Here is a 144,179-nt window from a genome sequence, read left to right as displayed (position 1 = left end):
AAACCCTGGTTATTCTTTAAATAAATGCGGCAGGCAGTTCTAATGATCACGTCTCTCTCTGGGTGTGCCTGATCATTGGGGCACATGTGTCTGTTAATTGTTTTTACCTCAAAATAAATCAAACATTATATCATGCAACGGAAAGCATATTTGCAGCTTGGAACAAAGTGCCTTTAAAAGTTCATGTATTATGCTGCCAGAGCAACTAGCCAATGACACGAAAAGGGATGCTTCTAAAGGCTTTAAGGGAAGAGACTGTGAGTCATAAATATTAGCCCAATAATATTTGTACTTAAACACATATATTTACCAATACTTACATTTGGTTTTCTTTTTTATATAAATTTATTATACTTGATTCAGATTGTATCCTGATTGTTATCCCCTCACTTGTATCCTCCCATTCCCTCCTTCCCTCCCTTTCACCATATTCCTCTGCCCTAGACCTCTGACAGAAGGGGACATCCTCCCTCACTATATGACCACAGCCTATCGGGTCTCAGAAACTACTCTCAAAAAGGAGATGTAGAGAAAGGTATCATCATATTTTTAAACACAGGGAAGTTATCTCTTTTAAAGTTTAACATATGTTTCCATATTGAAAGAAGGATCTGTTCCAGAATTCGCTTACTTTTTGACCATGATTACTTATTCTCTGTTTTTTGAAATACCTGTCAATATTCAAATTCTAAATAAGCTTTTCTGTGTGTTCTTATTGAAATCTTAACCTTAGCCTATAAAGAATTAAACAAGTATAGTATAATTTTGCGTATTTAACAACTCAAAAGCAAATGCATGACATTATACCAGCTTTCTGTAAAGTTCTGGTGTGAGAGCTGAGGAGTGCAGTAACATTTCCTGTAGTTCCAGGAAACATCTTCCGGTATTCAAAGGAGTATGACAATAGAATTTTAAAGGAAATCAGGAAGGCAGCCAAGAAGACTGCACTGTGTATATTTATAGTCACATCTCACTTTACTAAATTTGCTGATCTCCTTCTCTTTCAAATTCCTTAATTCACCCAATCATGGTTAAATCTGCTATATTGACATGGATGTTACAAGCAAGCTGGAATCCCTATGGTTCTAAAATAAGAATCAAAGGAGGCTGTGAAGTCCAGGAAGAATGAAAGTCTCCTGTATTGTCCTTGGCTGGTGCCTTAGTTTGAGCGGGACCCCTGGGCCCAAATCTGCCTATCATATTGTTCTACTTGTAGATTTCTAGGGCCCTCTGTATCCTTTTATATGACTTTCTCACGTACTATGGTGCCTCACATTTGACCATGTCTCCTGGAGGGGGAGACTTGGTGGCACTCAGAGGAAGGACAGCTGGTAGCCAAGAAGAGACTTGATACCCTATGAGAATATACAGGGGGAGGTAATCCCCCTCAGGAACAGTCATAGGGGAGGGGAATAATGGGAAAATTGGGGGGGGGGGAGGAATGGGAGGATACAAGGGATGGGATAAACATTGAGATGTAACAAGAATAAATTAATAAAAAAAAAATTAAAAAAAAAAAAGAATGAAAGTCTCTACAAGGAAATTAATACTCTGGTGTTGCTGAGCAGAGAGCACAAGAAATGGAAGTTCTTCAGCTTGTAACTCAATGTAAATTGTTTCATTATCTTGCCACAAAGTTTGCCAATTCATTATTAATTGGCATTGTCCACTCCATGTAACCCAGGCTACTCTCCAGGTCATTGTTAACTTTTTTTTTGCCACAGCCACATGAGTGGGGGGTGTTACAACTGTGAGCTACAGTTTCTGGGACTATGATTTTTATCAAGTACTAAAAATAATTAGATTGCAGACAGAGATTTCAATTATAGTTTATAGGTCTGAAAGCATTGTAGTTCTCTCTGTGGTTGGTCTTACCATGACAGGTATACTCTTCAATTTTGAAATGTAAATTAAACTGCAAAGCAAATCCTTATCCTCAGGACATGTTGAACATGCTCTGTGCCAAAATAAGTAAGCAGTGGTTTGGATCTAGCAGACTTGTGAAACTGTGAGAAAATACATTCTTACTTATTATTGGATAGAAATTTCCTCACAGTTTCACAAAACAGATAAAAGAAAATTCATTTATTAATATTGAACACAAACCAAGAATCATGGTTATTTTTTTTAAGCTTATGGCTATTTTATACTGAAACCATTAAAATTAGCTACTGTAGCCCACTATCTGGTGACAGAAGTAGTCTAAGATCCAATGAGTATAGTTTTTGAACTAAATTTTGTGAGAAATTGTCATTGGAGAAGCATTTGAATATAGTATGTGTTACACAATCCAAGGGAACGATGAAGAGCCAAGTTCTTTCTTGCTGCCAAGTAGGTGATTACATCACCAGAAAACATTTGTTAGATGAAAATTTTCCCACTGCTACTACTGAAAAATCTGCAGTTTCAACTGCCAGAGTCTTTAGAGTATTCCTTAGGCATGGATATTCACTCCCAAGACCTTAGGGTAATGTGAAAATCAGAGATCACACTGACTATGAAGATAGCAAAGCCAAAGTGAGAAAATCTAGAGCAATTTAAACAAACTAATGCTCTTAACATGAGTGGTAAAAGAAAGTGACACAAGCACCACATGTAGGTACTTACACGTAATACACAAGGAAATGTGAGAAGAGGTTCAAGGACTGGAGATGTGGTGAAGCTCAGTGGGTGAACAAACAAACTAATAACAAACCGTAATACGTCAGTGAGTGATTTTTTAAATTTAAAGAAATGTAATAATAAAATAAATTACCTTAATCTAATTAATGTTAAATGCTTTAAAATTATACACTAACGTCGTTCATTGGTACATTGCATCCCAGTATATACAAGGCCTGGAGTTTATTCTGCATCATCACAAAAAGAAAGTCAATGGAGGAAAAGAAAAACAAAGTAACTATGATATCTCAGTTTTCTGAATATAATTTACAACAATAATGTAGTATATGATAAAATTTTACATGTTTTTAATGGCCGAGTATTGTTAAGACAAATTATATTCTTCACAGTAAATTCTATTTACTATGATGTAGCAAAGCTATAAGTAGTTCAATAGTGGTGAAAATTATAAAGACAGAGCAGAAGAAATATACCCAATATTCAATGTCATTTTTAAAATTTTCATTTATATGGTTGTTTTGCTATGTACCATATGCATGCCAGATACTCAGGAATCAAATCCAAGTCCTATTCAAGGCCAATCAGTGTATGTACTGTTTGAGCCATCTCTTCTGGGCCTCCAACTGGATGTTTGAAGAAGATATATAGAAATATATTAAATATTCTCAGATCTAAAAACGTTTCAGAAACATAATTTAGAAACAAACAAAAACAACCTATTTTTATAAGAAATGTTGCCCGTTTAAGAAGTAAGAATTTTATTGAACTAATTGAATAGAATACATATTGACCAATCACCTCATAAATATTCAGATGTCAGTAGAGAATTTATTCAGTTGATAAAACTTTAACTATCAAATATACACACCATTGTAATAAACATTTATATCATATAATTTATTTAACTTGTGACATAAATGTCAAGTTTTAAAAATGGTGGTATACTGAAATATAAAATGTAGTCTTTTCAAATAGACAAGGTGTGGATTTTTTTTAGCTTCTACTTACATACAAAAATATTTTAATGGTCTCTAGGGAAAAATAATAGTTCCATATCCCTGAGTGAGGCTTGCATCTTGAGAGAGCACAGATTAATCTTTTTAAGTGATAATGAGTAAGAATTAAACGCAGGTACACTAATGAGTTCACTCTAGGTCAAGCTCAGCCCTTGTTTCAGTCTTTGTTTTGAAAAGAAGTACAAAACTGTTAACAGCTGATGTCATCAAAGCAAATAAAGCTAATGCAGACATCATCTTCTCTGGGAGACTTTGGCAGAATAGGTACCATGGAAACAATCTCTCAGCAACAAATTTGTGCAAATTGGGAAATAACTCTCCTGTCTACTTAGCCTTTTTACTAAGACATTTGTGTTTTGTTTTGAGATCATTTAATTTCTCCCTTGACAACACCCCAGGAGTAAAAATATAAAGTACTCTACTATATTTGAATTTCAAAGGAAGAATATAGAATCCTGGATTTTGGTTGATTACGTAATCAATTATAACACATTCATTTTTTTTATAGGAGAAAAACAGGTCCTTATGTCTAATGGCCAGGGCAGAGTATGTTATTGGTAAAATCTTCTGAGAAATAAAAGACACCTATTCTTTGCAGAGACTATATTCAACAAGAAGTGTAAGCCAAAGAAATTATGCGTGAAATGAGGTATATTCAGTTACTTAACTTTTATTTTTATTATTAACTTTCTAAAACCCTTATCTTATGAATCTGCTTTCTTTATATAAAGTTTACTGTTAAGCCTGCTGAGCGTATACAAGGGGTGGAGGCCTCAGTCACAGCCATAGAGGAGGAGAGTAGGGGTAAAGTGGGAGGGAGGGAGGAATGGGAGGAAACAAGGGATGGGATAACAATTGAGATGTAATATGAATAAATTAATAGTATATATACATATATATAAAAGAAGTAGCTATACCAAAGAAATTCTAATGAGAACATTTGAAATGTATAGATGTATCAGAGTTGATAATTACAATACTATACTAAGTCTTCAGAAAAAAACAAATCTTTCAAATTAAATGTAAAGTGAAGCAATGAAAATTATATCACAAAACAGAATTTTGAGTTGCAGTTTCTGAATCATTACTGCATGAATAAATGTTTCCTCCAACTTTATATCAGCCAACTAAATGTACTTTATTGACTTTAATTGATTTTTTTTTTTTTACATAACATACATTTTTCATGTGAGGAAATGCCATCTGTTCAAAGAAAAAAAATTCTGGAATGCTCTTTTAGTTTGTGTGATTCTGATAAGCAGTTCCAGAATTGCCACTGGCATATTAGCACTGAAAAAAAATGAAAGGAACATTGTAGAAAGTTAAAATCAAAATTATTTTATAATTTAATATACTTCATCCTTGTGAAACTATAATGAATTTAGACCAGTAGCTCAGAGTACATTTATTTTGAAATATTTTATATTAAATATTTAAAGAAAAAAATTGTAAGTCTTAATGATTTCTTGGACTACGCAAGGTTTTGTGAGAAAAGCATGACAAGTTCTTATTCCAGCTACTTGATGTTTTGATCATCTGAAATAAAGAGGACTCAATCCTGGGAATATTTGAATCTGTGTAACATATCGAAGCTGTGATGAGACAATGCAAGCTGATTCTGTGGAAGTGTACAAACCCATCCTTTGAGATAGATCAGGGAACTATCTGAATATTTGTCCTTTAAGTGGAAGTAAGCAAAAATGAAGGCTTTGAGGAAGTAAAGCAAGCTGAGTCCAGCACATAGAAGATGACACCTGAGAGGAATTTGAAGCCAACAGCAACCACATTTACAGAAATATCACAGGTTAGTAAGACAAAGCCAGCAGCCCATATGATCATAACTTCTTGTAGAGAGCTCAGAGCTACATTACAGATTTCTATTTTTTGAAGTATAAGTAGCCACAAAAGATGTGGTTTGTATTTTTTAAATTCCTGAACATGGTGTAAATCAAAAGTTTTGAAGTAAATCAAACCTCTGTGCAGCTAATCAAAAGGCTTTGGTGCATGAATCACTTGACTATAGAGAGTTATAGATCAGGGAGGGCATCTAGAAGAGAACCCTCCAACATTGTATTGATGTCCTAGAGAATCAAGGCTCCAGAGAGTGGTGACAATGTTATTTCTGGCTTTTGTTACTGAGTAAAAATTGTTTTCTTTATTGGAGTGGGTCTGCGCTAAGAGATCATGACTTCACTAAGGTTCTCTTGAGTCTGGTCTTCCTTTGACTCAGTCTGTGATTCAAAACAACTCGTGGTCTATAGATTCACACGCATACTAAGAGCAGATTATTTAGGGCTGCCCATGAGCATTTTCTAATGAAAAGAAAGTGAATGAATAAGTATTTTTAGCTGATGATACAGAAATGCTATCAGTGGCATGTTCATCTTGAGGTAGTTTAATAAAATTGCATTTGCAATTCTATCCTTAGACATGTATTTAATAAATATGATTAAAATCTGTGTGTTCTGAAATTATAGTAGATCTTATTTTATGTTTAGGAGAATGATGAAATTGATGTTAAAAGTACAATATATCCCTGATATTTGATAAAAATACAACTACATTAAATTATGAAAAAAATCAGAATAAAATGTTTCAGTAAAGAAAGGGAGATTTTATTGTTTTAGTGGATACTGAAAATTAATTCAGATTTCAGAATGATTTTGATATTTATATTGCTATACATATATATGTTATGATTTGTAAGATTGTAGCAGTAATGAAAGTTAAGAATATTCCTTGGGTATTCTGTAAGAACTGGTTTATATGGGCAATTTTTACATAGTATTATTAATCTCTGATAATTTTAAATTTAGTGTCCCCATTAGAGTTACAGGATGCAGGCACAAACAGTTTCCACAAGCAAGTAGGATCAATTCTATGTAGACTTAAGGATTAAAAAGGGTTATTGGAAGAAATTACTCCTCTACTAGATTTATGTTAACATCTTCTAATTTCCCCTAAATGAATGAAAATTTGCATTTACTGCATTGATACATTATAATTTAGGTCCACTTGAATGTTGACCTAATTACTTGTTTTGCTGTCTCCAACTATCAATTTAGCTTCATTTCCCATCTAAGGCAGCAATTATTCAGTGTTGTGTTCCTTCCATAATCATCATCTTACAGAAGTGCTCCATATTGCATCCTCCTTCTTCTACCCTATTCCATTCCCCTAGTCCTCTGACAGGGGATCTTCTCCCACACCATCTGAACACAACCTATCAGATCTCATCAGGATGTCCTGCATCTTCTTCCTTGTGTGCTCACCTGTATACAAATGACAAACATTCTGGGAAAGAAATTAGGGAAACTACACCAGTCACAATAGCCATAAATAATACAAAGTATCTTGGTGTGCCTCTACCCAAACAAGTGTAACTCTTGTATGAAAAAAATTTCAAGTTTCTGAAAAAAGAAATTGAAGAAGATATCAGAAGATGTAAAGATCTCCCATGCTCATGGATTGGGAGGATGAACATAGTAAAAATGTCTGTTACATCCAAAGCAATCTACCGATTCAATGCAATCCACATCAAAATATTTACAACAATTCTTTAGAAACCTTGAAAGGTCAGTTCTCAACCTCATATGAAAAAAACACAGAATATATAAAGGAATCATGTACAATAAAAGATCTTTTGGAGGAACAACAATCATAAAAACGGAATCGTGATGGCACAGAAATAGGCTGGTTATCAATGCAATTGAATTGAAGAACCAGAAGTAAACTGCACTCCTATGGACACTTGAGTTTTGACAAAGAAGCCAAAACCATACAATGGAAAAAAAATAGCATCTTCAACAAATGGTACTGGACTAACTGGATGTCTACATGTAGAAAGATGCAAATAGAGCCATATGTATCACCCTTCACAACACTAAAGTCCAAGTGGATTAAAGATCTCAACATAAAACGAAAGACACTAAATCTGTTAGATGAAAAAGTGGGGAAGAGCCTTTAACTCATTGGCACAGAAGACAGCTTCCTAAACAGAACACCAACAGCTCAGGCTTTTAATAAATGGGGCCGCAAGAATCTGAAAGCTTTTTTAAGGCAAAGGACACTGTCAACAGAACAAAGCAGCAGTCTATGGACTGCGCAAAGATCTTTACCAATTCTACATATGACAGAGGGCTAATATCCAAAATATGTAAAGAGCTCAAGAAACTAAACATCAACAAGCCAAATAATCTACTTTTTAAAATGTGGTACAGAGATAAACAGATAATTCTCAAGAAAGGAATATCAAATGGCTGAAAATAACTTAAAGGAAAACTCCTCCACTGCTTGTGGGAGTACAAACTTGTACAACCACTTTGGAAATCAATCTGAAAGTTTCTCAGAAAATTGTGAATAGTGCTACCACAAGACCCATCTATACCACTCCTGGGTATGTACCAGAAAGATGTTCCTACATAAAACAAGGACATTTGCTCAAATATGTTCACAGCAGATGTATTCATAATAGCAAGGATCTGGGAACAACCTAGATGTCCCTCAACCAGAAATGGATATAGAAACTGTGGTACCCCAGAAGATGCTCCAGCACACAACAAGAAAATTTGCTCAACCATGTTCATAGCAGCCTTATTCATAATAGCCAGAACATGGAAACAGCCTAAGTGTCCCTCAGTAGAAGAGTGGATAAAGAAACTGTGGTACATATACACTATGGAATACTACTCAGCTTTTAAAAACAAGGAATTCCCGAAATTTGTGGATAAATGGATTGAGCTAGAAATGATCATAATGAGTGAGTTAACCCAGAAGCAGAAAGAATCAAATGGTATATACTCACTTATATCTGCATACTAGCCCAAGGGGCATGTCCCACGAAAGCCTTCACTTACCAGGAAACTGGGACAGAGGGGAAGGCATCCTATTGGGACTCTAAATGAGAGACGCATGGGAGAATAGCAAAATAAAAGGATACAGAGGGTCCTAGAAATCTACAAGTAGAACAATATGATAGGCAGATTTGGGCCCAGGGATCCCACTCAAACTAAGGCACCAGCCAAGGACAATACAGGAGGTAAACTTTAAACCCCTTCCCAGATCTAGCCAATGGTCAGAATATTCTCCACAGTTGAGTGGAGAGTGTGATACGACTTTCTCACGTACTCTGGTGCCTCACATTTGACCATGTCCCCTGGAGGGGGAGACCTGGTGGCACTCAGAGGAAGGACAGCAAGTAGCCAAGAAGAGACTTGATACCCTATGAGAATATACAGGGGGACGTAATCCCCCTCAGGAACAGTCATAGGGGAGGGGAATAATAGGAAAATGGGGGCGGGAGGAATGGGAGGATACAAGGGATGGGATAAACATTGAGATGTAACAAGAATAAATTAATAAAAAATAAATAAATAAATAAATTTAAAAAAAAAAAAAGAAACTGTGGTACATTTGCACAGTGGACTATTACTCAGCTATGAAATACAAGGAAATCTTCAAAATTTCAGGCGTATGGGTGAAAATAGAAATGATCATCTTAGGGAGATAATCCAGACCTATTAAGAAACTCATGGTATGTACTCACTTATAAGTGGATATTAGCCCAACAAAAATGTCCTCTGAGAGACTCCACAAAGAGGGGAATCTGAATAGATGCTGGAACTAGCTGCTGGATTCTAGGTGGAGATTGAGTGTGGTGTTTTAATGGGTGGATGGAAGGATGCATAGGATTCAGAAGCCTCACAAGGAGACCATCGAGGCCAGTGGATCTGGACCCAGAGGGACCTGTACAAACTGTTGCACAAATCAAAGACACTGCATGCTGTGATCCTAGACCCCTGTTCAGAAATAGACAATGGACAACTCATTCTGCATGCTGGTTGTGGGAGCACAGACTGCCTCTGACTTGAACTCTGGTAACCCCAGTTTGATCACTTCCCTTTGATGGGGAGGCCTGGCATTCACACAGAGGAAGGGGAAACAAGCTATGTTTTCCAGAAATGATAGGCTGTGGCCATACAGAGTGGGAAGAGTTCCCTTCCTGTCAGAGGTCTAGGGAAAGGGAATAGGGCAGAAGAGTGAGGGAGGGTGAGAGTGGGAAGATACAAGAGAGGGCATAACCATAGGGATAGGATAGGAATAAATTATAATGAATTAAAAATTAAAATATTCAGCATCCGTAGTCATCAGGGAAATGCAAAATATTAGTACTTGTTAGTGCTAATGGTACAGTATTCTCTCCAGATTTTCCATGCCAAAGAGCTGGAGACTACTTCTCACTTTCTGTTCTGTTTGATTCAGTGTATCTGGCCTTATGTTGCGGTTCTTCATCAATGTGGAATTGAGTTTTATTCAATCTGATAGCAGGGATCTATGCAGACTCCTCTGTGTGAAATCATCCAGGTTGATCAGCCCCATATTTTGAAGATTGTGACTTTATGTTTATTCCACTGTGCACTTTTAGTTGCTTTATTAAAAATTGGGTGTCCTTATGTGTGGACTTACATGCATAGATTTATTTAACTTTGACTGCATTGGTGAAAGTGTCTGTTTTATTTGTTTGTTTGTTTTGTTTGCTTGTTTGTTATGTTCTGTGCCAGTATCAGGCTGTTGTTGTTGTTTTTTTTTTTTTTTTTTTAATAACTGCAGCTCTATAGTTAGGGAATGGTTATATATCCAGGAATTGTGCTGTTATTCGGAATTGGTTTTGCTGAAAACATTATTTGAACAAAGTGTCAGGTTACAAAATGGGGAAAGACTTTTAGTAGCCAAACATCTGATAGAGGGCTAATATCTAAAATATAACACACACACACACACACACACACACACTACCCAAATATCAAAAATTGAAATAATCTAAATGGGCAAATTCTAAGTTGCGAGTTCTCAGTAGAGAAATGCAAAATAGCTTAAATAAGTGCTCAACATCCTTGGTCATCAGGGAAAGGAAAATCAAAACTACTTTGAGATTTCATGTTACTAGTCACAATGGCCAAATCAATGAAAGAATAGACAGCTCACCTGGAGAAGATGCTTATTAAAGAGAACACTTTTCAACTGCCAGTTGACTGCAAACTTGAGCAGCCACCACAGAAATAAGTGTGGCATTTTCTCAGGAAGTTGGGAATTGATCTACCTCAAGATATAGCTATACCACTGTTGGGTATTCACATAAAAGTTTCTACAGAGATGTTGCTCAACCATCTTCTCTGATGTCCTGTTCATGGTAACTAGAAACTAGATTCAGTATTAATTTCTGTCAACTGATGAATACATAAAGATATATGGAATAGTTACACAATAGAGCATTATTCAGCCCTGAAAAATTAAATACACATTGCAGGTAAACAGATGGATCTAGAAAACAATCATCCTGAGTAAGGTAATCTAGACCTTAAAACATAAAGATGGTCCATATTCACTTATATTTGGATGTTAGATGATAAGTTTTCAATAAACATGGTACAATCAGTATAACCACAGAGGTTATGTATAAAATAAGGGGCTCCATTGTGTATGGCTTCCCCAAGCACTAAAATAATAATAGATAGTTAGGAATTGACCAATGGGGTACTGGGACAGCCTGACAATCTGAAATTATAGACAGCGAGAGACTAGAAAATACTAAGTTCAAAATGAGCTGTCTCCATCAAATCTCTCCTCTCAGAGCTCAGAGCTAAAAGTCTACTCTGTAGAAATGAAGAAGTATAACACCCAGAGGGGTGGGGTGCACCTCCCAATCATGGCCTACTAAATACAGCAAAAAATATTCACATATATAAACGCACAGGTCCTGGAGTGGGTATTCATCAGAGAAGTGTAGACACATCCCCCTTCGTAATCATCAGGAGCCATATCTATTTGAAAACCATTTAGAAATGAAAAATTAACGTTGTTCAAGAAAGTCACGTGGGAAGCAAACTACTCATAAGGGTAGGTCACCAAAACACAAACTTTGGTTCTTTGGAGCTTCATTGTCTCATAATTTTGTGTCATGGCGTTACTCCTTTGTGTATGGTATCCTTTTTTTTTTTCAGTAAAAGAAATAAAAATATATTAATGTCTGGAAAGAAGAGAAGATACCAAGCAATCAAGACCTTCTAGACACAACAGGGGTGGTGCACACATGAGCTCAGGCAGATCGTGTAAAAATTTCATTCGAACCACCTGCTCTAAGCTGCAGAGAACTTTGTGAAATAGGAAGACAGAATATATTTCAACCACAAAATATGGTTAATGGCTATAAAACTCAGTAAACCATTGTAGTCATTATCCCACATAAAAAGTAGTTGTTCCCACACAGAACTAGCATTACTAATAATCAGTTGTGAATGGAAAATAATAGTAGAGTGCCCACAACTCATTTATAAAATATTGGCTTTGCATAGAATCTAGGAATATGGGAGGCACTGTCTTTAGTTGTCTACTATCTAGTGACTCAGCCAGTACAACAAAAAAGGACAGGCTTTACATTCAATTTGAGAGCCTGTCTCAATGATTAGTATGGAGAGTTAGAGAAGAAGACACCCACATCAACTCTTCCTTCCATATACAGGTGCATTGGTGTCTGCACACACACACACACACACACACACACACACACACACACACACACACACACACACAGGCATACCATGTATGATAGAAAGAGTGACAGTGACAGAGAAATGAAATATATGTAATTTAAAAAATAAAGATATCCAATTTTGAGAGCTCAGTCTTCGTGTACTAATTATACATCAAATACCCACCCTCCAAATTGCATCTTAGAGGACAATAGGCTTTGTGTCAGGAATTTAAGAAAGACATAATATCAAGTTTGTAGAAGGAAAAGTAAACATTGATAACTGTTTTTATTCATCTAGGCTATGAGCCTTTAATATTTCTGTACACATATTTTCCAGAAAATTCTGGGACTTAATTCTACGCAGGTAAATTGCTATACAAAATGAACCAAAGGGATAGGCTACCATTGAGATACAATTATGCAGTTGCTACATAGAAGAGTAATTCAGCAATTGGGGATCTCACACAGGCATAGTTAGCAACTGTATTTGATAGGACCCTTAACTTAGATGTTCAGACTTACCCTGCAGATAAATTAACGCTTAAAAGAATGGACAACAGTTAAAAGAACAATTTCCTTAATTCTTTTAGTCTTGAAAAGACCTCAAAGGAATAAAGGAAGCACCTCTATTGGCATGCTTCTCCTTGTGGCAACACCTAATTCTAAATTTATATGTTTCATGGTGTTATGATACTGGTACTGCATAAAGGCAGAGCTGGACCTTTCCTTGCCTAATGCTTATGACTGCATTTAACTGAATAATTGAGAGCTATTGACTACTGAAGGGTACAGCTCCCATGAATGCTTCTGAGATTGTCGTTTTCCTCTTAAGTTTACACAGCATGAGCAATAAACATGTAAAGCCGAATTTTTCCTGTCCTAATTTTTGACCCTTATACTACAAAGGTGATTTCAATCCTTAGCATCAGTTCTGCTGATGCTTTGCAGTTGGATAAGCAGTGGTTTCATAAATAAGGGAGAGTTCTATTTCAAATCTGTGGCCGTTCTTCAGTTACATTTTAAAATATCATCTCTAAGTCTTGAATATTAGTTTCTAAAAAAAAAAAATAAAATATCTAATGCACATGCTGTGTAAAAGGCAATAAAATAACCATGCCTCCAATAAGATGGAACAGCAATAACAATGTTCATGGTACTAGATCTAGGCTACAAGTAAAAGAAAAGAGAGAAAAATGTAACAGAAATGGAATCATCTAAGCCAAAAAAAGTGATAGTACACAAGGACTACAATTTATTAACACCACAAAGCTATATAGAAATTAATAATTCTCATACATCGAATCATTCAAGGGGAAGCATTATCGATGAAACCCTTCCAAATATGTAGTGCCCGATGTCAATAAAGAAAACAAAAAATAATTTAAATTAAGATCATCCAGAAGGCAATTTATAAAAGGCCACCATAAAATAGATAGTTTTATGATCTCCATAATCATTATGTTGTCAAAAAATTCAATGACACATTTTTTTTGTTTTTTACACCATACGTGTAATATGTCTTCATTTAATGATACATTTAATAAAAAATGGGTCACTAAGTTTAAATATGAGTGGTATTATCATATAAATCCTCATAAGCATATTCTATACAAGGCAAATCCCAGATGTTTTAATTATATCAAAATTGAAATACATATCAAAATAATGCAGATAAAGTCTGCATATCAGATGTCTACATGTTAGCACTCTCCTGGTCCAAAGGTTAGGGAATAAATTCTTTATGATAAATATAAAAAACTCCACAATGGAAGGTTTGTTTCTTTAACATTACAAGTATTCATTAACTATTCCTGTTTGTTTTATAATATATGAGTTTTTGTTTGTAGAAAGTTATCACTATTTCAGAATGCAAATACAATCTAAATGATTATAACTCAAGTATTAATGTAACAGGTTTTTATGAATTTCAGATATTAAGAGTAATATTAGATATTTCAACAGTCACATTTTTGAAGTAATATCTTTGAATGCCATTTAGCCAAATAGATTTCCTAGGTTTGCACACATTTAAGATATTGAATTGCAATGAAATTTGAAGTGAGAAATGATAATGACCTGTGCAGAACTTACACATGTGTTAAAGGAATTTCTCTTAGCTGGATTTCATGAAGTCCTTTGACATCTTAAATCATTACTTTAGGAAATTTTACTTGGATAAATATTCACAAAGTTCTGCGTTCCTCAAGGTCTCCTTCATTCTGTCTTCATTAATTTCCATACTGAAACACATGGGGCAGTCATTTCAATAATACTCAAATAAACTCTATATGAGAAGGTAATGATTTTATTTCAACCACATCTAGCAGAATATGACTGGCTTTTAGTGATCAAAAGTAAAGATATGCATCTCCTAGCTAGTGTAAAATAAGCTTGCCCTTGTTGTAACCTCTATTTTCCTTTCAATCAGTGTAGTCTCACAGCAGAGCTGAATGAGAACCCGTGCTGAGCATCCTGAAATTTACCATTCGCCTGGGTTGTTTTACCACCTTACATAATTTCACTTGATAAGTAAAGTGTAGGGAGAAAACAGAATTGAATGGACATACTTAGCCATATTTTTTGTTTTGTTTTGAGAATGTCATATAGCATGGCATAGATACAATGCAGAGCAGTATGTCCTTTACAATGCTGTGTGAAATACTAAAACTGATGGTATTTAAACTGATGTTATATAAAAAGTTACATTTTTCAAGATAATTGATTAAGTGATGAGGGGTTTCAACCCTAACTTTCATCTGTAAAAGTTATAAGAATCCAAAGTGAATGTCTCTAAATGTACCCTGTTAATCTTTTATCATAGTAAATGCTACATGATGGCAATTCCCAGAAATTTACTTTTTGTTCTGGTCAGTCTTTATTATTTTTACATACCACACTTCTAATCTTACTCAATTTATTATAAACTATTATTATTGTTGCTGTTGTTGTATTTTTCAGACAGGGGTTTTCTGTGTAGACTTAGCTGTCCTAGATCTCGCTCAGTAGACGAGGCTGGCCTTGAACTCATAGATCTGTCTGACTCCGCCTCCCAAGTATTGGGATTTAAGGCATTTGTATTTTTGGAAAATGAAGAAGGGTTGGGATACAGGAGGTAATGAAAGTATATATGATAAGAATAGCTATTTTGTGTTATCACATTTGAAAGTTACATAAAACGTCATATCATTTAAATATAATAGTTTCCATTAATACATTAAAATTGAGTTTCTACCTTCAGAAGTATAGTATAGTTGTTACCACACATGAAACCGCATGGTCAACCTCAAATTAAAATTTGAAATGATTGCTCTATTAGGATTTATTCTCTTAGTTAAAGACACTAAAATGACTGAAGTGATTATAATGCAAAAAGTAATCTAATTGTATAGATTGTTTTATAGAACAATTTGAAGTGTTCTTTCTGAGCTCTCATCAAATCTCCTTACAGATAATGACTTCCATGATTTTTGGAGATGTGTCTGGCATATTTCACTGAGATTTAAGGAGACAAATGTCTGAGGTTCACTCAGGAACAACTATTAACCTAGCAATAAGTTCATCAGTTTATTCTATCTTTCATCCTGAGCGTCTGCCTGAATGGGAGTCCTAACTTCCCTCACTGAAGGCTGTTTCATTTTTATTAACTACAATTTAAAAGGAGTTAATTGTGACAGTTGTAAAGCATGCTGCCCATCCTTCCTTCCCATGTTCTTCTTGCTCACCTGCTGGTGCTTTCTCCTCCACCGCATCCCTGCCTCCATCTAACCCCTTTCTCCTCCTATCTTTTTTCTCTCTATAAGCCATATACAAAGATTTGTATAATTTCAGAATGAAAATTTTTTTCAAAACCAAATTCTCAACTATGAACTGAACACAAAGTAATTTTATTTTTTAATTAAATTTGAGGGTGTTTTTTATTTATTCACTAATAGGAGAAGGGCATTAAAATTATGCCAGTAAATTTATTTCCAAGTAACATGATATTAGATCTCTCGAAACCATTGGAACAAATCTTTAGTCAAAGATTCACAGTTGTGTAATAGATGTAGACAAAGCAAAAGGGGAAAAAATCAGTTATAACATAGTAATTTTAATGTTCTGCAGCCTTTCTTATTCTTGTTCAATCTTGTCAGCTTGATTGAACTGAAACATCTGTAGATTGCTACAGTACCCATATAATGGGACTTGATTTCTAGAAGTCATTAGGCTATGAGGGCACTGACCTAATCAAATGACAAGTCTGTAAAGTGTGTAGAATATTTAAATATGTGGAAATTGTTATGAAGGGCATAGTTGGATGACGTGGCTAGCTGCTTCATGCCTTTGAATTGTCAATCTTGGAAAATTTTCAATGTTGTCATTTCTTTGAGCTTCCTGGTTGCCATTAAATGGGCTTCTTCACCCTTTGACTCCCTCTCTCCATAGTGTTTTGTTTCACCATGACCCATATACAAGGAAATCAAGTGACCAAGGACTAAATCTCTGAAACCATGAGTTGAGCTAAAGTTTTCTACATTTATATTGTTTCTCTACAATATTTGTTACATGTATACAAAGTCAAAGAGCAGATTTCTTCTCCACACTAAAACTAGGAACTATTTGGGCCAGTCATCAGTATTAACTTCCAGGCAATGAAAAAAATAATATATATGAAGTAACAGCTATAGTACATGAATAAACCATGATAACCGACAGAAGGATGATGACACTGGTAAAAAATCAGAGATATTATAATTATGATAAATTAAATATTTTAAAATATGGATATTCACTGACATGGTTTTCCATTTTCTATCAATATGAGACAGTGTTAGTAATTATGGACCTTTCTGTTTATGAGAGAGTTCACCTCTCCATAGGACACCTGAGTTAGGATGTTAGATCTATACTGTTTCTGGGTCATCATGTTCACACTTTGATCCAATTGTACAATGAAATTCTAATAAGTGTTGTCAAGGATATATAAATAACTAGATGTCAGTGGGTCTTCACCATGGCCTTTACTGTGTGTGGACATGCCTTGGGCTGAATGTGTGACCTGCAATTTTGACTTCTACTCATTTTTCAGTTTTCAACCTCATGGAGTAGCAGTGATAAGCTTAGAGCTATAAGGGTCACCTTTCCGCCCAATGAATTGCTTTCTGTGTAATGTTTCAAATTTGTAAAACATAGCTCATGAAGTAGTTATATACCATGCCTCTGATACATGGAAAAAATGTAAATTACTGATTAGACCAGAAACCATCCACAACAGTGTTTGTGAGCCCTGGTACCATGGAAAGCAATGGAACAAAGATTTCATAAACATTGGGGAGTTTTCATCCTACTGTATATATTAAAAGGGAAAAAAGTGTTTTATTTACAGTTCAGTAATGAGATGTTCAATATTTATATTTAAATAAATATTACAAGGAGGGAAGTAATAGAATTGGAATGAGAAGATAGTTCATCTGTGTTTCCAGATAGAAATTGCTAAATTTGAATAATCGACCAAAATGTCATAGCTCTCCAGTTCCCATTAGGACCAAATTGGTTTCCTAATGTAAAATTATACTCTTATTTTGCATGTGTGGGATAATTAATAGGTAAGCAGAATTCATTTTCCCCTAAATACATTATTTCTTTTGTACTGTTAATTACACAATTTTAAATTAAAAGTCTTGATTGTTAATATAATAATTTGGGGAGTGTGGTAAAGTTAAGCTGCAAGAGAAAGAACCAGCAATAATGATCTAAGTTTATTTCTCTTTCATGTTCTAAATTTAGATCATTACTTCTATAATTCTATGGGATGACTAATAAAAAAGAAAACCAAAAAACACATGGCCTTACATTTATAATCTTTTTTAATATTTATAATAAAAATTTCTCCCAGTTATAAAATAATATATACAATTTACTCTGGTACCATTTCCTTCTTTATACTTTATAAGGCAATACAGTTGGTTTTGGAGTTAAGTTAAAATAAGAAATTAAAATCTAGAATAGACCTATGTTGAAATATATTTACTTATTACAATTTGTTGCATCTGCACAGTTTCGGCACAGACTACAGGGGAGAATAACTAACCTCCTTGTGTATTAATTATTATAGTATAGCAAGTTTGCTCATGTATCTCTTCCTGCTCTCTCATCTTTACAACATAAATAATAACACTGTACCTGAAATTTTTCAGAATAGTAACAAAACCTTGGGAAATACTCAATACCCAGTACTCAGTACTTTACAATAAAATTATAAGCACTTGGAGATGAACTAAGCAATGAAGGTAGATATGATTTTCGTTTTTTCCCTATCCAAAGTGTTCATCATTATCTGGTATGAATATCTTTTCAGGGATTTTATATTTTAAATTTTTGCACAATTTTTAATACTTACTTATTTGTTAATACAGAGAAACTAATACTCAAAGTGTTGCCAAAGGTAGCTGATATGGCATGATGCTTGTAAAAATACCAACTCACAGGCAAACTTGAATGCTGACAGTGTCATCAGCCAATCTCTGGCTGGACAGGGTAAGCAAGTCCTCAATAGATCCTGACTCACAATATGTCTGTCAGATATACTGGGCCAGAAGGCTAAAGATGATGCTCCAACGTTATAGAGAGCTATGGGTGACTTATCAGGCAGCTAACTTTCTCTGTCATCGTTTTTTCACTTTGAAAGCTACTAGCCTGCAGCTCTATTAAACTTAGGTAATTAAATTTTATTCCTTCTCAAGTTTCTTATGGGGGTGAAGACCAGATAGGTTAGCTTTATAATTAAGCTTAGTCGTTTAAGGGTAAGTTATTTTTAGGCCTAGATAGATGTTTTAAATTGATAGAGATGAGATATGATAAATATTGATTTTCATTCAGAATTTTAGAGTCATCAATATAGTAAAGATGTTTTCTTCAAGGTTGCCAAATACAAATAACCAATATATTATGAATGTATCATTTATATAATTCCTGATTGTTTTGCTGTTCTTCTTGTTGTATGTAGTGCATTGTATTTATAAGTAAAACTGTAAAATTAAAAAAAAAATAGAATACAAACTGGATCTTACTGAACTTGATCTTTTCCATGGTAAAATTTAATTAACCTCCCTGGGTCTCATTAACAGACCAAGCAAGTATAAATGATAACATACATTCTTTCCTTATTCTTTGTTGAATAAAGCAAAACAATGTGACAAAATGCTTAGCATGATACATAGAAACTGACAAATATATCATCATCTACATCATCATCTTTTGACAAATCATTTTGATAGAGAGATATTCTATACTGTATAGACCCACTAGGTCTATTTTATCTGCTTGTTATTTGAACTTCCATTAACTTTTAAAACCCTTGTTTTCTATGTAGATATGTTTCATACCCTTTTATAATCCATCTGTTCTCACATGTATATAACTGCAATGAATGCCAAGTGGTGATTCATTCAAGTGATTTAGAAACTTCTTTAAATGTAAAATGAAGTAAGGCAATTTCTCCTTGACAATTTCTCATGTTGTTCTTATACACGGGGGATGATATTTAAGAAGGATGACACACATCAACCTTCACATTCAGAATCTCCTTCAGAAGTCTTCCTCATTTGAGTGGTTTTATTTGTTTACTTTTGCTTTTTAGTGCAGAGGAACACTTGTTTCAAGCATTGGTTCTGAGAAGCTCTATACCAGTGTTTCACTGCCCTCTTAATGTCTTCTTATATAGTGACCCCTAACCATAAAATTATTTTCTTTGATATGGCATATCTATAATTTTGCTACTGTTATGAATGGTAACACAAATATCTGATATGCAGGATATCTGATATGCAATCCCTGTGAAACAGTCATTGGCCCCCAAAGCAGTCACAATCACAGGTTGAGAACCACTACTCTCAGCACAATTGTTTAGAGTCCTTGCAGTTTCTTTACAATCATTGTACTTTTCTTCATCTTCTCACTAATATTAGGAAACCAAAGCCAATGGAAATGCTCAGAAATATATGGGCAAAGACTCCCAGAAATGGGGCATATGGAGCCTGAACCAGCCATCTCCTTTAACCAGATAAGACTTCCAGGGAAGACATTGAGTCACCAACCCATCAAGAAAACCTTACAGCTCCAACCCTCAATTTATCCTACCTATAAGATGTGAAGGAGTAAAAGATGGGGCAGAATTGGAGGGAAGAGACACACCTGACTGGACCAGGTTCAGACCTATATCTGTCCCTGACACTATTAATAATATTCTACTATACTTGCAGGCAGACAGCTACCCTAAACTGTCACTAGAGAAGCTTCACCCAGCAACTGATAGAAACTGATGCAAAGACAGACTGTCAAACATTAAGTGTAGCTTGGGGAATCTTTTAGAAGAGGAAGAAGAAGGAGGAAAGAGCCAGAGGGGTCAAGGTTCACCAGAAGAAAACCTACAGAAGTAACTAACCTGGTCCCATGAGACTTAACTTCCAGCCAGACAGGATGAATGAGATGGACCTTGGCTCTTTGTATATATGTAACTGAAGTGCAGCTCTGTCTTCATATGGTACCTTTAAAAGAGGAGCAGTGGCTGTCTCTCTATATTGTCTGCCTCTGGATCCCTTTCCTCTAACTGGGTTGCCTTGTCTAGCCTGAATAGAAGAAGATGCACTCAAGCGTATTGCAGCCTGACATGTCAAGGCTGGTTGATATCCACCTTGGGAGATCTCCAATTTTCAGAGGAGAAGAGAGGTAGATGTGGGAGGGAGGGGGGTTGAGATTAGAGGGAGGGACTAAGGAGAAGAGGGAGGGTAAGCTGTGATCTGGATGTAAAATAAATGACTTCATTTAAAAAAAAAAAACAAGTATGTGGTCTTTGACCTCATTACTACTGCTCAACAAGTCTTTTTTAATTGACATAATTTCTTTGGAAAAAATCAGATCTGTCTTCCAAATGATTTTGCTCTCTTCCGCATCATTTTGAGCATTCTCAAATGTTCATGTGTTACAATATGTTATTGTTTAAAGCAAAATTGCCTTCAAATGTTTATCATTCAAGTATTTGTCATATATCTGATTTCTATGTAGACATGTGCATTGAAGTAAAAAAGGGACTTATGTAAAATATGGTCCCTGGAGTTTGCATAGCAATAGATCTGAATCTATGAGTCTATAGGAGGTGTGTGTAGATAAGGGGTTTATCATACCTATAAAGTCTATATTTGATGTCTCTAATGTACTCATTTCTGAGAAGTGGCATGAAACTTGGATTTATCCCAAAGAACATCAATTTCCTTGACATTCACAATTTTTGAACATACCTCATACTTTATTGTTGTTACTACATTTAAAAAGAGATATATACCACGAAATAAACGTCATTTTATGAAGAGAATGTTTTCACGTATTTCTTAAATCAAATTGTGTCAAGAAAAATAGAAACAAGTGCATAGGTGCTTAAAAATAATATTTCATGAGCCTTTATTCTTAACTATGATGTTAAGAATCCATTAATAATATATTTCTTCAGTTTTATTATGTTACTGCCTAGGCACTTATGCAATAATACTTTCATAATGACCAGCTTTTCCTAGGCATTGTGGTGCACACCTTCAATCTCAGCACTTGGAAGGCAGAGGCAGGCAGATCGCTGTGAGTTCAAGGCCAGCCTGGTCTACAAGGCAAGTCCAGGACAGCCAAGGCTAACAAAGAGAACCCCTGTCTCTAATCTATTAAAAAAAAAGAGAGAGAGAGAGAGAGAGAGAGAGAGAGAGAGAGAGAGAGAGAGAGAGAGAGAGAGAGAGAGAGACCAGATTTCCCTCATTGAACTATTTATTTGAGGCAATTAATTTTTACATCAACATTTTGTCTTAAAAATGGCTTGTACTAACTGGCTTTCCTTCATGTGTATTTATTGATTAACCAAAATATTAGAATCCTTTATTAGAATCCAGTTACAATTCACTCCAAGAATTTTTCCAATGATAACAAATTCAGTTTCTAAATTTCTTATAAAAATTGACATCGTGAGAATTGATGCAAGTTGATTCTTTAGTTCTACCCTTGTGGACTCACAGAGAGAAGTAAATAGTTCATCTCCTGTGCTTCCTTTGATAAAATTTATTCTCATTTCTGCATAATCTCCTGCATCAAACAAATATGCTGAAAATATTGATTATAACATCTTTCTTTTACTGTATTATGTGTACATGAAAGGTACTATATAATGCTAAACAATTCTTTGCGGATTCTTCCTAGTACTATGATAGCCATCTTTAGGTTATTTGTGTCTTGTGAAATTTATAGAGAATAATAAGAGTTCCAAAATGTCAAATTTATCTGTTTTCCTAATCATTTATTATGGAAACCTGGCATTTTTGACATCTTAATGTACATTGGGGAAAATGGTTCTCATATAACCCTTTATTGTCTATAAAATCAAACCAAAACTTAGCTGTATTTCATTTACCTTGCCATCGCTTTGTTTATTAGTTGTCCATGTTTTGTGGTGAGTGATCTTTTCTACAGCGCAGAGGAACTTCCAGATGAATACAGTCTGTTATCCTCAATGGGCTCATCAGGCTTGTCAGGTAGGGGAGGGGTCATTAGAGAAAGAGCAATTACTGTAGGTACTTATGATTCGTAGTTTCAGGTTTATTCAAGTCACTTCTTCCATAGCTGGCTGGGTTAATGCAAGTCAGCCATAAGAACATAACTTTAATTTCTAGATCAGATTGAGGGAATGTCTAAAGTTTTTGTTCTAACCTATCTTAAGCACTCAAAGTAGGCATCAGAGGTGTTGAAAAAATTGAATATTATCCTTCAAGTACATCAATTACATCTAGAGCAATGATATCTCACAGGGCTGTTACTCTATTTAGAGAAGAGGACAGATAATAATTGAAGCTACTTTTGGAAAACTTCAGTATGGTTGTGAGGATCATAATTTTAGAAACTATTTCTACTCCCTTAAAAAAATTTTTAAATTTAGTACTATTGAAATAGCACATAAGATTGTTACAAAAAAAGTAAAGAAATATTGAAAAATGACAAAATGTTTGGACATTATAGTCTTAATTCTCTAATTCAACTGCTAGGCACTTAGTATTTGAGATTATGATGTTAATACCAAAACTTGGTCAGCATTACAGTAACTACATTGTCACCTATGTTACTTGTTCTCCTGTACAGTGTTCAACTCACTAGATTCTCAAATTCATCAAGAATGAAATCACATTGAAATATTGTATCCATGTGGGAGGGTACAGTGTCATATGGAACAAAATTTTTATTATTGTTTGATTGCAGTCAGACATTGTGTAATCATGGCATACATGAATATAATGCTTATATATAGCACCAGGAGAGGAAAATTAACCACTGAACCAAACCTTTGGAAAAGCTGATACACATTTAACACTTTTATGTATTCATAATTGTCAGAATATCTCAATCTACTTGTATATTATAAAACTATCAAATTGACATTCTCATGACATAGTGTACTTTGGGGGAGTTCCCTCTCTTATATTTCAGTACAAATATTTACATAAAATATCTAAGAACTCTAACCATTACTATGTGTGATACCATATCAAAATGTGTTTCCTCTAACTAGGCTTAGGAGCTTACTGTGGAAGCTGTCTCCATTTTTGTTCCTTAATTGACACAGGCCACAGACCTTGCTTTTCCTGCTTTACATCAGACTGCCTTACTTTAGCATCAGATACTTAAGTATAAAGATGTGGCATTTATTTATTGTCTTATATATGAAATATCACACACCCATACTTTTCCCATGAATAAACATGTAAATAAAATTTCATTTAGAAACTCATGAACTAATGGATAAACCCCATGTCTTAGCTATTATGAGTATCACAGTAACAACAAAAGGAATGAATAATGCAATAGAAATGGGAAAAAAAAATCCCACATGAGTAGATAATGCTGAAAAGAGGAACTTCAATTGTTCTACAAAATGCAGAAACACAGACCATAATTATTAGTCATCAAAGAAGAGCATACTTACATCAATACCAAAAACTAGGTAGGTAACCTCATCTCAAAAAGTGTTTATTAGAAAGATGGAAGAATAGTTATCGGGTGGAAACCTGAACATAAAGAACACCTGCAGACTGTTGATGGAGATATAATTTAGTGAATTTAGTGTAGACATGGAGAACTGTGTGAATGTGCTACTAAAAGCAAAGCGCTGGAGGCATTTGATCCAGCTCTTTAAAGATATACCTATACAGCTACGATTAAAGATGATTTTGGACCCAACTTGAGACACACTCCATGAGAGAGAGCCAACCCCTGTCACTATTAATGATACTCCGCTATGTTTGTAGACAGGAGCCTTGAATAACTTCCTTCTGTGAGTTTTCATGCAGTAGCTGATAGAAACAGATGCAAACAATAGGCTGAACTCAGGAAGTTTTGTGGAAGAGTGTGAGGATGGATAAAGCGAGCCAAAGGGGTCAAAGAAACCACAATAAGACCTACAGAGTAAACTAGCCTGGACCCATCAGGGCACACAGAAACCAAACTACTTACCAAAGAGCAAACATGGGCTGGACCTACTGGGAAATCCCCTACATATGTAGCAAGTGCAGCTTGGTCAACATATGTGTCCCCAAAAATGGGAGTAGGAACTGTCTCTGCCTCTGTTGCCTGACTCTGGATCCCTTTCTCCCCTGGGCTGCTTTGTCAGGCTTCAGTGGGACAGGATGCACTTAGTCCTGCTGGTGACTCTTAGGGGCCTATCCTCGGAGAAGAAGCAGACACTGAAATGAAAGGAGGAGTGCATGAGGGTGGGAACGGAAGGAAAGTAGGGATGGGGCTGGGATCAGGCTGTAAAGTGATTAAATAAATGAGAAACATTTTTGAAATGATGATTTCATCATTTCTCTGTTAAATTTCCTGTGAGAAGCTGGTCACATGATCAAAATGTGAGCATCTCTCTGTCTCCCTATCAATCACCTATGTACTTACCTACCTATCAACTACCTAATGAACTTAATTTAGATAAGATTTTCACAGAAATATAGTACTTGTTGTAAGGAAGCATCTAGAAAGACTTCATTAGAATTTTAGTAGCACTGTTTCTCCTACTGAGTCTCACAAACTCATTGCATGCAGATTTATGTCTATTAGCAACATAAACAGTTGCAGAACTGAACATTTCTTCTTTATCTGAGCATTTTTTCATAAAAATAAAGTTGGGCACTAGAAATACTTAAAAATGGAGACATTCAAAATTGCAACCTAAGTGAGATAGGCAAGATGAAGTGATGGAGCGCATCCAGGTTTCTTACTGTTTAATGTTCCCTTCCTACTCATTATAAACTCCATCAGAATATATTATCAGAATGACAGTGTGTTTTTAGAAGGCCCACGGACACTTTAGCATGAGCTGATCGTCCTACACTATTGCTACCTTAGATTTTAGTGGATTAAATTTTAATTTGTTCTTGAGGATTATTTTCCTCTATATGGACTTTATTTTAAGAAAATATATTTTAAAAACTGCAGATTTTTGTTTATGACCTGGGGTGGAGGGAGCAGGATAAACATTTTTTTATTTTTCTTCAGAACAGACTTTCATATCTATTTGAAAATACAGTGCCCTTATGGGATATTACTATCTCTTTTAGCTCCAGGTTTTTTTTTTTTTTGATGACTTACTTTTACTCAAAATTTCTCTTGGTACTTTCATAGAAATTTGTAAAAGTAGCATTTCTATCAAATGTAAGCAGAAGGTATAGATTATGTAATATTCACCATGATGCTCCAAGTGCAATGCACATCTGGTTTTCTTCACAACATATGCAGGAATTCATCAAAAAGTATTCTCCAAATTAAATACACATTTATTTTACTTATACTGATTTATTGTTAGTCATCTGTTGTCTGTTGTTGCACATATTTATTCTAAAGTTGAAAATGAATAAAGCATGGAAAATAAATACATTTTTAAGATGCTGAAAATAGAAGAAATCATAATAATTAATTTGCAATATATAAAGTAACAGCAAGTACTTTATATCTATTAGTTCCAGCTGAACTAACAGATTTTTAAGCATACCTTTTTAGATATTCTAAGCACTCATACATTTAACAAAGATTTGCATTTAAATAACTCTTAACATTGTTTCTAAATTATTTGTTATTCAGTGAACAAAACTAATGGTTATTGCATTGAAGTTTTAATGAGTAAAGGTTGAGAATATTTAATATAATTCCATGATAATAAGTATGAGAGTAGATTAATAATGAAAAATGCAGAATTTGCTCTTTCATTATCGCTGGAAGGTTAAGGAATTAATTTTACAGACCATGAAATGGAAATAGCTTCCCCACTATTTTATTAACCAACACTTAGAGCTGTCTAATCAGCTCTTGTATTCAGATCACATCTATTTCTTAGTGGCATTAGATCAGCATTCCCATCAGTTCACTAGGTTAATATAATTCAATAAATACCAGCCAAGGAAAAACTAGATCATATTACATGATTATTTCTTGATAAGACACCATAGTTCATTAAGGAAGTAACATCAACACTTCAGAAACTGAAACAAGGGTATATTAGTAGCCTACATTTTGCTTTTTCTAATTAGGCAGCATGCTACCATATTGCCATTAGTAGAAGAAATAATTACTGCCAGTGTAGCTCAATTGTAGAATATTTAGTAGTACTGTAATGCATAAGGTCCTGGGTTCAACCTCTAGCAAAGCACCACAAAAAAATATATAAGTAAAACAAAAAACATGTTTAACAGGATATACAGAGCCTTTTATGATTGGTTGCTTGAAGACTGATTGATTAGTTGATTGATTGAATGAATGATGAGAGATACAATGTGTTAAGGCCAGTGTACAGAGCTGCTTGGTGATGATTTAAAAATTCCTATATAAATTTCTCCATCATAGATTAACTCTTATGTTTAAGAGAGATAATCTATCATCCTATATATGCACTTTATTTTTAAGCATTTTTCAATACTCTTAGTATCATGTCATATTTAATATAATTAATAAAATATTAATCAAATAATTTAACGCTATTCATATAATTCATTTTGTTAGCTCACCAAAACACTATATTTATTTGCTCATTGTATTTCCTCATTAATTAACTTATATATTTGCCTTATATCCCAATTAGAACTTCTCCTCTATACTCTCTCTTAGTCCCTCCATCTTTCCTTCTCTTCCCTCCCCTTATACACCCTCCTTTTTTTTTTTCAGAGAAAGGGAGACCCCCATGGATATCAAGAACCTTGACTGTCAAGTTGTAGTAGGTAGGACTGAGTACATCTTATTCTATTGGCCATCCAGTTAGGGGAAAGGGATTCAAAAGCAGTCAACCGAGTCAGAGACAGCCCTTGCTCCTGATGGTAGAGGTCCTACATGAGGACCGAGCTTTACACTGCTACATATGTGTAGGGGGCCTAGGTCCATTCCATGCACACTCTTTGGTTGGTGGTTCAGTCTCTGTGAGCACCTAGAGGCTCAGCTTCTTTGATTCTGTAGGATTTCTTGACCTCTCTCATTCTTTCAATCATTCTTCCCTCTCTTCCATAAAGGTTTTCCCCAGAGCTCTGCCTAATGTTTGGCTGTGGAACTTTGCATCAGTTTCCATCAGTTGCTGGGTGAAGCCACTCAGATGACAGTTATGCTAGCCTCCTGTCTACAAGCGTAGCACAATATTATTAATAGTGTCAGGGGTGGGCTCTATCCCATGGCATGGGATTGAAGTTGAGTCATTCAGTGGTTGGTCATTCCCTCTTTATCACTGAACCTCATATAGGCAAGACAATTTGTAAGTTGAAGCTTTTGTGTCTGGGTTGGTCACCCCATCCCACCTTTGGCACTCTTGTTTGGCTATAGGAGGTGGTTGTTTCATGTTCCATATCCCCTATTTCTAGACGTTCCAATGATGCCTCCTTGACACTGATTCCAGATCTCTCTCCCTTCATCCTCCACACACTTTATTGCTACTGTTTCCCTTCACACCCAGTTCTCTCTCTCTCCATTCACCCTAGGTATCTATTTTATTTCCCCTACTTAGTGAGATTTAAGCATCCTCCCTTGGGCTCTACCTGTTACTTAATTTTTTATGGTCTTTGGATTGTAGCATGGTTATCCTGTATTTTATGGTTAAAATTCACTTATAAGTTAGCACCATGCATGTATTTCTGAGTCTGGGTTACCTCACTTAGGATGATATTGTCTAGATCAATCCATTTGCTTGCAAATTTTATGGTGTCTTTGTAAGTAGCACTCCATTGCATAAAGGTGCCACATTTTCTTTATCCATTCTTCAGTTGAGGGACATCAAGCTTTTTTTTCCAGTTTCTGACTATTATGAAAAAAGCTTCTGTAGTCATAATTGAGTAAGTTTCCTTGTGGTATGCTGGAGTATCTTTTGGGTACATGCCCAGGATTGGTATTGCTAGGTCTTGAGGTAGAACAATTACCAATTTTTCTGAAAGAACACCAGATTGATTTCCAAGATGGTAGGACGAGTTTACAATTCCACTAGCATTGGAAAAGGCCCCCCTTTCTCCACATCCTCACCCATATATACTGTCACGTAAGTTTTTTATCTTAGTCATTCTGACACTTATAGGATGGAATCTTATAGTCATTTTGATTTCATTTCCTTCATATTGGGAGCATTTGTAAGAGAGAATATTTGCCAAGGTGATAGAGATACAAACAGGTAGAAATGGCCTATATTGGACATTAACTTCTACTTTCTTATGCTAAATGAGAAGGGTACAATGTTGGAGACCTAAGTCTTATTCTGAGCAAGTATTCCTAATGAACTAATTGACTACCACTTCTTAGAGATTAGCATTTTATGCTTGGAAGTAAGATTATATATATTGTATCATACAAACAAGACCTTCAGTGGAATATACACTTCCCATTTTTCCTTCAGCATCATGTAATTCCAGAAGCTGGTCCTGTTTCATCTAAATGCTAAGCAAATGTTTTGTTTTTAAGGCTCCAGTTGACTTCTCCCTTTTAACTCTTATTGTTTGCAAAGGCTCTTCTTGGGGAGATGCTATACATGTTGACTCACCCCAGATACTAAGCCTAAGAAAGTCTCAAATATGCATAACACTAATGTCCAACTTGGTGAACCAATGGATTTTATTAGGATTACTTGCAGTAATATGAGTGTAGGGGGGGGGCAGTTACTAACAAGAACATAAATGTTGCACAGACAACTACATGACCAAAACCCATCCCAGCTCACAGAACTGGAAACATGGAACACACTGAAACTCTGAAGATCACAATAGGTTGGGTGTGTTCTTTGCAAGTACTTGGTCTATATCTCTTCCAAACAGCTTGGCCGATTGCTGCTTCTTCCAGGTACCTAGTATGGTCACAACATCTTCTTTACAGCTTGCTTGTCTGAGAATCACTCATAGCAGATTTATTGATTACTGTGGGATAGATGGTCCTAGTAAATCTCATTTGTTTTCTGGATTTTCTGAAAGTAGTTTGAGTTGACAATCTTCTTGCTTAAAGAGCTTTCCAAAGGACAGAATGTTTAAATCTTCAAAGAAATTTTTACACAACCCTTTACTTGTGGGCAAAAAGTTTAAATTTAGATACATTGGTATTGAAATCAAAGTTAAGATTACTCTTCACACACATTATATATATTTCTACTTTAATATGAGGTATTGTGCACATACAACTCATTTATAATACAGGGTTTACTTCCAATACTTTGAAAGTGAAATTATAGGCTGTTTAGGATACGTAAGTTATACGGGTTAATTGTTAGTTGATCAAATCATGGTCATATCAATTACAAGTCTATTTTTATCACAAGAATATATATCTGAGGTGCAACAGATAGATATGTTTCTATAGAATGATAAGGTAAGATAGATAAGGTCTTCGAAAATCTCAGAGACATACAGAATGTGGCATTTAAAGATGTATTTATTTATTTATTTATTTTAAAGATTCGTTGACAATGAGACAGATTAACTCCTGGCAACACTCAGCCTACATGAAAGAAGATAATGAGCATCAAACAACTTCTTTATGGAGATGGCTTCAGATATGGCAAACAAGCCACTGGATAAAATGTACTCGTTTCCACCACAGACATAATTCTGCCTAAAAATGGGCAATCTGGGATTCAGGCAGAGTCCATGGCCAAACTCTGCCAAGACAACATAAGCAAATCCTCCACAGCTCCTGCCTCACAAATACGTCTGTCATATATATTGGGCCAAAAACACTGAAGATGATGCTCTAATATTAGAGAGCTTGGATGACTGTTCAGACAGCAAACTGTTATTTTCTCATTGTGGAAGCTTCTAATCTGAACTCCCTGTCAACTCAGGTAATTAACTTTATTCCTTCTCAAGTCTCTGATAGGGTTGAAGACCAGATAGTTTAGTTTTGCAGTTAAGCTTATTTGAATAGTGGTTAAGATGTTTTTATGTCTTGATAGATGTTTTAACTTGATAATGATGAAATTGATAGATATTGATTTACATTCAGAATTTTAGACTCAAGACAGGAAAGATTTTTTTCTTCAATTCTGCCAAATACAAGTAGCCAAAATGCATGAATGTAACATTTATATAATTCTTGATTGTTTCTTGGTTCTTCTTTCTGTAGGTAGTTTATTGTATCTATGTGTAATAATATCAATGTATATGTGAAAATAAATAAATAAAATTTTAAAGGTCAGAAATTCTCAACACTACTTTTTTTTTTTTTAATTCAGGCAAATTAAGTCACCCAGTCCATAGTGGCAAAGTCTTACTGGATGTGTCTTCAACCAGGATAAAATATATGGTCTTTCCATTTGACTTGAACAAAGATCCCAGAATATGAGAAGAAAACAAATTGAGAAAATAGAAGAAAGGCCAGAGCATTGATAGAAACCCAGATATATTGTTTCTTAGAGTCCTTTCTAACATCCACTACTGTCAATCATAAATTTGTAATATTTTAATAAACTATTTCTACTCTTAAACTTATCCAAAAAAGAAATAAAGATACTTAGTTAATACAATCATATTTTGATGACCATAAGGGATAGGAGCAGAGTTTTAAAAACATTAGCATGTTGAAGGTTATTAAATAATGTAGATATAAGTTTTAGACTGTGGTTGCAATAGGTGATGTAGTCACAGTATATTACATTGGTGATTCAAAATATTTGCTAAAATATTACTTATGGGCTAAAGTGGAGTGAATAAAGTTCAGGATGACTCAGTCTTATTGTGTACAAAATTAGTATAGAAATGTTACTAATTATCTGGTACTTCTAGTAAGAGTGTAATCTATTACTTAGTAGCTTAAAATGAAAATTATCTGTTCGAATGGAAATATGTTACTTCCAAAAACTCAGAGTAAAAATGCCAAATGAGTAGTTGGATATAAGTTGAGATAATTAAATGTAAATAATCATGCATATATATGAGAAATTACATTGTATATATTCCACATATCATCTGAAATAGAAATGAAGATATAGGTAAGGATAGTAACTAAAAGAGTCCATATGAAAAATCAAAGGACACAATTAAAAAAAAAAGATGAAATTCTGTACATTTCATGTTCAAGGAAAATATCTGAATAAATCTTCCTTACTTTTAAACCAAATGTTATTTATAGTCACACTACTTAATATCAATTTAAACAATGTAATGTATCAGAGATGGTGATATAACATGAAGTACATACAGCATTTGTATATTATACATTAGGCCTTGACTTTGATTCCCCAGCACAGCATTAGTTACAAACCAGCCAAAATTAAATTTATCACATATGAATTATGGTGTTTGTTAGCTTAAATTGTGACTTATATAAGAAGATGGGCAATTTTTGACAAAGAAAAGAAGTATGATCTCCACGTGGAGTGTTCTTTTGGTTTGCCCATTCACAGAAGCTGGACCAGCATCAGTCTGGCAGTCTTTCCTAGCTGGAGAAATGTCTCTGTTCATCTACCAATTTATAGACTGTTCTAATCATTAGTAAAACATCATACTGCCCCTGCCTTTAGTGCTTTTAAATTTTTTCCTAAATTCTTCGACCTTTAGACTTTTAGATAAAAATATTACTAAATACCAACGTTGATGCTTGCCAATTTACAATGTAATTGGATTGATTAAACTTACTTTGATCATATTTTTCCCTTCCTCCTAATGTTCTCAGTTCCTTCTATCTCTTTTTTCACCCAACTTCATGTTCTTTTTCATTATCTTAAAAAATCAAACAAAACTTCAAAGTAAGTGAGAAAAAGAGCATCAAAACAAAACAGAAAAACATACAAAATTCATGGAATCTTTTGAGCTGGCCTACTTTCTTGGACATGAGGTCTTCTATGGAGTGTGGTTGATATGCCCACTGACACACCATTGGAGTAAATGGATTTTTCTATTCCGAGCAAGGATCCTTGCAAAATGCTCCTTAGAAAAGGTTTTTAGCTTTGCGTTCACTTCACTTTCTCAGCCCTGGGATTTTTGTCCAGTATGAAACTATAGAGATCAGTATGCATCCTTAACATATTGCTAGGAACCGTGAATACATTCAATAAATTTCTCACCAAACACACACATTCATGTGCTCTCTCTCTCTTTCTCTTTCCATCTCTCTTATAATTACCAGTTTTCATTCAAAGAAACTATTTATAAAATAACCAGTTGGTGAATTTGTTTATCTTGGAAGCATCTATTACTTACCCCATTTATTCAAATACAATGCATTGTTTGATAAATCTTACAAAAACTTAGTTTATTGTCAACAACCATATATATATTATTTATATTCCAGTTATCACATATTCTATTCAAGAGTAGACATTACTAGTTCAATAAACATTTGTCCACACTTAAATATTGAAACAGAAAGAAGGACAATTCATACCACAGCTCACTCCTAGAGCTATCTCTCTTTAAATCGGTGATCTAGGCAGTGGATTCTCAGCTGCTTTTCCCTGAGTAAACTGTGTTTTACACTAAGAGAGATAAAACACTTCTGTCATGAGATCAAATGCTCCAAGGAAGTAAGTAAAATGAATTTTTTTAATAAATATTAGTTTATTTCATAAAAATACAAAAATATAAATATACATTTATAAAAATATGAGTGAATTAACACAAAGACATCATTCAACTAAATAAATTTGGCAGTAATAGTCACTCCTATTTCATAGGTATATTTTCTTTCATATTAATTTACAAAGCAGTTGCACAATGTTTAATTTCATAGTATGTGTGACTGACAATCAGTTAAGAAAACATTTATAAATGTTCTATTCTAAGACAAGGCACAAAAAGCCTTTCAATAATTTTTATTGATTATTAATGTGATATATCTTTCCAAGCTTATTAGGCAAAGAGGGTGAACAGCTTAATATTACTGTTTAAAAATCTATGTCATTAATACTCATTCACAGTAACTTACTGATTAAGCAAACCCTTACTAAGACAACACTTATGTATTGTTTGGAGTTGATTTTTAATACAGGCCACTCAATCTTGTACCAAAAACTAAACGTTGATCAAGTCATATAGGACTCAGTCCCGGTCACTGTCGTCCCCCCCATACATATCCGCGAGTTTTTTGAACCGAGGTCCCCAGTCGCTAAGGTAATCATAATCCTGGTTACAATCAGCCGTAAGAGACTCCAAGGAGCTAAGAGAATTGGCTACAGAATCATTCCCTTCATAGGCATATGTGGCCAGGGAGTCATAAGGAGGTGCACTCGGGTCTGCATCATTTTCTTTTAATCTCCGGTGGATAAAATCTTGTACGTCAATATTTTCCCACAGAGGTACAGTCCTCCTTATCTGAAATATAGTTTCTGGCATGACATCTCTTCTAAGTTTACTGTCCTCTCTTGCTTCTGGGTTCCTTAATGTGCCAATGTCAAAAGCCTGTGTGTCTTCCTCTCCACCACCTTCATCATTATAGGTCACAATATTGTCCCGGACATCATCCTTTGAAATGATCAGAGGCTCCTTTTTCCTTTGCCTTTTCAATGCAGCAAACAGCACAACTAGAGCTATTAAATAGAGATGAGGGGACAGTGAGATTCCATGATTATAGTGAATATGCACAATAGTGTATGTGATGCTTAGAAATTCGTCTGGAGACATGGTGTAACTATCCAGATGGAACAATAAAGAGATACGTTGCATCACTTGTGATAAAATTAAAAGAAACTAAAAAGGACAATTGGAGATATTTAAAGTGTTAGTAATTTACATTTCAAAGTCCATGAACAGCTGCCATTCAAAAATACTATTTATAATTACTGTACTTGATCAACTAAAATTAACTAGAATCTTATTCTCACCAAATACACATTTATCCCTAATTTAAGAAAATACTTAATGATTCATTTATTATCAGAAAAAGTGAATAGTAAAAATTTAGGATTTTGTATACAAATAATCTCTCATGTAGATGTGTATAAATAAATATTTATTTTACACATATAAAATATACATGACTACTTATTTTATCTTATTAAATATTGAGCAAATATTTATCTAAATTTTTTAAATGTATGCTAAAGAATGATTTTGGGAAAACCTGAAATGCAATTCTAAGACCTGAATATGATATTCAACTTCAAGTTTAGCTTTCACTCTCTCACAGGACAGCTAAACTACCTCTTATTGTGGACATTCAGAATTTGCAGAGTCACATTCAAAAATTAAGTATCAAATAATAATTTAATTTTATTTACATATTATTCTATTTTATTTCTTGCATACTTCTCTATGGATGTAATTAAGCACTCTCCTATAAGTCAAATTTCCAGTGTTCTCATTAAAGAAGCAAAGTCAAATTTAAAGCATAAATTTGAAAACCATCTCTTTGTAATATTCAGACAATCCGATACACTATGTGCATGTGTACATTTATTTCTGTGTGTGTGTGTGCGTTTGTGTGTGTGTGTGTGTACTCTGCAGCTTAACATTGGTGGGTCTTACTGGTAATTGTTCACATTGTTTTGTGAGTCAAAGTCTCTCATAGAACTAGGAACTCGCTAGTTGGTTAATCAGCTGTTCTTTAAACCTCCATCTGTCACTTTCCTCACTCTTGCCTAAGAGCAACCGAGGCTAAAGGTATGCTCAGACAGCATTTTTCCTGGGTGCTGGTTTTCTAAACTGATGTCCTAGTTTAGTATGAAAAATATTTTACCAACTGAGTCATCTCCTCAATGCTATAAGATGCATTAAATATTAAAAAATTAAGATGAGCTCTAAATTAAGAATTTATGTTAGATATCAACCAATCATCTTACTTATACAAAAAGAAACAAAATTAAATAAGAATATAAAAAATATTTTTAAGAAAAATTTTAAGTAAAGATAAAATTTCACACAACTTTATTTAAATAGGAGAGAAATACAAAAACTGCCTTTCGTTTATTTTAGAAATCTAATGTGTTGCCAAAACTATTTTTCAACCAGTCTTGACTGTGCATGTTTGTGATTCCAGCATTTTATAGCCTCAAGCTGGAAGACTGAATCCAGCCTAGGCTCCATACTGAGATCTTGTCTCAAAGGAGAGAAGAAAAGGAAGATGAAAGGCATATTTGTTAAAAGTAACAACAAGTTTACTTCTAGGTTTTCCATCTCTTTTTTTGAACTATGCTTTAATTTTATTATATTGTACTATTTTCTTTGTGGCATTGAGCTTTGAGTGTGGTAAGAAGACAGGCTCACACTGCCCTACATCTTCAGGTTCATAGGTAATCTCAGATAAATTACAGAAAAAGGAGTTTGGGGATTTTACCTTTATTCAAGTTCATCTAGCAGGTATTAAAAATAAACAGTACACTAGTACTTTATATTAAATAAAACCATAAATTTCTATTAAAATAGAAATAAAAAATTAAATAAGGAAATAGTTCGAACATGCACTCAACATGAATTGTGTGCTAAAATGGAGTTAATTTGCAATTTAGAAATAAATGAGTGGATTTTCCTCTCTATATGTAAATAAATGAAAGATAAGTAAAGCTATCTTAATGTTTCCTCAGATATGAATGTATCATGCTTCCCATAAATGGAGCTCTGAGGCATTCAGATTTTGCTCTCTGTTCTGTTAGGTAAATAATATCCTGCCTTATTTATTGGGTAGGAAATAATCATTTGGTGTATGGTAATGCAATTCCAGCTACTAGATGGGGAAAGACACCAATTTTTTTTACAAATGCCTAATTAGAATTTAGTATATACTTTATATTGTTCACAAAACATTTTAATGGTAAAAAAATAGAATTTAGTATTTATTTCCACTATTAATATTATATTCCTCACTACAGGAGCAATACTTGGGAGTAGTAAAACAATAGAAATCACAAACGATTTCTATAGACTTATCATTTGACAGATACTTTCAAACTTTATAAAATTTAATTTGGCTAGATACTTTATTGCTATTAGCTACTTTATTTCTACTGATTTTTAATACTTAATTTTGGTTTCAGCTCTCATGGAATCTGGTATTAAATCTAGAGCATCTTAATGCTAAAATGCTTTGACCCTAGCTTTATTAACAATATTCTTCTGAATTAAGATGTTATGATAACTGAATTCATAAAATTCATCATAGTTCCAGAGGGGTCTCTATGAGCAGAATCTACACAATCTGTGCCCTAGAATTTAGTTCCACAGTCAAGTTTAAAGAAGCCCTCAACTAGACAGTAATGGTGCCTTAAGCAAGAACCACCCCGCCTCCATCTCAATAGCTGGATGCTAATCAAATCAAATGCTTTCCACTAACTTTTCTCAAATGCCTACTGGAGTTCTACAGTAGTATCTGGCCAAAGGGATTTTATCTAGAGTGCTTGAAAGGGTTTAGAGTGAGAGGAAGCCGACATACATGAGCATAAACTTGGCCAGCTCTCCTGTCCTAAGTGTGAGTATTTTGGATGAATATTTTATAGACATATTTTTTGGAGTGGTTTGCTCTAAAACAACTGTTTAATTGAATTAAATCATTGCTGCATTTGTGTGTGCTTTGATAAAATGTGCGCTAACAAAAACATGGTTTAATTTGGAAACTACTGAGTGGTGCATCTGTGATCAAAACCTCAGAAAGACATTTAAAATGCTGAGGCATTTTTTGTTTGTTTGTTTTGTATGTGTTTAATAATAGTTCTCTGAGGAGAGTATCTTAGGGCGGTTACACTAATGCCTGATATAGTCCTATAAACTTTATATTGTTAACAAAACATTTTTAATGGTGAAATACTCTTGGCTTTGAGAACAGAATAGAGACAGTAAGTAGAGTAATTCTGGGTTAAAACGCCAACAAATGCGTCTTAGAAACACCATTCAGGAGTTGGGGACACAGCTCAATGGATAACTAACATGCTTTACAAGAATGAGGCCACTAGTTCAGATCCCCAGCAGACATGGTGATAGAATTCTGTAGTTTCAATAGTAGAAATGTGAGAGTGGAATATCCCAGATCTCTAACAGCAAGTCTTGTAAGTCTGTCAACTGAAGATCACGAGAGATTCAGTGTTAAACAAAAACCTGGAAAGCAATGGGCAGAGGCACCACATATGACTTCATATTTAGGTATGACCTCTGGATAAGTACTAGAAGGCATGCAAACACAGAAGTAAAGGGTTTCACCTGGCCTATTATTTATCTATTGCTTAGCTGAGCAGATTTGATAGTATTAAATTAATCATTAAGTCAAAAGTCTTTAGAATTATGGCCATGTATACTCCATGATACCTCCATGCTATGAGTGGAACATGTGGTATTATACCTTTGTTTTAAAGCTTTAGGCAGCTACTCCTTTCTCCCACAAAGATAGGGGTGTTATGAATTTACTTTGGTAATAATTTTATCAAAATGTTAACTATCTACAATGTCATATGCAATATCTGGACGATGGAAATGAAGACTTCGGGAGAGAAGGATTGAGAGATGCATAGCTTACTCAGCAGGATGGCGACACAAAGGAGAATTGCCATGAGCGCTCCGGTGCTCAGGCCAGCAGCAAGTGTCAGGGCCTCTGCATTGCAGGACTGCATGTTCCCTTGGTTATCACAGGCACACACACGGATCGTGAGCGTGCCAGTACTGCTCTGAATAGGATAATCGTTGTCAAAGATTAAAACTGGCAGTAGGTAGGTGTTCATTTTAGTGCGGCTGTAGCCATCTTTTCGAGTTATGATCCCCGCTGTGTTATCTGGAGGAAAAATAAATTAGGAAAAAAAAATCTTCACATTCATTTTCTTCCCTTCATCCTTCTCTCTCTTCTGCTCTTTGTTGTCCCTTCCAAACAACCTGACTTTCTGTGTCTGTTTTATTTTCTTTTTATTTCTTTTATTGAGATACTGTCTCATGTACTCAGGCTAGGCCAGATCTCATTGTGAGAACAATGATCTTGAACTTGACGTTCCTGAGAAAGTGAAGGGATGTCAAAAGAAGTTGCCACACCTCATTTCATAGTCAATACAATTCCTTATTTTAATAGTCTATACTTTATAGCTTTATAAATGTCCTTTACCTTTATTGTCTACAATTGTGAAGTTTGGGTTTAGAGGAAATTCTGGCACTGGCTCAAAGAAGAACTTGTGTCCTCGGGGAGGGTCATCTTTGTCCATTACACTTATTGTTTGAATCAACTGAAACCAAAACATATCCATTAGCTTAATTTAATCTTGCAAAATACAAACAATGATTTGTTAATACAAGAGTTTTTAAGTTTGTGTGTTTTAGAGGAGTTATGCCAATCTATCTTTATATTTTTATTTAATTAAAAATATGCACATAAATATAAATTTTGAAAAAGTGCTTTTATTCATCTATTGTTTTCATATGATAATAGTTACTCAATAATGAAAATTCTCTGAAGTTAAACATATGGGGCTCTTCAGTGAATCTTTTTTTAAAACTTTCTGATGACTCAATTATCCACTTTTAAGAAAAATTGATTAATTCAATTAACATGATGCTTTTTCTAAAATCCTGGTTTCTCAACCTGTTTTACTTGCACTTAATTGGAATCTTCTTTCCTCATTAGAAAATTGTTTTTATAAAAAAAGTTGCCCCTGAAAAGGCAAAAATAAATAAAAAATAAATATTTTATACTATATATTAAAATATTGTAGTAGTAGTATCAATGCCCAAATTCTTTTTAACTATCTCAGGGAAATATTTTTATTTTTATTTAATTTTATTTTTATTTCAGTAGTATGAAAACATTTAGATCAACCCTTACTTTTCTGAACTACTTAATGTAGGAAAACATGAACTTGGAAACATTTAAAATTGTGTATTAAGGCAAACATATAATTCATATCCTTTTTTACCTAAAATATATTCTTAAGACATTATTAAATATAACCCAATATCAGCTCATTTATAACTCTATATAAGAGCTTTTGGACATGCTATAAATATAATTATTTTCCTATAGTTATAAAAAAGGATTTTAGAAACTCATATTTTAAAAATCACTGAGTGCTTTGGTGAGTGTACATAAAGAAATAAAATAATAGTACAACAAATGTCATGCAAACCAAGCAGTTATTTCTACCTCCCAAAGTTAAATGTTTGTAAGGTTTGTAATAACAGTATTTACCTGCCCAGATTTTGCATTTTCACAAACAAATGTTTCATAGTACATGGCAAATTCCGGAGCATGATCATTTATATCAAGAATTCTGATGAAGACAGGAATCTGGCTACTCTGTTTTGGGTTATCTGCAACAAGAACTTCATGTAAGATTTCAGTGCCATGTGGAAAGGAAGCTGTAAAGCCAAACATTAGTAACTTAGAGACTGACCAATTCCTTGTGTTCTGTAGCTTATTTGGATGGCTGACAAATATCTCAACTTTATTAATGGTCATAAAATGGAAAGCATGGTAAAAGAGGAAAATATAACGGAGGATAAGGAAGTAAAACAGACAATGTCCATAAGCTCATGTATCAATTTTGTGAAGCTAGGTGCAATTCAAATCCATTACTGAAGGTAAAACATATATAAAATGAACTGCTAATCTTTACATAAAATTTGACAAAAGTGTTTACACCCTCTGATTCATTTTATTTCTTAGATATGGTCAATATTTGACAATTTCTCAAAGGTCTATTGACTGTAATTTATTATTAATTTGGTGAACCATGCTTAAATAGATATAGCTAGAACATACTTATCTCTGTGGCTGTAATGGTAATGTTATGCCAAGGGGATGATTCCCGGTCCAGGGGCTTCATAGTGAAGATAGAGCCATTTTCTGGGTGAATACTGAAAACCCGGTCCATATCAGTATGACGGTCAACTGAGTATCTGAAAGGAAAAAGACTCAAATTCAGCCCTCTCTGAAATGATATCTTTCTCTATTTCGTAAATATACAGGAAATTCTTTTATTGATATGACAAAAACATGATTGTAAAATGATGGTAAGCTTCTTGGATTTTTATCCCAATTATATTATTATGAAAACAATTTGAGGCTCTAAGTATTCCTTTATGACTGTCATGTCTGGGAATGTGTTTAGAGCCATTTCATAAAGTAATAGACAATTGTGTATACCTTATAGTATTAAGTGCTCTTTGATTTACTGTTTTAATCATAGCTGAGCTATGATTGTTCAAGAATACGTAGTCATATTAGCATGATGGTCAATAACAATGAGTACATTTAAAACAGTTGTAGTGAGGGCAGAAAAAAAAAAAAAAACAAATGGCAAAAAATGGTCTCACCATCACCTAGCGCCTTGCTTATTTTTCTAAGTGTCTTCTTAAAGGCACTTAAAAGAACACTGCAATCTCATAAATTATTTCTGTGTATTTGTTTTTGTTGGTTATTTTTGTTTTGTGTTTTGTTGTTGTATTTTTGGGTTTTCTTGTGCACATTTTCAGACAGGGTTTTGGTAGCCAGGCATTGCTACTCACCATTTAGCCCAGGCTGTCCTCTAAACCTTGTAGTCCTGCCTTCCACCTTAAAATTATTGGGATTGTTTTTTGAGGCAGGTTCTTTGTATCTAACCCAGGTTGACATCTTAGTTGCATTTCTCCTATCTTATCCTCAGCAGTCCTAATGCTGAAGGTACAGACAGTAAACCTAGTACTTGTTTAAATTTTGTCATAAAGCATATGTGACCTTGGGTATTGATATAGACAATACAAAATTTTATCAAAACTTCTTTTAAGGCTTATTTTTACTTAATGTGCATTTACGTTAATCAACTGCATGTATTCTTGACAATTGGAGACCAGAAGAGGGGTATGTATGGTACAGGAGTAACAGAAACGTAAAAGCAGCCTGGTTGATGCTGGAAACAAAATCCAAGTCAGTAAGACATTTCTTAATATTGTAAATGCAATTCTTAAATTTAATTTTCCTAGTTTAATGAAATGTGTGAAAGCACTTGTAAAATTTTATGATAATCTATGAAGTAATTATTTTTGTGTTCTTGATAGTGCCTCATTACAGGTTTTAAGACTCTTAGAAATATGAACAGATTCATCTGAGAGTAGCAAATGTCAAGAAATTACACAGCCTTCTATTTGTTTATCTACTTTATTCATTTTGTTTTGTTTTAGTGTGGTTTTGAGGCAGTCTCATGAAGCCTGTGTTTCTCGTGACCTCTCTGTGTATATGGGGCAGACTATAATATTCTTATCTTTCTAAATCTTATCACACAGTTTCTGGAATTACCTCTATACCTAGGAAACTCTTATTTCTAATAAATGCATGAACCATTATATAATAATAATTTTTCCAATATTTATGATTTCCTTTTTATTAAGTGTTATAAAATTAGCCTGAAAGATAAAAATAAAACATACTTGTGAGAGCAGGGAAATTAAATCAAAATAATATAAACAACATACTTGTGTTGAATCAAGTGTAGGTCACAATATTCTCCTGTCAATTTTTCTCTATCTTGGTGGTAAAGGCCAGTAGTTAACCATTGTCTGATTATGGCTATGAAGGGCTGGTAATTTAATCCCACTACTTGTAATGAAGGCCACAAAGAAAAAAAACCTTTTGCTCCCATTATTTTTTCTCTAGTGGTTAATAAAAGAACTACCTGACTATAGAAAAAATAAATAATAATCATAACATTACAAAAGTCATGAACTGATGCACTCATAGTTAATGGGGGTTCAAAAGTACTTGTGAATACCTGCCAGACCTCTACTTCAGTTTAACCTTGAACAGAAATACTTTTCAGCTTATGAATTCATGGTGAAGAATCACTTTAACAATTTGGAAATAAGCTCACTTTTTATCATTAACAGTGCAAACTTCCTTGTCTATTTTTAGGCATTCCCCTCAGTGAAAATGATGTCCCATGATTTTTCAAAGCACAGAGATAATATTCTTTTACAAAGCAGCCAAGTTCTATTTTCAACATGGAATTAGAACACGCTGTTACCAATTAATAATAAATACATTGAATTACCATAAATGACCCAATAAAATGTGTTAAGCACTTAACACACAAAAAGTCTCTTCTGTGTCCCAGAAAATGGTTTATAAAATCTGTAGTATTTTATTAATTTTTCTTCATTGAATTTTGAATAACTGAGACAGACTACTTGAACAAAGTTTGTTTTGTTTGTTTGTTTGTTTTGGAATGCTTCCTGCAGAGAATGGACCAACTTACATTGGTCACATATGAAAATTCCAAAATTTACAATATAACTCACCTTTGTACTCAAACACAAACTTTGTGGTTTTCATTTCACTTATGTTGTATAATCAAACATTAAGCACATTAAAATCATTGTGGTTTTTCCTAATATGCAGAAGAATAGATCCCAATTATAAAATGATAGCTGGGATTGTTTTATTGTGTCAAACTCTAGAACATTTTATCAATAACTATGTTAGTGTAGGCAGAATATGGATTTAATTTCTTGTACACTAATTCTTTTCACAATAGTAGACAGTGAAATTTGTATTTTTACTGTTGAATGGAGGTTGACTATATAATGAATCAACTTATAGACTCAAAAAAAGAAATAAACATAATTTACAGAGATTAACAATTTTATTTTTCTGACAGCATTATTATACCCAGAAAGTCAACATCTCAATGAATCTCTGGCTACCAAAATACTTGTTGTGTCATCCAAAATGACCTCATTCTGCATGCGACCCTCCTGCCATAACCGCCTATATCTAAGAAGTAAAGGTTCTACCACAACATCTGGCTCCACTTTCTTTTTTCTCACAACATAGTAAAATAAAGAAACATGGGAAACCCATGGATTGGGTGCAGCTCAAGTTGTACTGTGTGACCTTTGCCAAAACTCAACTCTCTCTCTTGCCAATAAATTTGATTTGCTCCTTATTTTCAATTGAAAGCAATTGATTTTCTTCTAAAATAATCATTGAACTTTTCAAATGTTGAAAATAATAATAATTTGAGGAGTCCGTAATAACAAATAAGGTAAAACAGAAATGGCAACAGCTGTTAACTGTGACAGTAAATTCATGTGGCCAGTAGGACATATATTTAAGTCAACAGATTTGATAAACAGAATTATTGAATGGTGAGTGAAAAATAGTTCCTCAGTTTTATTTTAGAATGTGTTTCTGATGCTGATTTTATCCTCTCTTTGTTTAGGGATTCAGCCTTACTTCTTTAATCTTGTTGAATTACTGCTGTTTTTTCTTGTCATTCATTGGAGATCTAAAGATGGTCTCATTACCTGATGCATTGTAATGGATTTTGCTGCCTTCTATTTGCAGATACATTTTATTTACTGACAGTTTTGGTGATATAATTGAAAGAACATCATAATTATTGAGGATTTAAGTGAAATTGCATCTCAATCACATGCCCCAAACCTGGGTTTTAACAAGAACTGGAAACATGCAGATCAGGTATCATTCTATATAAGGAAAAAAGGATGAACACTTTATTGTTCATCTTTTGAGCAAAACCATCCCTTTGAAAATTCATCCTCAGAAGTTAACATATTTAGGACAGATATATATATATATATATATATATATATATATATATAAATATTCAAAAATTCTGAAGGTCTTGAAGATTGTGTTATTCATATGGTAGTTCAATATTGATACAGAAACATATACAGATATTTAGTGATGGGAAATTATCATTAACAATATAACTTTGTAAATAATGAATTAATCATTTTGGAATATAGCTATATTATTTTACTGAAAAACGATTTTTAATAGAAGACGAAAATAAGTCAGAGAACTAATGGGTGGAGAATAAAGTATGGTTTACTTACTATAAAACTGTCATATAACCAAAAGAAATTCTATCATACCAAAGAACACTTGCTTAACTATGTTCTTAGCGACTTTCATTATAATAGCCAGAAACAGGAAATAATGTCTATTAACTGAAAAAATGAATAAAGAAAATATGGTACATTTACAAAATGAAGTTTTTTCTCAACTGTTAAAAAAATGTGTCATAAATTGGCAGGCAAATGGGTGAAACTAGAAAAGATCACCCTGAGTGAAGAGTGAGGTAACCGCAGGTCCAGAGAGACAAATGTGGTATGTACCCACTTATAAGTGGATACTAGGTATACGTAAAGGATAATAAAGCTATAATCTACAGACCTAGAGATGCTAAGTAACAAGGAAGCTAAAGAGGGAGCTCATGAATCCCAATGTGAAAAGGTTGCACAACAAACATAGCAGGTGGACTAGGGCAGAAGACAGCCTGGAGTCAGGGTGAGAACAGGAAAGGTCAGATGGGAGGAGATTGGATGGAGAGAATATTGAAAGAGAGTATTGGAATAGGGAAGAGTCATCTCTAGGATGAGCTAGAAAGGTAGTGCAGTGGAAATTCCAAGGAATCTATGAGGGTGACCATAGTTAAGACACCTAGTAATGGAACACATGGAGCTGGAAGGGGCCATGGTCTGTAACCAGTGAAGACTTCCAGAGTAGACTGACTGGCCACAACCCAGCCACAAATCCTTCAACCTACAAATTGTACAATATGTACTTGGGTAAATAGGTGGTGCAGAAATTATGGAAGTGAAAAGGAACAACTGCTTCAGGTTGAGACTCATGCCATGAGAAGGAGCCCTCCCATGACACTGCCTGGAATGCCAGTACTCAGATGCTGGATACCCTAGGAACCTAGGATAGAACCAAACATAATTGGCAAAGAGTCAATAAAATGATTCCTAATAATAGTATGCTATATATTGTTGTCTAATACATTTGTTATCAGAAAGGCTTCACCATGAAATTGATGAAAACAGATGCAGATACCAAGAGTCAAATATTAGGTGGAAATTAGGGAATCCTGCAGAAGAAACAGGACAAAGGATTGCAGGAGCCAGAGGGGCCACACCACAAAAAAATATCAAAGAATCAGCTAACCCAAACGTATAGGGGCTTACAGAGACTGAACTGTCAACTAGAGAACCTTCATGGTACTAACCTAGGCCCTCTGTATTTTTGTTACAGTTGTATAGCTTGGTGTTCTTGTCACGTTCCTAAGAGTTGGGAGCAGGTATTGTCACTGACTCTGTTGATTGTCTTTGGGGCACTTTATTCTTACTGGATTCCTCTTCCAGCATTAATAGAAGATGAAATCCCCTGTCTTAATGCAACTTGATATGCCATGGCTGCTTAATATTTATGGGAGTCCTTCAACTTTATGAAGAGTCAGGAGGAGGCATAGATACAGGTGAGGGGGTAGGGAGGGGTTGGGGAAAAAGTGAAGGGGAAGGAAGGAGAGAGAGGAAACTATTTGGGATGTATAAACAAACAAAAAAACCAAACAAATAAATAAAAGTTTTCTGTGCCTGGAAAGGAAGCTCAGCAGTTAAAAGTACAGGCTGTCTTCCAGAAGATCCAGTGCACATGACCGACCTTCAACAAATAAACTGATAGGGAATATGTGTTACATATAAGCAATGGAAGTGGAAGAAGGGAAAACTGTGGTCAGGATATATAGTATAAGTCAAGAATCTATTTTCAATAAAAAAAGAAAACTCTTTTGTTTGGTTGGATTGATAACTAATCCTCTGATATGAATATGTGTTACCAACAACTCCAAAGTGGTTGCTACCTCAACCAGCATAATTTCATCAATATAGTAGACTAATACAATATTTATGGAAGAATCTGATCTCCAATAATGTTTTGAACTAAGTTATAACACAGGACTGGATAGTAATCATATCCTTGAGGTAAAACTATAAAGGTATATTGCTGGCCTTACCAACTGAAAACAAATTGCTTCTGGTGGGCTTTGTGGCCAGGGAAAGAGAGGAAAGATTGGCTGGATCAATAGTTGTATATCATGAGCTAGAAGATGTGTTAATCTGCTCAAGTTACAACACACATCTTTTACAGCAGTTGCTACTGGAGTCACTACTTGATTGAGTTTTTAACAGTAAACTGGCATTCTACATGATCAATCTGTCTTATGCACTGGCCAGACAAAGGAGTGAAAAGGAGATGTGTTGGGAACAACCATCCTGCATCTCTCATGTCTTTGATGAGTTCAGTGATTAATGCTATTACTCCAGGAATGTAACTGGTTTGTATTGTTTTTGTTTCATTATTTTTCCTGACAGGAGCTACTCTAAACTTCCATTTAACCTTTACAAATATAATACCCTTGATACCACAAGTCAGGAACCATATGTGAATTTGGCAAACTTTTAAATATATCTAATTCAATCGCACATTCTAGGACTGGAGATAAAAATCACAAATTTTTTTAGAGACCCTCTGGACCTACTGTGAATCAGACTTCACATAAAACCCTACTACCTTATCTTCATAAGTCCCTCCTTTAACTGGAGGGTCACATTGGTTCTCGTGGTCTTCGGGAATCAATATTAATTTCAACCCAATATAATAGACTCCAGAAAGTCTGGATGTTTCCATTTTTCCACTGTTCAATTATACTTGTTACAGGCCATAGGTTCCTCTAAGGAAGGACTCCAGAAAGACTATCAGAAAAACTCTCAGATATTTAGTCAAATGCTTCATCAGGGAAGACTTCCCATGCCTTCATTCAATGAATTTGGGGTCTGCAAACTGGCTCAAGTCTAAAAATTAGGTCACAAGATTGAGATTCCATTTTGCCATGATTGAATGTGGGGTTTTTTATTTGTGTGAGAATGTTTTGCTTATGCATATGAAACAAAATGCATTGGGATTCTTATATATTTCATGCCTGGAAACCCTGTGATTGATTAGCCAATAGCAAATGACCATATGAGTTATTCAAGCACAAAAATTGTCATACCTGTACTGATCATTATGAGTCAGTGTGTTATGAACACTGTTTTGCCTACAATCACCTTGTCTTTGGAAATTCAGTACTGCCACATGACCTGCTACTGGCAGTGGGGAGTATTAAAGCCATTACATTTAATTCATCCAGCTGAGCAGCAGCATCTTGATCCTAGGGTCTGAAACAAGGAAATGACTGACAGCAAAGCTCTTCAAATATGCTGGTGTACCTCTCACCAGTTTGTGTTGTATGGAACTAGTGAAAAGCATATCTTTTGGTCCTTCACATTTTAGAGGATTAGCTTTTACACAGTATGCCCACTCTAGAGTTGTTTTCCCAATATAGAAAAAATCTCTTCATCAACACTAAGCTAAGGGTTAATAGGCATCTCCTTTTTAGGGACATCCAGCTGTCCAACGACTTCAGTAGGCCATTTTTATAAAACCAGTACTTCAGCCAACCATTCAAACTTTCACACTTCTTTTTAAAATGTGCAAGCTTCCCTATTAAGTATAGAATCTCCACTCAATGGGCTCACAGTCAAGGAATTCACCGGTCTTCCCATTCTCTCTGGCATTCTGAAAAAGCTAGCCTGATATAAAGATTGAGTGGCCTTTTAAAGACACAGTTACAGTGCCAATTATGAAGCAGCAGTCTGGAGGGCTGTGGGAGTGTTCTCTAAAAGATGGTATATGCTTTTAATCAATGTCTTATATACATTATATTTCTCCCAGAGAAAGAGCCATTGGTCCATAAATAAATGGGTGAAAAAGGGACTACGTCCACACATTATCACCCATAGTATTATTGCCTCCAGTGACCCAATTTAAATATTTTTTTGCTTTCTGTTCCTAAGTTCTCCTGGAAAAAATGTTTTTTTTTTTTTTTTTTTTTCAAGAGAGTGGAGGACTACTGCCAGGAGGGACAATAAACATTCCATTGAATTGGAAGCTCAGATGTCCACCTGACCATTTTAGGCTTCTGATGTCTACAAGCCAACAGGTTAAGGAAAAAAAAAAAAAAAAAAAAAAAAAAAAAAAAAAAAGAACAGTGTTAGTAGGGTGACTGATCCAGTTTACCAGAGGAAATTGAATTTCTTTTCTACAATGTAGGTAGAAAGATTATGTCAGGAGTGCAGGAGATCCTTCAGGGTGTCTCTTGGTGTTATCATACCCTGTGGCTATGGTCAATGGGAAAATACAACAATGTAACCAGTCAGGTTGACAAAGGACACAGACCCTTCAGAAAGGAAGGTGTAAGTCACTCCTCCAAGAACAGAACCAAAACCTGCTGAGATGCTTTTTCGAAAATGGATGAAATACAGAGTGGGTGATAGAGGAAGGTAGTAAAAAATCAAAAAACAAAACAAAACAAAACAAAAACAAAAACAAAAAAAAAAAACAAGGTAAAGTCACTTGACCAGTTGCAGAAACAAGGATTATCATTGACATAAGTGTTTTTGTCATATATTGTTAGGAATGTATTTGTGCAGATATTTGTGCTTTCTATCCTTGATTTTTTTATTGCTTAATATAATGACACTTAAGAGAAATATTGGTGGTTATAATACTTAGGATTAAGATACTAAAATAATGTTCTTCAAGGGATATTGCCAAGTATAATAAGATTTACAATGCATTTGTGTTAGCACATGGAATAGTTACATGATTGTGACCTAGTAAAGTATATAATGTACTTGTAGTTTTACATGGCTTAGTAATATAATTTTAAATTTAGTTATGACCTGGTTATTATTTTCACTTGGAATAAATCTGACATAGGAAGGTATGGTTGTTTGCCAAAATGGTATGTGATGGACTTGTGTTGGCTAGTTTTGGTTGCTAACTTGACTACATCTGATATTAATTAAAACCCATGGTTTTGGATAAATATGTGAGGGAGTTTTTTTAATTAAATTATTCGAAATGAGAAGATCCAGCTTTACTTTAATCCATACATTTTTGTGACCACCAATTAAACAATGTAGAAAGGGGGAGTTTTAGTTCTTTGTCCATTTTCCACTATGGCATTCTTGGACTTTCTTATCATGGGCTTGATAACATTTAATCCTCGACAAAATATTTATAGCTAATGAAATTGTCTACTAAGGATAGTGGAGATACAGTAATGGCATAAATAGCACTATTTAAAAATATTTCTAATTTAAATTTAAGTTTTTAAAGATTTTTTTCCCTCATTTTCCTGCTTTCATTGGAAATAGATTCTCTTTTCCTAGATTACATTTCAATTGCAATTTCCCTTCCCTGTAAGCCTCCCAGGTTTTTCACACTTCCTTTTCCTTCTGAATTAACTCTCTTTATGTCTTTCTTTAAAAAGAAACAGACTTCTAAAATATAAAAACCGAAATGACATAATAAAACGTAGTAGTAGTGGTAGTAGCAGCAGCAGCAGCAACAACAGCAGCAGCAGCAGCAGCAGCAGCAGTAGTAGTAGTAAAATCATATGAAAACTGGACACAGAAAGGAATCCCAAGAGTAGACATAATCAGTGAAAACCTCATTCTCACACTCAATGTTTTCATAGAAAACTAAGCTAAAAGCTAAAATATACTGGCAGAATTCCTGGTCCAAACTTATTTAGGCTTCTTTCTTGCTTCTTGCTGCTCAACAGAATAATGGATAAAGAAAATGTGATACATTCACAAAAAGGAGTATTACTCACCTGTTAAAAATAATGGCAATGGAGATCCAAGATGACGGAACCAAACATAGTATCTGATCTGCAGGACAGAATCTAGGGACCTGGCTGGGAGCTGTAGACTGCAAGATGTGTAGATCCCTAGGTGAGTGGGGTCCACACAGTGCTGAGCACAGGTAGGTTCAGCCTTAGCCCATACACATGGCCACAGAGGACAGGAGCCCATTTCCCAGAGTCTGGACCCTTATCCACCTGCAAACTGCAGCCATGCTATATATCACAGACTCTGTTTACGGGATTTAACTGTGCACCAGAGATGGGATCTCCTGGCCTGGGGAAAATCCAGGAAAATGGGTGAATCTGACCTCAGAAAACCTTGCCTGTTTTAGAAAACACCAGGGCTAGCAGCAACACAGGCATGGTATCCAAAGCCCAGGGCAGACTTTTGTGCGCTGCTATACCTGCAATCTTTCTCTCTCCCTCTCTGACTGATTTGTGGGCTATAGAGAAACAGTGTCAATGTCTGCTGGCCGAGGGGTAGCTGAAAGTGAGGATCTGGGATAGATCTGACATCACATCATCCTGCCAGTCCATGGAGGGCCGTGGTAGCTGTGGACACATTCTCCAGCTACAGCTCCATAGAAGCACTCTGGAATTGACTGGTCTAAGGCAGCATGGCCCGAAGGGACCCAACAGAAACCCAGGCACCCACTCAACCCAGGGAGCCATTCCCATACGCTCAGGTAGGACTCAACTGTCCTGACCTGATGGAGTGTGAGGGCAGGGTTTTCAAAGCCCAACCAGAGACAGAATAACTGGCTATACCTATACTACCTTGAACTGATTCTTGGGCTGCAGACCACCAGGACCAACTTCTGTTGACCCACTAGGGACCCCAGAGTGTAGAGCAAAGTCCCTTGGAGCTGAAAACCATGTCACCTGCCTGATCCAGGGAAGGGTTCCCTGATCCCCACAGGTGAGGGTTCTCAACCTGCAGACACTTAGCAACAAACTACTGTCAACAACCAGTGAAGGATACTAGAAACTACCTCCCAGTGTCAGAAACAGGAAAAGGACTAAAGGCCAGTGTTAAAACACAAACAACAAAAACCAGAACAGCATGGCATCTCCAGAACCCAGATATCACAAAGAATTAAACCCTGGGAACTCAAACACAACTGAAACATAAGAAAATCTCCTCAAATCTTCAGTATTGTAGATGATAATGGAGGAAATGTATAAAATCCATAAACAAATGTGGGAAGATGCAGCCAAACAGAGTGGAGTGAGGACATGAAAGAGGTCTATAGAGAGGAAAATGAAGATATCACTAGAAGAAATTCAGGTAAATACAAATAATCAGATGAAGGAAAATCATTATAAAAGTTCAAGATTTGAAGATGAAAATGGAAACAATGATCAAAGCACAAACATAAGAAAGTCAGGAATGAGAGAACCTAGAGAAGTAAGCAGGAAACTCAGAGGTAAGCTTCTCTAACAGAATCCAAAAGATGGAGCAAAGAATCTTGGGGGTAGAGGATACAGTTGTGAAATTGATGCAATCACCAAAGAAAATGTTAAATCTGAAAAATTCTTGACACAAAACATCTACAAAAGCAAAGATACCATGAAATGACAAAACCTAAGGATAACAGGAATTGAGGAATTGAAGATGCTCAGCTCCAAGGCCCAGAAAATATTTTCAACAATATCATAAAAGAAAATGTCCCCACTTTAAAGAGGGAGATGCATATAAACACACAACAGGCTGGAAAAACACAAAATAGAATATACTAGAAAAGAAAATCATCCTGTCATGTAATAGTCAAAACACAAAACGGACAGAACAAATAAAAAATATTAAAAATGGAAAAAGAAAAATGCCAAGTAACATATAAAGGCAGACCTATAAGAGTAACGTCTGAATTCTCAGAAAAGACCATAAAATCCAGAAGGGCCTGGGTAAAGGCCCTGCAAACCCTAAGAGACCACAGGTGCCTGTCCATACTACTCTACCCAACAAAACTTTCAATATCCATTGATGGAGAAAACAAGATATTCCATGATACAAACACATTCAAACAGTACATATCCACAAATCTGGCCCTACAAAAGTTACTAAAAGGAAAACTCCAACACAAAGTGACAAACTACAACCAAAATAACACAAGAAACACGTAACTTCACTGTTGCAAAAAAATAACCACCCACACATTCTACTCCAACCACCATCAAAATCAAGTCACTTAAGAGTCATTGGTCATTAATATATCTCAACATCGTTGGTGTTATTCCTCTGATAATGAGACAGAGGCTAAAATAATGGATGCATAAACAAGACCCAACATTTTGCTACATTCAAGAAACACATCTCAGCTATAATTATAGACATTACCTCAGGTAAAAGGCTAGAAAATGTTATTCCAAGCAAACGGACATGTTAAGTATGCTGGTATAATCATTTTAATATCTAATAAAATAGACTTTCAACTAAAATTAATCAAAAGAGATGAGAAAGAAAACTTCATACTCATCAAAAGTAAATTCAACCAAAATGACATCACAGTTCTGAACATCTACACTCCCAAATTTAGGTCACACACATTTATAAAAGAAATATTAACAAAGCTTTAACCACAAGTCGATCCCCACACATTAATAGTGGGAGACTTCAATACCACACTATCACCAAAGGACAGGTGAATGAAACAGAAACTATACTGAGAAATAATGATACTAACCAATGCCGTGTATCCAATGGATCTAACAGATATCTACAGAACTTTTCATCCAAACACAAAAGATTGTCCCTTCTTCTCAGCACCTCATGGAACCTTTTCCAAAAATGATCTTACAGGAAGTCACAAAGCAAGCCTCAAGAGACACAAAAAGATTGAAGTAATACCTTGTATCCTATCAGATCACAAATGGACTAGTGGTGGACTTCAACAACAACACAAATTAAAAAAAAAAAACCTACACACACATGGAAACTAAAAAGCTCTCTACTAAATGACAACTGGGTCAGCAACAAATAAATAAATTAAGGGCTTCCTAAATTTCAATGAAAATGAAGTTAAAACATACTCAAATTTATGGGACACACTGAAAAAAGTGTTAAGAGGAAAATTTATAGTACTAAGTGTTCATGAGAAATTGGAAACATCTCATATAGGCAACTTAAGGAAACATATGGAAGTCCCAGGGGGAAAAAAAAAAAAAAGCAGAAATACCCAAGAGGAGTACACGGCTTGAAATAATCAAACTCAGGACTGAAATCAATAAATTCAAACAAAGAGGACAATTCAAAGAATCAATAAAACCAGGAGCTGGTTCTTTAAGAAAATCAGCAAAATCAACAAACCTTTAGCCAAACTAAAAGGCAGAGAGACACTATGCAAATCAACAAATTCAGAAATGAAAAGGGAGACAACAATAGACAGTGAATCAATACAAAGAATCATTAAGTCCTACTTCAAAAGTTCATATGCCACAGAATTTGAAAATTAAAGGGAAATGGACAATTTTCTTGATCAATTTCAGTTGTCAAAGTGGAATCAAGGTCATTTTAACAAATTAAATAGTCCTATTTCTCCTGCAGAAATAGAAGCAGTTATTGAAAACCTCCCAACAACAACAAAATTCTACCAGACCTTCAAAGAAGAGTTAATACCAATATTCTTCAAGCTACTTCACAAAATAGAAATGGATAGAACATTATCAAATTCATTCAATGAGGCCACAGTCATGTTGATACTTAAACCACACAAAGACTGAACCAAGAAAGAGTATTTCAGAACAATTTCTCTATGAACATTGATGCAAAAATACTCAATAAAGTACTCACAAAATAAATACAAGAACACATCAAAGATTTCATCCACCATGACCAGGTAGGCTTCATTCCAGGCATTCAGGAATGGTTTAATGTACCAAAATCCATCAATGTTAACCACCATATAAACAAACTAAAAGAAAAAACCCTATATGATCATCTCTTTAGATGCAGAAGAAACACTTGATAAAATCCAACACCTATTCATGTTTAAAGTTTTGGAGATATTGGGGATACTAGACACATACTTAAACATAACAAAAGTTATATACAGCAAGCCAATAGCCAACATCAGATTAAATGGAGAGAAGCTCAAGGACATTTTTTTAAAATCAGGGACCAGACAAGGCTTCCCATTTTCTCTATATGTCTTCAATATAGTTCTTGAAGTTTTAGCTAGAGCATAAGACAACAAAAGGAGATCAAGGGGATCCAAATAGAAAAGGAGGAAGTAAAATTATCCCTATTTGGGAGGAGGTCCCCTTCTGTCACAGACATAGGAGAGGGGAATAGGATGAAAAGAGGAGGGAGAAATGGGAAGATATGTGAGGGATTAAAAATTGAGATCTAATCTGAATAACTTACTTAAATTAAAACAATAAATTACAATGAAAAAATAATGGCAGCATTGAAAACAGCATCCAGAGCAAGATAACCCAGACCCAAAAAGAAAACATGGTATATATTCCCTTATATGTGCTTATTAACTGCTAAGTTAATGATAACCAAGCTACAGTCTGTTGGCTCTGAATGGTTAGGTGTGGAGAGTCTCCCTAGCAGGAGGAAGTAGAGCTGATTTTACAGGTGGATTAGAATAGGGATGGAAACTGAGGGTCAGGTAGGATAGGGGTGGAAAGAGAGTGTAGAAAGAATGTGGAAGGGAGAGCTATTATCGAGGTATGTTGAGGGAGGATATGGAAACAATGTACTAGAATATGTGAAGGTGATCCTAATGAAGCCTCCTAATATCGGGTGACACTAAGTCTCACCTGGCCACCTCTTGTCAACAAAAAGGCACCCAGTAGTGAGACTGTGTATTGTTGAATAAAGAGGGTCTCATGGAAATCCCTAGACTTCCCAGGCTATTGCCAAGATAAAGAATTGTTCTCTGAAAACTGATAGCAAGGTCCCTTTGCTGAGGACAATACCCACACAACTCACTGAACATGGAAAAGTCAAGCTGCCCTCAAGGAGCTTTTCACTCTTAAGCTCTAGTGCAGTGGTTCCCAACCTGATCACTGCCCCCTTTTGGGTGTAAATGATACTCTCCTAGGAGTTACCTAAAACTACTGGAAAGCTTAGATATTTTTATTGCAATTTATAACAGTAAAAAATTGCAGTTATGAAGTAGAACTGAAAATAATTTTATGGTTGTGCATGACTACAGTATGAGGAACTGTATTAAGGTTTCACAGCAGTAGGAAGGTTGAGCACCTCTGTTCTAGTGTCTTTGGTGCAACAAGATATTGCAGGGTACCAGTAAAGAAATTTTGAACATCAATCAGCCAAAAAACCTGTGTCCTACAATCTGTCCTTCCTGAAAAATATGCTAGGGTAATGTTGGCACAGAACTTGTGGAAGTAGCCAACAAATTCCTGATTTAACTAAAGGTCCACCTAATACAACTGAACCCATACTGGAAACTACTAGGGTATCCAAGAGCTAGAAACTAGACAGTCCAAGGACGTAAGGTAATACCAAACACTCCAGGTCTAAAAAGAAAGAGTATCAATAAATGACTCTCTTTTATTTTCTGCTATACTCATAGATAGGTGCTTTACTCAGTCATAATCAGAGTAACTTCATCTGGCTGCAGATTGGAACAGATGCAGAGACTCAGAACCAGACATTACAGACAGAGAGAGTGTAAATGAGATATGTCTATCAAATACGTCTGCTCTAAAGAAGTAAGGCACAGAGGGGATGGAGAGACACAAGAACAAGGCCATCAAAATTAACTAATCAAGGCACATATGCTCTCATAGTGACCAAAGCAAATCTATCTTGATATTTCTTAATAGATAGTTTATAAAAAGTATTTAAATTTCAGAAACACTACTTTCTGAAATGGTGAATCTACAAATCAAATTTGAAAATTATTATACATTACTAATTAACACTTTTGCCTTTCCTGTTGTTCTCACATTATCCTTTTAGGAATACTTTCAGTGGATATGTGAACATAATAATAAAGTTATTCATCAAAATTTTGATATGTAGTATTTTATTTTCTGTTCTTCTGAGATCAGAGAAGATTGGCCATGGTTAGTATGGCCTTAGACTTTGTCTATTCTAACACCATATAATTTCATAAATATTTATAAAATTTTGCTACAAAGTTTCTATTCAAGACATTCATTTCTATATATTTATTGTATATATTTTAGTATAAACCATCTGATATTTAGCTATTTATTAAATCCATTGTCTTTTAAAATATACTTATTGAACAAAATAAACTTTTACATTGATTTTATTTAACAAAAAGAATTATAAAATTATCACATTAATAATTAAGAGATTAAAATTTGTGGCTGAGTCTAAAATTTACATCTTGTCTATTTTAGAAACTAGATTTTCTGCCATGGGATATTTATTAAAATGCCTAATGTTTCCATATTATTACTCTTGGTGAAGTATCATAATATCGCAACTCTGGAATATTCAGAAGAAAGCAGAGGTGAGAGTGGATGTTCAGGAGGAATTTATTGTTCTGATTCACACAATTATACAACTTCAGTTGTGACATAAGTATTAAAATGGATTACAGGACTATCCAAGTAAATAGATTTTTTTCAAGTACTTACTTTATTATGTTGTTCATGGAATCTGGGTCATATGCAATGACTTGTCCAATGATGCTTCCCTCTTTCACATCTTCATCCACCTCCATCAAGTAAAAAAGCTTACTGAACACAGGGGGCTCATCAACATCTTCCACAGATATCTTAACCATGGCTGAGTCTTTGAAAGGTCCAAGGTGTAAGAATCGAGGATCAGGGTGCGTGTTACTTGCATCCACTCTTAAAGTGTACAACATTTTCTTTTCAAAATCTAAATTCTGAGTTTTAAGAAAGTAAGAAATGTTAGGATACATTGGAAGACATAGCAATCATTGATGATATGAATGTTTACTAAACACTTAAAGTTTATATTAACTATTTCTAAGTAACTATCCCAATTATTGCTCAATGACTTTGTCTAATGAAATAGTGTATTTGCTCTATGCTTATACAATATAACTGTAGTGGAATGTATAGTGAATTGATATCCGCTAGGCAATTAACTTCAATTTTTCTAGGGAAGTTAAATAAAGTATTATCTAAATAAATACTGATTAAATAGCAGCATTGTTAAAGTTAATACTATTAAAATCAGAAGATTGACTAAAACATACATCTAGAATAATTTTCATATTTCATCAACTTGAATATTTAGAAAAGAAACATATAAAGGAATGATAAGAAAAGTAAAACTTATTATTAGCTATATCAGTCTTTACATTGCTGCATGTCATTCTCAAGTACTTAATTAAAAAATCAAGAAAATATACATAAATCAGATCATATGGAATAGGACCTCCTGATACTTTGACTACTAATTCTCAGGTAGGAGGTGTGAAGGTCAATTCTAGCTCTTAATTTACTCAATTTTACATAGATGACCTCGCTTACAATAAAAGATTTGAGAAATATATCAAGTAATAGTGATGGGTCTGTGTCTATTGTTTGTTCCACAAAGAAACACAAAGCAAGTACCCTTGAGTTTTCTTGGGGCCTGATTCCTGTCTACGACAAGCAGACCCATTTGAGCAGGAGTAGCAGTGTAAGTATCAGGACCAATGTATCACATTTTTGAAGTGAAGTCAGTTTTCCTACTTTCTGTGAATGATGGACAGCAAATAAAAGATGATGAAAAGTAGATCCATCTGCTTTTATCTGTACTGAAAAGCAACAATAAACTAAAGAGCACTGAGTGAAAATAGGAAGACAGCCAAGAGACACCTGTTTGACAGTTATGATCCCTTCCTGTGTATCTTTGTCAGTGATCACAGCAAACATGTCAGATCCTTCTCCTTCTGAAATGCTATATTCCAGCTCGGCATTTTCCCCTGTGTCAGGATCATTGGCTTTTATCCTTCCAAGATGGGTTCCAAGAGGCGCAGACTCCAGAGAATTAAATTGATAAGTGCCTGTAAATTAAATCATAGCTTCCTTCACCTTCAACATAGGATTACACAAAATTTCTGTTCCCATCTCAGTAAAGTGATTTAAATTGAGAGACATTTGCATCATATTGAATTGTATGCTGTCAAAAGTTATAGATTTGTGAAGTGGAAAAATAATGTATAGTAGTTGAATTTTTTTTCAGATTCTACATGAGAAGTATAATTTCCAGGAAGACTAAAAGGATGTTCAAGGTTACTCGATGAGAATGTGGAAGCCTGCTGTACGGATCCAGAACATTTGGTCTAACATCCATGAAAACAAGTTGTTTGTGTCTTGATTATGACTCTAAATATTGCCACATTTCAAATGTATTTAGAATAAAAGAAGAAAGGTCCATATTTGAGAAATTGCATCTCTATTCTTTCATCCTAAGACAGTTCAGGAAAAATAATTTTGAAGCCAAAAATATCATTATTATGGTTATTTTTGTGTATGTATGTTTAACTTTAATGTATTTAAGTAGTATATTATTCATGTTTAATACAGATTCAGACATATATCAAAATTTGTTCTTTCCTAATGACAAACATTGTATTTGCAAACTGTTTATAAATGTGTAAATAAGGAAATAGAAAATAAAAATGTTAAACTTGGCTTCTGGGCGTTTATTAAGTCAAAGAGTCTGTATAGTAGCATGTTGAGTCCTTATAAAGCAGCATCTCAGTTAAATTGTTTTCACAGGACAGCCCAAAAATAAATTATCTTGCTGAGTTGTGAAAAAAGATAGGAGAGAGTTCATTCCCTGACCTCAAAGTCTAATATCCTTCCAGTGATTTCTGTGGTTATGAATCGCAGGTTTTAAGTCTCACTGTGGGGCTTTATATTCATTTCACTAAAATTTAATGTCACAGTCTAGTCAGTAAAACAAGAAAATTGTGAAATCTGTGGAACTTGTGAACATATATATATATTCAGTTTACTTTATGGCCCAGAACTCAGCATTTTATCAGTATTATAGTGTATACATCTCTTCTGTTAGCATCCTAAGAGATAACATAAACTTCAGTATGAAAATTCATCCAGTTATACACTTATAGTATATTTTGAGAAACCAAATGGAAAGTTGAGGTGACAAGTGCAAGTGAATTTATGGATACTCACATTTCACTAAAATAAATAACACTAAAATTTAACAGTTTTTTCTATACTAGATGATTTCAATGTTAACATTATCACAATCAAGTTTTCATGACTTTGTAAGTAAACCAAAAGTATTAAAATGCTGCCAATTTAACCCACATACATTGCTTTAAAATAGATCCTGTTTTCAAAGATGATAAAACACCAATCTGTGTTTTAAAATTCATTACATGAAGGCTAATAATGCTTGTTTATAAGTTAGCTAAGAATTGTGAACAGTGTAGATGTTGAATGTAAACACACAGACTTTCGCGCCCACATTCCAACCCTGGGTGATCAGAAGAAGGGTGGGAAGGCAAGAGTAACTGTGAAGATATCAGCTTGAAAAGCTTTCTTGCTCATCAAAAGCTAGCAAAACATCAAGTTGCAAACAAGCCTCATTTTATTTTCTTATATACCTACTCAGGAATATGTATCATCACTTCTTAATAATAAGAAATTTTATCTTTTTCTTTTTAGGAGAGAGGTACATTAATAGGCTCTGAGCAAAGAGACTAGAAATGCAGAAGTTCTAGACCAGAAGGAGTTCTGCCATAATTCCAGTGTGTTTGAGAATGGTCCCATGACACTCTCAGTACAGACTCCCTTACTCTGTGGAAACCGAGGAGGGTTGTTGTTGACGTCCGTGAGGGTGATATTTACTGTAGTTGTTCCAGAAAGACCTCCCATTTGGCCGCCCATGTCCTTGGCCTGAATAACCACTTGATACTGCTCTCTGTTTTCTCTGCTCATGTCTGGTAACGCTGTTTTTATTATACCTTTAAAAAATAAAAATTAAAAAATTGACTTTTGAAATAAATGCCTTGCAAAATCCATTTTATGGAAGATACATGGAGGCAATGAGAGTGTCTACAAGTAACTTGATGTAAGTCATTCTGTTTTGTGCGTTTTAAAATTTTGATCAGTAGACTTTGCTTTAAATTTTATAATCATTATGTTCATTAAGTTTTGAGTATATTTTATTCTGCAAATTATATTAACCTCTGTGGAATTTTGTGTCTCTTAAATTAAAACCCCAATAAACAATAGTTAAAAGAGCTAGGCCCAATTAGGTTTTGTTAATAAAAGGGTGTTTTGTTTCATTTCTATAAAATAACTCTAGAAAGCAGCTACCCAAAACTGACTGGATAGGTCTGAAAACAGAAAACTCCCTTTAAAAGTTGTGTATCAGACTGTATGATATAGAAGGAAATAGACTAAGGAAGGCATAAATGTGTTTACCTGATTCTGGGTCAACCGAAAAATATGGCTGCCCTTGCAGTATGCTATAAACCACTTTGGCACTGTTCCCGTAGTTGGCATCGTCTGCATCGGTGGCTGTCACTTGTATAACAGATGTACCTATATCCAGCCCCAGCCCAAGCACAGACACATCAATTCTTCCAAATATTCTGCTATTTTAAAAGCCATATTCTCACTACTTTTCTTAAATAAAAAATAATTGTAAATTTACTCTTTACTATGAAAGCAGGTAATATATATTGTATTTCTTCACAAAGATTAATAGAATTTAACGAATTGAACAATTAATAGAAATATTGTGCTGAGGAAAGTTCTTACTAAATACAGCAACATTGATCTTTTAATACCTTTATCGCTAAATGAGAAGGCATAAAAACAAATTTAACCTTTTGAAACCTCCTATTTTTCTTTACCTTAGTGAACCGTGATTATAAACACAATGAAACATTAAGAGGTCTTTCTATGAAGAACTAACCAAACAAACAAAATTAATGTTACAGAATGTCAAAAATCTTGATTTCAAACATCAGAAGTAAGCACACACTCCAGTAAAATAGTAGAAAGAGGAATTGAACTATATTCTTCTGGGCACATAATATCAGAGATTTACTGTGACTTGTAAATCCATTAGGAGTAATGAACTACTAATCTTTCTCAAAAGTTAATTTATGAATTTCATTTTGTTGTATTGTCAATTGTATTTTCTGCTAAGATAAAAGTAATTCAATCTTTAACTTGTAAAGCTAAAGACAATATTTTATCCTACTTTAACAATTTTTAAATGTTTTGTGCGATATTTATTTATTTATTTATTTATTTATTTATTTATTTATTTATTTATTTTGTATCCTTTGGCTTTCTTCAGAAGCCCCAAAGGAAACAGACCATGTTTATTCAGGTTTGGTTAAATGTGTGGATTAAGGAATCAAACTGAAACATGTCTGTGTAATTCCCTTTAGCCTGGAAAGATCACCTGTTCTCTGCTAGGCTCCTCCGCGTTCATTAATGTGATAATCAGAGAGGCGAATTCTCCCCTTCCTAAGCTTTTGTGTTTTAGGGATTTCAGAAATGAGTGTGATGATTTCCAACAGTGCAGAGGAAACCAAAATATCCTTTTAATTGGATGTGAAAAACTGAGTTTTGGTTTTTCTCTTGGCATTATAAATTCTCTTTGGGCTTGAAAATGTGGGATATTATTCAATATTCCAGCCCAACTTCTAGAACCATGACACAATCTTTCTCTGGACTGACTAGTGTAGGCTGTGCAGATTGGCAGGAATTCATTTGTATTAATACCTAATCTCTGTGGCACATGTAGGACATTTACCCTTGGGCCACATATCACAGATCCAGTAAAGCGACACGAAGAAAATTAAAACCAGCTAGTCTGAGTAAATACCATCCATTCTAAGTGATTTTCCCCAACAGACTGCTTATTTAGGGGTTCCTTGTTGGTTCCATAGACAGTGAGTCTTTAAAAAGGACCTCAATTTGCACAGGAAGCAATCAGAATTTGACTTAGCTGTGAAGTTAACTATCAAGGAGTGCTAGCTTGAAATTCACTACAGTGGAGAGGACTGGAAAGGTATATGTTGCACTACAAGTCAGATCATATTTGGGATTTGTAAAAAATATGTTTCTCAAACTTAAATATTACAGAATAGAAAAGTAGCCTGAGAGAAAATTAATGCAATCTAGAGACTCAGTATTTGATAATTATTAATAATTGTATCAATGGTAGTTTTTAAAATAACATTTAAAATAGTTATTTTTGACATTATATTGTTTTATTTTAAGTAAATTATATATAATATATAAAAAGATAAAATATATATATTATGGTTAATGTAAGAAGACAAGTGACCTGAGCATATACATGGTGGAGTGATGGAATAGTAGTACATTAAATATCAAAGAATATCTACCAGAAAGAGCAGAGGGAGGAATGTTATATGAGATAACAGAATAAATATATTTCAGGACAAAAAAATTCTATTTTCAACAAAGGGAAAAAGATTAATGTTCTATAGTAAAAATCAACATATTTGATAGAAAAATATTCTTCTTTATTTTGTCTGCATGTTTGTCTGTGACCACATATGTGCCTGGTTTCCTAGGAAATCAGGGGAGGCCATGAAATACCTTGGACTGGAGTTATAGAATGACAAGACACTATGTGGGTTTTGGGAATCAAACCCAGGGCCTCAGGAAGATGAATGTATGGTCTTATTCCTGAGCCATCTTTCCATCCTGCATTCTGTTATTATAAAAGGAAGTGAAAACCAAACAACTGACACTAAATTATTTAGGGCAGTGTAAACTTGTGTAGAAAGTGTATGTCTCTAAGTGTGTCTGTGTCTGTTATCTATATCTCTGTGTGTGTCTGTGTGTATGGATATCTGTTTGTATTCATATCTGTGTGTGACTGTGTTTGTATGTACATCTGTTTCAGTTTGCATGTATGTTTGTGTGTCTGTGTTTCTGTGTCTAAGTGTCTATGTCTTGTGTCTGTGTGTATGTTTGCCTATGTATACATCTAAGTGTCTATGTGTATGTCTGTGTGTCTGTGTGTATGGGTGTGTGTTTGTGTGTGTTCAAGGAAGTCTATTTATGTGTATCTCTCTGTATCTTTGTGTGTATTTGAGTGTCTATGTGTGTATGTTTGTATGTGTATGTGCCCAAATGTTTGACTATGTTTATGTTGGTGTATGGGTGTCTGTCTGTGTGTGTGGTGTGCCTCTGTGTATAGGTTTCTATGTATTTGTATATGAGTGTCTATGTGTGTGTGTGTGTGTGTGTGTGTGTGTGTGTGTCTGCTTGTTTGTGCGTCTGTGTGCCAGTATATCTGCGTGCAAACAATTAATAAAAAAAAGAGGCTTATTGGGTCTCTAGGTGAGAGAAGCATGGGAGAATGGGAAAATAGAAGGATCCAGAGCATCCTAGAAACCTAAAAGAATAACATTATGATGGGCAGATCTGGGCCCAGGGGTCCTGCTCAAAGTATAGCACCAGCCAAGGACAATACGTGCAGTAAACTTCGAACCCCTACCCAGATCTACCCAATGGACAGGACATTCTCCACAGTTGAGTGGAGAGTGGGGTCTGACTTTCACACAAACTTTGGTGCCCCATATTTGACCATGTCCCCTGCATGGGGAGGCCTGGTGGCACTCAAAGGAAGGATAGCAGGTTACCAAGAGGAGACTTGATACTATATGAGCATTTACAGGGGGAGGAAGTCCCCTCAGTCACAGTCATAGAGGAGAGGAGTAAGGGAAAAAAGTGAGAGGAAGAGAGGAATGGGAGGACACAAGGGATGGTATAACAATTGAGATTTAATATGAATAAATTAATAAAATATATTTTAAAAACAGAAAAACAAAACAAAAACAAACAAACAAACAAAAAAGAGGCTATCAATTTGAAAAAGAGCAATGATGGTATATGAAAGTGTTTTGAGGAAAATAAAGAAATGGAAATGATGTCATCATATTCTACTCTTTAAATTAGTAAAATATTTTTAACATAATAAAGTAATGCTATAAAATTTAAAATATACAACATATAAATAATTCTAATCAAATTTTCTAATAATCAAACATTTCTGTCATCTTAATAATGCTTATTGTATTACTAAGTCTGGAAAACCAATGAAAATAAATAAATTATTAAAATAATTTGCAAAATAATTTATCCAGCAATCATAATTTTACATGTACTTTCTTCTCAAATGTCAGTTCATAAAATGCCATAACATATACCTAAAATAGCTTAATGCCAGGAAATATAGATCAATCTAGCACATTATAACAGTCTAAAATTATTAGAAGAACATTTTTACAATCTTATCTGCTTTATGTTATACAAAGACTTTATGATGCCTGAAGGCTCCTGGCTTTTTTGATAAATCCATTTTACTAGAAATGATAACAGAACCTCAGTTTCCTCAAATAGGTGAGCTTACACAAGGTAGTAACTTCTTCACAAGTTCTTGGACCCTCTCAATAGTCATATTATTAAAACATTCCCATCAAAGATGTATTTACTATTTCTTATAATTTCTATATTCAAATACACATTATTATATTACATATATTTTGACAAATATTTAAATAAATAAAGTTAAATATAGAAAAGTGCAAACTTTAAACCCCTACCCAGATCTAGCCAATGGTCAGAACAGTCTCCACACTTGAGTGGAGAGTGGGATATGACTTTCTCACGTACTCTGGTGCCTCACATTTGACCATGTCCCCTGGAGGGGGAGACCTGGTGGCACTCAGAGGAAGAACAGCAGGTTACCAAGAAGAGACTTGATACCCTATGAGCATATACAGGGGGAGGTAACCCCCCTCAGGAACAGTCATAGGGGAGGGGAATAAGGGGGAAATGGGAGGAAGGGAAGAATAGGAAGATACAAGGGATGGGATACCCATTGAGATGTAACAAGAATAAATTAATAAAAAAAATTAAAAAAAAAAGAAAAGTGCATATCTGTTTTGGGTTGGGGGTTGTTCTGGACAGGGTTTCTGTTTGTAGCCTTCATTTCCTGGGCTCCTTTTGTAGACCAGGCTGGCCTCAAACTCACAGTGATTCACCTGCCTCTGCCACCCAAGTGCTGGGATTAAATGTGGTGCATATCTTATATATGATATATTCAAACAGTATTACCTCAGTGATATTTTATAACAATCTTTACTTTTTATTACACAATGTAACTAATACATATTGATAAAATTGCATGTATTAACACATATACAAGTAGCAATTTTGTATATTAATGAATGGTGTTTGAAATTGGAAGAATCTCAGAACAGTGAGAAACTGCTGTTCCCAGTTACCATGGACAGCCAAAGACCATTAGAGTGAAATACAAAGATACACAGAAAAAATAACTAAAGATCTTAGCATAATGCAACAGGTTATTTGATCTTTCATTTGTTGAAGCGTTCTGAATTACGAATTTCTTAATAACAGGTTGAACTATAAAGTTGTATTTCACACTCTTACAAAACAAGGCTGTTTTGATAATTGAATGAGCTGGTTATGTGGAAGTGGCTCCCCTTCTCAGTTTAAGTTGAGATGAGCTGCCGGCACAGTTAGCTCTCCCTCCTAAAGAAGCAATGCTTTCTCCTGGACGTTTGGTCTGAATGATAGAGGATCAAGTGTTGATCCCAATGGAATCAAACAACTTTACTCAGTCAGTTATAATTAAAAGGAGACATTACTACATTAATTATTGAAAATATTTGGAAAGTAGTTGTTCGACTAAGATATAGCTCTCATTTTTGAAAGAAGGAAACATATAGTCACGTGCCTGGAAAGCTCATAGTTAAACTTTGAGAGCAAATATGCTACGCACGCAGGTTAATGGATACTTACCAACTCCAGACATTTCGGGAACACTGGCTGTGTACAAGTCTTTTGTGAATTTTGGTTCATTGTCATTGATATCGTGGATTTTAATGATAAACTCAGATTCTGGTTCAACTTGCCTCCCCGTCTTTCTGTCTATAGCCTTCGCGCGGAGAATGTACAGGGATTTTTCTTCTCTGTCTAATTTCTTTGCAGCATGAATGTCTCCTGTATTTTCATCTATAACAAAGAGATTACCAGCCCCATCTCCTGTCAAAATGTATTTCAAATTCCCATCTCCTTTATCTTGGTCAGTGTGAAGCTTCAAAGAAATAGAAAAGAACAATTCTGTAAATACATGGGTAGTTCTAACAATGAAAACAATTTGATATGTTAATTTCCACCCACATCATAACTATGTCAGTGATGATTGGAACAAGTATTTCAGATCAAAGAGAAACTGAGTATTTCATATTTTTTACTCTTAAAATATTAAATACATATAGTTACTCACCATGAGATAATGAGCTTAGAATAAATGATACCCGGGTTGTTTTAAAACATAGAGGTCAAAATACGCCATTGAATAGAATATTACCAGAATTTAAACCTCTATTATAATACAAAGAAGAAAAATTAATTCAACTCATTTTGTGTTTGAAATATCAACTTAATTACATTTCAAATAATTAAAATCAAGGTGAAACATGAGGCCTTTGTAACTCATTATAATGTTTGCTGTGGAAGTAATATTTTATTTTAACTTGTGTTGTCTCCTGTCCATATAGGTCTATGAAAACCTTGCCTCTGTATTTATGGAATCCACCCAGAAAGTGGATGACTTTTTAAATGTTACATGATATTTCACTGTGATGTTAAGGAAGCTCTTTTTCTATTACCATGTTCTGATTGTGAGAAACTATGTTCTTTATAAATATTTTAAACACCAAATGATATAAATCAAGTGCCTAAATGTCTGTTAATATATAATATCTTAATAAAAATAAATTGGTTTAATTATTATTTATCTTATAAAGAAAACTTCTCAAAAAATCTTATGATTGGATTGCATTCATTTGGGAAAAAGGCCTAAATGACCTTAGTATGAACATCAAATACCACAATAATAATGATGATGAACTGTAAACTGTAACGGACCATTAGCTCTGTCGAGACTAGGTCCTTGGGATATGTACCAAACATTTGTTAAAATTTTAAAAATTGTATAATTAACTAAAAAGTTCCCTTTTAGATTTTATTATGCTGTTATATTCTGATTCTATCTTATTATATAATTATGTTCTGGGTTTGTAAACTTAGATGTGAATCATCAACTAAATATTTTAGTTAGGCATTTTAAATAGTATTTTTTTTTATTTTTTTTATTTTTTTTTATTAATTTATTCTTGTTACATCTCAATGTTTGTCCCATCCCTTGTATCCTCCCATTCTCCCCCCCCCATTTTCCCATTATTCCCCTCCCCTATGACTGTTCCTGAGGGGGATTACGTCCCCCTATATATTCTCATAGGGTATCAAGTCTCTTCTTTTAACCAAACCTCATAAAAATAATTTTGAAGATACATACACTAGTAGTAATCACTTAAGTTTTATTTTTTCTTTCCATTTTAGGTAACCTGGACTTTTAATGTTTCATGAGAAAATTGTACTAATTTTATGTAATGGAAGCAAAATGAAATGAGGTTCCATATATACAATTTAAAATAGATATTTGCTCCACTTTTCTCATGTGGTTATTAAAAGAAGAATAAAATACGAGAAATCTGTTGGGTTTTCCACAATGTCAGATACATTTTAACACTGAGAGCCTAGAAACAAGGCTATGGAGTCATGTGGTGGGGTAAAGAACAGGTTCATCATTTCAAAGACATCTATCTAACGCTTGTGTTATAGAAGTTATTCACAAGCAGCTAGAATAAATAAGAGAGAGAAGTCTAAATCAGGGCGATATATTCAACAAAAGCATTAAATATACAAACATGGAATAAAAATACTTTCGGTTTATCCATTCTTCCCCATAATGTCTATTGTGTTGAAAAAACAATTATCCCACTATACTACTCTCTGATATTTTGTATTTCAAAAATAATCTTGTTCTGGTATTTTGACATATCAAAATATGCAAAAAAATCTAGAATATAATTATACATCTATTTTTAAATGTTATATTTTGTCACATTTTCTACTTTGCTAAATATCTAGAAATTTAGACAAATATTTAGACTTCCTTTGGAACGACAGTACTACATTATTACTTTAATGATTTAATGATACCTCCTATAATATTAAAAATATTAAATATTAAAATTAGAAAAATTAAGGGCAAATAAAAATATAATAATCATGGGATTATGTATTCAAAACACAGGTTTTTATTTAATTTTGTTTAAGTATTTCAGCATAAATGCTTGAAGAAAATATTGTAGCTTTTTAATTCTGTGCTTATGTAGATACTTCAGCTATAAAATGAAATCTGCACATGTATATTATTATACACATGCAATTGTGTATGTATGTATGTATGTATGTATGTATGTATGTACGTATGTATGTGTATATTCCTATCTGTGTGTATGTGTGTTTTTGTGTGTTAAAAATTTATTGTAGTTACTCATGATGGACAATATTTGTAATCTTAGCATTGTAAACTAAGGCAGTTAATTAGTGTATTGGAGAACATTCTGGAGTACCTAGTGAAAACTTGTCAATGAGAAAATATATACTAACCAACATGTCTTGTCCACTTAAATCATGGGCCAAGATTAATTCTTTTCACTTAAGTTGTAACAAGAAAAGTAAGCCAATACAGTCAGCAACAAAGTCTTACTCAATAAACTCATGAAGAAAGTTGACATGGCTCCAAGGGAAGGGGCTTTGCCAGTGTTCAGCAGCACAAGAACCAGTGTACCAAAATTAGATTACCTGCTGAAACTTGTGCTTAATATTAATACATCAATAAACCACCAGTACGTCAAATTGGAAAGATGTATTTCATGAATGACTCATTTAGGTACAGATTTTTCATTCATTCATTCATTCATTCATTCATTCATTCAAACACAGTTTGATAAATATGTTCATTGGTAAATAAGGGAAACACAGCATATATTACATGTCACAGTAACTTTCCTCACCCCTACAAGATATTAAATCATAGACAGTGTCCTTGAAACTCAGCCCTATTCCATTTTTTTTCTTAAATCCTGCAGCTTCAAGATGATGAAGAAATGGCTAAACCAGGATGTACCCTTCTGAAATGATCATCAGAATTATTCAATTCCAATATGAGTCATCACTGCAGTGTATGAATAAAATGTTTTTATACATAAAAACCGCGTTGTAAAACACAGCAATTCAAAAAAAGTTTTAAGATTATGAAAGGGCATTGTATCATGTGCAATGTTATGCACATATTTGTTCCACAATGTAAAAAGGATAAAGATATCATAAGTACTTATTCCATGAAGTAATAATTAGCTTCAATAACATAACTAGGTGAAGAACATGGGGTAAGAGGGAGTTGGAATAAAAAAAGTATACAACAATATGAAACCCCATTTTTATAGACAAATATATAAACACATTCAAAGACTGTTAGGAAGTCAAATGACAGCTCCACGAATGGGGTATGTTATCACCAGGTGGGATTTATTCCAGCTATTCAAGACTTTTTGATCATCAACAACATAAAGCAAATCAACCTGTGGCTTTCAAAAAAGAGATGGTGGTGCGAAAATATAGACTTGAAGAACCTTTGAAAATTTCCATTACTGGGTGATGACTCAACTAACTAGGAAAAACTTGGTATTCCCTTTAAATCACACACACAAAAAAAATGGTCGTTCAAAAATAGATAAGCCTAAACTTAATAAACATCTAAATATCTCAACTACAAAGATCAAAAAAGCAAGCAATAATATCACATCTGTGGAATGTGCATTTAAAATCCCGTGCAGTATAATAATAAGAAACAACAAAAGTTGCAAGGTATACTAACTGAAAATGAAGACAGTAAAACTGCCTTTATGTGCCAATAATAAGGGAGTTTATGCAGAATGTATCTCCAAATTTTTCATAATAAAAATTAGTTTCCATAAACTAATTAATGTAGCCAGTAAAGATTGTATAACATAAGGTTAGCATTTAAATATAAAACACAAAGTGTTTGCTTTGACAATAAAAATGAATTTTTTTTTTTACATTGTTCCTGTGTTTTCCTAAGATAGGGTCTACATGCATGCACCTCCTGAGTTCTGGATTATAGGCATGTGCCATCACTCCCTGGTTTACGTAAAGATAGTGATCTAATCAATCTACTGCCTCATTTAGGCTACCAAGCCCTATACCATCTACTATTTCCGTCTGCACTAATCAAAATTACAATTATAATAATCATTATCATAATGATATTACATGTGTATTGTTATTATTATTATTAGTATTTATTAGTATTAGTATTAATTTTTCCATCAGCACCACAAATGAAGTATTTTGGTAAAACATAACAAAATTTGTACAAACTTTTCATGAAAAAGCCTACAAAAATGATTTAATAAGTGATAGAAAAGTCAAATAAATGATGGGTGATGTCAAGCTTATAAAGAGAATAATTGAGGACTATGAAATTTTCAATCTTAACCTTTAGTATATCATCAAAGCAGGAGCAAGTTTATTTTGTACCTTCAACAAAATTATCTCTATGTTTGCACAAAATGGTAATAAATATAAGTATCATGGAAGAAAACAGAATACTGTAGTCCAAGTAGTTTGACAACTTAGAAAGTGTATGCAGTTCAATAGAACAGAATAAATAACGAAAATTTGTCCAAATAAGACACTAAAATAATCTTCCACAGATAAGGAAGCCTAGAAATCACTGATTGACACAGGACAGGTGGAAGCAGTAACCAACACATGAATTCACAGAACTTACACAAAAACTAACACACATGAAAATAAACATCTTAGCTCTAAGTACAAAATTGAACTAAGAAAAGCAAGTGTAGGAAGGAGAGAATGAATTGCTACCATAATAATTTAAATTCTTTGAATAAAACTCAAAAAAGGAGAAAGTATATGAGGATAATTAACTAAAGGAAAATACCATCTTTCTTAATTTATGTGAAAAAAAATTAATATGAAAACAATTTTGACCAAAAAAAAGTGATGTGTCCCATAAGAAAATCATTCCTAAATTTATGTGTGCTTTGGAGAAAATGGCCTACAGTTACAACATTCAGTTACAGCAAAAATAGTTAATCTTAAGGTATACAGATCAATAATAATAATAATCTATGATACTAAAACTAAACATAGAAAACATTTAATGAAATATATTGAACTATAGAGACAAGTTATTCTGAAGTTGTCTTGCAACTCCTGCTTTAAAAACTTGGATTCAGGGCTGGAGTGATGGCTCAGAGGTTAAGAGCACTGACTGCTCTTCCAGATGTTCTGAGTTCAATTCCCAGCCATCACTTGGTGGCTTACAATCATCTGTAATGTAACCTGATGCCCTGTTCTGTTCTGCATGTATACATACAAGCTTAATAAATAAATGTAAAAAGAAAAGAAAAATCAAATAAATAAATTGATAGATAAATTAATTGTTAAAAAAACTTGGGTACAAATGCAGAAGTTATTTACTAAAATGATAATACCCTTAAAGACAGTGTAAAATTATTAATGTAGAATACTTATAGAAGATATTATATGATACTTCCTAATTCACTTTATATTTTATCATTTCACTTACAAGATTAAAAATATCATTATCCAGACTTCATAAAAATTAAAGACAGCTACTTTGTCAAAACATTATTAATATTTAAATGAAAGCCACATACTGGAAAATTATTTGCAAAATATTTATCTATAATAAATGTAGCAAACTTTATGAAAATAATTAGTTCTATTGTAAAATGACTCATCTTTTTTTTTAATAAAAAGACATTCAGACATAATATACAACTGCATTTCTAGCACACATGAGACTGAAATACAGGAAGTAATTATTAAAATCATATGAACAGTTTCCCAGTCATACGTTAGCAGATAACCTAAAAAAACAACATGGAACTAATGTCAACAATTTATAACACAGGAAGCTAAGTGCAAAGTGTATGTTGTAAAAACCAAATGGAAACTCTGCTCATTCTTCAGTTTTCTTCTGAAAATCTTAAACTGCTCTAAAATTACAGACAAAATAAAAAGACATTATGAAACATCTATGGAGAGAAAGTAAAACTGTTTAGAAAGTTTTAAAATTATTTATATATTATTGAAATCATTATGTAAGAAATTTAACCAGTACAGAATAATCATATATTTCACCATAGACAGTTGGAGAATCAATAAGTATTCCAGGCATATTCAGCGGCTTGATTCTTTAGCAAAATATAGATGGGAAGTTCATTAGATAATACTACACACATTTCTTAAATTAGATTAAATTAAAAATTAAATTGAACAAGCTAATAGAAATATGAAACAGTAATTCAACATGTTACTTTTCAGACATACTTTGAGAAATACTTTGGATAAAATAATAACAATTTTTATTTAATGGGTTTAGTAAGCATTTTGTAGGCAAAAAAGCAGATACGTAAACCACTGGAGTAAAGCAGAGATCCTAGAAAAGAAATGCATGTTAAAATCACCTATTTATTCTTACAAATATAAAAAATCCACACGTAAAACGTGGAAGAAACAAAAACTTAAGGACGAAGCTACATCTCTATCGGTCATATCATGTAGTAATTGATTCAAAACGTAACAAAGACATTAGTATAAAACCTAAAAGTATGAGATAGCAGGAGAAAACCAAACCCTAAATAATATGAAAATGCAGGCATCAGCAAACATTTATTGAAAATTATTCCAATAACTCCGTAGCTGAACAAAAAATGAGATTGTATGAGACACAGTAGGAAATGAATATCTACACTATATAAAACCTGAAAAAAAAATCAATCACTCCAAATTTTCCAATGAATAAGTAATCTAGTAAATTCAATAGGTAAGGAAACACACAGAAATCCAACAGTTTTGGAAAACGTTCACGTCCTTATCATTCAAGATTTAAACTTATAAAACTGGCTATCATGAAGAACCAAGTGGCAACACAAACTGTTGAGAATGCATGAGAAACAAATCCTAAAACATGCTGTTGGAAATATACACTAATGAAGGCACTACGTAAATCAGTATGCAGTAATCACAGAACCAAATAGAGACTTTCCAAAGAGTCGGTCACATTTTACAAAGACACTTGCACATCATATTTATTACATAATGTAGGACCACAATAAAGAACCAGACTTGAAGCTTATAAAAAATGAATGGATATTAGGAAATGCATTGATTTATACAAAATAAAATTGTACTAACCAGTAAAGAAGACAAAAGTTCTATCATTTTCAGAAAATGGGCCAATTATAGGTTGTCATTTAAGTGAAATCAGTTTGACACAGGAAGACAAATATTTTATTTATTCTCCTATAATTATAACTAGATTTGAATATACACACATACAATATTTGTATATGTCATAAATATATGACATAACTACATAGTCTAAGAAGTTCGAGTGAAATAGTCCAAAAGGAGGAGCGAGCAACAAGAAACTGTAATGACTGAAGCAACATAAATATCACATATTTTATCTTAAATGAATTCTAGGTGTAGTTATTAATTATATATATATTATTTATGTGAATTGTGCTATGAAATAGAGGTTGAGACAATCAGCATGAAGGATGGAGGAGAAAAGTGAGCTATTAGAAGAAAATAATCTGTACCACTATAAAGGTGGTTACTAGGCATACATAAAAATGTACAATGACCACATATGAATCAAGACATCAGAAGGCAACTCACTAAATAATTAAAGGCTTACAGTTGCTATTTAAGATAGGAATTGTAAAGAATATACAATTCTAATTCTCATAAAGATTATCAAAAGATCAAAAAGTGTCAACTAATTGCTTCCAAATATAGTCATAAGATATTAATAATTTTGGAATGCATGAATAGAGCAGTAAACCATAGTGAATGTGTGAATTTGCTTTTAATTTGTACCAAATATATGTCCATAATTAATCAGATAATTACATATACATATTTGTAACAGTTATCACAATGCAGACTATTTTATCATTACATACATAATGTAACTTAAATTATATCTCTACTATTTTCATTTATCCTGTTTTAATAAAAATAATAGTAACATGTTTCCTTATTATGGATGAATCATATATATGAGTCTATAAAATATGCTTGCTTAGGCTGGATGGCACAAAGCACAGGTCAATAGGTAAATTCATGTTTTTGAAAGTCAAATATCAGATCTTTTGTTGACATGAATGAGTACAAATGTGTGTCTTAAAATTTTGTTTTTAATACAATGTGAAAATGCACATTATTTTGAGTTCCAATTTTATACTTATCATGCAATGTGAAAAAGACACTTGCCAAAAAAATTAATTTGTTAAGGTATATTCGATGTTTTTAATCTGTATTCTCTTCCATGCCAAAATACCAGCAGCCTATATTAGTAGTTTATATGTAGCTTGCTATTAAAAAAAAAAAAAAAAAAAAAACACTAACTGAGACTATACATAGCCACACGAGATATTTAAAGAAAAAAGAGGGCAACAACAAAATTATTAAAGCTAACATTAATGCAGTCTGCGAAGGTGGTAGAAATGTGTCATCATTCTATCTGTACTTTACATGTATTGAGTCAATATCCACTGGAGTCTCATTAGTGAAACAAACATGGTGCAGAGCCATTGTCTACTGGGATGTTACCTAAGAAGAGTCTCACAGTAGCCAAATAGGAATGTATGGTAGAAATGAAGAAAAATGTGAAAACAAGTATCAGGAAAATTGCTAGAGATACTTCATTTGTTTTAATAATATGAGATAGTTTAGTAAACATGATTCAGAAAGAAAAGAGGCCCAACTTTCTAACTCTCATATTGATGAAATAAAAATATACATGCATAACCAAGTTGGGCAGGTGTAACAGTTTCAGAAGAAAGAATTTGTGTTTAGCAAAGACTATGTTCTTACTAAATACTCATCGTTTGAACAAGTTAATAGGTGTCCTCAAAAGCAAACCTAGAATTTTATACTAGCCACTTTCCCCTAGTCTTAAAAATAACTTCAGATTCTCCAACTACAAACAAGGAGTGATGCTGCAACATTGTGTTGTCATGGAGCACTCAAGCCTGACATTAACAGGGAGGAATGGTCTTCCCCTTTGGCTCTGTAAAGATACTCATGTTCATGATGCAAAGTTGGATTAGTTTGATGTAGTGAATATTTGAAAATGTATTGTTAGCATTTTTACTGTTTTAAAATATTTTAAGTATATCTGTATAGGCCTCTGTTATTTAATGTGCATCACCACCAGGAGTCATCAGAATATCACATCTCCTAGAACTGCAGTTACAGGTGGCCTTCATCTGTCAGGTGAGTGCTGGGAACAAAAGCCAGTCCACTTTAAGAGCAACTTGAGCTCTATAAGAACTTAAACCATAGCTCTATCCCCCAGCAAAGGCTTTTAAGTCAGCAAAAGGCAACTCTCCTCAATAGACAACATCCTTAGTCCTTTATGCCATAAAGCACAACATATGTATGTATGTTGCATATACATGTATAATATAAATATACATATATAATGTAGACAATTATATGTATGCATTTATATAATATATACATGTACATATATGCATATATATTTTTAAATTTTCTTTCTATCCTGCATGTGTGCATGTGTTTGTGTGTGTGTGTGACTTAATAAGGGAATATGTAAGTCAATCTACACATAGGACAACATTTGGAAGCCTGCACTCTTGGTTTGAACATCAGGCTTGCGAAGCCATAATTTTTACCATCAGACATCTCCCATGTTCTTAACACTGTTTTAAACAAGCCTTATTAGATAAGACTACTACTGAACATACTTCTACAAGAACTATGGAAAGATACTACTGTAAAATAAATGAAACAAATCAACACTACATAAGAAGAGGTTAAGTGGAATTGCCCCATGATGGAGCAATACTTTTCTTAGCTGCCCTACAGAACTTCAAGGTGAAATTTTACTACTGAAAAGACCATACACATGAATGATGGCACATGCAGACAGCAAGCCGATATTGACCAGAACCCTCACTTTTAGTGGCTAGTTTGATAGTACTGAAGATACTATGTACACTATCAGAAGATTAAAGGAATCACCGGTCTTACTCACTTCTATATCTTATAAGCTATACAAACTACTGGGCTGCAAAGATATACCCACCAATAGTGGGATGACCATCACAGACCAACCAACCTCTTTCATATTTGATTAAATCCTGCTGTAGAACATGAAATCCATACCTAGCAACATTACCAGGCTATGAACCTGTGGCTAGATGTATCACAAACTCTAGGTTAGAATCTATTGCTATTATTATGCTTTTTGGAAATGATAATAAACTTACTATGATTTTTAATTTGTTTTTAGAAGTCTTAAAGAACTCAAGAAATTAAACACCACCAAACCAAATAACCCAGTTGAGAAATGGGGCTTGGAACTAAACAGAGAATTCTCAACAGAGGAGTATCAAATGGCTGAGAAACACTTAAAGAAATGCTCAACCTCCTTAGTCATCAGGGAAATGCAAATCAAAACAACTCTGAGATTTCATCTTACACCCATCAGAATGGCTAAGATCAAAAACTCAAGCGACACCACATGTTGGCGAGGATGTGGGGAGAGAGGAACACTCCTTCATTGCTGGTGGGAATGCAAACTAGTACAGCCACTTTGGAAGTCTATCTAGTGCTATCTCAGAAAAATGGGACTAGGGCTTCCTCAAGACCCAGCTATTCCACTCCTTGGAATATACCCAGAAGATGCTCCAGCACACAACAAGAAAATTTGCTCAACCATGTTCATAGCAGCCTTATTCATAATAGCCAGAACACAGAAACAGCCTAAGTGTCCCTCAGTAGAAGAGTGGATAAAGAAACTGTGGTACATATACACTATGGAATACTACTCAGCTATTAAAAACAAGGAATTCCTGAAATTTGTGGATAAGTGGATTGAGCTAGAAATGATCATAATGAGTGAGTTAACCCAGAAGCAGAAAGACTCAAATGGTATATACTCACTTATATCTGCATACTAGCCCAAGGGGCATGCCCCACGAAAGCCTTCACTTACCAGGAAACTGGGACAGAGGGGAGGGCATCCTATTGGGACTCTAAATGAGAGAAGCATGGGAGAATAGCAAAATAAAAGGATACAGAGGGTCCTAGAAATCTACAAGTAAAACAATATGGTAGGCAGATTTGGGCCCAGGGGTCCCACTCAAACTAAGGCACCAGCCAAGGACAATACAGGAGGTAAACTTTAAACCCCTTCCCAGATCTAGCCAATGGTCAGAATATTCTCCACAGTTGAGTGGAGAGTGTGATACGACTTTCTCACGTACTCTGGTGCCTCACATTTGACCATGTCCCCTGGAAGGGGAGACCTGGTGGCACTCAGAGGAAGGACAGCAAGTAGCCAAGAAGAGACTTGATACCCTATGAGAATATACAGGGGGACGTAATCCCCCTCAGGAACAGTCATAGGGGAGGGGAATAATGGGAAAATGGGGGGGTGGGAGGGAGGAATGGGAGGATACAAGGGATGGGATAAACATTGAGATGTAACAAGAATAAATTAATAAAAAAAAATTAAAAATAAAATAAAATAAAATACATCGCTGCAAAAATAAAAAAATAAAAAAAAATAAATAAACTCTCCCCTCATTCTGTAGTCTTATGGAAATTGCTTCCAAGTACTCACAGTTTAGCAAAGGTGTGATGTTTGCCTGAAAAGCTATATTGTAACACAAAGTCTATAAGAAGTGACTCTAAAAGCCTAAGGTGTTAATGAGTTGACCCATTCCAAGGAATGTCAGCTAGGATACACACAGCCTTTATATAATTACTGAATATAGTGGGGTTCATTCAGATTTCAAAAATGTGATTAATGACATCTGATGACTATGTGACTTTTATCTGTTGTGTAATATCATGTTACTATTATATTTAAATAGCTTATGATCTTTACCCATTAGGCAAGGGTATTTTAGTATACTTTCTATTCAATCATATAAATAAGTTTCTATTCAAACATATAAATAAGGTTTTAGAATATTCTAGTCCTGTGTGATGAAAAATAAGAACAATGAGTCATAGAATTCTGGGAATTAAGCAATATATCATAGCTAGGCTTAAATAAATTACTGCAGTGACAGTTTTGTTTCCACTAGTGCCCTTTTAGACAGTTTCTGAGTCAGCAGTATAACTCCTATTAACAGACTGAAATATGAATTTGAGTGAAAAGGAGCAGGAATAACCAGTACAGTATTTAAAGGGGTTGTGGTGCAAGCAGTCCAGGAAAGCTCACACCACCCTGCTGATCTATGGCATGAGAACTAGCTATGACAAACCTAAAACAGACAGTAACTTTAGCAGTAATCAATCATTGCTACTTAGCATGAACCTCTGGAAGCTTATACTCCAACAGTGCTAAGGAGGTCATATGTGTATATATACATATGTGCATATATACACATATATACACTTATATGCATATATACACATACATATATACATGTGTACATACACATATATACATACATATAAATACATTACAAACTACTGGAAAGGCAGTTATTAACACTAGTAAACACGCTAATCACTATGTAGCATTTCAAATATACTGACAATACAGATTGTTCATTAACTAATTTAAAAGAGACACCTGGATAACGGAAAATAACACCATGAGGCTCCTCTATGACTTGATGTTCTAAGGACCAGGATTCTGCAGAGGATGAGGATGACTCTGCTTCACAACAACACGTTCACTAACAGGGTGCTTCTTGGTTCAGTGGTCCAAACTGAAAGTGGAATCTCCATTATTTCTGTCCTTATCATTTTATAGTACAAACTAATTTTAACCTGGCCTAGACCCGACAGTTCTTCTTGATCGTTGATGGGAAACCAAGATGAAGAATATTTAATATCTGGCACTCGGATATAATTTGTGGAGATTATATGGCTTTAGTTAAGAAAGGAAATGGCTAATTTGGGTGTTGGTTGATAAGCGAAATTCATTTAATCATGAAAGAGAAGTTAAGATAAATGAAGCTGAAGTAAAGAGAAATAATTGCACATTTGTAGATTCCTGTAGAAATCCTTTCTTTCAGATAAGATAAACTTAAAATAATAAAAGTTAGTGTATAATATCATAATTAGATGCCATATAGACTAACAAACATTAAGCAAATAATAGTTCCTAAGGGAAACAGTCTAAAACTGTGCTTCAATGTCATTCTGATGACTCATATGGGCACCAACAAATAAAACCTCTAATATCCAACAATTTATTTAATATGTTTGAAATGTCTCTATTGATAGGGAAAAATTATCTGAAAATCTTTTAAGTAAACTTTCCACAGATGCGTCAGGACAGAATACAATCTGAGCTAGCCTGGCACTCCTCATGATTGAAAATCACTGCTGGAGCTACGGGTAATTTTTCTGCCAACTTTAAAGTTATGAAACAGATTTAACATTGGAAAAATACCTTAATTCAGAGAAAAGAAATGGAACGAAAAAGTGTATACCAGGGTACAATATAATAATAAAAACTATTATTACTATAATTATCATTGTTAAATAGAGATTTAAATACTTATTTCACTCAATGTAACCTACATGGATTTGGATATATATGCATATATATATATATACACACATATATGTTTGTTACCAATTTCTATAATAAATAAAAACAATAAGCACTTTATAAATATAGAGCAGGTAAGTTCTCTATTAAACCTAAACAGGTCTGTATTTGACTTACATGGCAACTCAACAGTAAACACAACTTAACTTTGATCCTCAGGATAGAGATGGTGGAAGGAAAGAACCAACTGCAGAATGCTGTCTTCTCACCACCGTATTCATAGTATGGTGTGCAATAACCCACATAAATACAAAGAAGTAAGTAAATAGATACAATGTGAATAAGACATCTATAAAATACTTCTTCTTCCCAAGTCTCAGGGATCCCTGAAGAAGAGCAGAGGAAGAAGTGTGAGAGGCACAGCTAGTGCATGAGCGCATCCCAACAGGGTTTTATGGCCATCATGGAAATTATGCACACCATCCAATGGCTGTGACTGTAGGCAAAAGGTCTGTCCAAGATCAAGCCAAACAAAAATCCAACATGGACAAGGAAAGTGCTCATGGAGTTTCACCCTTAGCTTAGGAGCTATTGGCAAGTGAAGTCTCCCAGGAGATGGGGATGCAGCTTACTTTGCGGCAGCGATCCCTTAAAGACTAATCATGTTCCAGCAAATGTCCTAGCTCATGTTCAGTAGTATAGGCACTAAGTGTTCTCAGTTTAATAAAAAAGTGTGCACACAGTTGAGAAGGATGGGCAGCGGAGAGCATGAGAAAGGAACTGTACGGAAGGTAATGAGGATAATTAATAACTGACTGTGTTCTATTAAATTACCTTTTAAGAAGAAAAAAGTTTGTTTTTTGAAAATGTGGAATGAGAAAGAGTCCATCAGCAACATTATATTTTTAAATGTACATGTCCTCACCATCAGTGTAACAGGGCAGAGAATTAATATGAATAAGCAAGATCTTTGATCTAGATTGGGAATGAGGGACAGGGAAAAGGAAATGGAGCATAATTTACTTTTACTTCTTACAGAAATATTCTTTCACTCATTCTTTTCCATTTTTCAGATATATTTTATACTTTTTATGTAACAAAAAAATATGTTTGCTACCTAATTTGGATGAGACTGAATTGATCATTGCATATTTCTAATGGTATTCATTGCTAAGTCAAAACATTGGCAGTGTGATTAAGATTCTTAGTAAACAACCTTCCTATCTTGGTGCATATAAAATTCTGAATGTACATCAATCTCTATCATATCTTGTCATTATCGACTTAAAACATTTATGTAGACTTAAAAATACCCTAACCCCTAAACTACAAAGCTTCACTGTAAAAGTAAGCTACCTGGTCTTCAACTCCATCAGAGACTTGAGAAGGTATAAACTTGATTACCTGAGTATGCTGGGAGTACACGTTAATAGCTTTCCAAATGAGAAGATGAAAGAGGCAGTTTTCTACCTGAATAATAGCCAAAGCAGGAAGACTGTAACATTTATATTATTCCTGATTATGTCCTGGTTCTTCTTGCTATATGTAGTTTATTGCATATATGTATAATAATATAAATGCATATGTAAAAATAAATAAATAAATAAATAAATAAGAAACTGACCTTTAAAAAAAAGATTGTTAGTAAGGAAGGGTATGGCGGGACACGCCTGTAATCCTGGCAATCGGGAGGCAGAAGCAGGCAGATGGATTTCTGCGAGTTCGAGTCCAGTCTGATCTACAAAGAGAGTTCTAACACAGTCAAGGCTACACAGGAAACCCTATCTCAAAAAATGAAAAACAAACAACCAAAAGATCCCTGGTGAAAGAACCTCTATTGCAAGCAATGGTGCTTCTCTCGTTCCCTCAGATGTTCAATGTCTGTACTAGAGATTGGAAGCATTATTGAGGCTTTTCCTGACTAGATTGGGGGGTAAATATAAGTCTGCTGAGACTTAGCATAATTCTTCTGTGAGAATGAAAATAGTAATAATCATTAAAATAATAAATGGAAAGTATATTCATATATGGAATAATATCCTGAATATAATTATGGGTGTGTAATTTCTAAGTGAGCAAGGAAGAGCAATGGAGCTGCATTAGCTGCTCTCAGACCTCAAGATGGCCAGACGGACATTAAGGGAAATGCTTCTGGAGTTTTTTTCAAGGTAGAATCTTAGGCTCTAGGAATACCTTATCTGGTGAATGAGTCTTCCATGCGTCAAAAGCTCTGTAATTGCCAGGATTGAAATGTGAAATGTCCACCATCATCGCAGCACATAGTCCTAGCTGATGGTGCTTTTTCAGAGGCTGTGTTTAAAAGTAGATGCCTATCTAGGTGAAGAGTCTCACAGGATAGTGAGCTTTACAGCTCCACTTGACAGGGCTTGTAACCCTCTAGCTCATGTTGACAATCTCCCTACCATTTTGGAATGTACATTTTCAACCATGAGCTCAAAGAAGTCATTATTCCCTCCAGTTGCTATAAGGCTTTTGTCACAGTGTCTGAGAAATTCACTAATACTTTTATAATAAAATGAGAAAATGTCCATTTGGTGTTCTGAATAGGAAGAAATCAGAATTTCAAACATCCTGTAAAGCTGATGTAAAAGTCTTCACAATATCTATAGGGACAATATGTAGCACTGACTTTCAGGAGATTGTGATGCAATTCTTTTATATAGAAAACCAGGCTCAATTTTACAAATTAATTTGATAATAATATCAGCGGATTTGTATATAATTGAGATTCAACTTATTCGTCATCAATAAAAGCATTAATATACCATGCCCTTTATACTTTTTAAGGTTCAATCCATAGGTAGCTTCAGAATAATAAAGCATTTATAAACTTCCAGAGATAGGAGCATTTTAAGAATATAGGTCAATAGAGGTATGAGAATATATGTTTTATCCCACCCTTCTTTCCGTTTGGTTCCTCGTTGCTATGAGCTGAACAACCCTCTCTATAGCTTCCTATTCATGGTGCTCTCCCTGCCCGACCTGGACCCAAAGCAGTGGAACTTTTCAACAATGGATTGCAGACTCTGAAATTAAAGTGTCAGCTTAAATTTTTCATCATTCTATGCATTTCTGCATATTTTGTGATATGAAATAATAAAAAGTCTGATAAACACAATTACTTTAAATCAGTCGCTTATTTGGACATTACAAATAACATTTGCGCCGGGAGTGGTGGGGCACGCCTTTAATCCCAGCACTGGGGAGGCAGAGGCAGGCGGATCGCTGTGAGTTCGAGGCCAGCCTGGTCTACAAAGCGAGTCCAGGACAGCCAAGGTTACATAGAGAAACCCTGTCTCGAAAAAACAAAACAAAACAAAAAAACAAACAAACAAAACAAAAAAAAAACCCAAATAACATTTGCAGAAGTATATCACACAGCAGAATAGAGACTACACTAATGTATCTTAGAAACATGTAACTGTAGTATTCAAGAACTGGAGGGTAAATATCCACGTGAAGAACAGACATATAACCACAACAAACAGTTCTCGTAAGCATGCTAAGAACAGAGATATCAAAACAAACTATGCATGCAACCAAAGTAGACTTATATTTCTGGTATTTTAATCAAATATCGCATATTTTAGCTTGCTTTTAGTAATTACAAAAATACCAAGTAAACTTGTATTTGAAACAGGAAACCACATGCAACCAATTTCAGATTTATACAAGATGGCAAGCACAAAACAAACTCCGTGTTGTGTTCTTGCTGAATTTTTGTTTCATATTGATTTCTGTGAACATATCTTTAATCCTCATTGGTCTTTCACTTGTATAAATTGGTTTCCAACTTAGTGTTTTCATGAGTTTGGTTTCTCTCTGTATCTGTCTGTCTCTCTCTGTGTCTCTGTCTCTGTCTCTGTCTCTGTTTCTCTCTCTCTCTCTCTCTCTCTCTCTCTCTCTCTCTCTCTCTCTCTCTCTCTCTCTCTCTCTCTCTCTCTCTCTCCCCTCTGTGTGTGTGTGTTTCTACTTTTTTTAAACTCATATTTGTTTGAGATTTTTTACTTGCCTGCACTGTAAAAGACAGTGGGTGGAGTTGGGTGTGTGGAGAGATGAGGAGAAGATGAGGAGAGATGGAAGGAGATGAGGGATAATTTTAAAATGTGAATATTTATTTCCAATTTAAAAAACAGACTTATTTATCAGAGTCCTAATTAATACATGTAGAACAGAACTTCTGGAACTAAGGTTCAGGGATCTCTGTGAAAGAGAAACCAGAGACATTTTAAGAGACGGAGAATAGGAAGTGTGCTGTGAGTTTGTGTCTTAGAATTGCCCGCAGATCTTACCAACATGGCTGCCAGCACACAACCTGATCTAGGATGACAGCAACTGCCATGTTAACATGTATGGGTGAGATCTCAAGAAGCCACAACTGACCATGAAGAATTACAAATAAGCAAGGAATGCTGAAGGCATAATAAATAATCTTCCCTAGTTAAAAAAGAGTTTACAACTGGTTATCTGATGTGAAATTGACATCAAAGAAAACATATAAATAAAAGCAATATTATAGGAACTGCTTTTTTATGTTCTTAATTAAATTTGACAGAAAGGATGAAAGGGTAAATGGAGTTATCTGGAGGGACTGAATAGAAGGGTGAAATTACACAATTACAGTATAACCTCAAAAAGATCAACTTTAATGTCACACAATTCCTAAGGAGTTCATATAAATTATGAATAGAAAATTGAGAAATTACATGTCTTAACATGTTTTTTAAAGCAGATAGGGGTATGTATTGTTTAGGTACCTAAGATGAGTACTTAAGAAAGCAAACCATGATGATTGTGAGGGCTTCATGTACATTCTGTACTTCTTTCTTTCTGTTTTATATTTCTCTCCAGATTTCTATGACTCCCTCTGTCTCTGTCTCTGTCTCTCTGTCTCTGTCTCTCTCTCTGTCTCTCTCTCTCTCTCTGTCTCTCTCTCTCTCTCTCACAAACACACACACACACACACACACACACACACACACACATGCACATGCAAAATGTGCTTTTAATACCATTAACTCTAACATATATTCTGGGAAATCTAAAAGGTAATTCTGTATGCATTTGCTGTTTTAGAGTAAACCTCACTTACATAAACCAAAATATCTTATTCCTTAGAGAATAAATATGTATTTTTAAAAAATCAAAGTTGAAATTTGAGTGATAGCATGGTGCTAGAAACTATAATCAATTAAATAAATAGGTAATTAGGGGACGTTTTGCATGAGTATAGCTGATATCCTAGGAAGTATAAGCACCATACGCACACTCTGCTGTGCTTTCTTCACTGTAATTCCAGTTTCCTCAATATTTATAGAAGCTTTTTTATAATTCTACAACATTTTCCTTTATACTTTATTGTAAAACATTAAAGTTTATGTTCAATAATGCATCAAGTACTCTTCTTAAAATAACTTATTGGGGTAATAATTTGACTTTTATAGAGGTATTATATAATTTGAATCAATTATTGCATAGTAAATTTGAAAATATGACTATTGTTATAATTCTTTATTAAACTTCAAAGAATATTTAAAAGCAAAATAAAATGAATATGGCTTGCGCCCCAATGCATTTATAATGTTTTTTCCTTTCTACCTCCTCATGGATACTGTCTTAATGAATGACTTCTTTCCAATACATACAAACAATTTATATGGGCTTTTTTAGGTTTTAGGAACATTTATATAGGAAATTAAAGAAAAAGAGATTAAAAAGAAAAAGAAATTATAAGTTTGAAATAGAGTGAGGGAAAATATATGTGACTAAATGAAGGGAGTAAACTGATGAATAAGATTATATAATCATATTATAATCTCAAAAGCATTTTTAAAATTCAACTATGATGCCACACACATTTTTAAAAAAACTACTTGAATAATAATTCCTATTCCTATATTCTATTTACATCTTGTCCATGCACACCTCATGCAATGGCCTTGCTTATTAGTTATATGTAACGACAGTCACCCTCCAGTCTCTACCTTACCCTTGACACTGACTTTTGAATCTTATATTCAGTGTGTGCTTAAAACTTTGTGACTGCCTTACTTCATTTCTGTAATGATGTATCTTAAGCTGGATTATTTGCAAGGAAAAGAGGTTTATTTTGTTAAGAGTGCTGTTAGATTAAGCCCTATATAATATTGCTGGCTAATGGCTGAATTATCTCATGTTGAGTGATATCATGGACAGAGGACAAACCGTAGTAAGAAATAAAATGAAAAACATGTATATAATTCAGAAAGAGGCTGCCTTGAACCTTTATAGCAATCACATTGGTTAGGAACTGAAGTTTCAAAACACTGTTAACTCTGTCTGATGGTAGCACACTTAAAAGCCAAATTACATAACATTAAGCACTTGCTAGCTAATAAAAGTTTCCAAAACTTTTACTAATATAGTATTGAGGATCAAGTTCCCCACATGTGAACCGTTCAGAGACAAAAGTGATCATAATAAATCAATAGCAATCACTGTTCTTCTCAACCATCTAATGCCCCTTCTTCTATTTTTTACAGCACACGCTTCTCCTTTACTTTGTATCACATTTTGTGAATTTGTTGTGTCCACGTCATTTTAAAAATATTCTTATTCCATTTATGTATAACTAGGATGTTTTTATTACTTTTTCTCTACCTGAAAACAATAATCACATTCAAACACCTGGGTGTATGACTCTCTGTTTTACAAATACAGTGATAGCCACTTACTTTCAAAATACAGTAAATTCTTAAAATTAATGCTTAAAATATATGAATGGCTTTTGGTTGCCTTTAATATATACAAACACATGCATCTATCAAAGAATGCCCCATTATTTTTATTTTTTCAAGGACCTCTGGTTTGTTTCTTCAGGGGTGTGTGCATGTGTGTGTGTGTGTGTGTGTGTGTGTGTCTGTGTGTCTGTGTGTTTTATGTATAGTGTTGTATATATGTGTGTCGTGTATGAACATGGTTGCATGTTGTCTATGGAGTTCAGAGATTGACTTCTGGTATCTTATTCTGTCATTCCCCACCTTTATGTTTGAGACATGATCTTTCACTAATTCCTATATGCCTATCTCCTTATCCTACCATATCCCACTCTGGCTTAATGGTGGATATCATCAATCCTGAATTTATGTCCTTTTGTCTCTAAAAGTCTACTTTTTATTTATCTTCCTGGAATTGACTATTAATGATCTCAACATACTTAAACAAACAAACAAACAAAAACAGAAAACCCCAATAAACTTTAGTGTAGTCTCAGATCAGTTACATTGTCCATGAACATGTTCAGAAAACACATGTAACAGAAGATTTTGAACTCTGAATAATTTTAATTTATTCTTTTCTATAAACACATACATTCCAATTAATGTTAATGGATCCTATACTTCTTTTGCTCAAGATTAAAAGTAACTAAGCTGATGGAATCTTCAACCCCATCAGAGACTTGAGAAGGATTAAAATCAGTTACCTCAGTATAGAAAAAATGCAGGTTAGCAGCTTCCCAACTGAGAAAATAACAGAGACAATTTGCTGCCTGAACAGTCACCCAAAACTCCCTATAACGTTGGAGAATCTGCTTCAATCTTTTGGCTCAATATATTTGACAGACATATTAGTGAGGCAGGAACTGTTGAGGACCTGCTTGCTCTGTCTTGGCAGATTTTGGCTGTCGATTCTGCCTGCATTCAAGCTTGCACATTTTTAAGCAGAATTCTGTCTGTGATAGAAATGAGGATATTTTGCTCAGTGGCTTCTTTGCCACATTTGAAACTACCTTTGCAAAGAGGTTCTTTGATGCACATCATCTTCTTTGAGGTAGGCTGTGTGTTGCCAAGCAGTTAAACTGTCTTGTTTTCAATGAATCTTTAAATTAATAAAAACATCTTTAAATGTCATATTCTGTAGTTGTCTGATGTGTTTGAAGAACTCATCTAAATATTTTACCTTATCTATCTATAGAGCAGTTTTAGAATATAGTTTAGTTGTTTAGGGGTTAAGATGTCTTTAGGTCTAGATAGATGGTTTAAGTTGATAGATATGAGATATGATAGATATTGATTTACATTCAGAATTTTTGACTCACCAAGATAGGAAAGATATTTTATTCAAGGTTGCCAAATACAAATAGCCAAATCACTATGAATGTAACATTTATATAATTCCTGATTGCTTCATGGTTCTTCTTGTTGTACGTAGTTTATTGTATATAGGTGTAATAATATAAATGTGTATGTGAAATAATTAAAACAATTAAAAAATAAAAGCATATAATTAAAGACAAAAAGATTAAAAGTAAATTTGACTATTACATTTTATTTGACCTTAGGAAATTCTAAGAAACTTCCTTGCTGGTATTTGCATATTTATTTTTTCAGTCTTGAAAATGCAACATCAGCCTTTGAATTTTTTCACTGCCATCCTGTGGTGACAATAATGAGTGAAATTACTCTGTTTGAAAGAAAGCTAAATAAAATTTATAATTATAGTAATTCTGATCAAATTTCATAGTATCAGGTGTTTATTTTGACATATATGTTTTCATAAAATACAATTTGCATAATTTATAATGGACTGTTATACTCTCATAATAATAAGCAATTATCTACTTTAAGTGAAAACAAATATCAGTAAACAAATTTTCTCAACTATTCTACTGTTTTAACTGGTTGTCTCACCCTATTTAAAATTATTAAACTGACTATATGAAATGTTTACTCCCTACCACTTTTGTGTATTAATCCGAAGTAATTTGAAAAATTCACTGAAATTGAATAATTGTGAAATGCCCTGATATACAATGTTTTAGTTTCCTTTTGCTTCCATACACATTACCACAATATGACAAACTGAATACAAAACAAATATTATATTACTACATTTACACTTCATAAAACTTGAAATTTTTTACTAAGACTAAACCAAAGTAACAATGAAGTTGAATTACATTATGGATGGTATAATGATCATTTTTTTACTTGTTTTTTAAAAAATATTTTATGAGAAGCTAGAGAAAGAGCAATTAAAAATACTTGTGACACTTATAAGGACTCTTACTATGTTTCCATCACACACAGGAGATATGTGAGGAGATCACCTAAAACTCCAGTTGCTGTGTGGTAACTCGAGTTATAATAAGTCCAGTTTCCCCATAGCAATATAATGTAATATAATCCAGAATAACATAATGCTCTCTTATGGCCTCTGTAAGTACCTGTGCGTGTGCACATGCACGAGCACACACACAGAAACACACACACACACACACACACACACACAGAAACAGACAGACAGAAAAAGACAGAGAGACAGAGACAGAGACTCTATTTGTACTGGCACACTACTTATGAATATGAGGCCTGCCCTCCAGTGTGACCAATATACCCAGTGTCATTCCATTGAACAAAATGAATTTTCCTTCTCCTATTAGTTATCAATTCCAAATAGGATTTTGTGCTCACTTCTCCTTATCAGTACTAGAATTTTTCCTACCTAAAATCTGTACAAGGTCTGTTCATGCTCTCACAGTGTCTGTGAGTTTATATGTTCTTAATCCTTGTTTTCTATAGAAGGTACTTATCTACATAGTCACCCACTACCTTAGACTGCTACAATCTTTATTTATCTTCTATACAGATCCTTGATCCTTGAGAAAAGGAATTTGATAAGCATCTCCCTTTTAGAACTGAGAGCTCCAAAGTCTCTTACTCTCTGTATGTCATATTCTTATGGATTTCTAGACTAATTCACTCCTATTGCGAGAAGAATATTCCCTGATGAGGGTTGAGTCATGCTCTGAACTATGAGTTTAGCATTATGGCATTGTGCGTAATTTCATTGCTATGTTTCTTTAGCAGAATAATAAACAGGGTTTCCCCCGGGCAAATGCATAGGAATTCCAGGTTCTTCACCACTTTTGCAGGGTTAGTTCTAGGAGTAGAATGTTTTCATATTCAAAGACTTACTGCTTAATCAGCTCACCCTTTCTTGTTTTTTTCTAAGCTCATACCTTGCTGCTTCATTTTAGCTATTCTGGCTCAAACTCCTCCTCCAGCTAACTTATTCAAAATGGCTTTGTTTCTCTTGGCCTCTGAAGTGTTCTACTTGTCCTCAAGCTAACTCCAGCAATTTTTTTTCCTAATTTTCTAGCTCCTTCTCATTTTCTTGTTCAAGGTGTCATCACCTGTGCTTAGTGTGTTCTCTCATACAGAGAGCTCTGTAAAACTCTCTCTCTCTCTCTCTCTCTCTGCATTGCTCCCTTAAGTAGCTTCCTTTTCCTTTCTGTTTTGGTGAGAGTTGGGAATATCCTATTCTATCAATTCTATCTCTGATTAATTACATTTTCACCTCTCAAATAAACAACACTTTCCAACATGGGTGCTTCCTTCTCCAAACTAATTTATCTTCATTGTTTGGGATTAAAAGCATATATCATCACATCTGGACCTAAACCTTTCTTTACCTGAAACTTCCTCTATATCAGGATGCCTTGAACTCAGATCTTTTGGCCTCTGTGTCCTGGATTAATGCTGTGTCTGTACTGTAGCTAGATCACACTGACATAGAAGGTCTTTGAATGCAATCTCTTGCAGGGCAGCATGTTCTGAATTAAAATCTTTCTACAGATTTAATTTATTTTCTTACTAGTAGTGATGCTTTATGTGTAATGCAAAGTCTTTTACATGCATTTCCAGGTGTGTCTATGAACTGGTCTGCTGTTTGAAATCTACTTTAAATTTAACAATGACTATTTTATCAATCACTATTATTTTCAGATTTTTTTAACATATAATTCTCTTTAAAATATCCAATGCCAATTATCAAATTGCTCATTTCTCACGAGATTAACTGGAAAAGAATTACAGTTTACTACTGTTTTATTTTATTTTTATTAATTTGTTCTTGTTACATCTCAGTGGTTATCCCATCCCTTGTATCCTTCCATTCTTCCCTCCCTCCCATTTTCCCCTTATTTCCCTCCCCTATGACTGTTCCTGAGGGGGATTTCCTCCCCCTGTATATGCTCATAGGGTATCAAGTCTCTTCTTGGTAACCTTCTTCTGAGTGCCACCAGGTCTCCCCCTCCAGGGGACATGGCCAAATACTGTTCCTTTTCAAATATTCAACAATTGTTGTAATTAACTAAAGCACAAAAGGAAACTGGATGCTTGATTTCTTTCAACAGATTTTAAACAAATAGAGAATATTCCAGCTTTCATTTTTTTTTTGTTTCATTAGTTTGACTTAAGTTAAAATTATGTTGTTCAAAAGCAAAATTTCAAAGTAGTCATGTTGTTATCAAGACGATAACACAGAAGAAATTTTAAGTGTGTATGATTTTTCCAATATATTTTACATTTGTTTCATTTTATATTGAAAGAAATATATACTAGAAATTCTTAATCTATGATAATTTAAGAATTAAATATTTGTTCATTTTTCTTAATACAAACACTTAAATTATATGGCATTGGTTTTGATTTTTTTCTAAATACTTTCTTTCCTATATAGCTAAAATTAAATTATGAGAAAGCGTATGGTTTTATAATACAAATAACCTAGTAAGTTTATTTATTGCTTGCCTAGTAACTTAGCCAAAAAGACACATTGAACTCACTTTTCTGTCTCTGCATCTTTAGACATAACATATGTATAATTCTGTCTGATGTATATTTCTGTAGGAACTTACTTTGTTATGGTAGATTAATATTTATTCTTCAAGTTCTATCACATTTTTAGTCATATTATTCTCAAGCAAGCATAAGAATTACTTGGTGATTATGAAAATTTCTCATGCTATCTATGAGACAAATAAGTCGATGGCCACACCATTCGTTTCTTTACTTCTGCTGGACTTTGGCAAATATACCTAGGTTGTGGCTTATTTATATGAGAAATTTTGAAAATTGACCTTGTTCTGTAGATCTATAAAAATATAAATAAGAGAAATTTTCTCTTATTACTTGGAAGCCCTGCAGTGTATGCAAATGTCTGCAAAAGAATCCAGTAAACACGGTTTTGGATGCTCACATATAATTCATATTGAATGCCAACAGAAATGTTCATTTCTTCTAACGCTGTTGAGCCAGGAAGGGGGAAAGAATGCTAGTAACAAAAGCATAGGAAAGCTCCTGATATAGAAGAGGCCACTCTTATCACAATGCACACATTTTAGCTACCTTTTATCCTTCAGAGTTCATAAATGCAAACTCTGCTCCTTTCATCCTCCGTCTTGCCTCATGCAAAAGCTAAAATAGGAGCCTCTATTTCTATCCTTGACCAGAAAGTCAGAAAATAATACGTGTTCTTTCTGACTCAAGCATTATTCACTGAGAACATGGTCAAGACGAAGCATACATTACCTGGAGTGAAATGACAAGAGAGAAATTTAGGATTCACTTATTGCTCTTATTATATCTCATAGAATACAGACAAAGGTTGTAGCCTTGAGCTCATTTTTCAGAAGGCAATTTTTACAATATAAAGCATGCTGTCTATAGCAATGCATTTCTACTCCCACTATTTCATTTCAACTTTAAGGAAATACATGTTAAGTAGAAGTAGCTTTAAGTAGTAGTATTCATTGTGCTCTCATTGCCAAAATTCATTAAATGTGAGATTCACAGCCAGAGGGAGATGTTTATAGTGCCTCATTCTCATGTGACATTATGGATGCAGTTAAATCAAACCTCATAAGGGAAATACCTGTTTTGCAAAAGAATTTATTTCAGCACATAGCATTCTATTGTTATTGATCTAACACCTTGTTGTCTTTCTCACTCTCTTCTCTCTCTCTCTCTCTCTCTCTCTCTCTCTCTCTCTCTCTCTCTCTCTCTCTCTCTCTCTCTCTGTGTGTGTGTGTGTTTACTGTGTATGGGCTTTGAAATGTCTGGGGAATTTTTTTTCAATCTTGTCTAAAGCACCATTAGCAGTATTAAGTATGCACACACACATACACACACATACAAAGAGAGATGGAGATATACAGAGACACAGAGGTACATCAGGCATATGCTCATGCATATATACATATACATATGCAAACTACTTAAACTGTGTGCTGTGTTAACATATTTTTATCTTACTATAAGATGCACAGTAGGATCACACAGAGAAAACCACTACCAGTAGCTAGAATATGAGAAAGGCACATAGGGTGCAACATTGCATGGTGACCGTTTTGATGTTAACAAAAATTCATAGTCATAGAACACAATGAAACACATGAATGAACTGTGCCTGTGTGGGAATATATTGTAAACATCTTGTGGTAAACTGTGAATAATAGTGAAAACTTCTTCATAGTTTTGAAAGAATGATAGACTCAGGTCCTCAATTTTCCATTAAAGGTGTTAAAGGACAATAAAGCTATAGGGGATTCTGCAGAACAAAGTCCACTGCCAGGAGAACAGGTAGCTAATTAGAAAATGGGAGGGAATAGACTAGGTCACCCAGAGCTGTCGGGAATCAAATGTGAAGCTCCAGACAAAAAGTTTACTTGGAGAATGAGTAGACATAAACTACAAGAATTCAGTGATATTAATTGGTAGGACAAGATGAACTACAATCATGGGAAAAGAAAGGAGCATAAAAAATAAAGGAAATATATTTTCTCTTGAATTTTCATATATGTTTCATATTTCTGTGTGTGTGCGTGTATGTGTGTGTGTGTGTGTATGTGTTTGATCATGCTTTGACTTGTGTGTTTGTTTCTGTCAGTCTGTCTCTCTGTGTGTATACATGTTTACAGCGGAGGTCAACCTCTGATATTACTCTTCAAGATCTGCCCCTGTTGGTGTTTGAGACTGTTTTTAGCACCCTGGAAGTAGCTACCATATTTTTCAGACAATAAGATGCACCTGACCATAACACACCCCCTGTTTTTAGACCAGTAAAACAAGAAAAACAGCAATCAGACCTTAAGGTGCACTCTAGCTTCCCACCCATTTTTGGGGGAAATGTGTCTGATGGTCTGAAAAAATATGGTAGTTAAGGCTAAGGTAGCTGATACCTCTCATGAGGGCCACACGTATCTCTGATTTTCTAGTAGAGGAAGCAGCCTTGACTACAGCTGCCTTTTTTTCAGTGGTTCTTAGGAATCAAGCTGATATCTTCATAGTTACAAGGCAACCACTTTATCAACCGAGGTATCTGTTAGCGCCTTTTTATTACACTATTTTATTGGAGTCTGTTCAATATTTATTCAGAACAATAGTAAAATAATATTTCTTAGTACTCATTAGATACAGCCAAACATTGAAAATAGTCTGGTCTGCTGCACTGACACTTTATTTGAAGGACGCAGCTAGCAGTAACTAAAAGAAGGTAGAATGAGAATCTTGATTTAAAGATGAGGAAAGAGAAAATTCAGATTTTTTTTCTCTAATTTTGTAAGGTAATACCTGAACACTGATTATTGAAGGGCTTTTACAAATGACTGCTAAGGCTTTGGAATATGTTTATTTTCAGCCTTCAAGGCCTTTGAATTGATCATGTGTATTCTTTACGCTAAGAATCAGAGTTAAGGATACAGTTCGAAAACGTAACCTAAAACACAGTGTTCTGTTTAGCTCTGAATGTACTGCATAGATATCTGAGTTCAAACTATTATTATTATTGTTAGTAGCTTGTCTTTTATATGCTCTCTTCTTGATTTATATTTTATTTTATGGTCTTTTGTTTTAAATACTCTGTATTAGAAGTTTAAGCCAGATTAACGCCTTATACAGAGTTGACACTGGACTTAAGCACAAACATTTTCTTATATAATATTGCTCCTTAGATTTAGTCCTTCCAGTTGTAAAGTTTTTCAAATTATTTCAACAGGGAGAAACCCCACTCTTTCAAGTCTGTTTTCATGAAAGCCTGTGTTAAGGAGTGTTTCTTAGAATTTTCTTTTTCCATTTTGTGTTGATGTTTCAGCTTTGGCTTTAATATGTCGTTGAATAATAGGGTTTCGAAAAGTGCTAATAATGTTTTTTCTGCCTTTGAAAATGAGCTAAGATACAAAGAAACAGAATGTAGTCTTTGTGCTAATATGCTTCAGGATTTTTGTATCCTTTGTAATTCTCTGATAGGCAAAAGTGCCTAAAATGCTAACTTTGTAATCCTAGTCTGGAAGGGGAATCACAAAACTTGTGTTTAGTTGTCCTAAATGCTGAGTTACAGGAATGTGAAACCATGTGCTGTACCTCACTTGTCTGCATCTTTGTTTTTTGCTCATTTGTTTCTTTTGTAAAGTTTAGTCCAGTCAGTCTTAAGGTCATTATCCTCCAACCTCATCCTCTTCTTCTGGTTTATTCAGATGGCCAATGAGTCGTGATGAAATTTCACTGAATATTTTACACACTGCATTTCAAACCATTCTGTCTGTCACTTTGGTAAAAGAACATAACTGAATGTTAGTAGAGTGCCATCTTTAGTGGAGCCAAATGGTGAGTTTCTACTTTGGGAAAAAGGCAAGTCTTCATCATATTTGCTATTTCCACCCCTCCTCCTCCTCCTGTTTTGCAAAGATGCAGCAAAACATCTCTGTGCCTCTTCATTTTCAACAGAGATTGACTGTACTCATATAATTACTGATTATTGAAATCATTTCAATGCTTTTGTGTCACCAGTGATCCATAGTTTTCTTTTTTTTCCTCATGTAGGAGGGCATATTCGACAACACAGCAAACACAGATGAAAAGAGTACAGATGGTGCATAGATGTTTACTTCATGTAAAAATAAAAATGCTACTGAGTGCGTTTCTACTAGTTACGGTGGAATCGCAATACAACAACTGTACGAAAGCAAGCCAGCAGCATCACACTGTAATACCAGTACACTGCGACAGACACCCTGAAATCATTCCTTTTTAAGAGTAATAAAGTGAAATAATTATTACATAACATATGGTGATAATTTTAAGTTCTAATGGGAAAATGAAACTTTCAGGTTGAGCTGTGTTGAAAGTTATTTAAATTGAATATAAAATAAAGGTAACTTCAGATAAACAAAACCAAAGAAAATACATGAATGTATGAATAAAATTATACAAAGTAAATGCCAAAGACTTCAAAACATTTTAAACACATGGTATATAAAAAAGGAAGACTTTGAGCTGCTTATTTAAATCATTATATAAATATTTTAGAAGTAATTATTTTGAAAAATGAACTGCTAAATTATGACAACAATAAATCATACAGGCATTATCATCAGAGATAAGTAGGAAAATGAGCATGAGGCAAACTGCCTCAAGTTAGATCCTTCTAGAAAAAGTATGTTTTAGATAGGACCTCCTGTTGAGGGAACATCAGCAATCATTTTGTTACAGAGTATGAGGCCAGTGTAAATTTAAAATTTGAGCAAAAGTTGAAGTGTTACTTAATATGCTCATAACTTGGGTTCACAATTATCATTTTAAGTTATTTAAAAAATTAATTCATCAATGGTAAATATTATTTAATCACGACCATGAACATAAATTAAAATATCAAACAGCTAAAGTGGAGAAAATTAAATGGATGTGGAAAATATCTTCTTTTCCATTAAGAAATGGAATTAAGTTTGCACATGCTGAAATGATAACTATAACATTTTGAGCTACTGTCAGAATATGTTAGTACTTCAAATTCCACTATCCTGAGATTATGACATACTACCAGACTGCTATGACACACGGTTGTTTGCAGACATATATAAAATATTTACTAAAGGCACTTTTGAAGTAGTACCAGTACTTTATAATTATTTTCCTAGAATAAAAACAACAAAATAGAAGTCACGTGAGAAGATTGGTTTAAGAAATGCATGTGTTGTATTAATATTGAGGGATCATTTACTCTCTGATACAGGAAAAAGAAACTGTTCTTTATGTTTATCTGACCTGGTCAACTTACATTCATTAATCTTGAATATATATCTGTACCTCTATTTTCAATCTCTATTTCTGACTACAAGAATTTATTATAATTACATCTTCAGAAATGTTAGCTGTGAATTTGATTTAGCACTTAATGCATACATTCTGATATATATATATGTGTGTGTATATATATATATGAATACCTATTATGACTCCTGTTAGTTACCTGATGAGCTCAATGTACAGCATGGTGAGAACTTTTATAGTCTCTCCCTCACTCTGTTTCCATGGACACCACCACCACAAACCTGTGATGCTAATACAGGTCAATACGTTTTCCTCTGTGAAGATTACAAAATATTTGCACAGGAGAAAATCAAATATTTGTGGCTATCTGGGACAAATACCGTTGGTCTTTGAAAGTATAAAGCACCAAGCTCCCAAACAAATAGGAATGCATTATTAATTTAAAGAATAGCTCTAGCATCATACTAGGCAATATAGGATTAATTACACACCCAGTCTATTATGTCTTCTTTACCCTGAAACAACAACGTCTTGGCAGGTCACTGTCACATCCTGGATGAGAAAATAGCATTTACTTTATTGTAGTTACAAATGAAATTTAAACTATGATGTGTTCATCTAATCATCCCTCTTTTTAGTGGGAGGATTTTTTATCATTGAACGAATAACAATAATATGCAGCACTAAAATGTTTAGCAAAATGTAGTCACAATCTTAAAAAAAAAATCTACGCAACCTAACATTAATTTCCTACACGGGTAAATGATTTTCCAACTTTATAGAGAAGAGTTAAATATTCTAGGAAATGTAATCGATTGCTAGGCACCTAGAATCTAAAAATTCTTGATGCTTAACGTTCAGAATTCTCCCTAAGATAAAACAATATTTGTTATTGAACTCTGCATACCAAGTACAAAGTTTCATCACAGAGATATGTATGAGTGTGTAATGAACAGCAGAGAAACCCCAATTCTGTCCCCACAGGCAAAGGAGCTCCACAAGAAGCCCAATTGCGCCAGCTAAGACTGCTGCACCAACCTAGGACCATGCATGGACTGTTACTAGGCCCCTTAAAGGCATGTACCCAATGGGAGGCTTTGTCTTTATGTGGGTCACCTAGAAACAGGATGGGGACTGTCTCTGACAAGGTCTATGTTGCCTGCTTTTTTAAATCACTTCCCACAAGTGGGGCTGCCTTGCCAGGGTAATATAAAATAGGAAGTGTTCAGTCCTGATGTGACTGGATGTGGTGGAGAGGGTTAGTAGAGTGGGCACTCTCCTTTTCTGAGATGTAGGGGATGGTAGATAGGAGGAGGAGGGAGGGAAGGGACTATGATTGGGATTTAAAGTGAAAATAAAAAACTAAAAATAAGTAAATATGATTTTTAAAAATATATTTTATTATTACTTGTGAATTTCATTCTATATATATATATATATTAATTTTTTTTAAATTTATTCTTGTTACATCTCAATGTTTATCCCATCCCTTGTATCCTCCCATTCTTCCCTCCCTCCCATTTTCCCATTATTCCCCTCCCCTATGACTGTTCCTGAGGGGGATTTCCTCCCCCTGTATATGCTCATAGGGTATCAAGTCTCTTCTTGGCAACCTGCTGTCCTTCCTCTGAGTGCCACCAGGTCTCCCCCTCCAGGGGACACGGTCAAATGTGAGGCACCAGAGTATGTGAGAAAGTCATATCCCACTCTCCACTCAACTGTGGAGAATGTTCTGACCATTGGCTAGATCTGGGTAGGGGCTTAAAGTTTACCGCCTGTATTGACCTTGGCTGGTGCCTTAGTTTGAGCGGGAACCCTGGGCCCAAATCTGCCTATCAGATTGTTCTACTTGTAGGTTTCTAGGACCCTCTGGATCCTTCTACTTTGCTATTCTCCCATGCTTCTCTCATTTAGAGTCCCAATAGGATGTCCTCCCCTCTGTCCCAGTTTTCTGGTAAGTGAAGGCTTTCGTGGGACATGCCCCTTGGGCTAGTATGCAGATATAAGTGAGTATATACTATTTGAGTCTTTCTGCTTCTGGGTTAACTCACTCATTATGATCATTTCTAGCTCAATCCATTTATTCACAAATTTCAGGAATTCCTTGTTTTTAATAGCTGAGTAGTATTCCCTAGTGTATATGTACCACAGTTTCTTTATCCATTCTTCTACTGATGGACACTTAGGCTGTTTCCGTGTTCTGGCTATTATGAATAAGGCTACTATGAACATAGTTGAGCAAATATTCTTGTTGTGTGCTGGAGCATCTTCTGGGTATATTCCAAGGAGTGGAATAGCTTTTTTTTTTTTTTTATAAAACTGTTGAAACAGACATCTCTTTGTGTCTTTCTATTATATATATATATAATTTTTATTCATATTATATCTCAATTGTTATCCCATCCCTTGTATCATCCCTTCCTCCCTCCCTCCCATTTTCCCCTTACTCCCTTCCCCTATGACTGTGACTGAGGGGGACTTTCTCCCCCTGTATATGCCCATAGGGTATCACGTCTCTTCTTGGTAGCCTGCTATCCTTCCTCTGAGTGACACCAGACCTCCCCATCCAGAGTTTGTGTGAAAGTCAGTCCCCACTCTCCTCTCAACTGTGGAGAATGTCCTGTCCATTGGCTAGATCTTGGTAGGAGTTCGAAGTTTACTGCACATATTGTCCTTGTATGATTAAAGAAAGATAAGACAGAAGACAATAAGTTATATCATGACTAGAACCATGATGAATACTGTCCTGTGCCTAACTAGATACTATCCTAACGACTTTTTCTGTATACCACTAAACCTGGAGACACGGCTACTTCTGAAAATGAACTTCCTGTCTCTTTTATCCTTATCCTTGTCTCCATCATTTTTTTATACCACTAAAGTAATATAAGTGTAGGATTTTTTCACCTATCTAAAGTAAAATAAAGTAAAGTTGGAGTAATATAAATAGCTTAAAAGGCCCAAAGCCAATAAAATTAAAAGTGTTGTGAAAACTTACATGTATAGTTTGTTGAATATACTGACAACATTTTCTACCTCACTGAATACTTTAAACAGTTTTTCAGTTAAAACTGGGGAAAAAACAACAAAAGAAAGAAGTCAAATTCAAGGATACAAGAATATTTGTAAATATTACTTCAGTATGATTTGGCATAGAATTTACTTTTAAGTACTAGTGCAATGGTTTCTTTATTAAAGGTACGGAGATCATTTGGAGAGGATGTAATCCTAATGCTGTGATGTGAGGCAGTGATACAGTAAACTTATACAGCTGAATATGTCTTTACAGTGTTAGTTATACATGTTAGAAGATGGAGCTCCATTTTAAAAGTGATTTTTGTATAATGTAGTGTGAAGCAGACCTGTGTAGGCTGTCTTAAGTGGATGCTCACAATGTTAATATTTTTCATATTTCCTGTGTTTTAAGTAACTGGGCTAGAAAGAAAAATCTGGAATAAAATACATTCATAAATCAGAGGTGGTTACTGCAAACACTGTATAAAATAATGAAAATAATAGTTTTAGATGCTGAAAAACACCTGTCACACCATAACTCTGTACCATATAAGCTTCAGTGAACTTGAGAGTTCATTTGTCTAATTTCATTTTTCCTCGTTGTTTCTATACATCAAAAGGCTATATTCTAAGGGCTCAAGTGATTTTTTTTTTAATCCATTACACTACACATAGACATGTGGCTTGCAGATATACATATCGTTTGGCACACGTACGAGGCATAATTTGGAAATAAACAATATTCTTATCAATGTTATGTCTAAATCTATGCTCCCTCTGCTTCCCGAAAGGAGATGGTAAAGCAGAGAATGCTCCAGAAAAGCCTGAATGTTGTATATGAATACTGCAACTACACATATGATGATGTGAGCTCTACCGCACAACTATTAGTAACATCTATAAAAGCTCAACAACTAATTTTAAACAAGTATCTTCTTCCAGTTTGAACAGTGATAATTTGGAAGAAATTGTCTAACCATGTCTTCTAAAGCTTTTCCTGCCTGGAGAGAGGACAGAGGCTTAGGGTACAAAAAACAAATAAATAGAAAAATATAACCCAAACAAACTAAAAGAGGAGTCTTTGGAAGTTCTGTAAAGAAACACAAGGAAATCTTGATGTTTTCAAGCAAATGGAACTAGAAATGATCATCCTGAGTGAGGTAACCCTTTCCCAGAAGAAACATGAATAGTATATACTCACTTAGAAGTGGATATTAGCCCAATATAGATGTCCTCCTAGACATATCCACCCATGGAGACGACACCCAGACGGATCAGAGCAGATGCTGGTACTCTGGCTGCTCGATTCCAGGTGAAAGTGGTATAGAAAAGTAGGGTGGGGAATGGGGGAACCAAGAGGTCTCAGGATAGCCACAAGGAGACCATCAAGGCTGGAGAATCTGGACCTAGGGGGACCTGCACAACCTGTTGCACCAACAAAGGAAAACGCACACAGTAAAGCTAGACCCCCAGTTCAGATCTTGCCAATGGACAGCTCATTCTCCCATGGTTGTGACACTGCCTCTGACATTAATCCTGGTGCCCCCAATTTGATCACTACCTCATGGTGGGGAGGCCTTGCATGCACACAGAGGAAGAGGATGCAAGCTTTCTGGATGAGACTTGATAGGCAATAGTCAAATGGTGGTGGAGGAAGTTGTCTTTAGTCAGAGGTCTAGTGGAGGGAACTAGTGAAAAGAGGGAGGGAGGAGCGTGGGGATGGGAAGATACAAGTGAGGGAATAACAATCAGGATGTAATCTGAACAAATTATAATTTTTATAAGCCCAATTCTGAAGCTTGCAAGAGTACCAAGCAATGGAGAAACAACTCTGCCTGGCCGAACTTCCAGAATGCTACTCAGAGAGCTCTAGGGATGTAGCTTTCATCAGTTTCCACCATTTCAAGGTTGACTTTTTTTCTGTGATGCAGTTACTTTTGAGTCAACAATACTACTCACTGGTTCAGTAATCCTAACAAGGGAGGACCATTTCTTTGGTCTATGTTCAGGACCTTAATTGTCATCTGTGGAGTAAATAGGTTTTGTTCTATCTCCCTAGGAAGTCACATGCACCACGTTCCTTATGCTGCAAGAAGCAAATGGTAAGTATATTGTTTTGAACTGATTTAATATCAAATGTTCAGTTTGATTAGTATGCAAATGTTTTAATGAATTTGAGAAGCTTCTTTCAAATAATAAGAGCAACTGAAAATGCTAGTTATGCTATTTAAAAAGTGGGTATTTTTTCTTCAATAAATGTGGTCAACAAGTACATATTAAAAGATATAATGCTAACGCTATATACTAAAGTATTATCAACAATAATTGACATGTGGTTGATTCATTGTTACCAAGAATTATATAGGGCATATATGTACTAGAAAAGTAGGCATTGAATATGGGTATACTTCAATTTTATAGGAGTTGTCTAATATGACTGAAGCTCTGAATTCAATTATCAGCACTAAAATTAACAAATAATCAAATAAAGTATGGAAATATTCCCTAACAGAATAGTGAAATCACTTATACTTCTTGTGAAATTTATTTTAATTATTTAAAGCAAAATAAAATAGTATTACTTATATAATTTAATTCAGTAACCTCTTTTTATTTAAATTAGACTTGTTATGGTACCGTTTTGTGAATTTGTAAACTTGAATAATAACAAAAATTCACTTTATTGTATAAAACAGTACAAGTTATCACTGATAATTCCAACCCCTTCAAAAATGAAATAAAAATATCAAACTGAATTATTGTAAAAAGCAAAAAAGGTGTTTTTAACCACAATATTTCTAACATTCATCCTATATTATACACAGGGTCAATGACATAAATAAAAATTGAATTCCTCTATTTCTCTCTCTTTCTCCTTCTGTACCCCCATCACCCTCCATTTCCCCTCCTTTTCTCTAATATTTCCAGTCTTCTGAATTGCTATTTAGTTTGTCTACTCAGAAAAGTTTATCAGAATTTTACTGTTTGCTGATCATATTAGCAAGTCATTAGTAAGTTATAAAATATTCCAAAAGTTTAGAATTAAAAAAATAACAAAGTAATTTGATCTAGAACTGTGGTGTTAGAAATGTTATATGGCTCTAATATTTTTATAGTTATTAAAGAATATAAGATTAAATCCTATAAAGCTCATGGCTATATGTGTGTAAATGTAAGTGCACTAAATATTTCTTTTCATATTTGGCTTATCATATAATTACTTCTAAATTCAAACTGACATATCTGATTTATTTTACCATTTATGTGTATTTGTAAATAAATACTTATATCATTTGTAAATTATTTTTGTCTTATTTCCTTTAATATCTACTTTTTACAAAACTAAGGAAAAAACTATGAAAATCTCTTTTTGTTAGAAGCCATTTTGGTGTGTGAAGGTGCCAAGATGATAATTCACCAGGTTTAATATCACCAATGAGGTGGAATCTGGAAGAATATTTATGAAGTTAACTGGGAAAATAGTTGTACTTTAGTCATAAATTCTGACCATTTCATGTTGAAAGTGTCCAGTGTTCATGAGAACTCAAGAATTTAGCAATGCTTAGAGCTAAGGATCAGATTAGTCATTGCATATGCCAATGGTTGTTATATAAACGGCCAAGGAAGCAGCTGAAATAATGAAAAAGAGAAATTAATAAATCGATAAGCCTAAAAACTGCTGAAAAGCCCATTTAATATCAAAATATGTGATCAATAAATGTACATTCAAGGTAAGTAATATAACAAAATAAAGAAGCACATATTTTAGGAGCGATAAACTAGCAAATAAAAAGAAAAAAAATTTAATATAAATTATATCTTATGTTCTTCCTTAGAAAATTTGGAAAATAACTCATTTAGAAGTTAATTAAATGCATTGCTTAGATTACTTAAATTTAATTAAATCAATTTAATGAAAGCATTTTAATTTTAAGTCAAATCACAAATACATAAAAAGAGCTTTGATGGTTGTAGTATTGTATCTCCCTTTCTGGGAACATTTTTCTGCATCTGGAAACTAGAAAGGTGAACCATTTTGTAAGACCCTGTGATCCATCTGCGTGTCCTTTATACACTGCCCCCCACCAAAAAAAAAAAAAAATACAAAGAATTGCAAAGCAATTTCAAGTCCTTAGCCAGAAACGTTTGCTTGTTGAACTTGAAATGTCCTGATGATACCTATTAACTAGAGTGTGAAAGGGATGTTAGAGGAGGGGAATAGAAGGATGCCACATGACTAATCTAAAAAGAAATAGGATGGGAAAAAAGAATCAGTGAGTGAACTGGCCTGGGCAAGTGCATATGACCCAAGCAGCCACGAAACAGAGCTCTCAGAAATGAGGAAATAATAGGCTTCAGTTAACAGAGACTGTATTTGAAAAAGCACATTGGACCACACAAGTGAAGCAGGACAAAATTTTGACAGTTTCTCCGAATAAATGCCCTTCTGGTTTGAAAGATGGGGATGTAACTGTTGTGCCATAAGTCATATCTTTTATTTTGATTTTTGTCCTAGTCTATTTGTCTGCTGTTGTTGGTGAGTCAATTTTCATACGGTTAATGTTAAGTACTTGTCTAATGAGAATAAAGAAAAATAAATGTATGTCATGTGAGTGTATGTCAGAATGTAATAACATTTGTAATGTTACTATCAGGCTTTTGTCACACCGGGGTATTGTGTTTAAGCTATAAGGGATCAGAGGGATCAGAGGGATTAGGAGAATGCCATGACCATTGAAGAGTGCAGATGAGACTGGTTATGGAAAACAAATAGGTAGTAATAAGTGTCAAAAGATATTGTTACTGAAATTACAGGATGCCATAAACTAAAACAATAGAGGGGTTCAAAGGAGAAGGAAGGAGGAGATAGACCACAAACCAAGCTCAAATCTAGGACCTCAAAGACAGCTGTATTTTAACTGTACTCTTTCTCCTCCTGATGATAATGGAAAACTCACACGGATACTGAATTTGACATTGTTGTGCATCACGCTAATGGTAGTGTCTTCTTTCTTTTCCTCTTTTTGCTCCATTCTTTACCTACATTACAACTTGATTGATTTAATATTAGAATATTAAAAGATTTTTTATTTCTCAAACAGTTCATTCTATTATGAACTCTAATGAACTAGTTACTGATATACATCAACAAATCTTAATACTTTTTGTATATAATAATTAACTTTTTAAATCATACAACACTCGAAGTACTACTTATCGTGACTTTAAACTTTAAGGATAATTTGATTTGTATACATACATATTAAATTCAAACATATCTAGCTTATTAATTGTGAGTCATGACCACATTTGACTATAATTTCTTGATCCCTCCTATTCCTTTTCTTTTCTTTTTTCATGTTTTTTTTTTTTTTTTTTTTCAGGCCGGGTCTAGCATAGAAACCCAAGTTAGCCTTCATTTTGTGATCCTTCTCCCTCAGCATCCCCAGTAGTAGGACAGGAAGTGTAATCCAACCTACTTACCCTTTCAATATCTATAACAATTGCTTATATTAATTATGTTAATGGTTTTTTTCACACATGTCTCAGTGGAAGAACTCATATAAATACATTACGGATAATAAAACTAGTCAAATATTTTTAAGAAAATTACTAGTGATATCAGCTTCTGGATTTAGCAGATAAAAATTCTTACCTTTCCTACATACTGAGTATCTGCACCTGTGTACTCTTCTAACAGGAAGAACTGATTCCACATCCAACCACGCTTGGTGCGATGAAGCATTTTACCATCGTCCTTTGTCAGATTCACTATCCTTTTCAGTAAGTGACTGTTATCCTTTGCTTGTAATTGGCTGCTGTCAACCATATAGAACATGCAAGTCCAGGTGATCAGTGAAAGACAATGGTAAGTCCTCATTATCTTCGACTTCAGAAGAATGAAAATTTCAATATATGTCCTGTAGAAGGAAACAGTTTTATTAGGATGTGTCTCAATTTCATATATCCTTCATACTGGAACAAGTTTATATATACTTAAAATGTAAATATACATTTATATATATTTATTTGTTTTATAAAACACACAATAGAACTCTCTTTAAGCCATAAGTATTAAAATATTCACGTAGTATATAGATAAAGTTACATGTTATGCACATTTGCATTTATATTTCAAGTATAAATTCAGTAACTTAGTTTAAGATCACAATATAAAAATCATAAATATAAGTGTAGACATTTAAACCACTAAAATTCTGCAAATTAAACATTTTATAGAACAGTTGTGATATTACTTCTTTTGAAGTTATAAGCCTTAATAGTTAGGGATATCTAACTATATGTATAAGTCAATAAACCCATACACTTCAAAGAACATTGTTTTATTCCCTTTATGTAGCATTTTCCGAATGTGTTCACCATGTATCTTCTACTATAGAAATATACTTTATTAAATAAGGAAGTGGGAAAACAAGTTGGTCCTCAACAATAATGAAAACTAGATTTGATCAACTCAAAATATGTGAAGAGTCTTAGATTTATAATGAAAGCCTTAGAGAAAACAAGATGGGAACACCTTCAAGACATCCTTCATCACAGGGAAACGGCACATGTTTGTTGTGCAAACTCTGAAATCAGAAGAAACAAAAGAAAAAGAGATAAAAAGGATTCCTCCAAATTAATGTTATTTTTAATAAATGAGAGGAAATAGTCATAAGAATTCAGAGGTAATTTGCAGGAAGGAATTGAATATTGAGATAACATATGTGCAATACTTTTTGACATACTGAAAGAGGAGTAATATCAAAATAATTCATTGCCAAAATTAAGTTGATTAAATATGGATGCGAAACTTAAATCACCATTTCTTCAGAAAAATAAATTACACAGATAGTTGAAAAATTTAGTACATAAATTTACTTGTATAAAAATGCAAACAAACCAATAATAAGATACTAAATCATTCCAGTAAGAATGACTGTTATTAAAAACAGGAAGGAAATGCTGGAAAAATAATGTGGGAAAAAAGGACACGTAGACATAACCTATAATATTGAAATAATACATGGGCATATGAGAAGCTACATCCATTTGTCTTATTAACATGAGTGCTAAAACATGAGCTGAACAAGGGCACAAAGACAGACGCAACAAGTGGACAAGTAGATATAAGGAAAACCACAGGACTCAACCATACACAAATTACTACAGCCAACTGAAGAATGCTGATAGTGAGGGAAGTTGTCTTCCCTCCGAAGAAGCACATGGATTTGTTATGCAATAATAAATGGCCAGCGTGAAAATAAACAGAACATATTTGGAAACATATACATGTGAGTATGTTTCATATGTATACATACATAGGTACATAGGTACATACATACATTCATACATACATACATAACGTTACACTGATTTCTTCCCACTGTGAGAATTTCATTTTGACATTAAGTTTGGTGATCAACCTTTGAGGAGAATTTTGAGACATGCTTTAAAGTAAATGTTTATCTTTTGTGGAATGTGGACCTTGGAGTGGGAGAATCTAGTCATACTCAATGCACCAAAGTTTAGCACAGAGGAATAATGTGCAACTTTGTAACTTAAAATAAATTAACATTTTCTTTCACTGTAGTTAAGACTGCTGAAGTGTTTCAGCATAACTTTTAGAGATGAATCTAGCTGACTAGAGAATATTTTAGAGGATAGGGAAGAGATTTTGTGAGGGAAGACATCAGTAAAGCTTAACGTATCAGTTCAATAAAGGACAATGAAAATTTCTAGAAATATCATTTGAAATGAGGAAGGACTACTAAAACTATATTGTAAGAATGTATATGTTCATGCACACACGCACCACACACACACACACACACACACACACACACACACACACACACACTTTTCTCCTTCCCTTGTCTTTAATTTGGCTACTGCAGTGACTTCCTGTAATCCTAGAAGTTCCCAAATGTCCCTGATTCATTTCTGAGCAATACCTTAAGTGCTTCTTTCAGAGATCGATAGAAGCTAATAACTTTATATGTCCGTGTGTGTGTGTGTGTGTGTGTGTGTGTGTGTGTGTGTTTGTATGTGTGTATCTGTGTGTTTGTGTTTTTGTATGTGTGTGGTGTGTCTATGTATGCATGAGGGTCTATGTGTCCATGTGTGTATATATAGTGTGTGTGGGTGTGTTACATATACCTATATATCTGAATCTGAGAAAGAGGCTTGGAGATTTGGGTAATTTATATTATAGATAAAACATTTACTCAGGGATTAAAATGTGACAGTGCTAAAATGTGGCTTGAATGCTCTGCTCCCTATGTTAATAAACTATCCCAGCTAATGTTAACTGGGAGATGATTAAGACAGAGAACACAGTTACTCATGGAAAAATCAGTTCCTTATAAGAGCATGGGCAGAATTGAGTCTTTTTTTTTAAAGTTTTTTTTTTTATTAATTTATTCTTGTTACATCTCAATGTTTATCCCATCCCTTGTATCCTCCCATTCCTCCCCCCTCCCCCATTTTCCCATTATTCCCCTCCCCTATGACTGTTCCTGAGGGGGATTACCTCCCCCTGTATATTCTCATAGGGTATCAAGTCTCTTCTTGGCTACCAGCTGTACTTCCTCTGAGTGCCACCAGGTCTCCCCATCCAGGGGACATGGTCAAATGTGAGGCACCAGAGTACGTGAGAAAGTCATATCACACTCTCCACTCAACTGTGGAGAATATCAGGACTATGTGGAAGGCTAACAGTTCTCAACCTGCATCAGTAAGAAGGCAACTTGCTCTTGCACATGTCAGGACCCAGAGTGTTCAGAAACAAATGTTTGCTGCTAATCTGCTCTATGTATACTATGTTCATGTAGTAGCCAGAAGCTACCTGGTCAAAGTGAAACTATCCCGTAAGTATGTATTTGAAGGCTTACTTATAATTTACTCAATGTTACCTACATTCAAACTCTGATCAGGATGCATTTTTCTTGGATCATTCATTGATATTTTATTTGTAGTCCTCTGTCACATGCTTTTAAGTATCCGAGTAACCACTTGAAAAGTATGTTAATCTCACCTCAGTTTTCCCTTTTTTCCATTTTCTTTCTTAAACATAGCATTTATTATTTCATCCAGTATTCTGAAGGACAGCCTCCTTCAATTAGATAAAATGTAGTTTCTGTGCAGGATGTGAGACATTTGTACACCATTATGTCTTACACACAACTTAGTAGGCACTTAATTATTTATGTAAAACTATGTGGTTGATGGATTAATGGTTAATACTTTCACAATTTATTAAAACCTTGGGACACCTATTGATTGCTTATCAGTCTGGTGCGTAAACAACACAAGAACCAGATGTAAAAACTAACCACAAATTTATTACTTTTGAAAAGAGTCAGAGATAATTTTTGGTTTTTTAACATCAATCATAAAATTTGTTGTGCTCTCCCTGACATTAACAGAGGTTTGCATAAAGTAAGGTTAAATGTTAACAGCACAATAAGACTGCCATAAATTATAGATTTTTTATAAACCTTGCCACTCTCTGATTAATACCTTTACCATAGTAAACTTTTTTGTGTGTGTATTTGTTTCTCATTTAGGAAACATTACTGGAAACCTCCTGTGGCCAATTTAACACCTGTGCACTCTTTGGTGTTGAGATAAAAGTGCACAGTTTAAACGGTTTTTCTGCTATATTTATTTTAAAGATAGCAATCTCCTTTCCCATGGGCTTTATTAAAAGTTCTTCACATCCTTTATTTATTCAATAGCAACAAGCTGATTACTAAATTTTCTATGCCTAATTATCTCTATCAGCCTTAACCACTCTGCATTTTGATCACAATTTTGTTGATAAATAACTACCATCAAATGCCTGATAAAGAAGAGTATTTCAAAATTCTGTTAATTTTGATTTTGTAATCAGGAAATTCACTTAAATCTTATTAGTCTTAAAAGCTAAACATTATTTTACTAATATTTTATTTGTTCATTTATATTTAAATGCCAGCTTATTTCAGAATCAAGAAAAGTTGTGCTTTACTGAAATTAAGCTGTTTAACAGTTAAATACCTATCTAAAATGAAATTTATTTCTGCCTTAATTATCTAATTTTAATCCAAAAAGTATTTAAAACTTTATTTTATTGTAATCAGGTATAGAAGAGTGTGCCTGCATGTGAGCATATATACATTGAGTGCAGCTCCTCCTGCCCAAGAAGAGAGTGCTGGAACCCCTGGTACTAGGGTTATAGAGCAATTGCGGTCCATCCAATATGTTGTGCTGAGTCATCTCAAAGAACAGTATTTGATTTTAATAACTTAAAAATTCATCTATTCTCATCAATAAGATAATTTAATGCTATTGGGTGAATATACTTCTTTAACTTAACTGTTTTCCTTAAAATATCTCTAAAATGTTTGGTGACATTTTTCACCACCAAATTAAAGTTAGTTTAGATGTTCCTAAAAACCTGGAGATTTAATCTATCACGAGAAGACAAACACTGAATACACTTTTCCCATGTCCTAATAAAAATAACAATAACACTATTATATATTAAGGGTTATCAGAAAGTGCATTAACTATGGATGACAGATAATGAAGTCCTTTAATAGCTAGTATCAGAAAATGAGGAAAATCAGTACTATGAGGAACATGGATGTAGAATAAAAGAAGAAATGATGATTAGTGAATTCTTAAATGCGAAGAACACATTTCCCTCTAATTAAAGAACATGCAAAAATAATCATCCTTATATTGATCCCTTAAAAGACAACCAGAGTGTCAAAAATTATATTCCCTCTTTAGCGACAAATGTCTCCTGTGGTGGGCATCAGGTACTATAATATTAAAATTTCAAACTGCTATAATGTAAGTATATAATATAAGTGGCAGATATTTGAAGGAATCTTTATAGCACATATATTTCAATTTGAAGTTAGCCATTATGAATATACAATTTCGGTTAGTAACAGTTGAAAACTACTTAATGGGGGAATAAGTCTTTGTTCATTCTTTAGGAATGAGCAGTACATTACTGGATTGAAGAAAAATATCAGTTTTGTCATTACAATACACGATGTTATATTTAGCAAATATGGTCCTGTTTAAAGGGGACAAAATTCCTGATTTTCAACATATTCATCCAAAATGTAAATGGATTTTCATGAAGCAAGACTGTAATAAAATTAAAGGATAGCAATACAGAGGAATTTTAATCCAGCAATAAGACTGATCTGGAAAGGGATCACATTCAAAGACTTTATAGGTATATGTGATCCTGCTGGAATGCAGAAACAGTCTGGATTAGAGTGTGATCTAGCTGGAATACAGACATGCTCTTAGTGCATGCCTTTAATCTCAAACAATGAAGGTAAAGTTAGTTTATAGAAGGAGCAGTTATCTTTGAAAGAGACTGCTAATGGAGGGACAGACAAAATGTCTAATTAGGGAAAGCTATGACAGAACGACTCAAAGATAATAAATTTCAAATTCCCAAAAGCCAGAAAAGGACAGAAAGGCTGCTTAAGAACAGCACTTAGAAAGTGAAAGGAGTTTTTTGCTTCTTTGTTTTCCTTGCTTTGTTTTGTTTTGTTTAATGAGAGTTTCTTACTCTACAGTTTTACACAAATTGGCTGTAGACAGAACAAGCTAGACTCGGGTGAAGACAGAATGATGCAAAGAATAGAAAGGAGGCAGAACTTTGAAACATATTGCCAGAATTAGTCTGAAGCCAGGCAGAGCAATTCAGTCAGAAGTCAAGAATCGCTAGTTGGAATTAGTCAGCTGGAGAAGGAGATTAGTCCAGAACAGCTGAACTGAACCAGCCAGTAAGAGTTCAGAAAGAGCTAGACAAACTTGGGAATGGCTCTCATCTCATACCACTATTTGAGAAAATAAAAACAGTGTTTTCATACGGCATCCAATTTGCTTGGAAGGAAACCGCAGTGTGACTCGAGAAGAAGAAATCCCACCAACTTTGCAGAAAGCTGAGGAAACTGAACACAAAATGTTTCCAAGGAGAAATTTGGCTGGGATCATTTCCAGAAAAAGCATCAGTTTTTTGATTTGGGATGGAAGCCTGATGAGATTCAGGGTACTCTGGAGCCAGAGCAAATCACAAAGAGAAGTTTGGTTATATAGACAGATTTTTCTTGCATTTAAAATGGGGAACTCTTTCATGGGACATGTCCCTTGGTCCAGATATAAGTGAGTATATACCATTTGACTCTTTCTGACTCTGGGAAAACTCACTCATTATGATCATTTCTAGTTCAATCCATTTGTCCACAAATTTTGGGAATTTCTTGTTTTTAATAGCTGAGTAGTATTCCATAGTGTAAATATACCACAGTTTCTTTATCCATTCTTCTACTGAGGGACATGTCCCCTGGATGGGGAGACCTGGTGGCACTCAGAGGAAGGATAGCAGGCTACCAAGAAGAGACTTGATACCCTTTGAGCATATACACGGGGAGGAGGTCCCTTCAGTCAGTCATAGGGGAGGGGAGTAAGGGGAAAATGGGAGGGAGGGAAGAATGGGAGGTTACAAGGGGTGGGAAAACAATTGAGATATAATATCAATAAATTAATAAAATATATTTAAAAACAAAATGGGAAACTCCATTTCTTTTTTTTTAATTAATTTATTCTTGTTACATCTTAATGTTTATCTCATCCCTTGTATCCTCCCATTCTTCCTCCCCCCCCATTTTCCCATTATTCCCCTCCCCTATGACTGTTCCTGAGGGGGATTACCTCCCCCTGTATATGCTCCTAGGGTATCAAGTCTCTTTTTGGCAACCTGCTGTCCTTCCTCTTAGTGCCACCAGGTCTTCCCCTTCAGGGGACATGGTCAAACGTGAGGCACCAGAGTATGTGAGAAAGTCATATCCCACTCTCCACTCAACTGTGGAGAATGTTCTGACCATTGGGTAGATCTGGGTAGGGGCTTAAAGTTTACCGCCTCTATTGTCCTTGGCTGGTGCCTTAGCTTGAGCGGGATCCCTGGGCCCAAATCTGCCTATCAGAATGTTCTACTTGTAGGTTTCTAGGACCCTCTGGATCCTTCTACTTTGCTATTCTCCCATGCTTCTCTCATCTAGAGTCCCAATAGGATGTCCTCCCCTCTGTCCCAGTTTCCTGGTAAGTGAAGGCTTTTGTGGGACATGCCACTTGGGCTAGTATGCAGATATAAGTGAGTATATACCATTTGATTCTTTCTGCTTCTGGGTTAACTCACTCATTATGACCATTTCTAGCTCAATCCATTTATCCACAAATTTCAGGAATTTTTAATAGCTGAGTAGTATTGGAAACTCCATTTCTGATTCCTTAAGAGCAAGGTAGGACTGGGCAGGATAGAAGCATTACTTGAAAAAGCCATTGCATTACTTATTGCAAGTGTGACCAATGAAGAAAACTTTTAACCTTCAGTTGCAATTTTTATGTATTTGCTTTTCAAAAGATTGAAAAATTATAGTACAATGAGAAAAATTAGTTATGATAGTACAAATGCTTGACAGACAAGAGGAAGAGGAAGTAAAAGAACATGAAGTGCTTAGTTGTGAACCTATGGTACCTAATGAAATTAATGATCAAGGTATACAACCAATTGAACCTGTGGAACCAATTTCCTAGTGAACCTTAGGAACGAAGGCCATCCCACTAGCTTTCCCAGTTACCAAAGAAGAAATGGCAAAAAGTAGTAAAAATGAGCAACCACCCTTGAATCTTTTTAAAATACATAATGAGTTTTAAGACTTCAAAACAATTGAGTAAATATAAATTCAAAATTCTAAGGAATTGACTCTGTTGTTAGAACTCTGTGTGTGCAATTACTCAGATTCTATGGTATTTTTAATTAGGTAAATTTCTGGAGCTTAGAAATTTCAAAGAATTGCAGTGTTTACTGAGGCAGTAAGAAGATATAGGTAGGTGAATCACAGAAGAGGTTCTATTTACTGACACTTTTCTATATAATAATACAGAGGTAGAAAAAAACTTTCACTTTTCAAAACCCATTACATTTTATGTAAGAAATTACAGGAGTAAACCTCATTACATTCAAAGTAAAAGAAAGCAAGGGTCATTCAGAGATGAGGTCTAACAGTCTGGCTCCTAAAGGACTTAGAGTGTAATGAAGGAATTGATCTCTGCCACAAATGATGAAACAATTTTAGTGATAAGGGTGGAAAGGAAAAAAGATACTCATGCATCTTTGAAAATGGGTGTTGCTTCTGACAGTAATTGGAAAACAATTGCACATATACTCTGTCTTGTAGTGAATAAAGACATTCCCATAGGGGTTGGGTTGACAAAATTCATCTAGACGTTTTTATATCTTGGAACTGAACAGTGAAGTAAATTGGTTAAAGTTTGTTATAATAGGAATTTTTAATCTTGATGAAACTCATAGACAAGAAAAATATATATCCAATGTTATCACATTCGAAACATAGATATGTATCTATCTGAATATATCTATCCATAAATATGTACAATCTATGATTTGTCAAAGAGATGTCTTAAGTAAATATCAACAATCACTAATGATCAGACTTGTAATACAGAAGTTGCACATAGATACATACCATAATTTAATAAAATAAATTGGTATTATTGGAGAAAAACTACCAGTTCTCCGACTAAAGAAAGAAAAATACATAAGATGAGTTTAAAACAGCTTGTATTGTGGTACAATAAAGTAGTGTTTCTTTTCTTTTTAAAAATAGTTTTAATATATAAATGCAGGCTTATTGGAAGCAGCATGGAAGAGGGATAGAAAGGGGGAGCACATGCTGGGGATGGGAGGAGGAAGAAACGAGAGGTAGGAGGGATGAAGGAAAGGGGGAAGTCCTGGAACCAAAATGTCTGTTTTATGTAGTGAATCTCTGGGAGAGGGGAAACCTGGGCAGGCTACACCTTGCAAAAAGACCTAACAATCTAGCCTTCTATTGACAATACATTGATAAGGGGCATATAAATCTGACCTTTTGACTGCTGCAGGCTAACAGGGGGGTCAAAAGTCTGAAATGTTGGCCAAGTACAGGAAGTACAGGCTACTGTAGTATTTGCTGTTTAGCGTCTATGAGCCCGACCGACTGTGGCTAAGAAACTGCATGTCTAGTTGATGCAGTCTGTGGGGTTTAAGCTGGAGCACATGGGTTCTGGATGCAGCACCTGGCAGTATGCTGGACATCATAATGTAACACCGAGATCTCCCAGTGTAATACAGAGATCACCCAGATCGCGTCACCCCCAAAATGACCACCAGGACTCTATACTAATGCAACATACACAGGCTCCTGTATTATAGGCTCGAGCTTTGGATCACAATCCTTCCTGATAGGGCAGGATAGAGAGTGATGCCGGGCTTCAACGGCAATGGGTTTATAAGGCAGAAACAGTAGTTGGGGGTTGGGATCACAGGGAAGTAAAGAAAAAACCAGAAGCAGCGGCTATGGGTCACAAGAATGTCCACCTTCGGGCAGGTTGGGTCCAGGAGGCTGAATCTCCAGCGAAGTTGTTTTATCTCAGATGATCATTGGGAGGTAACTGTATCTAATTGCTCGGGTGGAGTTTCTGGATACCGCTGGCAGGTCTAGTTTATTGCAGTGCTTGGTCATTCCCTGAGTGCAGGAAGTATAGGAACCAGGCCCGATTGGGCTGTCTGCCTGTCTTGCTGTTTCATGTCCTGTTTCTAGCAGCTTCCGTGTCTGTGTTTATGTCAGTTAGCTAGTCATGTTTACTGTCCTGAGAATGCACCCCTCCCATCCTCGAGACTTTTCCTCCTGTCTGCAATCACCTCTTGAGGAATTTCACCTGTGAGTGGCATTCCTGTTTTGCTGCCTATAAGAAGGCACTTTGAACACTGAATAAAGGTTGTAGGATGGTGCCGCTACTGCTGCTCTCTTAGCATGAGGGACCTGCTGTGTTATTGTGTGTGTATGTGTGTGGGAGTTAAATCTGCACTCCCTCGCCCTTGACTCGGTACCGCGGTGGCGCAGGCGCCACTGGAAGAAGTGATGCTACCTGGAGGACAAGTTCTCAGAGAACATTCACAGACCACAGCTTTAGTTGAAGATTATACATTACATATAGAATATGGCATTCATTTTGCCCTTACATCTAGTACTCCTGAGGACTGCCCCACCCTCTCTCACCTGAAGCTACCATTTGTTTAGATCAACTATACTTTATAGAAGAAAGTTCTCAAACGTGTCAGAGAATCTATAGAATAAGTACATTTAAATGTTTAATTTTAAAAAAGCTTAATTTGACAGAGACACCAGATTCTACTGGTAACCCCAAGGCCTCCAAGAAGACTTGGATGAAGCCAGACATGACTCTGCCTGGTCTATGATACCGGGCATACTGTTATACTGGCTCATTGCGAAGACACCGCCTGATCTTCGACACCTGGAGAGTTTAATGTCCCATTTTGTCTAGACAAAATAATGTAGATCATCCTCCCAAAGTCCTCTTCCACAGAAAACCTCTCAGATTTGCTGGGCCGGGACTGATGCTGTGTTGTCGCTCTAAGATCTGTGCTCAGAATGAAGCCACCGATGCCACAGATGTCTACTGGGAAGGCTTTCTGTAAGCCTCTGTCATATTAATCAATACTTAGGCCACTTGGACTATGTGCCCTGAGGTAGTTTATCTTTCTCGGCTCTCTGTGGGGTTTGAAGATTAGTGTAACAACAAAAACCAAGGCTTCAGTTTCTTTCTCAGGAAAGTGTAAAGTTTATCTAAGGTCTAAGGATCTAAGAAATGTTTGAGGGTGAGAAGTTGTTTTAAGTGGAAGAGCAGGACTAACACCATTTCACCGTCCAGGTTCATTCTATATATACTTGTCCTCCCGGAGACCCTCCACCCACCTGCACTCACTGGGAAAACCATAACCTGTCCCAACTGCTGGTTTCACAGAAACTTGCACCTCGGGCCAGCTGATCAGGCTCTGTGCCATAAACTTTGCACCAGATGTTCCTCTTGGTCATAAACTTTTATGTTTGCACCAGATGTTCCAGATAGATAAACTTCTTCCTTGCAGTTTGGACCATGACCATCACACAAAGGACAAATATCCATATACCCCCTAGACCAATCATGTAATGTTGGAGACGACAGGCCATATGGCCAATGTTCAGCCATCTTGTCAGGGCCTAGGTTCCTATTTCTCCAGCAGTCTGTCATTTACCAGACACCAGCTGACCCTGTCCTGGTCCGGCAGTTAGACTAAAGATAAGAATTAGATGAGCCACTCTGTTGTAGTTTAACAGTTAGATTAGATAAAGATAGCAAAATATTCGGTGTGGCAGAACATTGTGACCTGCTTGGAATTCCTCGCATCTTGAGAGATAGCCTGCAGCTGAGTTGCCATAGCTATATGCCTCCTTGCCCCCTGCCTCATAAAACCTTCTACCTGAAAAATAAAATTTGAGCGCTTGGTCAAAGATTTGCTCTCTTCGTGTCTTGTGTTCTGTCACTATACAGGAGAATTCTCCTATCGAGCGTTAGTCGAACCCCAGCAGGCCGGGTCAATGTAACACCAAGACTTAGAAATACCTACTTGCGTTTTATTTCCTTTATAAATTCCTTATTCTTGAGCTCTGCACCACTCTCCTATCCTGTTGTGTCTGAGCTCAAACCATAATAAAGGACCCTGTCTGTATTGCACCAGTATCCAGTCCTGGTGGGTTTTGGGGTCTTGCAATCGGAGCACAGCATAAGGATGCTAAAGGTATTATTTGACCATGCCCCCTGAATGGGGAGACCTAGTGGCACTCAGAGGAAGGATAGCAGGCTACCAAGAAGAGAGTTCATACCCTATGAGCATATACAGGGGGAGGAAGTCCCCCTCAGTCACAGTCATAGGAAAGGGGAGTAAGGGGAAAATGAGAGGGAGGGAGGAATGAGAGGATACAAGGGAGGGGATAACCATTGAGATACAATATGAATATATTAATAAAATAAATTTTATAAAACTCCCCATAACATTATGCAACTGTTGTATTTAGATTACTCAGTGCTAGAACATTAATCAGATTTTAATTGTCTAACTTTAAAAGATTCTTGTAAGCTTCAGGAAGTCCACTCGAATCCATATGTCACACTCGAAATAAGTATTTTTTTATTTCAGATGGTGGGATTCTTTCCCATTCCCCAGTTTTGGTACTGCTCTCCCCCAATACCATGATCATGAACCTAAAAGCAGTGTTTCAAACACACACATGCACACACACACACACACACACACACACACACACACACACCAAAACTACTGTGTCACTGTATGAAATGCATATTAGTTGAATATATTCCTAATTGCAGAACTGAAACATATTTTACAACATAATGAGTAATACTGTATCATCATCTAAGAAGTAATATAACAGTTTATAGTTTGTAGTTATAAATTTTATAGTTATAAACATGACTGATTGATTCAATTACTAAATTTGTGAAGAACTCTCTGCAAAAGTGTATACTGAATAATTTATGTTTATGTTTTGCAATTGTAAGGAAGATACTGTATTCAAACATCTTAACAATCGAACTGAGTGATTTCCTTCCACTACAACTAAAATGAAAATTAGGTGAGAGCCATAATACTATATTGGAGAAAAGTCACAAACACCTCAATGAGGTTCCTGAGATCAATATCAGTGACATTAAAGCCTGTACTATTCACATAATGTGAAGAAATGTATTATCCTTTTGTGGGGTTTCTCTACCAGCTCACAAGCCCAGTACTGCTTGAAAGTAATATCACATGAATTATGACGAAGAAGCATCCGCTGCTACTGGACCACACTTCCTCAAAACTACCAAGGTCTTTATTCATAAGGAATGTCCAGAAAACTTTCTTCACCAAGAAGAACTTTTTGAGACATGACTAAAATTTAGTATCCTGGATAAAAGCATAGATGAGAAAAGTATATTAGATACAAGCCATAGAAACCAGGGACTGATGATAATTTTCAACATGACTTCATTAAGTGTATGTATGGACTGTGTTGTTTCATTGCAACCAATAGTAATACAGAACATGTATAAAATGTTTTAGACAACTAAGATTAAATTTTCATTTTTTGTAAAATTGAAACTATATTAAAAGTTAGTTAATTTGGGAAAATAGTTATATCTTATACTATTAAATTATATATAGACAAAAGATATGTTATTTTTCTGTATTGTTAGGAAAAAGAACTACTCTGTTTTGGTGACATATTTTATCAGAATGATGAAGGAAGAAAAAAGTCACCAAATCTCAAACGGTAACAGGATTTCCAAGAAACCAATTAAGCAAACAGAAATCTGTACTAAGAGATCAGCGAGAAGTGGATCTAATGGAAAAGGCCCCTTGAAGTTGACTAGTTGTAACTAAAATTAAATGAACAGGCATAATTCAAGGAATCCAAACTGGTAAGAGATTGTTGAGATTTTGAACTCAGGATATTCCCACCTTCATGATTTTCTCAGTGTCTTTTCTGTTTCTTCTTTTTTTTTATTTTTTTTTCTGTTGGTATAATTAAATTTCCTGAAAAAAGCAACTTATGAAAGAGGGACTTATTTTAGTTCATGGTTCATGTGTCATGTGTCAGTCCACAATGGTATGGAAATTAAAACATAATCAGGAGTTTGAAGCTGCTGATCACGTTTTCTCCATATTCAAAAAACAGAACATGAATGAATGTGCTCAACTTCCTTTATTCCTTTTATATAACCCACTGTCCTAGTCTAATAAATAGATTCACAACCTGTGAGGGTCTCCTTGCTCTATTACCCAAGTCAATACCAATAGATGTACTATCTAGAGGCCATTATAAACTATACAATAACTCACAGCAGTGCCGTACCCCTATCCCACCTCAAATATGTCCCCTGGTTGATTTCATAATTTATCCTTATGATTAATGAACACTAATCAGACCTCAATGATAAAATCAGATAGAGGCTTTGTTCCATCAATATATTTAATAATTGGTCATTCAATGCATGGACATAACTGAAATTGTACATTCAATAATAATATAACACCAGTTCAGTGAAGGTTAATGAAACACAGGAATCAAAGTGATATTTGAGTTTATAGAATTTGATTAATTACAAATTATTTCAGATGCAGTCTTCACACAGTTTAGTTTTGTAAAAATTACTAGCAAGGAGAATCCTCAATGTTTTAAAGGTGGTTGCAGAATGAGTATATCTCTTTACATAAAATCATAACCAAATAATTATTTGAATGATTTAGAAACAAGAATAGAATCTATGAGTTTTCTTCAATGTAATTTAATCATGTCCATGAAAGTTCCTATAAATTGATATTTTACTAAGTAACTCAAATTTTAGTAGTTTTATGAAATTAATCATCTGAAAAAATAGGCTTAATTAAAACATGATTATTAAACTATGACACAATAGATAGTTCTTTGAACTATAAACACCCCTTTTTAAAAACTTTTCACATTTTATTTGCCTATTTCATCAGTTTTCTCAAAGTATTCTAATAAGATCTTGAGTGAAAAACTGGAAATTTGTGACAGCAAAATTATGGGAAAGAAATTAGACAATGTAGGTGGAGATTTTACCCATGTTTTACCAGGTGTGGTTGCTGTAAGGCTGGGCTTTGAGAGGAGTCCTGAAGGAAGTGCAGTACAATGGGCAGAGAAATCTGTTGGAGGTGATAGCAACGGAATAGGAGGCAGCACTGAGGAAGAAGGAGGATAAATCTCTTAAGAGGAGAAAGGTGAGTAACCCACGCTAGTCCTTTGAAAAACATTATTTTTAGAAAATCATGGAGGATACATAGATATTCTTTTGCTAAATGACAGTGAAGTGCCTGCTTTTAGCATCTTTTCTAGATGTCAAAGAGAATTTACATTTTAACAAAATTATCTGTGTCTATACAGAAACAAACTATGACTCATCTCAAGTAATAATGGCATTAGAAGCCATTTACTAAGTGATATTTCATGTACTGAGCAAATGAAAGAGGAGCATACATTTGTGTGTCAAAGTTTTAATCAGCAGAGAAAAGCTATAAATGTATTTTCAGTGTGTGGTTTCATGTCAGCTTGCAGTGTCAGAAATGAACATCAGAGCCTGTCAGCTGCAAGTTAATGAGTACACCACATGAGTCACTCTCCAGTAAGTACTTCTCACTGAGCACACACAAGTCAGAAGATGGCGGGTGACACCCACATGCCAAGTGTTAAAATCTTCAGAGAATAAAACAGGAATAGTTGGAGAAGAGCTATCCTAGGAGGGGTGTGATTATGGAAAAAACACTAGTCTGAGTTGCTAAGAAAGAAAGAAAGACAATTTTTGAAAAAGAACCAGAAGGTTTTTGAGTTTCATCCAGAGAAGCTGAGTCCCAATTAGGGAATGATTTTCTTTCACTGGGGACTGAAAGCAAAGACAGAGGGTTAGAGCCATTGTTTAAGACATAGAGAAAGCCTCAGAAAAGTTGTTAAGGGAGATTGAGAAAAGGAGAGGTAATTGGTACAAATCCCAGCACAAACAAAAATGCCTTTATACGGAAAGATGGACAACAACAAAAAAAAAATAAATAAAGCAAACAGAACAACAAAATCCAGTGATTCCAGGAGCACAACCAATACTGAACGTGTCAGGAGGATTTCCAATAGATACCATACATGGGAGGAGAAGTCTTCTCTTCTCTGATTTTTTTCAACTGCAGAACCAAGAAGCCATGTTATTTTTACTTTGTTTGTTCATTTAGTCATTCAGTTATTAATGCATGTATGCATGTATCTCTGTACAGTGCTGAATAGTCTGTCACTCACTAAAAATGTGCACCAAACTAACCTCAAACTTATAAACTTATAAAGGAGAATCCATTTTCAAGGTCTCTTGCTAACACTGTGGTGTTTCTTGCCTGCACAGGTCCCTGAGAACAGAGGGAGAACCATAAGAATATGTCTCTGAGTCTTAGTTTGCAGACGAACTTTTGCAAGAAGAGATAAAAAATCTGACTCAGCAACACTCTGTATTTTTTATTTTTGAATTTCAGTATATATATATTTATATATATGCATATGTATATATATATATATAGTTGAAAATAAGTTTTTGTTTTTACAATATATGCTGATTATGGGTTGTCCTCTGCCTACTCCTCCTAGTTCCTTCCCACTTTTTCTCCTATCAGATCCGCACACTTTTTGTCTCTCCTTAGAAAACAAGCAGGCATGCAATGAATATAAACAAAATAAGTAAATTACAAAAAGATAAACTGAAAAGAAGTAAATTGGTACAAGTCCTTTATGTAATGGAAATCTAGCCTGAGCCATAAAAAAGTGAGATCATGCTAGCTTCAGAGTGAATGGAGACTATTACATTTTTCTAAAAAGTGTCAGCATCTTACTCATTTTCTACAATTGTTGGTTTGTCCTTCAATTTGTTTAAAGGATTTATTAATTTCCTCGCTCAGGGTTTCAATCATCTTCATAAAGTGTGTTTTATGGTTTTTCCCCCTGTGTTTCAATTACAGTGACAGGTGAATTGGAATATTCAGGACTTGGCAGGCAAGAGGGTAGCTGGGCTCTAATAGTGACAGATAGCCCTAGCTGTTGTTGATTGTGCTGGCCTGAGAGACCCCAGAGCCAAACATTAGGCAGAGAGGGGAAAAGAGCCAAAGTGGGAGATCTCCATTGGTCCCTTCTCTTGGAGCTCTGTGAACCCAATAGAAGAGGGGATGGAATAATTGTAACATCAGAGAGGTTGAACCCACCAGGAGAAAATTACACACAGGCACAACTAAGTAGGGTTCACAAGAGCTCATAAAGATTGTAGAGGCAACCATGGGCCTTCATGTGTCTGACATAGGCCCAAGCATATGTGTCATGGTTGTTAACCTGGTCTTATGAGGGTACTTTTATTAGTGGGAGTGGATATGTCTCTGACTCATTTGTCTGCTCTTGGTACCCTTTTCCTCTCCTGCTGGGTTACCTCTCCCAGCCTTGCTATGAGGGTTTGTGCCTGGTTTTGTTGCATCTTGTTATGCCATGTTCAGTTGATATCTCTGGGAGGTCTGTTCTTTTCTGAAGGGAAATAGAGGAATGTGTCATGGGGAGAGGGGGGATGGAGGGGACTGGGATGGGTACAGAGGGACTGGGAGAGGTGGAGGGATGGAAAACTGCTATAAGGATGTATTGATAACAAAACAAACAAACAAATAAATAATAGATAAAATGCAGAGTCTAGGACCCAGCCATGTAAAGATTACTGACATCTCATTCTAGCATGTCTAGACGGAAAGCCACCTAATGTTATATATATATCCTATGCATAGGCATGCACAACACCCTCCAACTATATGACAAGCATCACAAACAGAGCATAAAGCTAACTACCACTAACATTTTGTTCCTATAGGAGAGACCCAATGGAATACACAAAGATAGAAAGGAAACATAGCATAAACAGAGTCTGCACTACCTTCTGGCAGATGGTGGAAAGTGGAGAATGTGAATCTGTGCTCAGGAGAGATGCTGAAAAGAAAATCTACATGCAGGAAGATGGTCATAGAAAGGTCAGAACTACTACAAGTGTGATTTTCAGTTTTTAGACTACTTTGTACTGTTCTGCTCACGACCTCTTTCTTCGGTTGTCCCTTTTTAGAAAAGCTTTTACAGATGCTACAGAATGAGGTAAGGATAGGGTTAAGTTGTCTAAAGTCATTTTTTCTTCATTGCTCTTTTTATTCTAACTCTATTTGAAAGTACTGTATCTGTTCTCAACTTATTGTTTCTCTCTTATACACATTTCCATCTTCCATTTCTTCTCCATTGTTTTAATGTTAATTGGCTGTCTTATTAATCTAATTTTATCTTCATTCCTACATTTATCATCTGTAAGAAGAGCACCTTAGACTATTAAAAGTACTTTCATACATCAATTTTTCTTATTGTTCTTTTGTTCCCACCAAATATTACAGTTGAAGAATTATGTTAATTGGCTATTTCTGTATTTTTGTACATATGACATATTGAGGACACCAGTAAATGGTCAAATGTATTAAATATATTTAGTAAGGAAATCAAAGTATAAAATTTCCAAAATCTAGGGAAGCAAAATGATCATTTTAATTCAGAAAGCATGTAGAATTCCAAACAGCAAAGGAGAGCAAAGAATCTTTGCATATCAGACTATAGGTAAAACATTGAGTGCAAACACACTTACGTGAGCACATACACATTCAAGCTCACACATAAGGAATAGTGGAAACTGAAAGAAAGAAGGGCTAAGTGAAATGCAGAGGGAAACCCATTTGAATAATAGTATATTTCTCAACATAAACTCTGAGATCCAGTGGATGTTTAAACTATGTAATCCAAGCTTTTAAAGAAAGCAAGTGCTAACTCAAATTTACTATACCCAGCAAACTAGTCTTTCCATGGAAGTAGAAAATAAATTATACAAGATAAATACAAATTAAAGGAAAATAAGAACAACTAAGCCAGTAACAAAAAGATTGTTAAAGGAACCCACATCCTATAGAAAAAGCACATAACAAGCATGATGTTACAGAAAAAGAAATGTACAAGAAAATATATTAAGTGCTATGAATGTATAAAACATCATAAATCCCACAAAATTGTGGAATCAACATGTACCATTCAATAATAAAACTGAATGTTGTGGTATTTGTTCTCTAATGAAAACATATAGAGTAGCAGATAGAATTACAAAGGAGAACCCATATTTTTTTCCTCCAACAAATTCCTTCCATTTTCAAAGGCAATCACTTCCCTAATTTGCAAAGCTGGATAAAAAATCTTGTCATACAAATACAACTAGAAGTTAAGCAGGTGTATCTATGGGTTTCTGATAAAGTAGACTGCACACCAAAATAGTTAATAGACACAAAGAAGCTCGTTTCATATTAGTTAAGGAAACACGCCAAAAGCACAGCAGCAAAATTGTAAACATATATAGTACATATTATAAACATTTTTCCAAAAGCCAAAACTGTTCTGCATAAAAATATAGAATGATTTCAAAACAATAACAGTGGATGGATGCAATATTGAACTTTCACCTCTGCATAGATGATATAAGATTAAACAAATGTCAGCAAAGTTCTTCAGAGTTAATTGACACTGTGGACCTCATGAACTTAGCAACACCTACAGAATAGTATACTCAGTAAATGGAGTGTTGCATGTCCTCGTTACCTGAACATGATTTGCAGTGCCCACATTGGGGATGAGCCTAGACTACATCAACAGATGGACATATAAATAAAATCTGGTATACATACTTTATAGTTTTATTTCTAAAGAAAATAATGAAGTTACATTGTTTTGCCAAAAAGAAAAAGAAAAAAATGAAAACAACTGAAGACTATACTATTAAGCAGACATAGAAAGAAATGTATGTTGTATTTATCTTAATGTTGACCCTAAACTGTGTGTGCACACACACTCACACACACCCACATTTTATACATGACATTTAAAAAAGGCTTGAGATTTTTGAGAAAATTTTTAAGTAGAAAAATAATTAAGTAGGGAAGACAGAAAAATAAGAAATACAGAATATATGCACATAAATCTTAAGTAAACCAATCCAGACATGCATGAAATACACCAATAAAACATAAATTTATTGTGTAAAAATTCTCCATAGTTGCTCATGTATGCTGATACCCATAGCAGAGGCTGTGGTGGATCACGTTAACTCTATCTCTCAAGCCAGTCTCAAATGTAGCACCAGACAGTTCTACAAATCACTAGGTTAGCACAAACCCTACACTCAGCACAGACACTCAGAAATATTTGTTGAAACTTTGATGAGGTGGAATACACTAATAACTTTGCAATCCTTGTCCAGCATACTAAAGCGTCAACTGAGAATTACCAGCTCAGTACTACTAACTGTTAATTGCACAAGTCCACTTACCTATATTTCTTGTATGTTCCCTTTACACATACATTAAACAGCAGACACTCAGGGACAATATAATCATGAAACATATTTTTCCTCAAAAAACAAAAGGATGCATAGTCAAGGGAATTTCTTTGATAGAGGATTTTTTTTTCTATTTAACATCAATGAACATGCCAAACTGAATGGGGAAAGGCCCATGAAAATTCAACACCATACAAAGAACTATAGGTAACTTGAAGGAAGTGCCAAATGTCCAGCCCTGAAAACATATAAGCTAGTAATCTTATATGGACTCAACAGGGGATATTTGAGGATATATTTGTATCTTTGTATATATATATATATATATATATATATATATATATATGTGTGTGTGTGTGTGTGTGTGTGTGTGTGTGTGTAATATATACATACAATAATTAGTGAAAAAATATTTTAAGCAAAGTTGTAAATGTATATGAGAGATTGTAGAGGAATAAAGTGGAAGAAAGAAAAATAATAACATTACAATATCAAAATAAACAAAAATATTTTCAAAATTTATGCCATGTGTACTGACTACTCCTTCCACTTCTGTCCACCCTGTCACATATTTCTCAAAAATTAAGTGATTGTCCTACTGAATAAACTGGAAAACATTCATACAAATGATATTATATAGCTTGGGGAGCTTTTATTTATGTATTGATATTTCCATTTATTTATGCATATATAAAATGTGTGTATGTATATATATATGCATGCAACAAAAATTAATTTAAATAGTCATGGCTTGGAAGATTTTGAAGGGAGAACACAGGATAGGGAAATCGTGTATTTCACTATAATCTAAAAAAAACAAAAGAAGTAATAAAATAGTAAGTTTATTTTAAAGTCCTGGGTAAAATATAAATTTTGTATTTATTTAAAGTACCATTACTTAATATTTCCAATATATGTTATATATTGCTGTTTTGCTTAAGTTAAACATTTCTGTATATATAAACTCATATTTAAGGGGAAAAGGCACTACATGCATTTTTATACTTTGCCAGAATTTCAGAGTGTGGTTACTGTCTAGTCACCTTCTGTGCAATAATACATGATGTCTTATTATTCCTGAAAGATAAAACATTTGTCTATGTGTGCATACATGTTTATGTGTTTTTGTACACATCTTATATATATGGAGGCCAGATAACTACCTCAGATATTTTTCTTGATTTCTGTGAACCCCTTTTTTCTATGAAATATGGATCCTCATTAAACCTAGAGCTAGCCAATTATCTGGATACTCTGCCCAGCAAGTCCCAGGGACCTCCTGTCTTTATGCCCCTAATGCATGCCACCTTGCCTGGCTTTTACCTGGGTTCTAGGTGCTCAAAGTCAAGTCATTCTGCTTGTATGGCAAGCAGTCTATTATGTGAGCCATTTCCGATATTCTTACCAGTGGCGAAACTCTGACTAATTTCCCCATGGCTACAATAATTTTTAAATTTTGTATATATTACTGATGTTTCTAACCCAGGAGTTAATAATTAACCAGTAAACTGATATTCCTGATGTGGATTCTATAATTTGTTGTATGTGTCTCTTCAGCTCTTTGAAACAATGTCTATTTGTTGGGTTACTGGACACTGCTGAAGGCAGAGGAAGGGATGCTCACATGGTTTGAGACCTTAAATGTTTCCTTTGAGAGCTCATTAGTTGCAGAGCTTCTGGTTCCAGGATCTTTTTACTCTCAATCAAATCCAAACTTTCTGCTTTCCTTTGTGAGGCAGCTCTCTTACCTTCCCTTCCCCCAAGAGATTCTTCATTTGACACCTGTCAGTTTTATGTATCAAGAGGCATGCCTCAGTCTTCTATAATCTTTCTTATAATGCCAATCTTCAGACATTCTTTTCTTTACTTAATTATGTGTTTTCTAGGCTTACTCAACTTTATTGGGTTATTCACAATTTTAGAAAGAGAAAAATTTCCCAGTTAAGGGAATGTAATGTTCTTTCATCTGCTTATATAATACGTATAGAATTACAATTAGCTGCTCTTCACTGTAGACCATTAAAGTATTTTGCACAAACGCATTCCATGTATTTCTTTGACTCACAACTTCACTTATTGTGTCATAACCATGATATTTTGGTATGGCATGTCAGTGAATCATTTGAACTTCTGCTAGGTGAAATGATCCAGCTACACACCAAGGTACTTTCATTTCCATGCTTTAACAAGAGTGTCGGAAAAAGGTACCTAATTCTCATACTCATTATGAGATTCTTATTCATATTTCCTCTTCATTCTTTTACATTTTAGCCAGCCAACCAATAAAATTTTTATTGAAATTAATGAAGTACATGCTTGAAAATATCTAAAAACTTTTAAAACTCAACCTGTTTTCCATATATTCTGACATTAGCTGAACTCAAATTTTGGCCTCTAAGTAAGAGTTTTGTAAAATACGCTTTAAAACTGTAAAAAAAAAAAAAAAAAAAAACCTGCAAAACTTAAATCTTCATCTTTTGGGTTCTGACCCGGACATTTTCAAAGCTAGAATACCATGACTTTTGCTGATGTTAGAAATGTATATTTTCATTCATTTCTCCTTTCATTTGTAATATGTGTCCTTGTGATGTGTATATACATGTTCATAATTTTGTGTTCACTTTTGTTTCTGTGCATGCATGTGTGCATGTGTGCATGTGTGCATGTGTGTGTGTGTGAGAGAGAGAGAGAGAGAGAGAGAGAGAGAGAGAGAGAGAGAGAGAGAGAGAGAGAGAGAGAGAGACAGACTACATGTAGGGATGCCAGAAAACAACCTCAGGTTTTGTTCCCTAAATTTCAATTTGTTAAAGGCATGGTTTCCTGTTGTTTTCTGCTACATAGAACAAACTAGTACACGTTGAGGTTCTGGCAATTCTATCAATGCCTCCCATCTTGCTCTACTCACTTTGGGATGAAGATTCAAGGTGCTGCATCTGACTCTTCTTGAGAAGTGGAGATGTGCAAATTCGGAACTAACACTTTGGCAGCAATCACATTTGCTGAGCCCTCCACCTAGCCATATTTTATTTTCATTGTTTCTGATTAGTGCCCTCCTTATGAGACATTCTCAAGAGAATCAACAGTTTGTGGTCATAGATAAATCTGAAACACCTGCTGTTTTTAACAGAGGAATTTAATTATATTTTCAATCCATATGAGCACTAATCATGCAAGAATTCTTAGAATAAAATCCTTTTGGGTTCCTTAATAATATGTATGTATTGCATAGGAATGTTTAAATCAGGTACTCTTTATGATATGAATCTATAGCATAAAGGCTGTAGAGGATCGTATTATAGTAAATCGTAGCTATGAAAAATGCTACATTTCCCAGATTTAATGATTTCCAAGATTAGTCTGGGGACAAGGAGTGTTACTTGTTTATTCACATTCTTCTCAGATGAGATATAGTCACTTGCACTCACATCAGAGGACAAAGCATACCGCAGGAGTGCGCGTACCACAATACTTTCTTGTGATAGTTTCAGACAGCACTTAATGGTTTTTCTGAGGTTCAAAGTCAAGGCATTCTGTGTTAGGCATTTCCACTGAACTATGTGACTAGTGTCCTAAGTCAGAGATAGACAGAAATATTTGCTCAGCCGCTCTGAAAACTAATTCAAGAGCTTATGAGTTGGATTATATATTCCTAAGGGCCATAACTGGGTCCAAGTTTGATACACGTATACCTAAGTTACTTTAGCATAAAATGATTTAAAAACATCATCATATGAACTGAAGTGACCTTCCGATGATGTGGGACCTGCTGCAATGTAAAGGGTCCTTTGAAGTTGACACACAAAAAAAGGGAGAATTGATTGTGTGAGAGTAACTCAGAGATTCTACTTTGAAGCCAATAACCATCAATTAGATATAGTAAAGGTAAGGTCTAAAGCTTGTCAACTAGGACAGCATATTCTGGAAGCCTTGTAAGTTAGATTGTAGTCTTAAACTGTATTGCTAAATAGCATGTTTGTTGTTTAAAACCATAGTTCTTCAGCCTTAACTAAGGAAATACCGTGAAGTTAATAGGCTGTTAATCAAGTACTTTTATTTATTAGCCTTTAAAATATTCCCTTATAAAAACAAGAGAAATGCTTCAGCTGGGCTGCAGAATCATAGTTTGTAATATGGTGACAGAGGAGATATGTATCATTTTATGTAAATTTGTAGTTCTAAATAGTTATGCTACTTGATAATGGATATAGTTTGTCTAGGCACTAATTTCTCAGTTTGCCTCAGTTTCTTATTTTATCTAATGTGTAAAATAGCATGTTTTAATATTAAAATGAATGCATTAATAGCTAATTGTCTCATAAGTTAAGAAAATTGTCAGTTAAAGAAGGATGTTTTGAAATTCCATGTGACAATAGAATACAAACAGTACAGAAAAATTTCAGATCTATGCATGGCATCTTGGGAAGCTCAGAACATGCTCTTTAAAAATATATTCTAAGACACAATCAAATATGGATTCAGTATATTGATTCACACATTAGAGGATTAATAATTATTTTATAATTAAAAAAATGTATGACAAGTAAAAGGATTTATGAGAAAATTAATATTCACAAAATTGTCAAGATTAAATTTTAACAATTTTTTTAATACTTTGTAATCTGGTATTAAGTTATATACATATATGTATTATGTGGATATTAAAATATAAAATTTACTTTTCTTCAGCCTACACATATGAAAACACCAACAAAACACAATTTGCATCCCATAGCAGTATTTGGAATAATCCTTAGCAGATGAATTAAACAGATTTTTTGGTGTCAACGCCGATCTTAATGTAACTATAGCAATCACCATGGAAAAATTTTCAATTAGCTCTGCACAGTCTCCAGCATAATATTTATCTCTTATGCCATTTGGCAACTTCATAATGACCTACAAAGTATTCAATTTTATCAGAAATTACACCCATAACAGGCCAACAATTAAAGTAATAAAAAGCCAGAAACTACCAATAGGCTTAAAAATATTAAAAGTAGTTTTATTAAACTTTGAAAGTGCCAAAAAGTAAAAACAAAGCAACAACAACAAATTAAAAGAAAATTAACATGTTTTTCTTTGCAAATCATCTATTAGAACAGAATTTAGCAAAAAGATTAGCTCCTTAATGTTTCAGTAGCAAACACAAAAATAAATAACACATTGTTTATTTTATTAGGAAAGCTTTTTCTGAAAATGAGCCAAAACACATGTGATATATGGATGTTCCTAGTTAAACACAGAGATCAATGAAAAAGTGAAGAAATAGTAATAATATATTATTATTATCATAATAAACATTTATTAAGCATAGGCGAGACCTTAATCTACTAAGCAAGTACTAGTTTCTTTTTGTCCTTTCTTTGTTAAAATAATTGTGCCTATTCTGTGAAAGGGAGCCCAGCCCTGACACTGCTAAATATATTTTGTTATACTTGTAGTTAGGTGCCTAGCACAAGCCTCATTACACGGGATGGGATAACAATTGAGATATAATATGAATAAATTAATAAAATATTTTTTTAAAAAGGTAAAAAAGTTATGTCTGAAATCTTCTATGACAGTGAACTTTTTTCTCGGCAAGTATTATATATAAGTCATATAAATGAGCTAAATTATGATAATGAGTAAAGGAAATAGAAAATAAAAAAAAAGAAAAGAAAAGAAAGGCTTCACCAGCATTTGATAGAAACTGATGCAGAGATGCACAGCCAAAGATTAGGCAGAACTTGGGTGAAGCTGTAGAAGGGGTCAGAGGATTGAAGGAGCCAGAGGAGTCAAGAACATCCCAAGAAGACGTACAGAATCAATTCACCTGAGCCCATGGGCCCACAGAGATCAAACTCCTAGGCAAGGAGTATGCATGGGACAGACGTAAGACCTATGCATTTATGTAGCAGCTGTGTTACAGCTTGGTCTTTACGTGGGACACATAACAGTGGGGACAGGGGCTGTCTGTGACTCTTTTGAGACCCTTCTCCTCCAGGCTACCTCTTCTATCTTTTGAAACAGAAGGTGCTCATAGTCTTACTGCAACTTGATGTGACAAGGCTGGTTGACATCCATGGGAGGGTTCCCCTTTTTTGAATAGAATTGATGGTGTGAGGAGGATCTATGGAGGAAAGACTAGGAGAAGAGAAGGGAGGAGAAAATGAAGTCCAGATGTGAGGTAAATTAATTAATTAAAAATGATAATTAATTGTGAAATCAAGAGTTTCAAACTGGTGTAGCAACCTAGGCCTCTATTCTAGAAAATTGAAACTTAAACAACAAGCCTGAAACTATCAAGTCGTCTGTAACTTGGAATGGGAATGCTGTCATGCTATCTCAAGCATTCAATACTTTCTTGAACTTTCTTTCATACATTTAAAATGCATCCTGTATTGTTTCTTTACTGGAAACCAAATATTTATAATCTGATGTTGCCTAGTCTACAAATCACTGTCTGACTAAATAAACATTTTTAGAATTTTAATATACCTAAGTATGTTTTGTACCACTTTCTTTCATGAACTCATTTTAACTGAATTTTTGAAACAAAACATTGTACATACTAATGAGAATCAAAATGTACTGGTTGATGTGTATTGATTGTGTAATGTTCAAATCCGTTTAAATCCAGCTTCTCTAAGGTTTATCATTTCTTTTTCTTCAGCCCTATGAAAATCTCTTACTATCTCAGAGGATGGCTCTCCATTATAATCTTGACTCAATATGTGGCTTTCAGTCATAACAAAATACATAATGTTGGGAACTTACAAGGGAAAATGGCTGATGCAGCCACAAGTTTGGAAGACGGAAGTGCAACATTGCATGGCTTCCTATGTTTAGTCTTTAAGAAGGTCTTCATCATGATCTCTAGCAATGATATAAGAACAATAGTAGAAAGTAGGAGAAAATTATACAACACTAACATAACAAGAAGTCACAAGAAAAAAACCACACACACACACACACACACACACACACACACACACACACACACACACACACACACACACACACACACACACAAAACCATTGGACAATACTAAAGGGATCCAGACAGCAGAAACAGGCTTGTTTTTATTAATTTTTTTAAGGTGAGCCTTCCTCCTCCAACAATGACCTAATTGTTTTCTCATTAGTCCTACATGAAAAAGTTTGACATATAAATGATTAAAGGCCTTACTCAAATCAGTGTGATGACTCTTGACCAGTGAAATTTGCACTGGATGTCATACTATTTCTAGAAAATTGGCCTCTGAAAAGACCCGTAATGTTTTTGGTGTGCGTTTTCCAGAAAACACATTCCAGTGTAACTTCTCATACAAAAAGAGATTGAGATATTTCCATACCCCAGTAGCATACCTGTGAGGAACAGAAAATTTGATACAAAGACAAAATTTTGTTTAGTATTTTCTTGAGATTGAGAATCAATGTTCTGTATTAGGATTATAAAAATTTCCACTAAAAATTGACACTTGGCTTAAACCATAGGTTACTCTGCATATCTACAGGGTGAAGACTTAAAATGAATGCGTGTATATATCCACAAGTTCAGAGCAGTTAAAAACACTATGGTAATATATCCTAAAGGAAGATGAAAAATAATCTGATAAATTATATATGTTAGTTGACATAACAAAAGAAAGTAAGAAAGACCCTCACAAATTTCGGGAATTCCTTGTTTTTAAAAGCTGAGTAGTATTCCATAGTGTATATGTACCACAGTTTCTTTATCCATTTTTCTACTGAGGGACACTTAGGCTGTTTCCATTTTCTGGCTATTATGAATAAGGCTGCTATGAACATGGTTGAGCAAATTTTCTTGTTGTGTGCTGGAGCATCTTCTGGGTATATTCCAAGGAGTGGAATAGCTGGGCCTTGAGGAAGCCCTATTAGTAGAACATTATGATAGGCAGATTTGGGCCCAGGGGTCTTGCTCAAACTAAGGCACCATCCAAGGACAGTACAGGTGGTAAACTTTAAACCCCTACCCAGATCTAAGCAATGGACAGAACATTCTCCACAGTTGAGTGGAGAGTGGGGTATGACTTTCACAAGAACGCTGGTGCCTCATATTTGACCATGTCCCCTGGATGGGGAGACCTGGTGGCACTCAGAGGAAGGATAGCAGGTTACCAAGAAGAGACTTGATATCTTATGAGCATATACAGGGGGAGAAAATCCCCTTCAGGAACAGTCATAGGGGAGGGGAGTAAGGGGAAAATGGGAGGGAGGGAAGAATGGGAGGATACAAGGGATGGGATAACCATTGAGATGTAACAAGAATAAATTAATAAAAAATTAAAAAAAAAGAAAGACCCCCAACAGGGGGTTTTTTTAATAAATAAAAACCTGCTAATCTAAGGTTTGGGACAAAAATAGCTAGTGATTTTGTCATTCAAATAGAATAATTCTTCATTTTCATCCTAAGCACAAGTATGCCCAAAGAACTGAGTAGACCTAACAAAGAAAGCCTTGAAAATGATGTCCCCTAAGTATAAAGAAAGCAAGGCAATGCCAGCATCACATGACCTTATTTAGTAGGTGTGACTGAACAAAGCAAAATAAAGGCCACTTGACACCTCAAGAAAAACAAAATATTTTCTTTTTCTGGCTATTCTTTGCAGTGACAATTTCACACTCTTTTTCTCCAGACTCATAAATAAAAATAAGCTTTTAAAGAATTATTTTTAACCATTTGTGTTACTTCTCAAACTAGTGATGAGCTATAAGTTTTAAAGAACTTTTCAATGAGTCTTGAGGTCTATAATAAAGTCACTATGACATCACAGAATAAGTATTTCTATCTTCCCAGAGTGGGAATTATGCATTGCTGCAGACAGAATCTTTCACCTCGTTTGAGGATCCTGGTGATCTTTTAAAAAGTGAACTTTTTTTCCATTTAATTAATAATTATACCTGGGCACCTATCTATAACACTCCCCAGATAGTTACTATGTCATAATCAAATAATGTATTGTTAGTTTAGAGAGTTGATAAGATTATTTAAGTAGATTCTTCCTTTCATGTATATTTGTGTGAGAGTATGTGTGTCTCCTTACAGTAGACTTACTGAATAAGGCATACAATTGAAAAAAAATCACTTTCAACACAGAGTAGTAACAATGGTATTAAGACTTATTACAATAATATAATATACAATTACAAATGTATATATAATCTTCAACATATAAGAAGTGTATCAGGAGCATAGGTATAGATTGATAAAATATATGTTAGCTGGAGATAATGAAATAAGCAGGGTTTGTTTAATCAGAAACACAGCATTTTATAGCAAGAAGAAATATAGAATCTCATGAAATAAAAATAAACACAGTCTCATGAAATGCAAAATAATTATAGGAGTTGGACAGAAAATCAAGTAAAATCCCTTTCAGAAATAAAGTCTCATAGGTGAGAAGGAAGAGCATTATCCTACAGTTAAACAAATTGCAGTCCTTCTCTGTGTTTACAAGAGTCGGAGAAAGTAATAACAGTGAACTTGTTTTTGTGCCCTGTACCTTTAATAGTGAAAATGTTACAAATGTACAAATCATATGTTAGAAATAAATAATATTTTATATAAGTTAGCAAAATCATTTAAAAAGATATTGTGTGAACCAACTATGTGTGTAAGCTTTCCAACACAGGTGCTACGTTGTTCCCTGTAGACTCAGTTAACATAAATTTATAAATGAGTCTCATTTCAAATAGAACTGATTTTGTAGTGCTTTACTGAAAAGTGGCATCATACAATTGAATTAATTTAATTAGTGAGTAGATTAATTTTCTTCTTTAGATTATCAGAAAGAAATCTTCAATTCCAGGTGGAAATCTCAAGGACGGTAGATAATTTGCATGTAAATAATTAATTTTCATGTAAATAGCTTGCGAAGACAAAATGTTTAATTGACTATCAGACACTCCAATTGTTTTATTTTCTCAAGATAGTACACTGATGCAAAGGGCATGGTATTGCTGTGTTTTAGGTCAGCTTATCTTCTGCACTCATGTTTTTTATTATCCTCAAAACACACCAGATAAGACAGGGTCAAGAACACCAACCTCTTCCCATTTTACCAGATGAGTCTGTTTTGAGAAATGCCTGGTAGTGGTTTTCTTTACCACTACCAGTGGTAGTGTATATAGTGTAATAAAACCAGAGAAATTAAAATAAGCAACTAGATAGAGTCATGAATAGGAGATAACACAACATTTTATCTGTTATAAATTGTGGAATCATTGATTAATTACTGTCCATTAAAATTTTTGTAGTTTAATGACTCTAATATTAACACTTATTATCAAAATGAATTTTGAGTTTTTAGAAAAAATTGAACACTTCATCCAATAAATTGATCTGTATTATTCAATATCTTGATATTGTTAAAGATAAAGTTGATGATATTGCAACAATTTTATAGCTCTAAAATATAATATGCTCAATCAAATAAGGTTTATTACACAACGAAGTAGCTATTATCGAAAATGATTTAAAGTAAATGTTGAAAATTACACTTTTAGGTGAAGGCCATGAAATTTTTATCTGATTAAGGTAGCTATAAACTTGCTGATGTTGTACTCAAAACAGGATGGCATTGTTGACAGAATAATTTAAAATTTTGATTATGTATTACCATCAGAGAAACCCGAGTCATATTGGTTTCATAGAAACAATAATGGGAAATTTCTGCTGTCTAGAAGTCAGATAATAGAAAAAAAATGAATCTGGACTTTAGTGAATGCCAGAGTGGGCACTTTCATCTCATTAAGGTCTTAGTAGGGTTAGGTTTGTGAGTTTAGGACAGTGTATCAGGGGCTTGCTGGCATTTTTGGAATTTCTATTTTTCTTGTACAACTTTCCTTGTCCTAGTAGGTAGATGTTAGGTAAAAGAAGTGATTTAAAGTTTAGGATATACTTTTCCAAATATTGAAATGAGTTTGAAGGTAAACAGTTCTCTAGAAATATTGATCCTTTTTGTCATTCTACATTACAGAAATTCAACAGCAGAATAGGATGCAGGCTGCTTCTGTGGGGAGTTTACACCTTCATCCTTGGCTCTCTTTAATGAACTTTAGTGGACTTGTATTCTCTGCACAATTCAGAAACCTATTAGTTAAACTTACACTCATTCTCAAAAACAACAGGAAAGCTTTGTGTTAATCAAGTCTTCCTATTATAAATGGAAGGGAGTTATCCATCCTGTTCTCTCAGTAATGGCTTTAAAGAGCCATTCCAATAGCAGTGGTGAATTAAATGCAGGTCTTTTGTTCATTTGAATGATAATTGTTTTCCTGTATTTCATGTGACTCTAGTTATGAATTAAAATAATTCTATATGAATATATAGATTCACATTGATAAGATATCATTAACCACATGATCTATTCTAAAGAGACCTTTATTCACTCTTGGAGGTTTGGATCAGGATTATTTTGAGCTATTTGTCATGGTTTTAAAATAAGGCACTTTCAATGTCTTTAAAAAATTGTGTAGTTATTTTGATAGGGATTGCATTGAATCTGTAGATTGCTTTTGGTAGGATGGCCATTTTTACTATGTTAATTCTCCCGATCCATGAGCAAGGAAGATCAGGCCATCTTCTCAAGGCAATTAAATCAGACCAGTTTTCTTCTTGCTCCAATAATCCCTGACTTACTGAATCATTCTTTATGCTTAAAATTGCTCTTCTAGTGCAAAAATGAGATTTTATAATACTGAATTCTTTTTTTTTTAATTGCATGTATCATTACATGCAATTCTATTGAATCCAGAAAGAAAAGTATTTTATCTTTCAGTTATGTTTTAAAATGTAATCTGAGAAGATGTTTTGTGTTCTGACTCTTAGATAACCATTATAAACAAAGTTTTGTCAAATTTCTTTTTTTATTTTAATTTTATTAATTTATTCAGATTACAACTCAATTGTTATCCCATCACTTGTATCCTCTGATTCCTCCCTCCCTCCCGCTTTCACCCTTTTCTCCTCCCCTAGGTCTAAGATTGAGGGAGACCTCCTCCCCCACTGTATGGTCATAGGCTACCACTTGGTAGCCTGCTTATTCTTTCTTTGAGTGCCACCAGGCCTCCCCACCAAGGGGAGGTGGTCAAATATGGAGCACAAGAGTTCATGTCAAAGTCAGTCCCCGCTCTCCACATAACTAATTTTTGAATGTGTTCTCGTGATTTCCCAATCCACACATCCATAGCAAGGCAGTGTACTTCAGTCACCTGCAGCCTTTGTGAGCACATACTCCCCTACCAACAATACCTTTGCATGAAATCTCAGTTACTTGAAGACAGTATTAATTTTAATGTTCTTACTAAATTTCACGGTCTAGACAAGTGGCTGTCACTCATCCTAATGCTGTTACTATTTAATGCGGTTCCTCATTTTTGTTGATCCTCAATTATAAAATTATTTTATTGCCACTTCATAACTGCAGCTTTGCTTCTGGTATGAATTGTAATGTAAACATCTGTGTTTTTCTTCTTCTTCTTTTCTAAATAAATCTTTATTTATTTTTTTTAAAATTTTTTATTAATTTATTCTTGTTACATCTCAATGGTTATCCCATCCCTTGTATCCTCCCATTCTTCCCTCCCTCCCACTTTCCCCTTATTCCCCTCCCCTATGACTGTTCCTGAGGGGGATTCCCCCCCCCCCTATATATGCTCATAGGGTGGAGACCTGGTGGCACTCAGAGGAAGGATAGCAGGTTACCAAGAATATCTGTGTTTTTCAATGGTCTTGGGCAACCATTAGATCTGGGTCCTGGGGTCCTCCTCAAACTAAGGCACCAGCCAAGGAGAATATAAGCAGTAAGCTTCGAACCCCTACCAAGACCTAGCCATCGAACAGGATACTCTCAACCGTTGAGTGGAGAGTGAGATCTGACTCTCACATGAACTCTGGTGCCCCTTTTCTGACCATGTCCCCTGGATGGGGAGACCTGGTGGCACTCAGAGGAAGGACCGCTAGTTACCAAGAAGAGACTTGATATTCTAAGAGCATATATAGGGGGAGGAGGTCTCCCTCAGTCACAAACATAGGGGAGGGGAGAAGGAGAGAAATGGGAGGGAGAGAAGAATGGGAGGAAACGGGGGAAGGGCTAACAATCGAGATGTAATATGAATAAATTAATAAAATTATAAAAATAAATAAATAAATAAATAGGGAGATCTCAAAAAAAAAAAAAAAAAAAGAAAAAAAAAGAAAAAGAAAAAAGAAAAAGAAAGGGTCATTTGGCTTCCCAAGGGACTCACAAGCCACAGGTTGAGAACCACGACGACTTAGACAATGGTAACTGCTAATACACTTATTTCTTATTTCTTATTACTTTTTTTCAAAAGATTAATAGAATGTATCAAAGATAGTATTAGAAACTTTGGAGTGTTTTAATAAAGTATTAACAGCTAATGTTAGTATTGGATACCTACTACAAACAACTGTTTTATGTGTTTTCATGATCATTAACATGCTATAGGATCATAGCTGTATGCTTATTTTATCATCAGAAAATGAGAATAAGAAATACCAAATAAGCTGAAGCCACAACCAAAGCAAAAGATGTGATTAAAGGTTGACTTAGAAACTCAGCTCTTTACCCCTGTAGTAAATATCTAAGCACATGAATTGTTCCCTCCCTGGTCCTAATAGCAAATTAATTTGGCTTTAGACATGGGAAATTTAAATTAAGAGGCTATAAATTTTGCATCTTACCCAATTCAGAATTACTCTCTCAAGTGCAATGTCATATTTGAAACTATTGACAATTAAGAAATGCATTACTTTATAAAATCATTTAGCAGCACACACTTTACACTAAAAAATGATAACCATGTTAATTTTCTCTTGGAAAATGTATCACATGATTTGATGATAGGTTAACTTTAAACCCCTTCCCAGATCTAGCCAATGGTCAGAATATTCTCCACAGTTGATTGGAGAGTGTGATACGACTTTCTCACGTACTATGGTGCCTCACATTTGACCATGTCCCCTGGAGGGGGAGACCTGGTGGCACTCAGAGGAAGGACATCAAGTTACTAAGAAGAGACTTGATACCCTATGAGAATATATAGGGGGACGTAATCCCCCTCAGGAACAGTCATAGGGGAGGGGAATAATGGGAAAATGGAGGGGGGAGGAATGGGAGGATACAAGGGATGGGATAAACATTGAGATGTAAGAAGAATAAATTAATAAAAAAAAAAAGATGTGTTGTATACCAGTAATATCCTTTATGTTATAATATGCAAAATTTTTTCATCTCATTTAACACATACGTGGGAGCATTGTCAGTCTTAATTTATGCAAGTATCCCCATAATTTATAATATTTCCGATAAATGTGTAATTACACAATCAGCCTTTTCAGAACTTGTGCTTCTGAGAAGCAATATTAAAAAAAAAAAAAAAAGAAAGAAAATTAGGAACCATTTTACTTATTTTTCTTACATTATATTTTCTAACAGTTTAAAAAAGTACTCTTAGGCTCGTATTAGAATGATATTACTAACCACTATAAATGTTCTTCCCCCTTTGGGAAAAAACAGTGCCACTATACCTGTGCACTTCACCCAGTCACCTGGGATCTTTGTTTGTTTTGTTTGTTTGTTTGTTTGTTTGTTTTTTCCAAACAAGGTTTCTCTGTGTAGCCTTGACTGTTCTGGAATCACTTCTTAGATCAGGCTGGCCTGGAACTCAGAGAAACGTCTGTTTCTGCCTCCGCAAGTGTTGGAATTACAGGCATGTGCCACGGAGCTTGGCTTGAGATTTTCTGTATGTTTGCATTACACATAAGGACCTAAATATGAGCACAGGTTTCTGAAGACACTTAATTCCTCACATTGTTGTCTTGTCTTCCCTTAGCTGAACTGTGCCTTTTGCATAAAGCCAGGAATAAATGGTACAATCACAGTTAATATTTTCACATATTTTAATATCTGTGGAAATGCCTATTTCTGAATGCATAATAATTTAGTAAAGTTCTCACACTGCATTTAGAAAAGATGAACATCTCAGTTGATCCACTTATTTGAGGAAAGAGTATTAAAAATATTAATAAATCATTTCTATAAAGTACATGACCATGTATTCAGACTGAATAATATCTAACATTAATACTTCTTTATAAATTTACTTTGTAAATAATTTGAATATTTCATTTTCAAAATGATTTTCATGTACAAGATTTTACAATATTTAGAGATAATCATCCTAATAATATTAACAAATTTTATATTTAAGATAATTTATTGAAAAAAAAGATAATTTTTTGAAAGTTATATTTGTATAACAATAACTTAGTCTTTTTTTTTTAAAGCCACCATTATATAAGCCCTTTTTACTTTTAGGTTAAGGCAGTCATTTGTTTTTCATCATTAAAAAAACTCAAAAAATTTAAAGATAAAGTTATAAAATTATGAAAAAGTTAAATATCTGACATTAAAGTTTATGAAATGAGAGACTGATATTTTCTACCTCTGATTTAAAATGATTTTCCTAGCTCACCTGCCTCTCTAAGACCCAAGACTAATGAATTTGTTTAAACTTTAATCAATTAACTTAATATACTAAAGTCTAAAATATATCAAATTAATTTTCAGGTAGCTAGACTTTAAAAAAAAACAAACACTGCTCAAAAAGAAAGCAAATGTTTTCATCATATGAAATACCAAACTAGGACGTAATAAAATACATAAATGTTGAGATTCATAATATCAAAATTATTTTCCACAAGATTTTAGGAAGCACAGGTTTGTACCTAGAATTAAGGTAAGTCTGTTCATTTTATTTATAGAAGATTCCAAGACACCCTACCTAGTTTTACTTAACTTTAGCAAAACATTTCTTATCATAATACTGTATTAGTCATTTTGTTCCTCAAGATATCCTAAAATATCCTCAATTGTAGTGTTTGAAATTTCCCAGAACATCATGATATTAAAAAACTGTCTGAAATTCACTCTTGACATATACAGAAAGTTCCTTTCTTATAAATTTGTTGTCTGACTCTGATATTTTTCATGTCGTTACTACCATAAAATAATAACTACCAATATAAATACTTGCTATTATATTTTCAAATGAAAAGTTATATAACCAGAAGGGAAAATTACCTCCCAGTTAAATAAATAGGAGTTACAAAGAGGCTGTCAGTGAGCTAATACTTTCCCCTATACTTTAATTGCTATTGCAGCAAAACCTATTAGAAAGCACATATTAGGGAACTGGAAATTAAAAGCATTATACAATGTTTTACAATTTGTTTATGTTTCTGAGTTTATAATATTATTCCATGTCCTTCTCTCACTCTGTCCTTTTACTTGCTCCACTTCCTCCAATGTAACTGTTTTGCTCAATTTCATGGCCTTTTTGTTCATTATTGTTACATATGCATGCATAAGTATATGTGTAAAAAACATAGGAAAACATATTATTAACTATCTACCTAATATTGCCTATGATGCATGTAAATTGGTACAGAAATACACATAATTTAAAGAGAAATTTTCCATCTGAGCTGGCAATGTTCCCTTTAAGGGCCAAAATCTGTTAAAGTCCCCAAGAGAAGTTAGGAGAAATTTTCTTTTGATTTCTTAGGCTGTTATTATTACTGTTTGTTGTCCCATGGAGGTGGAAAGTAAGTCCCTTTTGATGAACATACCATGTACTTATTACAATGCCCAGAGACCAGTGAACTGAAAATGATCTGCAAGCCTCCTCCCCGAGGACTGGCTTTCATGGTACCAACAGGTGTCATGCAAGTATCTTAAAGAATAAAAGCAACCAACAGTCCTACAGAGCTAAGGACAATTATGAACTACAAAATAAGACCAATGTAGCAAGTAAACTGAAGGCAGCACTACTTCCATACATATCTTTGCTGTTACCAACAGCTCTCCAGCCTTAACACCTGCTCAACAAGAGAGAAATCAAGTGAATTACACAGGATTAGTGAAGTCATGGATCTGGGAGGAGAATAGGGAAATAATCCCTAACTACATTCTAAATATTTGTCCTTATTCCAATAGATGAGTGTAGTTCTAACCTTCACCAAGGAAACTTTTATTTGCAACAGAGACTATTGCACAAAACTACCACCAATTGAAATGCAGAGTTGTGAAGCCCAGTCTCAGTTGTTGAATCTACAGGAAAACTATCTCACTCATAGGCCAGGGATCACTCATTGCAGAACAGGAGGAAGAGTCTAAGAGCCAGAGGATCAGGATATGTTATGAGATTGTGTCTCCTATCAATTCCAGAAGGTACAGTACACTCATTAAGAAGACTATATAAATGCCAGCTGAGTAAGGATGGCAACAATGGAAAGGTTAACTTGGATGGAGAAAAGCTCCAGAGACCTCAACCTTACAGGAGGAACTACGGGCAAATAAAGAGTGCTGAGGATGGGAGAAAGATTCCTCCTAAAAGAAAACACACCGATTAGTAATCCAATAATAAATTGTCATCCTAGAAACATAAATTGGAATGACATTGTACAAACATAGCAGGCTGTATGCATAAACATACATGTATGTATTGTATATATAAAATAAAAAATGAGAAAAGAGGCCATGGATTTGAAAAAAAGTGAAACAACTAAAAATAATGGGAGCCTTCTGGAGGAAGAAAAAAGAAAGGAGAATACATGTTATCACATTATAGTCACAAAAATTTTTTGAATAATTATAAATAAGAATCACTATATATAAAATATATAAAATGAGTGAGTATATTTTGAGAAGAAGAAAATGGTTCAGGAAATAATAAGTATGAGCAAAATACCTTTTGAAAGGGTTGTTTCTCTCAGAACTTGTAACATCTAGTCTGTAAATGTCTACCAATCATTATAACTTGTCTATGCATCTCTTTTTGGAATTAGTGAATTATAGTGCAATAGAGTACTCACAAAATTTGAAATGTAGCTTTTAACAGGGATTTAAATATATTGTAGTTTTTAATACAAAATAAAATCACTTAATTTTAAGGACAATACAGAATGAGAAAACACTTTTAAGAACGGAGAACAGCAAAATAAAAGGATCCAGAGGGTCCTAGAAATCTACAAGTAGAACAATATGATAGGCAGATTTGGGCCCAGGGGTCCCGCTCAAACTAAGGCACCAGCCAAGGACAATACAGGAGGTAAACTTTAAACCCCTTCCCAGATCTAGCCAATGGTCAGAATATTCTCCACAGTTGAGTGGAGAGTGTGATACGACTTTCTCACATACTCTGGTGCCTCACATTTGACCATGTCCCCTGGAGGGGGAGACCTGGTGGCACTCAGAGGAAGGACAGCAAGTAGCCAAGAAGAGACTTGATACCCTATGAGAATATATAGGGGGACATAATCCCCCTCAGGAACAGTCATAGGGGAGGGGAATAATGGGAAAATGGGGGGGGGGGAGGAATGGGAGGATACAAGGGATGGGATAAACATTGAGATGTAACAAGAATAAAATAATAAAAAAAAATAATAATTAAAAAAAAAAAAAAAAAAGAACTGAGCAACCTAAGAGAACACTTTATCTGAAATATGAACACACCAGTACTATAGGATGCTCTTGTTTACCTGAGACCTTAGCCTGTGTATGTCCTGCACACAGCCCTCTTCTTGCAATGTACCTAGAAGCTTGTTAGAACCTAGTGCTCTACTTGCACTGAGTTTCTTCCATAACCTTCTCTGAACAATGTAGTAAGGCTTTCGTTTCTTTAAGGACCATCACTTTTAAAAGTGTATTCTCAA

General features: G+C 34.5%; 1 protein-coding gene across 1 annotated transcript; it reads right to left on the bottom strand.

Annotated features, from left to right (window-relative positions):
• Positions 1–32,962: 32,962 nt before the first annotated feature.
• Cdh9 (cadherin 9) lies at positions 32,963–105,437 on the bottom strand. The gene is made up of 11 exons (XM_051150991.1): positions 105,177–105,437; positions 65,873–66,167; positions 60,470–60,589; positions 59,839–60,006; positions 57,884–58,071; positions 56,687–56,940; positions 40,324–40,460; positions 39,751–39,872; positions 38,674–38,791; positions 38,101–38,352; positions 32,963–34,189 (listed from the first exon to the last, which is right to left on the bottom strand). The coding sequence occupies exons 1-11, from the start codon at positions 105,399–105,401 to the stop codon at positions 33,702–33,704; spliced, it is 2,367 nt and encodes a 788-aa protein (XP_051006948.1). The 5' UTR covers positions 105,402–105,437; the 3' UTR covers positions 32,963–33,701.
• Between the last annotated feature and the right edge of the window lie 38,742 nt (positions 105,438–144,179).

This window comes from Acomys russatus, chromosome 9, assembly GCF_903995435.1.
Source record: "Acomys russatus chromosome 9, mAcoRus1.1, whole genome shotgun sequence".
Taxonomy (NCBI): domain Eukaryota; kingdom Metazoa; phylum Chordata; class Mammalia; order Rodentia; family Muridae; genus Acomys; species Acomys russatus.
This window is presented reverse-complemented; position numbering and strand designations above follow the sequence as displayed.

What these genes read in the sequence shown, in the direction of transcription:
- Cdh9 (XM_051150991.1), bottom strand. Translation starts at nt 105,401, where the DNA reads ATGAGGACTTACCATTGTCTTTCACTGATCACCTGGACTTGCATGTTC. An exon ending in ATACTCAGTATGTAGGAAAG is followed by an intron (nt 66,168 to 105,176) that starts GTAAGAATTTTT and finishes ATTTCTTTGAAG; the next exon opens with CTTCACACTGACCAAGATAA. An exon ending in TTCGGTTGACCCAGAATCAG is followed by an intron (nt 60,007 to 60,469) that starts GTAAACACATTT and finishes TATTTTTTAAAG; the next exon opens with GTATAATAAAAACAGCGTTA.